Source organism: Mobula hypostoma, chromosome 11 (assembly GCF_963921235.1).
Source record: "Mobula hypostoma chromosome 11, sMobHyp1.1, whole genome shotgun sequence".
Classification (NCBI taxonomy): Eukaryota; Metazoa; Chordata; class Chondrichthyes; order Myliobatiformes; family Myliobatidae; genus Mobula; species Mobula hypostoma.
The window spans coordinates 75661749-75805927 of NC_086107.1; the positions used below are offsets into that span (position 1 = coordinate 75661749).

General features: G+C 43.4%; 1 protein-coding gene and 1 long non-coding RNA gene across 2 annotated transcripts in view; both read left to right on the plus strand.

The window, feature by feature from the left end:
* The first annotated feature begins 59307 nt into the window (after positions 1 to 59307).
* fnbp4 (formin binding protein 4) lies at positions 59308 to 120058 on the plus strand. The gene is made up of 17 exons (XM_063062300.1): positions 59308 to 59727; positions 76082 to 76177; positions 77887 to 78017; positions 80437 to 80656; positions 89294 to 89438; positions 91392 to 91500; positions 91690 to 92010; positions 94321 to 94549; positions 99625 to 99746; positions 100910 to 101014; positions 102631 to 102764; positions 103697 to 103869; positions 107755 to 108068; positions 111684 to 111843; positions 114683 to 114906; positions 117934 to 118094; positions 119682 to 120058. The coding sequence occupies exons 1-17, from the start codon at positions 59619 to 59621 to the stop codon at positions 119770 to 119772; spliced, it is 2844 nt and encodes a 947-aa protein (XP_062918370.1). The 5' UTR covers positions 59308 to 59618; the 3' UTR covers positions 119773 to 120058.
* A 12524-nt stretch (positions 120059 to 132582) lies between these two features.
* Positions 132583 to 144179, plus strand: part of LOC134354327 (uncharacterized) — a 27661-nt gene continuing 16064 nt past the window's right edge. Inside the window, exons 1-2 of the long non-coding RNA XR_010019771.1 lie at positions 132583 to 132776; positions 138394 to 138437. This is a non-coding gene — a long non-coding RNA (uncharacterized LOC134354327). The remainder of the gene's footprint in view (positions 132777 to 138393; positions 138438 to 144179) is intronic.

Here is a 144179-nt window from a genome sequence, read left to right on the forward strand (position 1 = left end):
TCAGGGGTAAGTTTTTTACACAGAGAGTGGTGAGTGCGTGGAATGGGCTGCCGGCGGCGGTGGTGGAGCCGGAAACAATAGGGTCTTTTAAGAGACTCCTGGATAGGTACATGGAGCTTAGAAAAATAGACGGCTATGGGTAACCCTAGGTAATTTCTCAGGTAAGGACATGTTCCGCACAGCTTTGTGGGCTGAAGGGCCTGTATTGTGCTGTAGGTTTTCTATGTTTCTATGTTCTAAAACATCATAGACTCCAACATCTTCCTAATCACTGAAGTCAGACTAACTGGCCTATAATTTCCTTTCCTCTGCCTCCCTCCTTTTTTAAAGAGTGGACATTTGCTATTTTCCAGTCTTTCGGAACAATTCCAGAACCTAGTGATTCTTGAAAGATACCTCCACAATCTCTTCAGCTAACTTCAGACCTTTCAGCTTCTCAAGTTCCTTCCTAGAAATAACAACTGCACTTAACTATACTATTCCAATAACCACTGCCTTCCACTCCCCTGACTTAAATGGCTCCTTACCACTATGCTGTGGACACTTTGTACATCGATTCCCAGTCCCTGATCTTGCCAACAAACTGAAAGAACTTTATACATGTTGGACAAGTTGAAGACTGAAGCAACTGCAGCACCACTTTCTGGATACCCAGACCTGCATAATGCATGCACCTGTCCCTTCTGGTTGGTCGGTTCTACAATATTTAATCTAATGGGCATGTCTTCCTCCAGGAACAACTTGCCAGGTAATGTCTCCCCTCTCTGATGATCTTAGTGTTCGAACCTCAAACTCCACCTCATCAACTTGAAAGCAGAATCAAAATCAAAATAAGGTTTAATATCACTGGCATTTGTTATGAAATTTGTTGTTTTGCGGCAGCAGTATATTGCAATACCTAATAATAAAAAAACTATACATTAAAATAAGAAATCTATATTTAAAAAATTAAATAGAGGAAAAAAGATGAAAAAATAGTGATACACTATTAAAAATAGTACACTTGTAGAAATCTGTAAGAGTCTTTGGTGAAATACAAGTCTCCTCAAACTCAGAATGGAAGATAGCCGATGGTGTGCCTTCTTTGTAAATGCATCAATATGTTGGACCCAAGTTAGATCTTCAGAAATGTTGACACCCGGGAATTTGAAATTGTTCACCCTCTCCACTGGTGATCCCTCAGTGAGGACAGATGTGTGTTCCCGTGATTTCCCTTCCTGAAGTCCACAATCAGTTCCTTGATCTTACTGATGTTGACAGCAAGGTTGTTGCGACACCACTCAACCTGCTGATCTATCTTACTCCTGTACGCCTCAATGACAAATTTATCGATGGTGTTTCAGCTGTACCTAACCACCCAGTCATTGGTGTAAAGGGAGCGAGCAGTGGGTTAAGTACACATTCTTGAGGTGCGCCAGTGTTGACTGTCAGAGGGGAAGAGATGTTATTTCCGATCCTGATTGTGGTCTCCCAGTCAGGAAGTAAAGGATCAAGCTGCAGAAGGTATAGATGCCACATTTGGGGGCTTGTCGACTAGAACTGAGGGTATGATTGTATTGAACTCTGAGCTGCAATCAATAAACAGCAGCCTGATGTAGGTACTGCTGTTGTCTAGGTGATCCAAGGCCAAGTAGAGAACCAGTGAGAGCGCATCTGCTGTAGCCCTGTTGTGGGGAAAGGCAAACTGCAGCAGGTCCAGGTCCTTGTTTAGGCAGGAGTTGATTATAGCCATGACCAACCTCTCAAAGCATTTCATCACAGTAGATGTGAGTGCTACTGGGCGAAAGTCATTGAGGCTTTTCTGAGGCTTTTACCCTGCTTTTCCCAAGTCTGCTTTCAAGAACCATTTAAAATCCTATAAGTTTTAAAGTTCCCTGAATTAAATACTTGGCACTCTGTTTTTCACCTTTGGTCTTCAGCAGGTGAGCAGATTTCAATCTGTCTGGAATCTTCATTTCCACGATGCTCTGGGTGATACAATGTTACACACTACCCTATCTGCAGCATGCTCCAAGACTTGCTCTCTGCTCTATTTGTCAGGCTGTTGGCGAAAGAGGAATGACTGTAATGTGTGATGCAGAAACAAGGTTGTCATGTGGCTTATAGCAGTGGGAGTGGATTATAGCAGTGGGATTATTGAGTTAGCCTGCAGAGGCTCTCACTTCAGGTCCTCATACTCCATGAAATATGGGATAGCTTAGAGGGGGAGGAAACCTGGGACAGGAGTGCCTGGGAGTGAGTGCCAGAAAGCATGGTGGATAGGACATAGGGTTCAATTCTACCCATGAAATGGAAGGACCAATTTTGTCTGGAGACACAAGAGACTGTAGGTGCTAGAATCTGGACAACAAACAATCTGCAGGAAGAACTTAGTGGATTGAGCAGCATACATGGGAGGAGAAACAGGAGACATAGAGTAGTACACCACATGGAAACATGCCCTTTGACCCACCTTGTCCATGCTGATCAAGGTGCCCATCTTTGATCCCATTTATCATTACTTTGGGTCCAAAACCTACTAAACACATTGCTAATTCCTTTCCTCCCATGAATGCTGCTTGACCCACTGCATTGTTCCCGTAGATTGTTGTGACCAATATCTTCAGTTCTTTTTTTACTTGAGGGACAAGCTTCTACATTTTCTCCAAAAGTAAGTAAATAATGTGCAGAATGGTGCTGTGCTGCAAGTGGTATTATCCAAAGCGGTAAAAATAACCAATGTAAATGTTGGATGGAGTATTTGATAACATTATACAAATTTGGAACAATTTTTCTTCAAGCTGGTCTAAAGGATGGCCAGTCATGTAAATAATATAAAAGATTTTTTTTCTCAAATGCATTAGGTCCTCAGATTGTGGTGAGCTAGGAGGTGCAGGGCCAAGTTTTAGAACATAGACATAGAACATTACAGCACAGCACAGGTCTTTTGGCCAATAGGGTGTGCTGACATCTTAACCTACTCTATGAACAATCTTACCCTTCTCTCCTATATAGCTCTCCATTTTTCTATAATCCATGCAGCTATCTAAAGTGTCTGCCTCTACTACCACCACTGTCAGCACCTTCCATGCATCCACCAATTTCTATGTGAAAAACATACCTCTGACATTCTGACATTCCCCTATACTTTTCTGCAATTACCTTAAAATTATGACCCCCCCCCCCGCCACAGGAAAAAGTCTCAGGCTGTCCACTCAATCCATGCCTCTTATCATCTTATATCCCTCTCTCAAGTCAGCTATCATCTTCCTTCTCTGCAAAGAGAAGATCCCTAACTCACTCAACCTATCTTCATAAGACATGTTCTACAATCCAGGCAGCATCTCCTCTGCACCTTCTCTAAAGCTTCCCTTTAATGAGGCTACCAGAACCAAACATAATATTCCAAGTGTGGCCTAACCAGTTTTATAGAGATGAAACATTATTTCATGGCTATTCAACTTATTCCCCTCACTAATGAAGGCCAATAACCACATGTCTTCTTAACAACTCTTATCAATTTGTGTGGCAACTTTGAGGGATCCAGTATTCAGCCCCACCCCCGACCCCCGGAAGATTTCATGTTTTATTGTTTAACTACATTAAATTACCGTGGAATTAATTTGGCTTTTTTGACACTGATCAACAGAAAAAGACTCTTTCGTGTCAAAGTGAAAACATCTCTACAAAGTCATCTAAATTAATTACAAATATAAAACACAAAATAATTGATTGCATAAATATTCAACCCCTCCCCCTTTAATATGACACACCAAATCATCACCGGTGCAGCCAATTGGTTTTATTAGTCACATAGTTAGTTAAATGGAGATCACCTGTGTGTTTCAATTGATTGTAGTAAAAATACACCTGGATCCGGAAGGTCCAACTGCTGGTGAGTCAGTATCTTGGCAAAAACTACACCATGTAGACAAAAGAAAACTTTAAGCAACTCTGTTTAAACATTATTGAAAAGCACAAGTCAGGAGATGGATACAAGAAAATTTCCAAGTCCCTTAGAATACAGTTAAGTCAATCATCAAGAAGTGGAAAGAGTATGGCACAGCTGTAAATCTGCCTAGAGCAGGCCATCCTCAAAAACTGAGTGACTGTGTGAGAAGTGGACTAGTGAGGGAGGCTACCAGGAGACCTACGACAACTCTGGAGGAGTTACAAGCTTCATTGGCTAAGATGGGAGAGACTGCGCATTCAACAACTGTTGCCTGGGTGCTTCAGTCCTATTGGAAAGTGGCAAAGAGAAAGTGGGTGATATGCCGTGATGTGATGTACCCTAATGCTGAGGTTCTGGGCCATCACAGTTCTGAGATCTGATATGAATTGGGGACTGTGGTCAGAGGAAATATCAAATGGGGTGCCAAACTGAGCAACCCAGGTGCTGATAAATGCCCGAGCTATAGCTGTGGCCGTCATCAATACGAAAGGAATGACCTCTGCCCAACTGGTTCTACGGTCCACCATCGTAAGGAGGTACGTGAAACCACAGGAGGGGGAAGAGGGTCAACAGGTTCACATTGACATGGTCAAACCGTCACTCAGGGACCTCAAAAGGTGCCAATGGCAGCTGTATATGACAGTTAATTTTTGCCTGCTGACGCTCCACATAGGCTGCAGTTCAATCACGCAATAAGGCCATGCCACACAAACTTTGGTGCATCCAGTTTCTGTGAGGGTCAGGTCACAGATCTCTCAGTGGGTGAGCATCTGGGGGACAGTGACTACCACTCCCTGGCCTTTAGCATTATCATGGTAAAGAATAGAATCAGAGAGGACAGCAACATTTTTTAATTGGGGAAGGGCAAATTATGAGGCTATAAGGCTAGAACTTCCAGTGTGAATTGGGATGACGTTTTTGCAGGGAAATGTACAATGGACATGTGGACGATATTTAGGGATTTCTTGAAGGATGTCAGGGATAAATTTGTCCCGGTGAGGAAGATTAAGAATGGTAGGGTGAAGGAACCATGGGTGACAAGTGAGGTGGAAAATCTAGTCAATTGGAAGAAGTCAGCATACTTGAGGTTTAGGAAGCAAGGATCATATGGGTCTATTGACGAATATAGGGTAACAAGAAAGGAGCTTAAGAAAGGGCTGAGGAGAGCAAGAAGGGGGCATGAGAAGGCCTTGGCGAGTAGGGTAAAGGAAAACACCAAGGCATTCTTGCCTTGAAGGTAGGACCAATTAGAAATAAAGGTGGCGATACTAAAGCAAAATGGAGGAAAATGTAATCCATTATATATTCTGTATTGTGTCATTCCTTCAATAAAAATAAAATTTTTTAAAAAAAGAAAGAAATGTGGGAAGATGTGCCTGGAGGCTGTGGAAGTGAGCGAGGTCTTCAATGAATACTTTCCTTCGGTATTCACCAATGAGAGGGAACTTGATGCCGGTGAGGACAATATGAGTAAGGTTGATATTCTGGAGCATGTTGATATTAAGGGAGAGGAGGTGTTGGAGTTGTTAAAATACATTAGGACGGATAAGTCCCCGGGTCTTGACGGAATATTCCCCAGGCTGCTCCACGAGGTGAGAGAAGAGATTGCTGAGCCCCTGGCTAGGATCTTTATGTCCTCTTTGTCTACAGGAATGGTACCAGAGGACTGGAGGGAGGCGAATGTTGTCCCCTTGTTCAAAAAAGGTAGTAGGGATAGTCTGGGTAATTATAGACCAATGAGCCTTACGTCTGTGGTGAGAAAGCTGTTGGAAAAGACTCTTAGAGATAGGATCTATGGGCATTTAGAGGATCATGATCTAATGAGGGACAGTCAGCATGGCTTTGTGAAGGGCAGATCATGTCTAACAAGCCTGATAGAGATCTTTGAGGAGGTGACCAGGCATATAGATGAGGGTAGTGCAGTGGATGTGATCTACATGGATTTTTGTAAGGCATTTGACAAGGTTCCACATGGTAGGCTTATTCAGAAAGTCAGAAAGCATGGGATCCAGGGAAGTTTGGCCAGGTGGATTCAGAATTGGTTTGCCTGCAGAAGGCAAAGGGTCGTGGTGGAGGGAGTACCTTCGGATTGGAGGATTGTGACTAGTGGTGTCCCACAAGGATCTGTTCTGGGACCTCAACTTTTCATGATTTTTATTAACGACCTGGATGTGGGGGTAGAAGGGTGGATTGGCAAGTTTGCAGGCGACACAAAGGTTAGCGGTGTTGTAGATAGTGTAGAGGATTGTTGAAGATTGCAGACAGACATTGATAGGATGCAGAAGTGGGCTGAGAAGTGGCAGATGGAGTTCAACCTGGAGAAGTGTGAGGTGGTACACTTTGGAAGGACAAACTCCAAGGCAGAGTACAAAGTAAATGGCAGGATACTTGGTAGTGTGGAGGAGCAGAGGGATCTGGGGGTACATGTCCACAGATCCCTGAAAGTTGCCTCACAGGTAGATAGGGTAGTTAAGAAAGCTTATGGGGTGTTAGCTTTCATAAGTCGAGGGATAGAGTTTAAGAGTCGCGAGGTAATGATGCAGCTCTATAAAACTCAGGTTAGGCCACACTTGGAGTACTGTGTCCAGTTCTGGTTGCCTCACTATAGGAAGGATGTGGAAGAATTGGAAAGGGTACAGAGGAGATTTACCAGGATGCTGCCTGGTTAGAGAGTATGGATTATGATCAGAGATTAAGGGAGCTAGGGCTTTACTCTTTGGAGAGAAGGAGGATGAGAGGAGACATGAGAGAGGTATACAAGATATTAAGAGGAATAGAGTAGATAGCCAGCGCCTCTTCCCCAGGGCACCACTGCTCAATACAAGAGGAAATGGCTTTAAGGTAAGGGGTAGGAAGTTCAAGGGGGATATTAGAGGAAGGGTTTTTTTACTCAGAGAGTGGTTGGTGCTTGGAATGCATTGCCTGAGTCAGCGATGGAGGCAGATACACTAGTGAAATTTAAGAGACTACTAGACAGGTATATGGAGGAATTTAAGGTGGGGGTGTTATATGGGAGGCAGGGTTTAAGGGTCGGCACAACATTGTGGACTGAAGGGCCTGTATGGGCTGTACTATTCTATAAATCTATAAATCTTCCTGTCCAGATATGAGAGGCTATGTATGGAGTCAAAAACAGTCTGCCGGGACTTGCCTGCTGGTCACTGATGGAGTAACAGATCTTCCCTGGTGCTGCTAGTTTACTTTCTTTTTTGCTTCCAACCTTTTGAAATATTACTGTTAAACGTGTTATTTTACTATGGCTACCAAAGCAGCTTTGGAATTTATCACGGGCTTGCTTCAAAAGCTTTCTACAGACTTGCAAAAGCTTACCGAGGAGTTTCATAAGTTCAGAAAAGAAGCGTTGGCCAATTCACAACAAATCAGCTTTGAAGTTAAACAAATAGGTACAAAACTGGATGTTATTCAAGAAACTTCAATCGAGCATGATGAGGATAAAAGAGCATGAAGAGATTATAATGATACTGGATAAGAAAACTATGATCTGCAAAAGCTGTATGAAAAACAATCCAAGTACAACGGAAAACTGCAGAAGATTATTGATTTGGAAAATAGAAGTCGGACAAACAACTTACGGATCTTGGGACTTAAAGAGTTAATGGAAGGAGAGAATCCTAAGGAATTCTTTGCAAACCTTCTGATGGAATTATTCCCTGATATTATACAATCTTTATCTTTGGTTGATCATGCTCACAGATCACCTATAGATCGGCTTCCAAATCAAGACCAAGATCAGTCATTATATGCTTTCATGAATTTCAAACAAAGGACCTTTTGATTCGTGAATCTCGTCGGAAAGATATGATTGACTACCGAGGTCAGAAGATCCACATTGTTGAAGATTTCTCATTGGAAGTTATGGAAGAACGTGCTAAGTTTAAAAAAGTTACGGCGGAACTTTATAGCAAAAACTTCAAGCCTTCGCTTCGCTATCCGGCTCGGCTGAGAATTACAATGCCAAATGGCTCAAAGAAATTATTTCATACGAACCAAGAGGCTCAGAAATATAACTGTTTAATATTTTTCAGTACGAATAATTGCTTCTTTTGTTTGGTAAAACTGTATAAGCTTATTTTTTACTGCATTTTGTTTTGTCTTGGTTGGAACAGTGATCAACCTTGAATTCTTTGGAGCGGTTCCAGCAGGCTTTTCTGGGGGGATGGTATTAGTGGGGATAGGCGTTGGCTGACTTTTGGCCGATTTTCTCTCTTTGGGAGGAGGGGGAGGGATGGGGAGTTCTTTTTTCTTGAAGCTGATTTGGAAATTTAGTCAACTCTGTTGCCTAGTTACCTTATCTCAAGGTTTATTGTTTGGGTTTAATATAAATTCTTCTGATTGTTACTTTAACCTTTCTTATAAATAGTTTTAAAATGGATCAAAGTATTAATTTACTTAGTTTTAATGTGAAAGGGCTAAATCACCCTGTGAAAAGAAAGAAGATTTTTGCCTATATTAAAAAATCTAAGGTACCAGTTGTTTTTCTTCAAGAAACTCATGTACATAAATGTGACAATTCACACCTTTTTAATCGATGCTGAAGGTCTCATTTCCATTCTTCATTTCAAGCAAAGCTACAGCAGTTTCAATCCTTATAGATACTAAAGTTTCCTTTGTTCAACCAATGGGTGTTTTGTTATAGTACCAGGGAAGCTAGATAACAAATTAATGGTATTTGCTAATGTGTATGCTCTGAATATAGATGACCCAGGGTTCTTTGAGTGTTTTGTTTTCATTTTTGCCAGATCTGAGTCGGTACTCATTGGTGATAGGAGGAGATTTTAATTGTTTTCTAGATCCACCTTTAGATCGTTCATCTTCTAAACTAGTGATACCAAATAAATCAGCTGTGTTTATTAAATCTTTTTTAATGAAATGTGGTATTGTTGATGTGTGAAGGCATCCTGAATTACCCCTATAAACTGTGCTTGATTACCCCTATGAACTGTGCTTTTAAAAAGAGAGAGAGAGAGAGAGAGAGAGAGAGAGAGACAGAGACAGACAGAGAGATAGACGAAGACTACTCACAGGTTGTTTATACTTTCTCCAAGGACATCGCCTGCTTGTACTCTTACACAGACAGAGAAGGGAGGAGTTATTTGAGAGACAGTTGGTACTCAGTACAGTGAGATAAATAGAAGGTCAGATGATAGACCCGAGACACATGATTTTGGACACTGAATGAGCTTTGTTGTGCCCACAGAAGAAGTGGGTTTTGGAGGATCGATCAGTGGCTCTTGCAGTGTGGAGAAAGTTGACTGGTGGGGAGTTAATTGTGTGTCCAACCCTCACCTGGGTGGATACATCCACCACAGAAGAATGGTCCCCTTTGTTGTGGTCACGGTCCATGACTTCTAAAGGATTTCGGAAGACAACGGGAAGATCGACGGTGTCAGCTCACCTGAAGACTCAAAAAAAAGCTTAAAGCTTACAACGGTAAAGAAGGGTATGACTAAGGTAGAAATTCAAAGAAAATAGTTGAATATTTTGACAAATAAATTTACTGAGGATGTGTTGAAAATGTTCGCACAAGGTAAACCTACCTGAGTTTCAGCTTGTTGGAACTGAAATGGCTTGAGGCCGCACAGGCAGAAAAACGGAGAGAAGAGGAAGAAAGATAGAGACAGTTTGAGTTGGAGTTGGTGCGGTAAGGAGTTCCAGTGTTAAGCCATAGTAGGGAGCCAGTTGTACCGTTTAATGTTAACCAAGAAATTAAGTTGGTATCTCCATTTGAGGAAACAGAAGTCGATAGATATTTCCTACATTTTGAAAAAGTGGCCATAAGTTGGAACTAGCCGAGAAATCAGTGGGCTGTTCTGTTACAAAGAGTGATTAAGAGGAAGGCTCAACGAGTGTATTCGGCATTGTCTGTTGCAGACGCAAATAATTATAATGTAGTGAAAAGTGCTATACTTAAAGTTTACGAGTTGGTCCCGGAGGCATACAGGCAAAGGTTCCGAAATTTGAGGAAGCCTTGGGAGCGCACGTATTTAGAGTTTACCCGTGAGTACTTTGATCACCGGTGTACCTCGAAAGGGACAAGTGAAGATATTGACAACCTCGAAGAGTTGATATTGATTAAACAGTTTAAAGGTTGCGTCCCTGATGGTATAAGGACGTACTTGGATGAGAGAGAGGCAGCGACACTGTCAGAGTCTGCTAGCTTAGCAGACGAGTATGCCTGAACTCATAAGGTCAGGTTTGTTCCGAATAGGAGTTCTCAAAAGGGTAATAGGGATAATCCACTGGCTAAACCAGAAAGTAAGCCGGGGACTAGTAACAAAAGTAAGGAGGAAGGAAAGCAGTCGGGGGAAAATTTCTCAGTTTCAAGTGTTACTTTTGTGGGAAACCTGGTTATGTGGTGTCCAACTGTTTTGCTATGAAAATGGAAAAAAGAGAAAGAGAAAACCCCAAATGCCTATGTTCAGACGGTTAAAACACCACTGAAGAAGGAGGGGTCTGACCAAGTTCAAGAGGGACACGAGAGATTTATTTCAAAAGGGTTTGTGTCTGTGAAGGAGGGGTCAACCCCAGTTCCAGTGAGAATCTGGAGAGATATTGGAGCTTTTCGGTCACTGATATTAAAGAGTGTTTTGGAATTTGGTGCTGAGACTAAGACTGGTGAAGTAAATATTATCAAGGGCATTGGACAGGGAACCGAGGCCATGCCTTTGCATAAAATAATTTTGAAATATGACTTGGTATCCAGACCAGTCACAATAGGAGTACAATCTGAACTACCGGTAGGCAATGTTGATGTCTTACTAGGTAATGACCTTGCAGGTGGGGATGTTTACCCGGCAGTTCAGCTCACAAGGAAGCCTGCTGCTTCTGAGGACCCGCCCATAGATGCTGATGTGTATCCCACATGCGCAGTGACCCAAATCATGTCCAGAAAAGCTGCTGATGCTAATGTTCATTTATCTGAGACTTTCCTACCGTCCCTATATCAACAGGACTTAGAGAGTAGTAAGGCAGAGGAGAGTCAGGAGGAAGGGAAAGACTTGTCCTTCTCGAGGAAGAAATTCATAAAGGAACAGAATAAAGATCCTGAAATTATGGCTTTAAAAGAGACAGCTCTCTCTGAGGATGAAATTCAGAAAGAGACAGTGGGATATTACCTCAAAGATGGGGTGTTGATGAGGAAGTGGAGACCAGCCACTGTGCCTGCAAGTGAGGATTGGGCTATTGTGCATCAGGTGGTGGTTCCAAAGGTTTACAGGGCTGAAGTTTTAAACCTAGCCCACAAGATGCCTTTAGGGGGACACTTTGGAGTAAAGAAGACCATGCACAGGATTATGAGGGAATTTTATTGGCCCAATGTGAGGAAAGATATTGTCAATTACTGCAGAGGGTGTCATACATGCCAGGAGGTGGGAAAACCTAACCAAGCCATCCCAAAGGCACCACTTCGGCCGAAACCTGCTTTTGGTGAACCTTTTTCTAGGGTCATAGTGGATTGTGTAGGCCTAATGCCAAAGACTGCAGCTGGTCATCAGTACTTGTTAACAATTATGTGTGCTGCATTTAGGTTCCCTGAAGCCGTGCCTCTCAGAAACATCCAGGCCAAGACGTGGTAAAGGCACTCAGCAAGTTTTTCACACTGGTAGGTTTACCTAAAGAAATTCAATCTGAATTTAGTTCAAGAACATTCCAGCAAATAGTTTCTAAGCTGGGGCTAAACAAATTGTGTCATCTGCCTACCACCCGGAGTCTCAAGGGGCTTTGGAGCGGTTTCATTCCACTTTAAAGACCATGATTAAAACCTACTGCTATGAGAATGACAGGGACTGGGATGAAAGAATACACTTATTACTTTTTGCCATGAGAGACACCCTTCAAGAGTCCCTGGGGTTCAACCCATTTGAGCTCATTTTCAGCCATAGGCCCAATGGACCTCTGAGCTTGCTCAGGGAGCAATGGTCTAACCCCAAAGTGTATGTCAGCGTGTTAGATTATGCTTTAAAATTTTGTGAAAGACTTATCAAAGCTTGTGACTTTGCCAAGAAGAAACTGCAAAACTCCCAAATTAAAATGAAACATTGGTTTGATAAGAGAGCGAGGGAGCAGGTGTTTGAGGTTGGAAATGAAGTGCCGGTGCTGTTCCCTCTTGTGACCAACCCCCTCCAAGCATAATTCCATGAACCATACCACATAATTAAGAAAATTGATTCTTTGAATTGTGTTATCGAAACTCCCGACAGAAAGAAGGCGACCTAATTAGTACACGTAAATATGCTGAAGCCTTATCATGATTCTGAGACAGTACCAATAAGTACGGTTATGAAAACAAGTGGGGCTGAGGAATTTGGTAATGATGGGCAAAATCATTTTACCAACCGAATACTATATCAACAAGTCTTGAGAATTCTACTATTTTGAAAGACCTTACTGATAGGGTTTGTCACCTAGATCCTGCACAGAGAGAGCAATTGCATGAACTAATTAGCAAGTATAAAGATTTATTTCCTGACATTCCAAGATGGTGCACAGGTGCAGTGCATGATGTTATTATAAATTCAACCCAGCCCATAAAACAACATCCTTATAGAATGAACTTTGAGAAAAGCAAAGGGGTTGGAAAAGAAATTAGCTACATGCTAACAACCAGTATCATTAGGCAATCTACCTCAGGCTGGGCATTGCCCTGCATCTTTGTCCCAAAGCCAGACGGTAGCATGGGATTCTGTACTGACTACAGGAAAATTAATGCAGTTACTAAGACAGATGCTTATCCTATCCCAAGAGTGGATGACTGTATTGATAAAGTGGGAAAGCATAAGTACCTCACAAAAATTGACATGTTGAAAGGATATTGGTGTGTTCCTTTGACCGACAGGGCCAGAGAAATCTCAGCGTTTGTCACACCTTTGGGGTTGTATGAATATAATGTTTTGCCCTTCAGGATGAAAAATGCTCCAGGGACATTTCAAAGAATTCTGTGATTAGAGGTTTAGAAAACACCGGGAGTTATATCGATGATTTAGTGGTCTGGAATGACACGTGGGAAGAGCATATTGAAGCAGGAGCAAAACTGTTTGACAGACTTTCCAAGGCCAGTCTTACTGTGAACCTCGCTAGAAGTGAGTTTGGCCATGCCACCGTTACATATCTGGGCTATGGGGTAGGCCACAGCCAACTGGCTCCTGTAGAGGCCAAGGTTCAAGTTATTGCTGAGGTTCCTGTTCCCACTAGCAAGAAAGCTTTGAGAAGGTTTTTAGGAATGGTTGGGTATTATCGTAAGTTTTGTAAGAACTTTCCTGACATCGCTCTCCCCCTAACAAAACTCCTAGGGAAGAGTGAAAGATTTGTATGGAATGACCTTTGCCAGGAGGCATTTGAACATCTGAAAACCATCCTGTGTTATCATCCTGTGCTCAAAGCACCTGATCTTTCAAAACCATTCTCGATAGCAACAGATGCTAGTGACGAAGCTGCTGGGGCAGTACTGTTACAGAAGGGTGTGGATGACATTGAGCACCCAGTAGCTTATTTCTCAAAGAAATTTAATGTGTACCAGAAAAATTATTCAACTGTTGAAAAGGAATTACTAGCACTTATTCTGGCTTTACAACATTTTGAAGTTTATATTTGTTCTGCCCAGAGACCACTTGTGGTTTACACGGATCATAATCCGTTGGTGTTTCTAACTAAGATTAAGGATAAGAATAGAAGGTTGTTAAATTGGAGTCTGATATTGCAAGAATATGTCTTAAAAATCAAACATGTGAAATGTACTAACAATATTACAGCTGATTGTTTATCCAGATGTTAAGCTGGAAATGGTACACATTTTGCTCTGTCATCTGATGATTATATATGTATTGTTTCAAACTCTGAAATTTCCAGTTAAACCAAAAATTTCGCCTTTGTCAAAATTTTTTTTTGAAGGAGAGTGGTGTGTCGGAGTCCTGAATTACCCCTATAAACTGTGCTCGATTACCCCTATAAACTGTGCTTTTAAAAGGAGAGAGAGAGAGTTATTTAACACTGACATGCTGTTTTGAAAGAGAGAGAGAGAGAGAGACAAAGACTGCTCACAGGTTGTTTATACTTTCTCCAAGGACATCGCCTGCTTGTACTCTTACACAGACAGAGAAGGGAGGAGTTATTTGAGAGACAGTTGGTACTCAGTACGGTGAGATAAATAGCAGGTCAGATGATAGACCCGAGACACATGATTTTGGACACTGAATGAGCTTTGTTGTGCCCACAGAAGAAGTGGGTTTTGGAGGATCGATCAGTGGCTATCGCAGTGTGGAGAAAGTTGACTGGTGGGGAGTTAATTGTGTGTCCAACCCTCACCTGGGTTGATAGCTCCACCACAGAAGAACGGTTCCCTTTGTTGTGGTCATGGTCGGCGACTTCTAAAGGATTTCGGAGGACTACGGGAAGATTGACAGTGTCAGCTCACCTGAAGACTCAAATCTCTCCCTCTCTCTCTCTCCATCATTACTCAACTCAATACCACGAACTGAACTGAACTTTACTCATCATCGTAAGATTATCTATTTTCCCCTAGACTTGAAGAAGCTTGGTTTTCATATATATTCCACACTTACTTATATATAATCATTGCTAACCTGTTTGATTTAGCTGCATTTATATTACTGTATTGCGTAGTTACTAATAAATATTATTAGTTAATAGCAATACCGGACTCCGAAGTGTTTTCCATCTCTGCTGGTTCTTTAACCCGTCACGAGGTACATGACAGATGTCTGGTGTTTTTTTTCATCCAGTAGACAGGGAATATTCATTTTTCTCTCATGTCCATCATGCATATTCCAGGATTGACTAGTTTTTATTGATAGCCAAATGATTCCATTAGTTCGATCCTGTGAATATAAAGGGATTGTTGTCTCAGATCATGCTCCTGTGCTCTTATCTTTAAGTCTCCCTAGCTTTCTTCAAACAGATTTTGGCATTTTAATCTAACTTTGTTATCTGATAAAGATTTTTTTAAGTTTATGGAGAGACAAATTACTCTTTTTTTTGAAGAGAATACGTCAGAGGAGACTTCTAGTCTTATCAGATGGGATGCCTTTAAGGTGTATACTAGAGGACAAATTATTTCTTATACTGCAAGTATTAAGAAAAAAGCTAATAAAAAGAGAAGTGATTTAGCTAACCAGTTGAAACAATTAGACCAACAGTATGCCTTGGTTCCAGATCCTGCTTTATATAAAAGGTGTGTTGAAATTAAAACTAAATATGATCTCCTTTTAACTTATCCAATTGAAACTCAACTCTTAAAAGATACAAGTCAATTTTATATTCATGGAGACAAAACAGTTAAATTATTGGCTAATCAAATTAAAACACTTAGAGCTAAACAGCAGATTAAAGTGTTACGTACCCCGTAACTGGGTTGCCAAACCAGCAGAAATGGATCACTCAGTTGGAGTCTGGATTACTAGAACTAAGAAAGTTTTATTAAAGAAACAAGCAACACAGTAATCGAAAGGATAATAAATGCAACAGTTCAGCGATGATAAACACACATGTGCACAGAATTAAGATAACAGCATCAATCAAGCTCTATCGTTGTCCAGGGGTAAATGACCAAATTTCAAAGTGACTCAAAGTTCAGTCCAGTTTAGTAGTTCAGTTTGCAGTAATCGTTGCCATGGCGATGGACAACATGGGGGGAGAGAGAGAGAGAGAGAGAACAGGAACAACTGATCATTCAGACACGGCTTCACTCACAGACCGGCAATATGGCTCACAAGCAGCTTTTGGGCAGGTCCTTGGTGATGTCACCTGAGGTCACCGACTGTGACCCCTCCTCCAGATGCGGTCGATCCTCTGCAGTGAACCCGGCACCCAGGCAAGGGCGGACACACACCGGGTTCCCGCTGATCGTACCTTTCCACCCTGGCCGTTGTCTGATACTTTCTACCGACTCGTGAGAGGCGTACCGCTTCCAGGGTCTCGTTACCTCGGGTGGCGTGTGTGTCCTGCCTTAGCGAACCGGTCCCTTTTTATCCCCCTGCTGGGGTATCGCCTGTCCATCACTTCAAACAGTTCAAGGTTCAAAGGGGGGAGCCGCTCCAGACAGCTCTCTCTCCCCCGTCCCTTCATTACACATCTCCAGACGCTGCTCCATTGTTCCTTATCTCTCCTTCCCCTGGGGACAGGTGGCAGACCACTTGCTGATGTCACTGATGCTAACCCAGGCCAGCAAACATCTTAATTTTATGTGTATTCTCGTCACAAAAGAAAAACGTAAAGCTAACGGTGATAGGACAATTGATCATTTAGAAATAAATGATACTTCTAGAGAATTTTATTCTAGACTCTGTAGCTCTGATTCTCCTAAGGATAATACTGTAACAAACAATTTTTAGACCAATTAAACATTCCCACAATCTCTGTTGACAACAGAAAGTAGCTGGAACAACCTATTTCTTTTGAGGAAATTGCCGAGGCTGTGCGCTTATTGCACTCAAAGAAAGCTCCAGGTCCAGATGGATTTTCTGGAGAGTTTTATAAGACCTTTTCCTCACTGCTTATACCTCATTTATGTTCAGTTTTTTCGGATTCATTTAAGTTGGGCAGGTTGCCTCAATCTTTCTATGAGGCTTCCATATCGCTTATCCTCAAAAAGAATAAGGATCCAATTGAATGTTCTTCCTATAGACCAATTTATTTACTTAATGTTGATACTAAGATCCTATCTAAAGTTTTGGCCCGTAGGATTGAAAATATTTTACCACCTGTCATTTCTGATGATCAGACTGGATTTATCAAAAATCGATATTCTCATTTTAATGTTCGTCATTTATTAAATGTTATCTATTCTCCTTCTAAGGGGATATCGGAATGTGTGGTATCCCTAGACGCTGAGAAGGCTTTTGACAGAGTTGAATGGAATTATTTATTTAAAATTTTAGAAAAATTCAATTTTGGACCTGATTTCATTCAATGGATTTAATTACTTTACTTAGTTCCCTCCGCTAGGGTTATCACTGATTCTCATAATTCCAAACCATTTAAGCTGCAATGTGGCACCAGACAAGGCTGTCCATTGAGTCCTTTGCTTTTTGATCTGGCCTTGGAGCCTTTAGCCATAGCCTTCCGAGAATCTAATGATATCACTGGTATTTTAAGGAGAGGCACTATCCACAAAGTTTCACTTTATGCTGATGATCTATTGCTCTTTATTTCTAATGTCAAGACTTCGTTATCCCATGAGCTTTCTTTACTCTCCTGTTTTAGCCAGTTCTCAGGTTATAAACTGAATTTACATAAGAGTGAACTTTTCCCTTTGAATAATTGGATATCAACTAATTCTAACCTTCCTTTTAAAATTGTAAGAAACCAATTTATTTACTTAAGTATAATAATTACTAAAAATTATAAGTGCTTATTTAAAGAAATTTTTTTACCCTATTGAATTATGTAAAAAGGACACTATCAAATTCATTGCCTTTTTTGTTATCATTGATTGGTCGAATTAACTCTATTAAAATGAATAATTTACCTAAATTTATATATCTTTTTCAGGCATTACCTGTTTTTATTCCTAAATCGTTTTTTGACTCTCTTGATTCTATTATATCATCCAAAAATGGAAAAATAAGCGTTCTAAACAAAATTCATCTTCAGAAAGCTAAAAAGAATGGAGGGCTTGCTTTACCAAACTTTAGGTAAAGTTAATATATGGAATCTTACATCTTGGTTATATTACATTTATCGTGAGGATTGTCCAATGTGGGTTTCTTTAGAAGCTAACTCTGAAAATAAATTTTCTATTATTTCTCTTCTTGGATCCTCACTTCCTTTATCCCCGAGTAAGTTAACTGACAATTTGGTAGTTAAACATACTGTGAGACTTTGGGTACAATTCTGAAAATACTTTGGCTTATTGAGATTTTCTCTTTCAAGTCCCATTTTTTCCAACTTTTTTTAAATCTTCTATGATAGATGTGGCTTTTAAAGAATGGGATAGATTGGGTATTAAATGCTTCCAGGATTTGTTTGTGGAGGGAAGTCTCCTTTCTTTTGAGCAATTGTCAGCTAAATACTGTATAGCTGACCCAAAACTCACCTTTTTCGATACCTACAAATAAGAGACTTTTTACGATCTCAAATATGTACACTCTCTAAAAGTCCTGATAAGAATCTACTAGATGTAATTTTTAATTTGAAACCTTTTTATTATGGATCTCTATCAAATATTTATAATATGTTGCTGGTAATGAGAAGTGTTCCTTTCGATAAAATTAAAAATCTTTGGGAACAAGAATTATAGACTTCAATTTCTGAGGAAACTTGGAATGAAATTTTTAAATTGGTTAACACTTCATTGTTATGTGCTCACCACTCTCTCCTACAATCTAAAGTGGTCCATAGGGCCCACATGACCAAGGATAAGTTGTCTCACTTTTATTTGGATATATCTCCTGATTGTGATAAATGTAATAATGGAGAAGCTTCACTCATTCATATGTTTTGGACATGTCCAAGTCTTGGAAAATATTGGAAAGAAGTATTTCAAACCTTCTCGATACTTTTTAAAGTAGATTTTAAGCCTAATCCTTTGACCGCTTTATTTGGTATTGTTGGAGGAAAGGATATTATTTTGGAGAAATCTGATTTGCATATTTTGGCTTCTATTTCTCTTATGGCTAGGAGGGCGCGCTTGCTTAAATGGAAAGATGTGGTCCCACCCACTCACGTTCAATGGCTGCAGGATGTGATGTCATGTTTAAATTTAGAGAAAATTCCATGTTCAATTTCTGAATCTAATCAAGACTTTCAAACATTGTGAGGGCCTTTTCTGAACTATTTTCAAAACCTTTGATTTGCCATTAAAGCACAGATGGTGGCTAATAATATACTTTTTTCCCCTTTTTCTTCTTTACTAATCAGCTTCAGTCTTGGTAGTGGGTTAGATTTTTTTTCCATATGATAAATTTACTATATTTCAATATTATGAATTAATCAATTTGAATATAGAGTAAGGAGTTTGTATGTGCGATTCAGTATAATGTATTTGAGATATTTCTTTTTTCTTGAACTCTGTATTCTCCTATGTAGAAAATTAATAAAAATATTGAAAAAGAAAAACAGTTTGCTGGCACGATGGGGTGAGGGCAACTGTTTGAGACATCGCACAGGAGAGAAATCCCAGCTTCCCTGAATTTGATGTCAGCCTCCGCAGGCTCATAACTGCTGTTCGGTAAGCCTGGACCTCTGGGTCAGTAACTTGGTCAGCCATCATGCCAGAACAGTCGACCCCTATGTGTATGGCGTCAATGACTGGCCCTGAGAGGCAAAGAGCCATGGCATTATTTGTCCCCTTGATATGTTGTATATCAGTTGTGAACTCCATGAAGGCTACTTGGTGTTGCTGCCATGCAAACAGAGGGTCTGATATTTTGCGCATTGCATGCACAAGAGATTTGTGGTCAATGAATGCTGTGAAATGGCAACCTTCCAGAAGAAAACGAAAATGGCGGACAGCCAGATAGACACCGAGAAGCTCAAAGTCAAATGTGTTGTACATCCTTTCGGGAGGACTGAGCTAACAGGTGAAGAAGGCGAGCGGCTGCCACATGCCTCCCTCCAACCAACCAAATGGCTAAGGAAGTCATTGGTTGACAATCCAAACTGGCATTTAGCAGGATTAATCATCAACTTGTGTTGGCTTAAATGCTCGAAAGTCTGCGAAGATGAGATACATGTTCAGATTTGGATGCACTGGTAATGAGTATGTTATCCAGGTGAACAAAAAGAAAATCTGAGTCTTTTAATACAGAGTCTATCAGCTTTTGGAAAGTCTGTGCTGCAGTTTTTAGCCCAAACAGCAGAAACTCAGAGGCCAAATGGGGTTATCAGAGCCACTTTGGGAAAGTCCTCCAAGCACACAGGCACCTAATGGTAGCCCCTAACTATATAAACATCGGAAAAAAATAACTTTCCAGCTCAACTTGCCGATAAGTCTAGGATGTGTGGGACCGGGTAATGATCGGGGGGGGGGGGGTGACCTCGTTCAAGTGTCAGTAATCATCACATGGGCAGCAACCATCACTGAACTTGGAGACTAGATGGAAGGGTGAAGCCCAAGGGCTATTTGACTGGCATAGAATGTCAAGTCTTTCCATGTTGCACTGAAAGGTGTCTGGAATAAACTGTAGACGACCCTGGCAGCTGGAATCCATGGTGTTTACAGACCTCTAATATCCCGATGTGCTGGCACTGTCAAAGCTGCAAGGAGGTCATACCAAAGCAAGTGTGGTAAAAATACAGACCTGGAATCATCTGTTTTGTAGCCCTGGATGTCCTTGTGTTGGGGACCTTGCTGACCCAACTTCTTAAGATAGAGAAAACAGGTGGAACGCTGCACTGCTGCCTGGCTGAGTATAGATCATCAGCCATCTTAGCAAGCTTCCTATGGTCCTTCACAGGTGCATTAGTGAAGGCTATGCAAACTTGATCAGGCATTTGCTGCGGGAAGAGTTCTTTAAAGATAAAATAAGGATGGAGTTTTCCCAGGAGACTCAGCTTGTTGTCCATTAGCTCTGATGGTATAGCATTGCTGAGGCTGGAGAAAGAGAGCAACTGTTTGGCGTGCTTAAACCCAATAGTCCAAAAAACTATAAAAGGTGATTTTTCAGCAATGGGTATTAACCATGTTCAGGTGGATGCTCCAGTCGATGTGGTTTCCAGACGATGATATCATAAGCTAGGGCTTTATTCTCTGGAGAGAAGGAGGATGAGAGGAGACATGATAGAGGTATAGAAGTTCCCCTCTACCACCACTCTGCTCCGTCTAGCGGAATTAGTCCTTACTCTTAATAATTTCTCCTTTGGCTCCTCCCACTTCCTCCAAACTAAAGGTGTAGCTATAGGCACCCGTATGGGTCCGAGCTATGCCTGCCTTTTTGTTGGCTTTGTGGAACAATCTATGTTCTGTACCTATTCTGGTATCTGTCCCCCACTTTTCCTTCGCTACATCGACGACTGCATTGGCGCTGCTTCCTGCACGCATGCAGAGCTCGTTGGCTTTATTAACTTTGCCTCCAACTTTCACCCTGCCCTCAAGTTTACCTGGTCCATTTCTGACACCTCCCTCCCCTTTCTAGATCCTTCTGTCTCTATCTCTGGAGACAGCTTATCCACTGATGTCTACTATAAGCCTACTGACTCTCACAGCTATCTGGACTATTCCTCTTCTCACCCTGTCTCTTGCAAAACTACCATCCCCTTCTCGCAATTCCTCCGACTCCGCCGCATCTGCTCTCAGGATGAGGCTTTTCATTCTAGGACGAGGGAGATGTCTTCCTTTTTTAAAGAAAGGGGCTTCCCTTCCTCCACTATCAACTCTGCTCTTAAATGCATCTCCCCCATTTCACGTACATCTGCTCTCACTCCATCCTCCCGCCACCCCACTAGGAATAGGGTTTCCCTGGTCCTCACCTACTACCCCACCAGCCTCCGGGCCCAACATATTATTCTCCGTAACTTCCGCCACATCCAACGGGATTCCACCACTAAGCACATCTTTCCCTCCCCCGCTCTCTCTGCTTTCCGCAGGGATCCCTCCCTACGTGACTCCCTTGTCCATTCGTCCCCCCCATCCCTCCCCACTGATCTCCCTCCCGGCACTTATCCGTGTAAGCGGAACAAGTGCTACACATGCCCTTACACTTCCTCCCTTACCACCATTCAGGGCCCCAGACAGTCCTTCCAGGTGAGGCGACACTTCACCTGTGAGTCGGCTGGGGTGATATACTGCGTCCGGTGCTCCCGATGTGGCCTTCTATACATTGGTGCGACCCGACGCAGACTGGGAGACCGCTTTGCTGAACACCTACGCTCTGTCCGCCAGAGAAAGCAGGATCTCCCAGTGGCCACACATTTTAATTCCACATCCCATTCCCATTCTGACATGTCTATCCACGGCCTCCTCTACTGTAAAGATGAAGCCATGCTCAGGTTGGAGGAACAACATCTTATTATTCCATCTGGGTAGCCTCCAACCTGATGGCATGAACATTGACTTCTCTAACTTCCACTAATGCCCCACCTCCCCCTCGAACCCCATCCGTTATTTATTTTTATACATACATTCTTTCTCTCACTCTCCTTTTTCTCCCTCTGTCCCTCTGACTATACCCCTTGCCCATCCTCTGGGTTACCCCCCCCACCTTGTCTTTCTCCCTGGGCCTCCTATCCCATGATCCTCTCATATCCCCTTTGCCAATCACCTGTCCAACTCTTGGCTCCATCCCTCCCCCTCCTGTCTTCTCCTATCACTTTGGATCTCCCCCTCCCCCTCCCCCTCCCACTTTCAAATCTCATACTAACTCTTCCTTCAGTTAGTCCTGACGAAGGGTCTCGGCCTGAAACGTTGACTGTACCTCTTCCTAGAGATGCTGCCTGTCCTGCTGCGTTCACCAGCAACTTCGATGTGTGTCCCCCGACTTATGAAAGCTAACATCCCATAAGCTTTCTTAACTACCTTATCTATCTGTGAGGCAACTTTCAGGGATCTGTGGACATGTACCCCCAGCTCCCTCTGCTCCTCCACATTACCAAGCATCCTGCCATTTACTTTGTACTCTGCCTTGGAGTTTGTCCTTCCAAAGTGTACCACCTCACACTTCTCTGGGTTGAACTCCATCTGCCACTTCTCAGCCCACTTATGTGCTGGGCCCAGGACAGATCCTTCAAAAAAATAACACCAAGGAATATAAAGTTGCTCGCCCTCTCCTCCTCTGATCTTGCAATGACAACTGGCTCATGGACCTCTGGTTTCCTTTTCCTGAAGTCTATAATCAGCTCCTTGGTCTTGCTGACATTGAGTAAGAGGTTGTTGTTATGACACAGGTCAGCCAGATTTCAATTTCCCTCCTTTCTGCTGATTCGTCACCACCTTTGATTCAGCCTTCGACAGTGGTGTCATCAGCAAACTTGAATATGGCAATGGAGCCACACAGTCATGTGTAAAGCAAATAGAGCAAGGGACTAAGTACACTGCCTTGTGGTGAGCCTGTACTGGAGATCGTGGAAGAGATATTGCCAAATGTCATTGGAAAGGAAGAGGGCATAGTCAGAATAAAAAGATAGGAGACGTGGAGGAGGATCACAAGCTGGCAGGTAATGGGTGAGGGGGGTGAGGCCGGGTGAGAGGGGGTAGGTAGGTGAGTGGGTTTTCTGCTGATTTCTTTTTGAGTTTTCATCTGGTCACTCAGAATTCAGAAATAGAACATAGAATAGTACAGCACAGTACAGGCTCTTCGGCTCACAATGTTATGCCGACCCTCATACCCTGCCTCCCATATAAGCCCCCACCTTAAATTCCTCCATATACCTGTCTAGTAGTCTCTTAAACTTCACGAGTATATCTGCCTCCACCACTGACTCAGGCAGTGCATTCCACACACCAACCACTCTCTGAGTAAAAAACCTTCCTCTAACATACCCCTAGAACTTCCCACCACTTACCTTAAAGCCATGTCCTCTTGTATTGAGCAGTGGTGCCCTGGGGAAGAGGCACTGGCTATCCACTTTATCTATTCCTCTTATTATCTTGTACACCTCTATCATGTCTCCTCTCATCCTCCTTCTCTCCAAAGACTAAAGCCCTAGCTCCCTTAATCTCTGATCATAATGCATACTCTCTAAACAAGGCAGCATCCTGGTAAATCTCCTCTGTACCCTTTCCAATGCTTCCACATCCTTCCTATAGTGAGGTGATGAGAACTGGACACAGTACTCCAAGTGTGGCCTAACCAGAGTTTTATAGAGCTGCATCATTGCATCGCGACTCTTAAACTCTACCCCTCGACTTATGAAAGCTAACACCCCATAAGCTTTCTTAACCACCCTATCCACCTATGAGGCAACTTTCAGGGATCTGTGGACATGTACCCCCAGATCCCTCTGCTCCTCCACACTACCAAGTATCCTGCCATTTACTTTGTACTCTGCCTTGGAGTTTGTCCTTCCAAAGTGTACCACCTCACACTTCTCCAGGTTGAACTCCATCTGCCACTTCTCAGCCCACTTCTGCATCCTATCAATGCCTCTCTGCAATCTTTGACAATCCTCTACACTATCTACAACACCACCAACCTTTGTGTCGTCTGCAAACTTGCCAACCCACCCTTCTACCCCCACATCCAGGTCGTTAATAAAAATCGCGAAAAGTAGAGGTCCCAGAACAGATCCTTGTGGGACACCACTAGTCACAATCCTCCAATCTGAATGTACCCCCTCCACCACAACCCTCTGCCTTCTGCAGGCAAGCCAATTCTGAATCCACCTGGCCAAACTGCCCTGGATCCCATGCCATCTGACTTTCTGAACAAGCCTACCATGTGGAACCTTGTCAAATGCCTTACTAAAATCCATATAGATCACATCCACTGCACTACCCTCATCTATATGCAAGGTCACCTCCTCAAAGAACTCTATCAGGCTTGTTAGACACGATCTGCCCTTCCCAAAGCCATGCTGACTGTCCCTGAACAGACCATGATTCTCTAAATGCCCAGAGATCCTATCTCTAAGAATCTTTTCCAACAGCTTTCCCACCACAGACGTAAGGCTCACTGGTCTATAATTACCTGGACTATCCCTACTACCTTTTTGAACAAGGAGAAAACATTCGCCTCCCTCCAATCCTCTGGTACCATTCCCGTGGACAAGGACATAAAGATCCTAGCTAGAGGCTCAGCAATCTCTACCCTCACCTTGTGGAGCAGCCTGGGGAATATTCCGTCAGGCCCCAGGGACTTATTCGTCCTAACGTACTTTAACAACTCCAACACCTCCTCTCCCTTAATATCAACATGCTCCAGAACATCAACCTCACTCGTATTGTCCTCACCATCATCAAGTTCCCTCTCATTGGTGAATATCGAAGAGAAGTATTCATTGAGGACTTCGCTCACTTCCACAGCCTCCAGGCACATCTTCCCACCTTTATCTCTAATCGGTCCTACCTTCACTCCTGTCATCTTTTTTTTCTTCACATAATTGAAGAATGCCTTGGAGTTTTCCTTTACCCTACTCACCAAGGCCTTCTCATACCCCCTTCTTGCTCTTCTCAGCCCCTTCTTAAGCTCCTTTCTTGCTTCCCTATATTCCTCAATAGACCCATCTGATCCTTGCTTCCTAAACCTCATGTATGCTGCCTTCTTGACTAGATTTTCCACCTCAATTATCACCCATGGTTCCTTCACCCTACCATTCTTTATCTTCCTCACCGGGACAAATTTATCCCGAACATCCTGCAAGAGATCTCTAAACATCGACCACGTGTCCATAGTACATTTCCCTGCAAAAGCATCATCCCAATTCACACCCGCAAGAGTTCTAGCCTTATAGCCTCATAATTTGCCCTTCCCCAATTAAAAAATTTTCCTGTCCTCTCTGATTCTCTCTGATCCTCTCTGATTCTATCCTGTTCCATGATAATGCTAAAGGCCAGGGAGCAGTGGTTACTGCCCCCAGATGCCCACCCACTGAGAGATCTGTGACCTGATCCGGTTCATTACCTAGTACTAGATCTAGTATGGCATTCCCTCTGGTCGGCCTGTCCACATACTGTGACAGGAATCCATCCTGGACACACTTAACAAATTCTACCCCATCTAAACCCTTGGAACTAATCAGGTGCCAATCAATATTAGGGAAGTTAAAGTCACCCATGATAACAACCCTGTTATTTTTGCCCCTTTCCAAAATCTGCCTCCCAATCTGCTCCTCTGTATCTCTGCTGCTACCAGGGGGCCTATAGAATACCCCCAGTAGGGTAACTGCTCCCTTCCTGTTCCTGACTTCCACCCATATTGACTCAAAAGAGGATCCTGCTACATTACCCACCCTTTCTGTAGCTGTAATAGTATCCCTGACCAGTAATGCCACGACTCCTCCCCTTTTTCGCCCTCTCTATCCCTTTTAAAGCACTGAAATCCAGGAATGTTGAGAATCCATTCTCAAATGTGCAAGAGCAGACAGTGTTGTGGACAGCACAGGAGACAGCTGGTGAATGATGGGCTCTTCCCCTATATTCATTAATGAGTAACAGGAGGAGTTTTGCAATGTACTCACAGTCATTCCTTGAACGAAGTATAACTGCAGAGGGATTAGAGGAGTCCACTCAGTATCAGTAGCTTTTGCAATGATGCCTCCTTCCATGGTTGCTAGCTAAATAGAATTACAAATGCAACAAAGGTGTGGATACAGATATTGAACAAGGGCTTGCAAAATCTATGTGCCACATTAGGCTTGGGTCTGCATCCCAATAGCCCAGTGGAGATTCTGTATCAGCTTCTCACTCACTGCCTGCCATTCCTAGCCTCACACAAGTAGAAACCAGTCAGTGGAGGAAAGGGCAAACAGCTTCAAGTTCCTGGGCATCAATATTTCAGAGGATCTATCCTGGGCACAACACACTGGTGAAGTCAGGAAGGACGCATGCTAGCGACTCCATTTCATTAAGAGTTTGAGGGGATTTGGTACTCTAGTAAATTTCTATAGGTGACTATGGAGAGCATTCTAACTGGCTACATCACAGGACCTCCAATGCACAGGATCACAAGAGGCTACAGAGGGTTCATCTGCACCCTAGAGAACATCTTCAAGATGCAATGGCTTGAGAAGGCAGCATCCATTATTAATGACCCTCACCATCCGGGACATGCCCTCTTGACCTTATTACCACCAAGAGTAGGTACAGAAGCCTGAAAACCACACTTAATATTTTAAGAAAAGCTTCTTCCCCTCCACCATCAGATTTCTGAGTAGTCCAGCAACACAACCTCATTATTCATCTTTAGTACTATTTATTTATTTTGGCAAATTATGGTAATTTTAAGCCTTGCACTGTACTGCTGTCACAAAACAACAAATCTCACAACATTACGTCAGTGATAATAAACCTAATTCTGATGTTTGAACATTCTCCACACTGAAGGAGGTAGATCAGGCTGTAAAGTAGAGGGGATTACTGGCCCCTTAATCCCTCAGGGACACTGACCAAAGCCATTTCATCCACTGCAGCCTGTCTCAACCTCAGCTGAAGCTACAAAAATTAAACATATAATAAGGAAAACAAATACATGTTCCTGGCAGTCAGATCCAAACAGTCATAGAGACTTGCACTTTGGGAGGTCAAATGTAAGGGAAAAGTATACATTTAATGGCAGGGTCTTTTTCAGTATTAATACTGTATAAGACATTAATTCTCAATGCAAGTAGATGGAATGGTGAAGGTGGCGTATGGAATGTGTGGCTTCATCATTGGGGCACAGACTATAAGAATCAGGAAGTTAAGTTGTAGTTACATAAAATCTTGGACGTGCGGACATTGGAAAAGGTTCTGAAGAAGATTACTGGACTGCTGCCTGGATAAGAGGGTATTAGTTGTTAGGAGAGGTTGGACAAACTTGAATCATTTTCTCTGAAGAGCCAAAGGCTGAGGAGTAATTTATAATAAAGTTTTTTAAATGAGGTATAGATAGGACATAGATTTAAGGTGAGGATTAAAGGGAATATGCGGGGCAAGATTTTTCTTACATAGAAAGGGGTTGGTGCCTGGAACATGGTGCAGTGGTGGCAGTGCAGGCAGATACTATAGAGGCATTCAAGAGACTTTTAGATAGGTACTGTACATGCAGGGAATGGATTTATATGGATCTGTGCAGGCAGAGAAATTAGTTTAATTTGACATCATACTGACACAAACAAAGAGTATGTTGCTATGCTGTACTGTTCTATCGCCTCTGAAATACAGCACAAATACTTCAACCTACTGTCCATGCCAACCACCAACTACCCATTTATACTATTTTCACATTAATCCCCTATTTTTGATTCTCTCAACACTTTCATCAGTTCTTCCCAGATTCTAGATTGAATTTGGTAAAGATTATTGACAAGAAACTGGTATTAATTTTATGAATCTTAAATGGTGTATTTGGATTTCATTTTGAACTACAACATCAATCGCAGAGAGAGAGTCATAGAACAATAAATTCTCTTCGGTGAATCCATGCCTACCATGGTGTCCACCAAGCTAATCCCAATTCCCTGCATTCAGCACACATCAGGCCACCTAACAGCAGTAGTGAAGTTGGGGATGGTATTAAACAGGAAATTAGAAATGCGTGAAATAAAGGAACAGCAGTTATAATGGGTGACTTCAAACTACATATAGATTGGGTGAACCAAATTGGTAAGGGTGCTGAGGAAGAGGATTTCTTGGAATGTATGCGGGATGGTTTTTTGAACCAGCATGTGGTGGAACCAACTAGAGAGCAGGCTATTCTAGACTGGGTATTGAGCAATGAGGAAGGGTTAATTAGCAATCTTGTCGTGAGAGGCCCCTTGTCGTTAATTAGCAATCTTGTCGTGAGTGACCAGAGTATGGTGGAATTCTTCATTAAGATGGAGAGTGACATAGTTAATTCAGAAACAAAGGTTCTGAACTTAAAGAAGGGTAACTTTGAAGATATGAGACATGCATTAGCTGAGATAGACTGGCAAATGACACTTAAAGGGTTGACGGTGGATATGCAATGGCAAGCATTTAAAGATCGCATGGATGAACTACAACAATTGTCCATCCCAGTTTGGCAAAAGAATATATCGGGGAAGGTAGTGCACCCATGGCTGACAAGGGAAATTAGGGATGGTATCAATTCCAAAGAAGAAGCATACAAATTAGCCAGAAAAAGTGGCTCACCTGAGGACTGGGAGAAATTCAGAGTCCAGCAGAGGAGGACAAAGGGCTTAATTAAGAAAGGGGAGAAAAACTGACTCTGAAAGCTTTTATAGATATGTGAAAAGAAAAAGATTGGTTAAGATAAATGTAGGTCCCCTACGGACAAAAACAGGTGAATTGATTATGGGGAGCAAGGACATGGCAGACCAATTGAATAACTACTTTGGTTCTGTCTTCACTAAGGAGGACATATATAATCTTCCAGAAATAGTAGGGGACAGAGGGTCCAGTGAGATGGAGGAACTGAGGGAAATACATGTTAGTAGGGAAGTGGTGTTAGGTAAATTGAAGGGATTAAAGGCAGATAAATCCCCAGGGCCAGATGGTCTGCATCCCAGAGTGCTTAAGGAAGTAGCCCAAGAAATAGTGGATTCATTAGTGATAATTTTTCAAAACTCTTTAGATTCTGGACTAGTTCCTGAGGATTGGAGGGTGGCTAATGTAACCCCACTTTTTAAAAAAGAAGGGAGAGAGAAACCGGGGAATTACAGACCGGTTAGCCTAACATCGGTGGTGGGGCAAATGCTAGAGTCAGTTATCAAAGATGTGATAACAGCACATTTGGAAAGCGGTGAAATCATCGGACAAAGTCAGCATGGATTTGTGAAAGGAAAATCATGTCTGACGAATCTCATAGAATTTTTTGAGGATGTAACTAGTAGAGTGGATAGGGGAGAACCAGTGGATGTAGTATATTTGGATTTTCAAAAGGCTTTTGACAAGGTCCCACACAGGAGATTAGTGTGCAAACTTAAAGCACACGGTATTGGGGGTAAGGTATTGATGTGGATAGAGAATTGGTTGGCAGACAGGAAGCAAAGAGTGGGAATAAATGGGACCTTTTCAGAATGGTAGGCAGTGACTAGTGGGGTACCGCAAGGCTCAGTGCTGGAACCCCAGATGTTTACAATATATATTAATGACTTGGATGAGGGAATTAAATGCAGCATCTCCAAGTTTGCGGATGACACGAAACTGGGTGGCAGTGTTAGCTATGAGGAGGATGCTAAGAGGATGCAGAGTGACTTGGATAGGTTGGGTGAGTGGGCAAATTCATGGCAGATGCAATTTAATGTGGATAAATGTGAAGTTATCCACTTTGGTGGCAAAAATAGGAAAACAGATTATTATCTGAATGGTGGCCGATTAGGCAAAGGGGAGGTGCAACGAGACCTGGGTGTCATTATACACCAATCATTGAAAGTGGGCATGCAGGTACAGCAGGCGGTGAAAAAGGCAAATGGTATGCTGGCATTCATAGCAAGAGGATTCGAGTACAGGAGCAGTGGGGTACTACTGCAGTTGTACAAGGCCTTGGTGAGACCACACCTGGAGTATTGTGTGCAATTTTGGTCCCCTAATCTGAGGAAAGACATCCTTGCCATAGAGGGAGTACAAAGAAGGTTCACCAGATTGATTCCTGGGATGGCAGGACTTTCATATGATAAAAGACTGGATCGACTAGGCTTATACTCGTTGGAATTTAGAAGATTGAGGGGGGATCTTATTGAAATGTATAAAATCCTAAACAGATTGGACAGGCTAGATGCAGGAAGATTGTTCCCGATGTTGGGGAAGTCCAGAACGACGGGTCACAGTTTGAGGATAAAGGGGAAGCCTTTTAGGACCGAGATTAGGAAAAACTTCTTCACACAGAGAGTGGTGAATCTGTGGAATTCTCTGCCAAGGAAACAGTGGAGGCCAGTTCATTGGCTATATTTAAGAGGGAGTTAGATATGGCCCTTGTGGCTAAAGGGATCGGGGGTATGGAGGGAAGGCTGGTACAGGGTTCTGAGTTGGATGAAACATAGAAACATAGAAAATAGGTGCAGGAGTAGGCCATTCGGCCCTTCGAGCCTGCACCGCCATTTATTATGATCATGGCTCATCATCCAACTCAGAACCCCGCCCCAGCCTTCCCTCCATACCCCCTGATCCCCGTAGCCACAAGGGCCATATCTAACTCCCTCTTAAATATAGCCAATGAACTGGCCTCCACTGTTTCCTGTGGCAGAGAATTCCACAGATTCACCACTCTCTGTGTGAAGAAGTTTTTCCTAATCTCGGTCCTAAAAGGCTTCCCCTTTATCCTCAAACTATGACCCCTCGTTCTGGACTTCCCCAACATCGGGAACAATCTTCCTGCATCTAGCCTGTCCAATCCCTTTAGGATTTTATACGTTTCAATCAGATCCCCCCTCAATCTTCTAAATTCCAACGAGTACAAGCCCAGTTCATCCAGTCTTTCTTCATATGAAAGTCCTGCCATCCCAGGAATCAATCTGGTGAACCTTCTTTGTACTCCCTCTATGGCAAGGATGTCTTTCCTCAGATTAGGGGACCAAAACTGCACACAATACTCCAGGTGTGGTCTCACACAAGACCAAGGCCTTGTACAACTGCAGTAGTACCTCCCTGCTCCTGTACTCGAATCCTCTCGCTATAAATGCCAGCATACCATTCGCCTTTTTCACCGCCTGCTGTACCTGCATGCCCACTTTCAATGACTGGTGTATAATGACACCCAGGTCTCGTTGCACCTCCCCTTTTCCTAATCGGCCACCATTCAGATAATAATCTGTTTTCCTATTTTTGCCACCAAAGTGGATAACTTCACATTTATCCACATTAAATTTCATCTGCCATGAATTTGCCCACTCACCCAACCTATCCAAGTCACCCTGCATCCTCTTAGCATCCTCCTCACAGCTAACACTGCCACCCAGCTTCGTGTCATCCGCAAACTTGGAGATGCTGCATTTAATTCCCTCATCCAAGTCATTAATATATATTGTAAACAACTGGGGTCCCAGCACTGAGCCTTGCGGTACCCCACTAGTCACCGCCTGCCATTCTGAAAAGGTCCCGTTTATTCCCACTCTTTGCTTCCTGTCTGCTAACCAATTCTCCACCCACACCAATACCTTACCCCCAATACCGTGTGCTTTAAGTTTGCACACTAATCTCCTGTGTGGGACCTTGTCAAAAGCCTTTTGAAAATCCAAATATACCACATCCACTGGTTCTCCCCTATCCACTCTACTAGCCATGATCATACTGAATGGCGGTGCAGGCTCAAAGGGCCGAATGGCCTACTCCTGCTCCTATTTTCTATGTTTCTATTCTAACCCCTGCCCTCAAAGTACCAATTTTGACGAATTGTATTAAAGATGTCTGTCTTTTGGACCTATTTTTGTGCACAGCTCTTTGAAAGTTTGTATGTTTTGTGGAGTCAATATTGGAACAGGACACTGCACAATCCAAAATGACTGCAAGATCAAACACTGAACAGACACTGCCTTGTCAACATTCTCTGTCTTTGGGTCTGTGTTTTTATCTGCACCTTTCTGGCAGTTCATTTTAAGTATATACAATTAGGGTCCACGTCATAACCATGAAGTTATGTCACACCATGTGACTTCACAATGAAAACCATAACAACCCAGAGACAAGTGGAGTGGACAAAGCACAGCAAAGAGCTGCAAAATGCTTGTTTTTTCTTGAGTGAGTCAAGTTGTAAAGACTTGTACACAAGAGTGTTCATCAAACCATTCAAATCTAGAAGATAACTGGAAGGAGAACTGGAAATCCAGTGTGAAGGAACAATGTTAATGAATGGAGGGAAAAAACAATCAGAGGAGAAAGAAACTGTCACCTGTCAGGAGGTTTCATTCTGATTGTGATAAAGTGAACAAGGACAACTTTAACTGATGATCAGGAACTGAACGCATTTAGTCAATAAATGCTTTCAGATTGATCAGCAGTACGTTTGAACCGAGGATGAAAATGATTGAAATATGTAAAACAGCTTGGGGTTAGAGTACTGAAAGGTAATGTCAGTTAGCAAGAAGATACTAATGATTTATGCAATATTAAACTGAGCAACTTTAGTCTTTCAGTCTCAGGCTGTGAACAGACTTCTAAAATGTACAGTAGTGCAAAATCATTCTCAGTTGCCTTGCTGAAAATGACTGAAGATGAAGATGAAAGTTGTCAGCAAAAAATATCAAACACTCTCCACACATTGGGGTGTCATCATACAGAAACAGTACTCATCGCCTGTCATGACTATCTATCTTATGGGAGCTTCCAGACAGCTCCACAGGGAGTTTTAATCTTGGAAACTATGACAAGGATTATCAAAGACACCCTTACCCAAATTAGCCAGACGGTAGCAGAGCAACTTATCTCTTCAGCTGTACAGTGGATGACAATGGCAGAAGCCAAAGCTGAGATCCAGGAAGTTGCTAGCAATCTCTTGGCTGCCATGAGCTTCAGGTTTATAAATGAAATTGTCCAACTGATGATGGAGAATTTCAAACAGGGCCATCTTCCTCATGTATACAAGGTGAAGACACTGACTAAAATATCGACAGAAAATATGTATGGGATAGTGCCCTTTCTCAAAGCTATCTTAACTAACATGATTCCAATTCTTATTAAAATTAGAGAGGATGATCTGAAGTCTGTGTTTGCCTCAGCGATGGGTAGTTTCAGCAAGAGCATCCTAATCTACCTCGGAAATGGTGAAAAAGGTACAGACCCTACGATCACAAAGAGGTCTTTCTCTACGGAAATCAGCATCATCTACAGTTTGTTGTTCAACGTGTGGCTTGAGAAGGAACCCTCCAGGTTCAACATCCCCACAGTCGAAGCTCTTGGCTATGTCAGCAATCTACTCCCCAAGGACAAAATACAGGAAGAGCTACCCAAGTTAATTCTAGGCATCTTGTCCCTCTATGAGAAACAGGTGGGGCATTTTTCCATCACAGAATGCCTTTGTCAGCTATTGGAAATAGCGACAAAAATGAGGCATGCCAGGCTGAAACCACTGATGGACAATCTACTCAACAGTCTTCACCACCAGATCTGTCTATCAGTGTATCTTAACAACCAACTTGTCACAAAGAGCCACACTGCAGCCCTTGGCTGTTTCACAGTTCTAGCATCAATTTATACTTATTCAGTGGTTAACTTTCTCTTGGGGAAGTTAGAAAACGTTGATCAGCAAGTAAGAGCAGGAACACTTAACGTGTTGAGACACCTCATTTGCTCCCTTTCCTCAGAGCTGGAGGGACAGAAGACAAGGATCGTGGATGCAATTAAACCAATCCTTCTGGAGAGGAGCACCAATATAGAGAAGAAGCAGGTTGTTCAAGTAATATCTGCCATGGCCCAACAAGGATACCTTGAGCCTGAGGGAGGTGAGATAATGGTGGAATTCCTTGTCAGGCAGTGCACTGCACCCATTGATTCAAGGACCCCAATAGCCAGCCATCATACAGATCAGGTTACGGATGAAGATTTAGTTTCAATATGTGAAACAGTGGTGTATATTATCACAGATATTGCGAAAATGGAACCTGTTCTCTGGCCATTCTTATTGGAATATGTCACCAAAACTCAGTATAGCAACTCTTTAACAACAATCTGCAATTGCATAACACAAATTGCAAAAAGGAAACTACAAACAAGCAGTGAGAGGTTTGTACTAACTTATGAAGACAATGGCAATCTCTCGAAAGCACAGGCACTTTTGGCCCGACTCCTCCTTGTGTCTTGTTGCCCGTACCAGGGGGGAGGCCAAGGAGCTGCTGCACTACGGCTGCTACAAGTCCTGAGCTCCAGTATCTACCCAGCAATAATGCCAGAGTGGGAGGAGCAGCTTCCATCATTAACTGACTATTTACTGGAGAATTCAGAGGGATCTCTACCACAACAGGAATGGGAAGAGAAACTGCTGTTATTTTTGTCCAGAACCCTGAATACCATTGACGATGAGGGATGGACGAGCAAGCTGAGTGATGAAATGTGCAAACAGATTGACACTGAGCCCTGTTGCCCACAAGAGAAGGCTTTCCTCTATAAATCTCTTGGGACAGTACTCCATCAGGTGCCCAGTAAGAACATAAAGGAGGAGCTTCGTCTAATGCTACAGAGTGTGCAGCACAGTGAGTGTATCGAAAGAGAAGGTGTGGCTATCGCCATTGGACTTTGTGCTATGACCCACTTTGACGATACCCTTGCTAGCCTGGAGGAGTTTGCACAATCCAGTAGATTGAAGAATGTGAATACTTTCTTCAATATTCTTCGAGATAAGCCTGATGTGAATGGGGATAAAGTCACGAGCACACTGGCTCTCTGCTATGGGAACATGGCACTCTATGCACCTCAGGAACTAGCTCTCTCCAGAATCGAGACCCACATTCTGCCAGCTGTGATAAGCCACTTCAATTCTTGTAGGCAAGGGGTAAAGTTTGAATCCAGAGATCTCACATTGAAGCTGAGCCTGATAAAGGCTGTGACTCTGATAGCTAGATCCCTACTTTCACATCACCAAATAACTCCCTTCAAATTCAGCAGGAAAGGGGAGCTTCTGAGATACATGCAGCAGCTCATTGAGGCTGAGCCACCAGACCTGCTACACACCCCTATTACACAATTAGCAATGAAGGCCTGCGCATACCTTGTACAACTACACACTGAATCAAACCAAGCTGACACCTCGCAGCTAATTCAAACCTGCTTGATGAGCACATTCAACTTGGTGCCTCCTGAATTAAAGGGTGGTGATATGGATGATAGCACCAAGGAGCTTTCAATACTTTTTAACCAAACCATGACTGCTCTGCAAGAACTTCTTAAGCAAATTTTACTTCAGGACCTGACCTCTGAGGGTCTTCAGATGATATTCATACATCTGGAAGAATGGATCATATCAAGGGAGAACTATAAAAGAGAGAGAGCAATGAACACTGCATTAGAGCTGCTGAAATATTACTTGCAAGCCTTCTATGTTAACAAGAGCACACCACTAAAAATCTTGGGGTCTCTGATTGGAGAACTGATGCCACGCTGTGCGGATCCATCGCTAGCCGTTGGGCAGATGGCCACAGACAGCTTGCACATCATCCTGACCATTCAGCTATTATATGAAAGCAGCAACCTAGATGAGCATCACGAGGATCTTGAGCTTCTGAAAGCAGTCAAAGAACAATTAGTAATTCGCAACAATTCCACTTTGTTCCAAGCCTGTTGTCAGATCACAGAGGTCATCTCCAAGTGTTTGCCCCATGACCAGCTGGGAAACTTGCTCTTTACACTCTTTAAAAGATTGGCCGACCAACACCTTAGTTGTTCCAGTGCAGCAGTCATCCTTATGAAAACCATCATGCAAAGACGTGGCAGTGAACTTTGGGACCAGGTCTCAGAAATCATTGACTTCCTGAGGGCTTCACTACAGTGTGCTCTTTATGAGTCAGTGAAATTTTCAGTTCTACACAGCATTGCCATTCTTGCCTCACATAACCCAGCAAAAGTCGTGTCCTGTCTGCTCACCTACCTCACTCATGTTACTTCAGACAAGTACATCAGAGATATTTGGAGATCACTTGCCAAGGAGAGACAATGTGCCATGCTGACGATGACAGAACTATTGGAGACACTAAACAAACAGCTGTGCTCTGGAGAAAAGAAGGCCTGTTCTGCAAGAGAGAGCCCGACTCAACCATCTGTCCTTGAGTCCCTAGCACCTGTGTGTGCATTGTATGAGATGATAACCACACCAGAGTCTAAGGAAACTGTAATCAAGTTATTCCCCCAATTATTCAGCACCCTGCTTATCTACCACTGCTCCTTTGTCAATGTGCGCTTACCCAAGATTTTTGTTCCCCATCACAATTCAAAGCACAGAGAATTCACTGCTGAGCCTCAGACACCCAGCAGCCAAGATGTGTGTGTGAATTGCGTGAAGATGCTTATAAAGCTGCTGGATCAGTCGAACCACAAACAAGTGATCCATTTCATGGTGGAAGTTGGAGGTTGGGACCAGATGATGGACCTACGCAAGTCCCACAGGGGAGTTATGTTGCTGGCCAAAGCAATGATCCAATATGCTATCCCTAGCCTGTCTGTGATTGTAGCACAGCTCTCAGTGTTCATCCTCACTGTTCAAGACTGTCAGAAAGTCACCGTGGCTGCCTTCTTTGGAGAATTTTTAAAGTCTCCACTAGCTTTACAACTGCATTTCACAGACATCCTGATGAACAGATTACTTCGATGTTTGCTTCACACTTCTTCAGTTGTGCAGTTTCTCTGTGTCCGAGGATTGGGCAACATTACATCTGGAGGTCCCAATGACATTGAGAAATATGCTCGACCAGTGCTGTGTGCAATGACCACACTGATGATAAGTGGGGAAAATGATAATGAGGTCCTAATGTTTGAGGTGCTGTTGTGCCTGTCAAAGTACTTAGAGCAGTTGAGAGCAAATACCATCAGACCCTTCATACTGAAAATTTTCACTGGGATCCAACCATTCTTTGAAGCTAAATGCGATAAAGTGCGAGCTGAAGCATTTTATGTGTTGGGGAAATTAGCCAAGTGTGCAAGTAGAGATCCTAAATCCTACTTGTGTCAACAATTCAATTCAAACTTAGTTTGTTTGTTGTTACATCTGAATGGAAATAGCAAGGAGGTACACAGAGCTTGTAACTCAACCCTTCGTCTGGTCATGCCTTTAATTGGTTCAGACGAGGCACTCTCAAAGATTGAGAAACATTTAGGCAAGCCTATCCTGGACTATACAGATTTCTTAAGGGACATTTCTAAGCAATTCATTAAGGATTTCCCAGATAGGATCCATTCATATGTGACAGACTGTACATCCTTCTTCAATAATCCAAAAGCACAGATCCGTGCAAATGCTGTGACTCTTTCAGCCTTCTTTTTCCAATCTTTGGAACCATGTTCCCGACCTGTCCAGAAAGCCAGTTGGTGGAAAAAGCACACATACAACAGCAGGGGTGGACCCTCTAACTGAGTCAACATATATCTCCACTTCCTTTTGTTGCTTCTCTTGCTTCTGTCATTTGCTTTTCACCTGATTACATCCTCAGCTCTCAGCTTTTTGTCAGAGATTAACTGCTGCTTGCTTCAGAATGATGTTTTGGAAATTCCTTTATTATAAATAAACTAAAATGTACTGTTCCAATTACTGTTCGACCTTCAAAATGTGCCTGTTAAGAGGTATTCTAGAATTATGGAATATAACAAATATTAACTTCAATAGCAACCAATCTTTAGATCTGACTGTGCATTGTAGATTGAATTTAAAATACAGCTCAGAACAATGATCTTCCTGGGGCTGTAGACTGCAAACCAGGAAACACCCAATTGACCTGAGATGTCTGCATCTGTATGAATGCAGTTCTGATACACTGATGATTAACACTTATTTTGGACGTATTGGCCAAGGTGTTTCAAAATTATATGTAACTCAAAAGAAGCATTACGAATGCATTGTAGTTATATAGAAATTGTCCTGCTGTTACCTCTGATCTTTAGCAGATAAACATGTGATGTAACATCAGGTCAGCTAGTCTCCGGAGTGACTCAAAATACCATCAGCTTTTGTCTGCCAAATAAAGACTTTTATACTACCAGCTGCATGTCTCTCCAGTGGCTTTCATTGACAGCCACAACATTTCACAACATTTAAGGGGCTCGTCCAGGATACGCTACTGATCCATCATGTGGCCAGTGATCTCAGCAGTCTAGTGGGTGAGTTTTTTTAAGATGAGGACTCATGCTTAGATCTGTTCAGGTCAGTGATCATAGGATCAAGAGGTATCACGAACATGGCAGAGAACTGAACTGGTAGATGTGTGAGAGAGAGAGAGAACTGTATAGTAGCAGACTCATTTGCGAGTTATTTGTGTGTTTTAAGAATACATCTGTAACCTTGGTTTAACAGTTTTAAATGCAAAGGAATACAACAGGCATTATGAGTTCAGATGCACAGAAGTGGAAGATTGCAGAGTACCGACTCTGTAATTTAAGTGTGTACTGTTTAATTATTCATCATTTATATTTTGCATAGTGTGGGAATTAGTGAGGGAGAGGTTATACCCAGATACATCTGTTGAGATGGCGCCTATTGAGGTCAGGCATCGTCAGGTCAAAAACCCTGACGACCTGAGCCAGCCCTTGACCCTGATTATGACCATCCATAAGCCCCTCATCCCCAGGATGAAGGAGATTTAATTTGGCTTTTTTTGACACTGATCAACAGAAAAAGACTCTTTCATGTCGAAGTGAAATCAGATCTCTACAAAGTGCTCTAAGTTAATTACAAATATGAAACAAAAAATAATTGATTACATAAGTATTCACCACCCTCCCCCAATATGACATACCAAATCATCACTGTTGCCGCTAATTTGTTTTAGAAGTCACATAATTATTAAATGGAGATCTGTTTTGGAGACCTGTGTGCAGTCAAGGTGTTTCAGTTGATTATAGTAAAAATACACTTGTATCAGGAAGGTCCAACTACTGATGAGTCAATGTCCTGGCAAAAACTACACTATGAAGACAAAAGAACACACTGTGCAATTCTGCGTAAGGTTATTGAAAAGCACGTCAGGAGGTGGGTACAAGAATATCCCTTGGAGTACGGTTGTCAATCGTCAAGAAATGGAAAGAATTTACAGCTGTATATCTGCCTAGAGCAGGCAATCCTCAAAAAGTGAGTTAAGGTGCAAGAAGGGGACTAGTGAGGGAGGACACCAAGAGACCTATGCCTACCCTGAAGGAGTTAAAAGCTTCAGTGGCTGAGATGGAAGAGACTGCACACACAACAACTGGGTGCTTCACCAGTCACAGCTTTATGGGGGAGTGGCAAGGAGAGAGCACTATTGAAAGAATCTCACAGGAAATCTCAGCTAGAGTTTGTTAGAAGGCATGTTAGAAGACCCTGAAGTCAGCTGGAAGAAGATCCTGTGGCCTAATGAAAGCAAATTTGAGCTTTTTGGCCATCAGACTAAATGCTATAATGCATAAACCAAACTCTACACCACATCAAAAACACACCACCCCTACCATGAAGCATGGTGGTGGCTATATCATGCTGTGGGAAGGCCCTGGAAAGCTTATGAAGGTAGAAGGTAAAATGAACACAGCAAAATACAGGGAACCCCTGGGGGGAGCCCCTGATGCAGACTGAAAGAGAACTGTGACTTGGGAGAGTTGCTTTCCAGGTGGGCAGTGACCCCAAGCATAAAGCCAAAGCTACACAGGAATGGCTTAAAAACAACAAAGTTAATGCCCTGGAGTGGCCAAGTCAGAGTCCAGACCTCAATCTTATTGAGAATTTGTGGCTGGACTTGAAAAATGCTGTTCACTCACCTTCCCCGTGCAATCCAACAGAGCTTGAGCAGTTTTGTAATGAAGAATGGGGAAAAGTTGTAGTGTCCAGATGTCCAGAGCTGATGGAGACCTATCCACACAGACTGAAGGCTGTAATTCCTGTCAAAGGTGCATCTACAAGATACTGACTTGAAGGAGGTGAATACTTATGCAATTCTGTGTTTTGTATTTGTAATTAATTTAGATCACTTTGTAGAGATCTGTTTTCACTTTAACATGAAAGAGTCTGTTTCTGTTGATCAGCATCAAGAAAAACCAAATCTGGGCGCTTTGGTTCCTCCCACAGTTCAAAGATGTACTGTTGGTTAATTGGTCATTGTACATTGTTCTGTGATTAGCCTAGTGTTAAGTCAAGTGTTGCTAGGCGGCATGACTCGAAGGGCCAGAAGGGCCAACTCCGCACTGTATCTCTAAATAAAATAAAATAAATAAATCCACTGTGATTAAATATTGTAACATGAAAACTTCCAAGGGGGTGAATACTTTTTATAGGGACTGTATGCATGTATGCAGCTGAAAGACAGTGGTGATTAACACTCATTTTGGTGTGTTGGTGTGAAGATCTAGATGTTTGAAAATTATATACGGTATAACTTAAAGGATGCATTATGAATGCACTGTAACCATAGAAATTGTACTACTGTTATCTTTGATCTTTAGCATATAAAAATATGATGTAATGTTGGTCAGAGAGCCTCTCTCCAGAGTTACAAATGCTGTCCGCTTGTGTGTGCCAAATAAACACTACCGCTAGCTGCATGTCTCTCCGGTGGCTTTCGTTGACAGTCACAACAGTGCCTATTCCTTTGGCACAAGTGGAAATTAAATTTCCTGATTCTCAAACATGATCCTAAATTAGAGATAAACTCTGCCACACAATCTTCCAAATGTTCCTCTGTATTGGTGGTCAAGTTGAGTTTATTGTCATGTGCACAAGCACGGTGAGGTACAAAGAAAAATTTGCTTGCAGCACAATCAGAAGCACCCAAGTACAGATAATATAATATAAACTATATATAAAATTCTACCATACAGTGATTGCTGCACTAATTCCTGATGATTTGACATCTTAGTAGTCTAGTAAACTGTGAATTGCAATCTAAGTATACAACTAGAGTGAAATCTAAGTGACTTATTCTATGGCCAGAGACATGGTGTGGTATGTTTCAGGCTGTTCTGAGAAGGTGAAAGTTAATAGCAGAAAAACTGAGTTTTGTTTTCTACACTTTAAACTCACTGGGTTCACTGAAAAATTGTACTGCTGTGTAACTTGTAAAATAAAATGAAATAAAAGTGTGCAGGAGTATTAACAGGTTAAAAAAACATTGAATAAATCTGCACATTAGCATTAGCGAAGTCCTGAGGATGCCAGATTATCGCTGTAAAAAACTGCTCCCACGCTTGAATGCACAAAGATCTGCGTATGCAAGGAAGAAGAAAACCTACCTTGAACAACACTTCTCTCGGTGTTTGGCTGCTTTTCCTGTATACACTCTATCAATTTGACTGGGTTAAACTGTGGCCATTGGGGATCCTGGAATATTAAACTGACAATGCAGTTCTGTTCAAACACAAGGCCTTACTTCAGAAGGCAAGCCTGCAGCTTCAGACCTTCTCACATGCCTCACGGTCTCAGTGCTCCTGGTTCCCTCTGCCTCTGGACAGGATCTGGCTTTGTTAAATCCCTGCAGTAGGTAGATAATGTGTAATATCAAATCCATGTGGGGAACATGCATTCCAGCAATGTCCACTCTATAGCAAAAAGTTCAGAATATGGCATGTCAATACCCTCATAGGCAATCTTAACAATGAGAGACCTGAACTTTCCTCTGCCAGTGTAGTTCAAGAACTTAGATGCAACCTATTCCCTCAAACGGTCCATGAACCTTTTGATTTTCTTCCATTATCTCCGCAAGAGATTAATTACATTGACTAATGAACCCACCAGCACGTCTTTGGGATGTGGGAGAAAACCACGTGGTCACAGAGAGAATGTGCAGTCTCTACACAGCATCCAAGATTAAGATTGAACCCAGGACACTAGAACTGTGAGGTGAGAGCACTGATTGAGTGTTACATCTGAATGGACAGAAGTGGCACGGCCTCCCCTCTATAGACTCTATCTATTGTATGTTTCTTACTGCCTCAGTAAAGCAGAATCAGAATCGGAATTGAGTTTATTATCACTGACATATATTGTGAAATTTGTTGTTTTATGGCAGCTGTACAGTTCAATTAATAATAAAATTACTGTAAGCTACAAGAAATATGAAAATGTAGTGCAAAAAGAGCAAAAAAGAGGTAGTGTTCATGTTTTCATCGTTCATTCAAAAATCTGATGGTAGAAGGGAAGAAGCTGTTCCTAAAATGTTAAGTGTGTCCTTCCAAGCTCCTGTACCTCCACCCTGATGGTACTAATAAGAGGGCATGCTTTGGATTGTGAGGGTCCTTAATGATGGATGCTGCCTTCTTGAGGCAACTTTTGAAGATGTCCTTGATGGTAGAGAGGCTAGTACCTATGATGGAGCTGGCTGAGTTTGCAACCTTCTGCAGATTTTTCCAATTCTGTGTATCTGTGCCTCCATACCAGATGGTGTTGCAACCAGTCGAAGTATTCTCCATGGTGCATCTGTAGAAATTTGCTCACAACACGCTGGAGGAACTCAGCAGGTCCAACAGCATCCATGGAAACGATGAGTCGATGTTTCGGGCCAGAACCCTTCGTCAGGACTGTAGAGGGAAGGGGCAGAGTCCCTATAAAGAAGGTGGGGGGAGGGTGGGAAGGAGAAGGCTGGTAGGTTCCGGGTGAAAAACCAGTAAGGGGAAAGATAGAGGGGTGGTGGAGGGGAAGCAGGGAGATGATAGGCAGGAAAGGTGAAGAAGGAATAGGGGAAAACACAATGGGTAGTAGAAGGAGGCGGAACCATGGGGAAGGTGATAGGTCCCCTTGTCCTCACCTACCACCCCACCAACCTCCAGATCCAGCACATTATCCTCCACAACTTCCGCCACCTTCAACAGGACCCCACCACGAAGCACATCTTTCCCTCTCCACCCCTCTTCGCTTTCCGCAGGGATCGATCCCTCCGCGACTCCCTGATCCACACGTCCCTCCCCACGGATCTCCCACCCGGCACTTATCTCTGTAAGCGTAAGTGCTACATTTGTACCTACCCCTCCTCTCTTGCCACCATTCAGGGCCCCAAACAGTCCTTCCAAGTGAGGCATCACTTCACTTGTGAGTCTGTTGGGGTCATCTATTGCATCCGGTGCTCCCGGCGCAGCCTCTTCTACATCGGTGAAACCCGACGCAGATTGGGGGACCGCTTCGTCGAGCACCTCTGCTCCATCCGCCACAACAGACAGGATCTCCCAGTAGCCACCCACTTCAATTCTGCTTCCCACTCCCATTCAGATATGTCCATACATGGCCTCCTCTACTGCCAATATGAGGCTAAACTCAGGTTGGAGGAGCAACACCTCATATACCATCTGGGTAGTCTCCAGCCCCTTGGTATGAATATAGAATTCTCCATCTTCCGGTAATTCCCTTCCCCTCCCTTCCTCTATCCCTATGTCACTCTGCCCCCTCCCCCAGCTGCCTACTACCTCCCTTATGATTCCGCCTCCTTCTACTACCCATTGTGCTTTCCCCTATTCCTTCTTCACCTTTCCTGCCCTTCCCCTCCCTGCTTCCCCTCCCCCACCCCTTTATCTTTCCCCTTACTAGTTTTTCACCTGGAACCTACTACCCTTCTCCTTTCCACCCTTCCCCCACCTTCTTTCTAGGGCCTCTGCCCCTTCCCTCTTTAGTCCTGATGAAGGGTTCTGGCCCGAAACGTTGACTGATCGTTTCCATGGATGCTGCCCGACCTGCTGAGTTCCTTCAGCTTGTTGTGAGTGTTGCTTTGACCCCAGCATCTGCAGAATATTTTGTGTTTTGGATTAAAGCATGCCTATTCAGGTTGGCTGCCGGTGATAAGTGGAATTCCACAGTGGTGCTCCATATTGGGACCGCTTCTTTTCACGTTATATGTCAATGATTTGGATGACTGAATTGATGGCTTTGTGGCCAATTTTCCAGACATACAGATACGTGGAGGGGCAGGTAGTGTTGAAGAAGCAGGAAGTCTGTAAAGGACATATACAGTCTGGAAGAATGGGCAAAGAATTGGCAGATGGAATATAGTGTAGCGAAGTGTATGGTCATGCACTTTACTAAAAGGAATAAAGGTTTAGACTATTTTCTAAATGTGGAGAAAATTCAAACATCAGAGGTACAAAATCCTTGTGCAGGATTCCCTAAAGATTAACTTGCAGGTTGAGTCTGTGGTAAGGAAAGTAAATGTGTTTCGAGAATATGGGCAAAGATATGATGTTAGGACTTGCCCTCTTGTTATTGTTACTGTCAGGTAGGAGGTACTGAAACCTGAAGGCACACTCTCAGCGATTCAAGAACAGCTTCTTCCCCTCTGCCATCTGATTCCTAAATGGACATTGAACACGTAAACACTACCTAATTTTTTAACATATTATTTGTTTTGCACTTTATTGTAATTGATTTACTTATTTTTTTCTATATTATCATGTATTGCATTATACTGCTGCTGCAAAGTTAATAAATTATGTAACACATGCCAGTGAATTAATGAATTGAAAATACACTTGGACTAAGATGTTAACTGTCCTGTACGATCACCAGTGGGATCATCAGTTGATCTGCCACCTGTCTTCAGGAGTTTTGGCCCGCTTATGATCAAGACTCCTTCGAGGTGGTGGGCCAGCAGTGCTAAAGTACCACCTCCCACTGGTGAGCTTAAAAACTTGGCATCTGCCTCTATCAGAGTTGTTGGTCGCTTCCATCCAACAGATAGTCTACTCTTCAGGTGTTTATGCAACTACTGAAGGGTTTGCAAAAGATGGATACACTGTCCGACTATCTGCCCCTCTGGACGTACTTGGTCCACAGCCATGATGATCCTGTCTCTGCTGCCTCAGCTACAGCCCTGCTGGTTGATTTGATCTCTCTTCTAATGAAGCCAAGGTCACACAGCCACTTCTGGAAAGTGACCGCAATAAAGCCACAGCAACCTACTTTGAATGGATAGCATGAGACCTTCCACCCTCTATGTCTTTGAACTCTGATCTTAATTCTGCATACTTGGTTACTTGCGCTCATGGGCTCCATCGATGTTGTCTTCCCAGGGGACTGTGATTTCACCAATAACCACTTCTCTACTGGTGTCAGACCATACGATTATATCTGGACACAATGTGGTGAAAGCTATTTGCTCCGGGGAACTGCCTTTCCCATCCAGGTCGGCCTCGACACACCAATCATTGGCTGAAGAAAGTATGCTTGATCATGAGCCTGCGCTGTACACCCTTGACTTGGAGCCTTCTTTCACAAATGATATGCGATGTTCCATGCAGCATGGGACATGAGATAAGTTGTGCTCCAGTGCTCTCTGCTCAACCGCTTCTGTTACAACTTTGAGAACATTATTATGTCTCCAAGTGTACATGCCGCTGGAAAGATTGACTCTGCATACACTCAAAATATGTTGAAGTGTTCCCTTCTCGCCACAAGCAGCACACCTGTCTGTCTTATCTTCATACCAGGTGCTGAGGTTGGCAGGTACTGGGAGCAGGTCATACGCTGCTCTGCATAGAAAAGAAATGCGGAGTGGTTCCATCTGCCACAGAATATTCCAAGATAGATGTCGTTGTTCAACACTTTCCCATCAGGTCCAAGCCCCTTGTTTGGCCATGCCGCTGATTTAACTAACCTCTTCTCCTCTTCTACCTCTCGCATTTCTTGTGCTACAAGCTCATGGCGCTCCTTACCTGTAGAAGATGATCACCACTTGTGGATTGTCCATCCAAGTCCCTGGCGGCCTAGCTGGATAGCCCCAACAGTTTCCTTGTGCTTTAATTTAGACTCTGCCTCATCAACTGCTACATGAGCTGACCACTTCCTGCCTGATCTCACATCCGGCTGGGTGTTCTTGATGACAGGGTCTTTTGAGTCTCCAAGCATCAAGAATGATCTTACCTTGGCTACCTTGACCTCTTCAACAAGGGATTGCACTGGGATGGTAAGCTTTGTCTGGCTAATGTGAAATGCAACATTGGTGAGGCTGCTCGGTACTCCAAGCCACTTCTTCACATACTTGCTGATCTTCCGTTCCTTTGCCTCAACATGGAACATTGCCACTTCATAGACAGTTAGTGGCCACATTATCCATGGCATCAGTCCGTACTGCAAGTACCACAACTTCAACCTGCCAGGCAAGCCACACTTGTCAACAGACATCAGACCTCTGCTGATCTGTTCTCCTGTCTCTTGAACCCACTTGGTGTCTCTCAGCTCCTCTGTGTACCATTGCCCGAGGCTCTTAACTGGTTGGTCCTGAATGGATGGAATCTCCTCTCCACAAAGAGTGAAATGAAAGTCAACCAGCTTTCCTCTCCTGAGAACAAGGCTCCTTGACTTCTTGGTCTTGAACTTCATTCTTCCCCAATCCATTAGCTCCTCGAGTCTAGATAGTACATTTTCCACTGCCTCCGTACTGGGACCCAAAAGGGTGAGATCGTCCATGAACGCTCCTATTGGTGATAACTCCCCTCTGCCATCAAGTGCAACACCTGGTCCCACTGATTCTGCAGCTCTCACAATGACCTCCTTGGCTAACACAAAAAGAATAGGTGAAATCGCACATCCAATTGGGATTCGAACATCCAAGCTCTGCCACCTAGTTGTGAACTACTGTGTGAAAAACCTCATCTGGAAATCGTTGTAGTACTACATAACAAAGTTCCTCACCTTAGCAGGAATCCATAGGAATTCCATCGCAAACTCAATCAGGGCATGGGGAACAGAACCATATGCATTTGCAAGATCAAGCCAAACTACAGCCAGATTTCTTCTCAAACTTTTCGATTCCTGGATGGTATGCCATATCATACTAGTATGTTCAAGGCATCCCGGGAAGCCTGGTATTCCTGCCTTCTGCACAGATGTATTTACCAATCCATTCTCTATCACAAATGAAGATATTCTTTCTGCCAGAATGCCAAACATAATCTTCCCCTCTACATTCAGGAGTGAAATTGGTCGGAACTGATTCAATGTAGTAGAATTCTCTTCCTTCGGGATGTATACTCCTTCAGCCTCACTCCATGACGAAGGAACAACACCTTGTCTCCACACCACCTTTAACAATCTCCACAAGTATTTCCTCAGCTCCTCACACTTCTTGAACACCTTATACGGCACTCCATTAGGTCCTGGAATTGAACCTGACCTTGCCTTTCTGATGAACCGTTCGACTTCTGCCAGTTTGGGTTCTGACAGATCGAACTTCACTCCTGGCTCGGTAGGCTTCACAAGCCCTGAAATATCAAGCAAAGGAGCCTCCTGTTGTTCGTTAGAGTAAGTGCTTGCCAGGTGATCCTCAAGTTCTTATTGAGAGATGTTAGGCTGCCCGCTCTTACTTTGTTCAAACAATTTCTTTGTGAACTCATGAGGATTCTCAAAGAATGACCTTCTTGCCTTCTCTCTTTTCTTTCTCTATAATAAACCTGATTCTGATTCTGACGCTGAGACTACACTTATAGTATTGTGAGTAGTTTTGGGCCCCTTTCTAAGAAAAGTTATGCTGCCATTGGAGAAGGTCCAGGGAGGTTCACGAGAATGATTCCATGAATGGAGGTGTTAATGTATCAGGACCATTTGATGACTTTGGGGCAGTACTCGCTGAGGTTCAGAGGAATAGGAGGGGTTCACTGAACCCTACTGAATATCGAAAGGTCTGGATAAAGTGGATGTGGAGAGGATGTTTCCTATATTGGGGGAGTCTAGGACCAGAGGGCACAGCCTCAAAATAGGGAAATGTTTATTTAGAACAGAGGTCAGACGGAATTTCTTTAGCCAGAAGGTGGTGAATCTATGGAAATTATTGTCACAGATGGCAATGGAGGCCAAGTCATTGAGTATATTTAAAGCAGAGGTTGATAGGTTCTTGGTAAGTCAGGATGTCAAAGATTATAGGGAGATGGCAGGAGAATGGGCTTGAGAGGAATAAAGGATCAGCTGTGATGGAACAGCAGAGCAAACTCAATAGGCCGAGTGGCGTAATTCTGCTTCTATGTCTTATGGTCTAATGGTCATTAAACCACCTGTCTGTCTGTCAACTTTTCATAACTTGCAGTACATTTGGTTCTATACGTCTGTAGTTTCTTTGTTTGGGAAGCTGAAGTGTGATACAGTTGGTACCTGCTAAACGGGTTTCTTCTCTAAACTGGTCCAAACTGGCTTGCGGTATAAAAGCAAACCATGTGCTCATGTTCTTCAGTTAGTTACAGCCAGGTACAGACAGTTACAGTTTCTTTTAAAGTATGAGCAGTTCCAAATTCCTGGGCATCAAAATCTCCTGGGATCTATCCTGGGCATACCTCAAAATTCTGTCTCTCTCCATCTAGGACAAAGAGGAGACACAGATATCCCCAGAGAGGCACTGATTGCCGACCCTGAGGCATACTGTCGCCAGGACATATAGGGGAGACATCAACACTCTACCCTGGGGCAGAGGGCAGATACAAATACTCTACTGTGCAGCAGACGCTGCTTTTCTAGCAAAATAAACTTCTTTCATAATAAAAAATATATACCAGAATAAACCACAGAAGAGAATGAGGAGCGATAGATAGGAGCTATAGGGAGGTAGCCACACATAAGTTGCAGGAGACAGGTATCTGGGTGACTATCAGGAAAGAGAAGGGGATAGACAGACAGTGCAGAGTACTCCTGTGCATTTTTGCTCAATAACTGTTGGGGGGAATGACCATAGGGGAAAACCACAGTAACTAGGTCTCTGGCACTGAACCTGGCTCTGTGATTTAGAAGGGAAAGGGAGAGAAGAGGAGAGTGGTGGTGATAGGGGATTCAATAGTTAAGGAAGTAAACAGGAGATTCTGTGGATATGAAAGAAACTCTAGGATGGTATGTTGCCTTCCAGGTGTCAGTGTCATGAACATCTAAGACTGGGTCAACAGCATTCTTAAAGGGGAGGGTGAGCAGCCTGCGGTTGTGGTACATATTGGTACCAACGACATTGGTGGAAAAGGGATGAGGCCTTGAAGAGAGAATATAGAACAGAAAGCTGAAAAGCTGGACCTGAAGGATAGTAATCTCTGATTTGCTGCTTATGCCAGGAGCCAGTGAAGATGGGAATAGGAATAGGTTGATTTGGCAGTCAGTTCAGATTGGCAACAAAATCTCCTCCACAATCTCCATCAGCACAGGTGCACGACAAGGCTGTGTGCTTAGCCCCCAGCTCTACTCACTTTACACTGATGACTGTGAGCCTAAGTACAGCTCCAATATTTTGCTTAAGTTTGCTGACGACACCAATGTTAACTGATTCAGTGGTGTTGATGAATCAGCATATGGAGAGAGATTGAAAATCTAACTGAATTATGCCACAACAACCTCTCACTCAGCATCAGCAAAACCAAAGAGCTGTTTATTGATTACAGGAGGAGGAAACCAGAGGTCTGTAAGCCAGTCCTCATCACTTCAAAGTATCTGTTCTTAGTGTAAGTGGCAATAGAGGCAGGGCAGCACCTCTATTTTCTTTGAAGTTTGCAAAGATTCAGCATGTCATCTAAAACTTCGATAAACTTCAATAGATGTGTGGTGGAGAGTATACTGACTGGTTGCATCATAGCTTGGTTTGGAAACACCAATACCCTTGAAAAGCCTACAAGAGATAGTGGATACAGCCCTGTCCATCACAGGTGAAGCCCTCCCCACCAGTGAGGGCATCTACAAGGAGCTCTGTTGCAGGAAAGCTGCATCCACCATCCAGGTCACGCTCTCTTCTTGCTGCTACCATCAGGAAAGAAGTACAGGAGCCTGAACCAGAGTAGATAACTTCATTCACATCAACACTGAACTGGTTCTACAATCTATGGACTCACTTTTAAGGACTCTACAACTCAAGTCCTCAATATTATTTATCTATTATTATTATTATTTTGTTTTTGTTATTTGCACAATTTGTTGTCATTTGTGCATTGGTTGTTTGTCTGTCTTTCTTTGTGAGTAGTTCTTTATTGAAGCTATTGTGTTTCTTTGTATTTACTGCAAATACCCACAGAAAAATTAATCTCAGAGTAATATATAATGACATATATGTGCTTTGATAATAAATTATTTTGAACTTTGAATGTGTGGCTAAGGAGTTGTTGTAGGGAACAGAGTTTCAGATTTATGGATCATTGGGATCTCTTCTGAGGAAAATATAACCTGTACAAAGAGGAAGGGTTACACCTGAACTTGAGAGGGACCAATATCCTTGTGGATAGGTTTGCTAGAGCTGTTGGAGCGGGTTTAATCCAGTTTGGTGCCCAAGTGATAGGTTAGAGGATGGGGCAATTGGTGTACAGGTAAATGTTGGTGTACAAGAAGGGGAAGTTGAGGGAGCACACACCAGTCCCCATCGAGGAATCAGCAGTGAGCAGTTTCAAGTTCCTGGGTGTCAATATCTCTAAAGATCTATCCTGGGCCGACATATTGATGCAATTTCAAGGAAGGCACGACAGTGGCTATATCTCATTAAGAGTTTGAAAGGACTATGTATCTCACCGAGGACTCTCTACCTAAGTTTTCTACAGATGTACCATGGAGAACATTCTAACTGGTTGCATCACTGTCTGGTATAGAGCAACCACTGGACAGGATCAGAAAAAGCTGCAGAAAGTTGCAAACTCAGCCAGCTCCATCACAGGTACTAGCCTCCCCAGCATTACCAGATTTCTTAATGGACAATGAACCCATGTACTCTACCTGACATTTTTTTTCTCTTTTTTTTGCTTTCTTCTTGCACTACTTATTTAATTTTTTTTATATACAGTAGATTACGGTTAATTGGGTCAATTAATCAGAACAGCCACTTACCTGACACAAGTCTTAAAGAACAAAAATTCATTGAGAAAATAGCCAGAATACCTTTCATTTATTTGTGACAGTATGCCTCTTAATTGGCCCAAGAGAGTATTGCCGAACAGTTTCTAACTAGCATCCATCATGTACACTTGCATGCTGTTAAACACAACATTGTGCTTTGAACGATCAGATTTTAAATAGTGTCATTTGTATGTATTTGTGTTCAAAAAGCACCAATCTGTGTCACTGACAGTTGGCAAGAAACAAGCAGTAAGACAATCCAGAAATGTTTTACTCACTGTAGTTTCAAGCATTCCAGCTTGGAGATGCCAGAAACGACCAGGAGTAAAAATGAAGTGATTTCACTACAGTACTTCATCAATTTAGAAACTACAAAGAGTTTGAAGGTATTGACTATCATCTCCAATGACACAATGAAAATGAAAATTAGGAGGAAGCAATCATCAGCAGTATTGTATGAAGACAGTTTATTATCTGCACTGATTTTATTCATTTACAGTCAAAAGAAATGAAACTCAGATTAATTCCTCCATTGTTAAGTATTAGGACCTAATATACAGTTTTATAATACTGAAGTTGTACTGGTAGTGTTCTAATTTATTCTGTATTTCATTTAAACACATAATTTGTTACTCAGTTTTGTCTCTTTTCTACCTTTTTAACTATTTCCATGAAACTTTGGCTAATTGGTGCAGCCACTTAATTGGGTCAAAATGTATCGGTCCAGTTGTATACCGATTAACCAGAATCCACTGTATATATATTTTCTTATTGTAACTTATATTTTTTATTATTGTATTGCACTGCAATGCAGTTGCAAAACAATCAATATCATGACATATGCCAGTGATATTGAACCTGATTCTGATTCTAAGTTTGTAGAGAGACAGTGAGGAAGGAAGGGCAGATGATAGGTATAATTACCGTCAGTTTGATGGATTGATGTGTGTCAATTATAATGCAAAATGTATCAGGAACAAGGATGATGAACTTGGAGCATGGATCAGTAGATGGAACTATGATGTTGTGACCATTACAAAGACTTGGCTATCACAAAGGTAGGAATAGCTGCTGGATATTCCACACTTTAGATATTTCAAAAGGGATAGGAAGGCAGGTAAAAGAGGTGGGAGATTGGCATTGCCAATCAGGGATAGTATCATAGCTGTGGAGTTTTCTATAGGACCCCACCCCAAAAGAAACAGAGACACTTTGAAACAGATCAGGAAGTAGATTTTGGAAAGATGCAAAAGTAACAGGATTGTTATCATGGGTGGTTTCAACTTCGCTCATATTGATTGGCACCCACTTAGTGTAAAATATTTAGATGGGTCAGATTTTGTTAGGTCTATCCAGGAACAATTGCTGGCACAAAATGTAGACAAGCCAACTGGAGGAGAGGCCATAATGGATCTGGTACTAGGCAATAAAACTGGTCCAGTATAGATCTCCTTCTTCTTCTGATGTTTTATGGTGGTTGGCATACAGCTTTAAGTTGCATTACCACCACCTTCTGAACTGGAGGTTCAGGGTATCTAAATCCTATATATTTATATATGTATCAAATTCCATTAAAAAGGCCTTTATTTTAAAGGAACTATGCTATATAATTTAAAACAAGAATCCAGTAATCTTTCCTACAAAATATTGCTACTGTTAACTTGTATTTATTCCATAACTTCAAAATCAACCATCCCCTCTCTTGATTATATCTTGAACACCTCACCAGTACATGCTCAACTATTTCTTGCTGATTACACACCTCCCATTATTGTGTGTCTTCATTAAAAACCATGTTCACTGCATGCCCAAACCTTACCTCCTCCTGCCTGCTCTTTCCAGCATTCCTCAACCACCTCACTTCTTTCTGGATATTATGTTACGTACCCCGTAACTGGGTTGCCAAACCAGCAGAAATGGATCACTCAGTTGGAGTCTGGATTACTAGAACTAAGAAAGTTTTATTAAAGAAACAAGCAACACAGTAATCGAAAGGATAATAAATGCAACAGTTCAGCGATGATAAACACACATGTGCACAGAATTAAGATAACAGCATCAATCAAGCTCTATCGTTGTCTAGGGGTAAATGACCAAATTTCAAAGTGACACAAAAGTTCAGTCCAATTTAGTTCAGTTCGCAGTAATCGTCGCCATGGATGGACAATGTGGGGGGAGAGAGAGAGAGAGAACGGCTTCCACTCACAGACCGGCGATAATTGCTCACAAACAGCTTTTGGGCAGGTCCTTGGTGATGTCACCTGAGGTCACCGACTGTGACCCCTCCTCCAGATGCGGTCGATCCTCTGCAGTGAACCCGGCACCCAAGCAAAGGCGGACACACCGACCGGGTTCCCGCTGATCGTACCTTTCCACCCTGTGCGTTGTCTGGTACTTCCCACCGACTCGTGAGAGGCGCACCGCTTCCAGGGTCTCGTTACCTTGGGTGTCGTGTGTGTCCTGCCTTAGCGAACTGGTCCCTTTTTATCCCCCTGCTGGGGTATCGCCTGTCCATCACTTCAAACAGTTCAGGGTTCAAAGGGGGAGCCGCTCCAGACAGCTCTCTCTCTCCCGTCCCTTCATTACACATCTCCAGATGTTGTTTCATTGTGTTCCTTATCTCTCTCTTGAAGACAGGTGGCAGACCAACTGCTGATCACACAGGACAGCTAACATCTTATCTATGTGTATTCTCGTCACAATTATAAAGATGTCTTTCTGTTCTCTCTTCATCCCATTGTTTTCTCCTCATTTTTAAATTTCACTTTAATAATGGTTTTCATTTCTCCTTTACAGGAATTTATTTCAATGCCCACTTCTGCTCATCTAGTTGCCTCCTTTGTCACTGGAATTTAGAAGAATGAGGAATGACCTCATTGAATCCTATCAAATGTTGAAAGGCCTTGACAAGAGTGGATCTGGAGAGGATGTTTCCTATTATGGAAGAATCTGAGACCAGAGGTCACGGCTTCAAAATAGAGGGCGGTCCTTTTAGAACAGAGATGAGGAGGAATTTCTTTAGCCAGAATGTGGTGAATCTGTGCAACTGTGCAGCTGAGGAGGCCAAGTCTTTATGTATAATTAAGGCAGAGGTTGATAGATTCTTGATTGGTCAGGGCATGTAGGGGTTACCGGAGGAAGGCAGGAGACTGGGGTTGAGAGGTAAAATGGATCAGCTGTGACGAAATGGCAGAGCAAACTAATTCTGCTCCAGATCCTATGGTCTTTTATACAAAGTGTATATATGTATACAGATTTTAAGGATTTCCTATCATCTCCCCATTCCTTTCCTATTAAACACCTCAGGTGTCAGAGCTCTTGGTTGGTGAGCAATTCAGAGGCAGTAACCACAACTCCCTGACCTTTATCATAGTCTTGGAGAGACAACGTGGAAAGGTGTTTAATTTGGAGAGGTGAAGTTATGATGCGACTAGGCAGGAACTTGGCAGCGTAAATTGGGAACATCTGCTCTCAGGGAAATTCACAGTGGAAGTTGTTTAAGGAGTACAGAGAACTAACGCTCTGTTAGCCTAACATCAGTAGTGGGGAAGATGCTAGAGTCCATTATTAAAGATGAAATAGCGGCATATCTTGATAGCAGTGATAGGATTGGGCCGAGCCAGCATGGATTTACCAAGGGCAAATCATGCTTGACTAATTTATTGGAGTTTTTCGAGGATGTAACCAGGAAGATAGACGCGGGAGATCCAGTGAATGTGGTGTACCTTGACTTTCAGAAGGCATTCGATAAGGTACCACATAGGAGATTGGTGGGTAAAATCAGAGCTCATGGCATTGGGGGGAGGATATTGACATGGATAGAAAACTGGTTAGCAGATAGAAAGCAAAGGGTAGCAGTGAATGGGTGTTTCTCGGAATGGCAGGTGGTGACTAGTAGGGTGCCACAGGGCTCGGTATTGGGACCACAGCTGTTTACGATACGTCAATGATTTAGAGGAAGGCATTGTGAATAACATCAGCAAGTTTGCTGATGATACTAAGCTGGGTGGCAGTGTGACATGTGATGAGGATGTTATGAGAATTCAAGGTGACTTGGATAGGCTGGGTGAGTGGGCAGAAACTTGGCAGATGGCGTTTAATGTGAATAAGTGTGAGGTTATTCACTTTGGGAGCAAGAACAGGAAGGCAGATTATTATCTGAACGATGTGGAGTTAGGTAAGGGAGAAATACAAAGAGATCTATGAGCACTTGTTCATCAGTCTCTGAAGGTGAATGAGCAAGTGCAGCAGGCAGTGAAGAAGGCTAATAGAATGTTGGGCTTTATTACAAAGGGAATTGAGTACAAGAGCAAGGAAATCCTTTTGCATTTGTACAGGGCCCTGGTGAGACCACACCTGGAGTATTGTGTGCAGTTTTGGTCTCCAGGGTTAAGGAAGGACATCCTGGCTGTGGAGGAGGTGCAGCGTAGGTTCACTAGGTTAATTCCTGGGATGTCCGGACTGTCTTACGCAGAGAGGTTAGAGAGACTGGGCTTGTACACGCTGGAATTAAGGAGATTGAGGGAGGATCTGATTGAGACATATAAGATTATTAAGGGATTGGACAAGATAGAGGCAGAAAATATGATCCCGATACTGGGAGAGTCCAGTACCAGAGGGCATGGTTTAAGAATAAGGGGTAGATCATTTAGGACAGAGTTGAGGAGGAACTTCTTCTCCCAGAGAGTTGTGGAGGTGTGGAACGCACTGCCTCAGAAGGCAGTGGAGGCCAATTCTCTGGATGCTTTCAAGAAGGAGCTAGATAGGTACCTTATGGACAGGGGAATCGAGGGTTATGGGGACAAGGCAGGAACCGGGTATTGATAGTAGATGATCAGCCATGATCTCAGAATGGCGGTGCAGGCTCGAAGGGCCGAATGGTCTACTTCTGCACCTATTGTCTATTACTTGCACAGGGTTTTGGATAAGTTTGACCCATTGAGGCAAGGGGAGGATGGCAAGGAGAAGGAACCATGGTTGACAAAGGGATGTTGAATATCTTGTCAACGGGAATAAAGAAGGTTACTTAAGTTTTCGGAAGCAAGGATCAGACAGGGGTCTGGAGAGTCAGGAGGTAGCTAGGAAGGAACTTAAGAATGGACTCTGGAGAGTCAGAAAAGGGTATGAGAAGACCTTGGTGAGTAGGATTAAGGAAAATGTATATAAAGGACACGAGGATGATTAGGACCAATCAGGGATAGAAGAGGAAACATATGTCTGGAGTCTGAGGAGACAGGGGAGGTTCTTAATGAATTCTTTGCTTTAGTGTTCACCAGTGAGAGGATCCCTGATATTTCAAAGGCTCAAAGGTTATTTTATTATCAAAGTGTGCAACTCTGAAATTCTTCTTCAAATAAACACGAAATCAAGAAAAAAAAGAACAAAAGCATGATCATTACCCCCAAATCCCTGCCTCCACAAACAAAAAAACAAAAATGGAACAGGCATATTGACCCCCAAATCCCTCACCCCTACACACAAAATAGACAGAAAGATCTGGTGAAAAACAGAGACTGAATAAAAAGTCTATAGTCTAAGTCCACATCCAAAATGCAGAAAACCTGGGTAACATTCTCCAGGTAATATTCTCCCACCTCAGGTCACAGACCGATCTGCAGCAATCAAAAGGCAGGTAGCCAGCGCTCAGCTTCCACATTCACCTCGATGTTTCAATCTCCCTCATCACTTTGATCGGTGAACAATGGAAGCTTTAATTGGCGAATCGGTGCCCCATCCCACAGCCTTCTTGCCATGCAGTTCATACACGCTGAACTTCAGAATCCTCTCGGAGACTGCAGAGAGCTGGAAAAACCCAAATGACCTCCAAACTGCAAATCACAGGCTCCAATAATTCCAGAATCACATTCAAGATGAAAAACAAACGTAAAAGACGTAAAAGAAGTTAAATAACATACATCAAAGTTGCTGGTGAACGCAGCAGGCCAAGCAAATATATATATATATATGGTTTCATGATCTATCCATAAGATGTTGACCAAAACGAGAGGAATAACAGGCTAACATGCTAGAACATGTTGATGTCAAAAAAGAGGATTTACTGGAACTTTTAAAAAATATTAGGATAGGTAAGTCCCAGGCGCTGGTGGGATATATCCCAGGCTATTAGAGAAAGTGAGAGAAGAAATTGCTGCACCTTTGACAATGACCATTGCATCCTCACTGGCCACAGGAGCAGTACTATATAATGGGTCGACGGCAAGTATTATTCCTTTGTTCAAGAATGGGAGTAGGGTTAACCCTATGAATTATAGACCAGTGAGTCACAAAATTATAAGAGAAGATTCTTAGAGACTGGGTTTACAAACATCTGGAGAAGCATGGTCTGATTAGAGACAGTCAGCATAGCTTTATGAGGGGTAGGTCATGCCTCACAAGTCTGTCTGAGTTCCTTTAGGATGTGACAAAGCACATTGATGAAGGTAGAGCATTGAATGTGGTACACATGGATTTCAGTAGGTATTTGATAAGGTTCCCCAATGTAGGTTCATTGAGAAAGTCAGGAGGCACGGCATCTAATGAAACATGACTGTGTAGATTAGAATTGGCTTAATCATAGAAGGCAGAGGGTGGTTGTAAATGGAGTGCATTCTGCCTGGAGGTCATGAGCAGTGCTGTTCCGCAGGGATCTGTTCTGGAACCCCTGCCCTTTGTGATTTTTATAAATGACTTGGATGAGGAAGTGGAAGAGTGGGTTAGTAAATTTGCATATGACATAAAGGTTGGTGGAGCTGTGGATAGTGTAGAAGGTTGTCAAGGGTTATAATAGGAAAGTGTAGAGGAACAGAAAGATCCTGAGGTCCACGTCTATGCATCCCTCAAAGTCACCATGCAAGCTGGTAGGGTTGTTAAGAAGACATATGGTGTGTTGGCCTTCATTAGTCAGGGGTTTGATTTCAAGAGGTGTGAGGCAATGTATAAAGTATAAAATCCTGTTTAGATCACACTTGGAATATTATGTTCAGAAACAAAAGAAAATCTGCAGATGCTGGAAATCCAAGCAACTCAGCAGGCCAGGCAGCATCTGTGGAAAAAAGTACAGTCGACATTTCAGGCCGAGGCCCTTCCACAGGACTAGAGAAAAAAAAGCTGAGGAGTAGATTTAAAACGTAGGGGGAGGGGAGAGAGAAAAACACAAGGTGGTAGGTGAAACCTGAAGGGGGAGGGATGAAGTAAAGAGACGGGAAGTTGATTGGTGAAAGAGATACAGGGTTGGAGAAGGGGGAGTCTAATACGACAGAGGCCATGGAATAAAGAAAAGGGGAAGTCGCACCATAGGGTGGCAATGGACGGGTATGGAGATAAGTTGACAGAGGGAAAAGGGATGGGGAAAGGTGAAGGGTGGGGCTTACCGGAAGTTTGAGAAATTGATGTTCATGCTATCAGGTTGGAGGCTACCCAAACGGAATATAAGGTGTTGTTCTTCCAACCTGAGAGTGGCCTCATCACGACAGTGGAGGAGGCCATGGATGGACATATCTGAATGGGAAGTGGAATTAAAATAGGTGGCCACTGGGAGATCCCACTTTTTCTGGTGGACAGTCCCCTTTCTCCAGCCCTGTATCTTTTTCACCAATCAACTTCCTAGTTCTTTACTTCATCCCTCCCCATTCAGGTTTCACCTATCACCTTATGTTCCTACCTCCCCTTCCCCCAGCTTTTAACTCAGCTTTTTCATTCCTCCAGTCCTGCCAAAGGATCTCAGCCTGAAACGTCGACTGTAATCTTTCCCATTGATGCTGGCCGGCCTGCTGAGTACCTCCAGCATTTTGTATATTATGTTGCCTTATTACAGGATGGATATGGAAGCTTTAGATAGGGTACAAAGGAGATTTACTAGGATGCTGCCTGGATTGGGGAGGATAGGTTGAGTGAACAAGGGCTTTTCTCTTTGCAGCGGAGGATGAGAAGTGAGTTGATAGAGGTATACAAGATGATGAAGCATAGGTAGAGTGGTCAGCTGGAGACTTTATCCCAGGGTGCAAATGTCTCATACAAGGGGGCATAATTTTAGGGTGACTGGAGGAAATTACAATGGGGAAGGTAGGTTTTTACACGGAGAGTGGGGTGGTGATACTTTTTACTTTATTGTCGCCAAACAATTGGTACTAGAACGTACAATCATCACAGCAATATTTGATTCTGCGCTTCACACTCCCTGGATTACAAATATTAAATATTAAAAATAGTTAAATTAATAGAGGCAGATACATTAGGAGCATTTAGATAAACACTTGAATGAAAGGGAAATGGAGGACTATTGTGCTGAGACAAACAAAGTGTGAATTTAATTTTTAAACCGACGGAACCAGTGCCACAAGAGTCCGATACCAACACGCCAACCTCAGCAGGCAGCCGTCAACGGGGCTCGCGCGAACCTAACGTCATGACATCATCGCTTAACGTGGTGAAGTCACCGTATGCGCGCCGGTACGAGCCGGAACGCGGAGAGGGTAGAAGGAATAGGCCCGAACAGGGGTGCGGAGGTCGGCAAGAGTAGCAGGCCAGAACCGAAGGCGGAGGGCGGCTGGAGGAGGTGGCCCGATCTGTAACCCTTAGAGCGACGGGTGAATCGAGCCTTAACTGACGCCCAGAGGGCGACGGTAGGAGCAGGCCCTAACCGGAACCCCGAAGGCGCGGGAGAAGTAGGCCGGAGCAGGGGTCTGAGAGCGCTTGAGGATTAGGCCCATCCCGGGCGACGGCTGAGGCCGTGCCCAGAGATCGTTTTGATGGGGAAGAAGACGCGAATCAGCTTGCAGCAGAGCCGGCGGCGGCCGATCCTTCAGCTGGAATCCGGTCACAAGAAGGAGGATCGCGGCTCAGGCTCGGGCTCGGATGGTGAGCTGGGAAAGCCGGAATCTAGCAGGAGGGAGGGCATTGGGCATGTGAACCATCAATGGGCTCTTAGAGGCGGCAAGCTGATTGGGGTTATTCTGGCTCATCACGCGTGTCTGCAGGGGACATGTGGGTCTTCATAATGTTCCTTATGATCAGTGCGAACTCAAAGTTGCATTGAAACCACTTGGGAATTGAGATTTTAAGTTACTCCAGAAAATGAGCAATGGGGAGCATTTATATGAATAATTCATAATTATTTGTAACCTGTGTTCCACTTAGGCTTTATTGGGAACTAACTGGCCATATTGGGCTAAAAGGTTATTTGCAATGTGTTGTCAATTTAATTGAGGAAAGGAGTACAAGTGCTAACAACCCCACCTGAAAGTCTGTGTTCCAGTATTCTGAATGGAATGGATAGAAAGACAGTTGGCATCTTATTAGTTACTGTTCAATGCTCCTCAGATTCTGGAAAGATCCAGGAGGATTGGGGGGAAGCAGCTGTAACTTTTTCAAGAAAACAGGGAGCTAGAAAGCGATTACTTTAGTCATGGAGAAAAAGCTGTCATCCATATGTAAAGTGGCAATAATAGAATTCGTAGAAAAGTTCTTTAGTTTTTGCAATGCTGAACAAGTTTAGATTAAGACTGGGCTGGAATACTCAATCCGTAAGTCTCTTGGTTTTGGCCAGAGTGTTTTACAATTCCCTGTGCAGTTTGCCATGCTCCCTGAGATTAACTCTCAAGTACTGCTGATGCAAGCAGTAAAGGCACACCACATCCCCAACTGCTTGTTCAAATTAGCCGAAGTGTCTCTACGGTTGTCGTAAATTATAATATGTGGTAAAACAAGCATTATTCAGCGGTTTGAATTAATTGTTTGCAGGAAAATGAATGTTTCAAAATGAATCCATTAAATAGTGGAATTTGAATACAGTTCAGTAATTGACTTGCTTTTTTCCTCATGCTAATTTCACATTTGCTCCAATTTTTTTTAAAAAGTTGTAATTTTGAGTTTATTACTATCAGGGTGTTTTCCATGCATGTTTAACACAAACTCAAAACCCAACACTGGAGCTCTGGCTTTGGGAATATATTCATTTGTTTTAAATTAAAGACTATAAAGCCCTTTATTGTAGTACATACTGCCTTTAATTTATAGTCACTTGCATACTAGTTTATGATTACTTAGTGACATTTTTAACAGAGAAAATTTTTCAGTCACAGACAAGAGAAAATCTGCAAATGCTAGAAATCCAAGCAACAGACACAAAATGCTGGAGGAACTCAGCAGGCCCCGCAGCAGCTATGGAAAAAAAATACAGTCCACATTTTGGGGAGCGGCCCATTGGTGGGTCTGGAGAGTAAAAAAGATGAGGCGTAAATTTAAAAGGTTGGAGGGAGGGGATAGAGAAACACAAGGTGTTAGGTGGAACTGGGAGGCGGAGGGAAGCTGCTGGAAAGTTGACTGGTGAAAGAGATACAGGGCTGGAGAAGGGGAATCTATTTGGAGAAGACAGAAAGCAAGAGGGAGGCAATCGACAGGCAAGGAGATAAGGTGAGAGAGGAAAAAGGGAATGGTGAAGGAGGAGTTGCATTACTAGAAGTTTGAGAAATCAATGCTCATGCTGTCAGGTTGGAGGCTAACCAGACAGAATATAAAGTGTTGTTCCTCCAACCCGAGTGTGGCCTCATCGATGCCATGGGTTGACATATGGGAATGGGAAGCAGTCTCCTAATCTGCTTCGGGTTTGACCAATATATAGGAGGCCACACCAGGAGCACCAGACACAGTGTATGATCACTCACCAACCACCCCACCAGCCTCCAGTACATAATTCTCTGGAACTTTCACCATCTCCAACGGGATCCTATCACCAAGCACATCTTCCCCCACTTTGTGCTTTCCACAGGGATTGCTCCCTAAGCGACTCCCTTGTCCATTTGTCCATCTCCCTCTTGGCACTTATCCTTGCATGTGGAACAGGTGCTACCCCTGGCCCTACATCTCCCTCACTACCATTCGGGGCCCCAACCAGTCCTTCCAGGTGAGGTGACACTTCACCTGTGAGTCTGCTGGGGTCATATAATGTGTTTGGATCGTGTTACTGAGTTCCTCTATTTTGTGTGTGTTGCTTGAAAAATTTTCAGTTCTTGGATTATTTCACAGTGTGAAAGTTGATTTTTTTGTCAAATATAGTGGTATTTTAAGAATTTGTATAACTGTTCAGTTTTGCATGAAAAACAAGCAAGATTTCCATATTATTGATTCCCATTTGTGTAATAACGAAGAAACAGTAATATGCAAAGTAGAGGTTAGACCGACTTTTTGTTGGTCATATGGCAGAGTATGTAGCTTCTGATTCTGCCCAGATCAGATGATGACAATTGACTTTGTACAAAATCTCAGTCAAATGGTCCCATACTGAGTGCAAACGGTCCCACCAAGACCAGTGTTTACAGGTGTGCGTGAGATAGTAAAACAAAACTAAAAAGAACCTGTTCATGTCAAATTGTGCCAGCTAAATATTATTACAATTTTAACCAATTTGTTATTGCATAAAATACACATTGTTTAAAACTTAACATTGTGCATAATTGGTTAGAAAAATGTTCTGCTGTTTTTAGTCTCATACTACAAGTTGAACACCCCTTATCCGAAATTCCGAAGTCCAAGAACCTCTGAAATCCAAATTTTTTTTGAGAGCTGACATGACATCACAAATGGAAAATTCCACAGGGTGCTAGGAAGAGTCCCAGGTGATGTGCAGGTCTTTGCACACCGCACAGTTCTGAGAAGTGATCTCACTTATGTAATGATCAGAAGTTGATGAAAGCTAGAAAAACACTGCATAAAGTGAAAAATGAAGATCTTGTTATGTATTGAAAGAGTGGATCCATCAGTATCAGAGTGAACATATCCTGTTCATGAAACAAGCAAAGATCTAACACAATGAATTGAATATTAAAGGTAATTGTGTATATTTAGCAGGCTGGTTGCAGAAATTTAAGGAAAGGCACAATAAATTTTAAGATTTGCATTAATAAAATATCTGCTGATCACGAAGCGGCTGAGAAATTCATTGATGAATTTGTCAAGATTGGCACTGGTGAAAATCGAATGAGCTGAACGGCTACATCATTGCAGATGCGTGATGAACAAGTGTACGATAAAGACTGATTACCCGGAGCACACAAATTCAGGGTCAGAAATAATGGTGATCAAAAACTATTTCATTATATATTCCAAAACACTTCAAGCCCCAAGTATTTTGGGTAAGTGGTACTCAACTTGTATGTACATTAAGAATTGTATTGCTCCATAGCCATCAGACAGTTGATATGCTGTTAATTCATTATGATAGGAAATGTGTTAAATATAAGATTCTATTTTTTATATGGTAGTTACTGTAAATTGAGACTGCTTTATTTGAACAACGCACATCGAAGTTGCTGGTGAACGCAGCAGGCCAAGCAGCATCTCTGGGAAGAGGTGCAGTCGACGTTTCAGGTCAAGACCCTTCGTCAGGTCTAACTGAAGGAAGAGTGAGTAAGGGATTTGAAAGTTGGAGGGGGAGGGGGAGATCCAAAATGATAGGAGAAGACAGGAGGGGGAGGGATGGAGCCAAGAGCTGGACAGGTGATAGGCAAAAGGGATACGAGAGGATCATGGGACAGGAGGTCCAGGAAGAAAGACAAGGAGCGGGGGGGGGACCCAGAGGATGGGCAAGGGGTATATTCAGAGGGACAGAGGGAGAAAAAGGAGAGTAAGAGAACGAATGTGTGTATAAAAATAAGTAACAGATGGGGTACGAGGGGGAGGTGGGGCATTAGCGGAAGTTAGAGAAGTCGATGTTCATGCCATCAGGTTGGAGGCTACCCAGACGGAATATAAGATGTTGTTCCTCAAACCTGAGTGTGGCTTCATCTTTACAGTAGAGGAGGCCGTGGATAGACATATCAGAATGGGATGTGGAATTAAAATGTGTGGCCACTGGGAGATCCTGCTTTCTCTGGCGGACAGAGCGTAGGTGTTCAGCAAAGTGGTCTCCCAGTCTGCGTCGGGTCTCACCAATATATAAAAGGCCACATCGGGAGCACCGGACGCAGTCTATCACCCCAGCCGACTCACAGGTGAAGTGTCGCCTCACCTGGAAGGACTGTCTGGGGCCCTGAATGGTGGTAAGGGAGGAAGTGTAAGGGCATGTGTAGCACTTATTCCGCTTACAAGGATAAGTGCCAGGAGGGAGATCAGTGGGGAGGGATGGGGGGGACAAATGGACAAGGGAGTCGCGTAGGGAGCGATCCCTGCGGAAAGCAGAGAGAGCGGGGGAGGGAAAGATGTGCTTAGTGGTGGGATCCCGTTGGAGGTGACGGAAGTTACGGAGAATAATACATTGGACCCGGAGGCTGGTGGGGTGGTAGGTGAGGAGGGCAGGGGAACCCTATTCCTAGTGGGGTGGCGGGAGGATGGAGTGAGAGCAGATGTACATGAAATGGGGGAGATGCGTTTAAGAGCAGAGTTGATAGTGGAGGAAGGGAAGCCCTTTTCTTTAAAAAAGGAGGACATCTCCCTCGTCCTAGAATGAAAAGCCTCATCCTGACAGCGGAGACGGAGGAATTGCGAGAAGGGGATGGCGTTTTTGCACGAGACAGGGTGAGAAGAGGAATAGTCCAGATAGCTGTGAGAGTCAGTAGGCTTATAGTAGACATCAGTGGATAAGCTGTCTCCAGAGACAGAGACAGAAAGATCTAGAAAGGGGAGGGAGGTGTCGGAAATGGACCAGGTAAACTTGAGGGCAGGGTGAAAGTTGGAGGCAAAGTTAATAAAGTCAACGAGCTCTGCATGCGTGCAGGAAGCAGCGCCAATGCAGTCGTCGATGTAGCGATGGAAAAGACGGGGACAGATACCAGAATAGGCACAGAACATAGATTGTTCCACAAAGCCAACAAAAAGGCAGACATAGCTAGGACCCATACGGGTGCCCATAACTACACCTTTAGTTTGGAGGAAGTGGGAGGAGCCAAAACGCCATCCCCTTCTCGCAATTCCTCCGTCCCATGATCCTCTCATATCCCTTTTGCCAATCACCTGTCCAGCTCTTGGCTTCATCCCTCCCCCTCCTGTCCTCTCCTATCATTTTGGATCTCCCCTTTCCCCTCCAACTTTCCAATCTCTTACTCACTCTTCCTTCAGTTAGTCCTGACGAAGGGTCTCGGCCCGAAATGTCGACTGTACCTCTTCCTAGTGATGCTGCCTGGCCTGCTGCGTTCACCAGCAACTTTGATGTGTGTTGCTTGAATTTCCAGCATCTGCTGAATTCCTGTTGTCTGCTTTATTTGATCTGGCCAAGTGCAATCGAAGTATACGATGTAATGGTCAGAATTAGAAAAGAACCCCATTAGTGCATTTTAAGTGTAAATGGTGCTGCTGTGGTGAAGCAGAGTAGCAGCTTGTTACATTAGGCTTTTAATGACTGCAACAAACACTGAGCTATCACCAGTTGAAAAGTTTTTTACTTCACTCTCGAAGAAGATATTCCATTTTTCCATTAATCTTGAAGTTTTTCCCTCTCAGCTGGATGAATACTAACATTATACTTATCATACTTTAAGATCTTCAAAGCCTGGACTAAAATTTGAATTGATAACAAATTTCCCTTGCACTTACGTCCAAGACCAAGTCCAAATGGGTTCTTTTCCTGTATAGAAGTCTCTTACCATTGTAACACTTAGCTATATTGGCTGGTATTTATCTAGGGGAAACCCCGTCCGCCACCCACCTTGTCTCTGGGTTACGTCGGTTGCTGTACAAATGCCACCTGATTCGGCTTCAAACATCAATCATCAGCCAGCACACAATGTACGTTTTACCAATTACACTTTATAGATATTACTAATTCTATGAGATTAATAGTTCAATACAAAAAAGGAATGGAGAAGGCACCAGACTTATCAAAGTTCAATTTCTTCGTACACACGTTGGAGCTCGGGACCACACAGACCCCTTCGACTGGCGGCTCGGGACCACCCGAAGCAATTGACCTGGGCTTTCCCAGTACGTCTGTCGTCCTCACGGTCTCTCCGCCAAAACCCCCTGGTTCCCCTCCCAGCCATATGAGACAGCATATCAATCCAAGAAAGAATAACATTGACACCCATTGGTTCATTTACTGTGTTATCTATATTATAACCCAAGCAGAGTGCTAGCTAGAGACTTTATCAGCATCTAACATAACAAAGAAGCCATTTTAATTAACATACGCAGTAACATAAAAGAAGAAAGCCCTTACACCATTCAGTGGTCTAAGTGGTTCAGAGTGTCAACAGAATCTCTGGATGGCTCATTCACTGCTGAAGTAGATGTGAGATTCTTCATTCCGAACAGTGTTGGGAGGGATTATCAAATTGGTTGTAGAAGGTTTTTTTTGTGTGGTTGCTGTTGATATTCCCTGATGCTGTCCTATCAAATGATCCCAGCATAGATTAACCATGGTGTATGTGGTAAAGTCAGATCCTTATCTCCACGTCCAGAATTCCAGATGATTAAGGCTATTTATCTCTATTTATTCAGTAATGAGTAAACGTGCAACCATGTTCATCCTGTAAGTCCATCATCTTCAGTCAGTTCTTTCTCCTTGATATCATTCCCATAAAGATGGCACTAACAAGACAAGGTGACGCTTTACAATTAATGGTTCCATTTAATATCAGAGAATGTATACAACCTGAAATTCTTACTCTTAGCAGACATCTGCAAAACAGAAGAAACCCACAAAGGATGACAAAAGGTTAGAACCCCAAAGCCCCCCATGCAGCAGCAAAGTGCCCCAAAGAGACTGACTCCATAACCCAGCACTTCTACTTGCCACAGGTCTCTCTAACAAGGGAGAGAGGCGTTACCCCTTCCACAATGAGAGAGGAGACAAAAACCCACTGATTTATGTGGCAGACTGCTGTGTTGCTCATTCCAGCTCAACAGACTTCCACTTTTTCTCTCCCTCTCCCCCTCCCTCTCCCCCTCCCTCTCCCCCTCCCTCTCCCCCTCCCTCTCCCCCTCCCTCTCCCCCTCCCTCTCCCCCTCCCTCTCCCCCTCCCTCTCCCCCTCCCTCTCCCCCTCCCTCTCCCCCTCCCCCACAGTGCTTCAGTTGACAAACAAAGCTGCTAGCTATTCTATTATACTTTTTCTGGACTTCCATCACTGTAATCCACAGCCTAGATAGAGCCTGGTAAATTCCTCTTTGTGGGGTTGTGCTTTTGAACCATCTGCACGACCTGGCATTTTTGTGCTACACATTGCTGGAGCAGACCTATGGTTAGCAGCAGGACCGGGCCCAAGAGTGAAAAATTGACTGATGTTTTGCTGATTTAAGTGCCAAGCAAGATTAAAAAGATCAAAGCGTCAAGACCAAGGGTGAAGGACTCTGTGAGGTTTTCTCGACTCAGCTCTGAACTGACTGCAGCTGTGACCTGTAACCATTGGCACTCGCCTCAGCACGAAACTGGCTCTGTGACTGTGGACTCTGCAGTTTATGTTCTGTGTTATTTGTTTACTTTTTTATTGTTTACACGATTTGATCTGTTTTTTGCACATTGGGTGTTTGATCTTTGTTATGTAGGTTGTTTAATGGGTTCTGTAAACACAAGGAATTCTGCAGATGCTGGAAATTCAAGCAACACACATCAAAGTTGCTGGTGAACGCAGCAGGCCAGGCAGCATCTCTAGGAAGAGGTACAGTTGACGTTTCAGGCTGAGACCCTTCGTCAGGACTAACTGAAGGAAGAGCTAGTAAGAGATTTGAGAGGGGGAGGGGGAGATCCAAAATGATAGGAGAGGACAGGAGGGGGAGGAATGAAGCCAAGAGCTGGACAGGTGATTGGCAAAAGGGATATGAGAGGATCATGGGACAAGAGGCCCAGGGAGAAGGAAAAGGGGGAGGGGGGGGAAACCCAGAGGATGGGCGAGGGGTATAGTCAGAGGGGTATAGAGAGAGAAAAAGGAGAGAGAGAGAAAGAATGTGTGTATATAAATAAATAACGGATGGGGTACGAGGGGAGGTGGGGCATTAGTGGAAGTTAGAGAAGTCAATGCTCATGCCATCAGGAATATGAGGTGTTGTTCCTCCAACCTGAGTGTGGCTTCATCTTTACAGTAGAGGAGGCCGTGGATAGACATATCAGAATGGGAATGGGATGTGGAATTAACATGAGTGGCCACTGGGAGATCCTGCTTTCTCTGGCGGACAGAGCGTAGGTGTTCGGCAAAACGATTTCCCAGTCTGCGTCGGGTCTCGCCAATATATAGAAGGCCACATCGGGAGCACCGGACGCAGTATATCACCCCAGCCGACTCATAGGTGCAGTGTCGCCTCACCTGGAAGGACTGTCTGGGGACCTGAATGGTAGTAAGGGAGGAAGTGTAAGGGCATGTGTAGCACTTGTTCCACTTAGAAGGATAAATGCCAGGAGGGAGATCAGTGGGGAGGAATGGAGGGGACTATTCCTCTTCTCACCCTGTCTCTTGCAAAAATGCCATCCCCTTCTCTCAATTCCTCCGTCTCTGCCGCATCTGCTCTCAGGATGAGGCTTTTCATTCCAAGACAAGGGAGATGTCCTCCTTTTTTAAAGAAAGGGGCTTCCCTTCTTCCACCATCAACTCTGCTCTCAAATGCATCTCCCCCATTTCACGCACATATCCTCTCACTCCATCCTCCTGCCACCCCACTAGGAATAGGGTTCCCCTGGTCCTCACCGACCACCCCACCAGCCTCCGGGTCCAACATATTATTCTCTGTAACTTCCGCCACCTCCAATGGGATCCCACCACTAAGCACATCTTTCCCTCCGCCCCCCTGCTTTCTGCAGGGATCGCTCCCTACGTGACTCCCTTGTCCATTCGTCCCACCCATCCCTCCCCACTGATCTCCCTCCTGGCACTTATCCTTCTAAGCGGAACAAGTGCTACACATGCCCTTACACTTCCTCCCTTACCACCATTCAGGGCCCCAGACAGTCCTTCCAGGTGAGGCGACACTTCACCTGTGAGTCGGCTGGAGTGATATACTGCGTCCGGTGCTCCCGATGTGGCCTTCTATATATTGGCGAGACCCGACGCAGACTGGGAGATGGTTTTGCTGAACACCTACACTCTGTCCAGCAGAGAAAGCAGGATCTCCCAGTGGCCACACATTTTAATTCCACATCCCATTCCCATTCTGATATGTCTATCCACGGCCTCCTCTACTGTAAAGATGAAGCCACACTCAGGTTGGAGGAACAACAACGTCTGGGTAGCCTCCAACCTGATGGCATGAACATTGACTTCTCTAACTTCCACTAATGCCCTACCTCCCCCTCGTTCCCCATCCATTATTTATTTTTATACACACATTCTTTCTCTCTCTCTCCATTTTCTCCCTCTGTCCCTCTGACTATACCCCTTGCCCATCCTCTGGGTTTTTTCCCTCCTCCCCCTTTTCCTTCTCCCTGGGCCTCCTGTCCCATGATCCTCTCACATCCCTTTTGCTAATCACCTGTCCAGCTCTTGGCTCCATCCCTCCCCCTCCCACTTTCAAATCTCTTACTAACTCTTCCTTCAGTTAGTCCTGACGAAGGGTCTCGGCCTGAAACGTCGACTGTACCTCTTCCTAGAGATGCTGCCTGGCCTGCTGCGTTCACCAGCAACTTTGATGTGTGTAGCTTTAATGGAGTTCTGTTGTGCTTTTTGTTTTGTGGCTGCCTGCAAGAAGATGAATCTTAAAGTTGTATACTGTATAGTATTTACTCCTCTTGAAGTTCATATTCAATTGCATTTGAAAGGTTCCAAGTGGCCCATTCCAGACCCTTCTAAAAATATTCTATTTTACTCTTTGCTTTGCATGCTTTTCTTATATCCTTGACCTGTGCTAATTTGCCATTGAAAATGGGTTCTCCTCCAAAAAAGCTGCATTATCTGCACTGGCTCTTCCTGTAATCTGCTCTGGTAAAAGTGAATGAAAGAGTAGAAAGAGGGCATGTGAAGGGGATGTTTCTAGTAGTGGGAGAGTCTAGGACCAGAGGGCACAGCCTCATGATCGAAGGATCTCCTTGTGGAACAGATGAGGAATTTCTTCAGCCAGAGGATGGTGAATCTGTGGAATTATTGACGCAGATGGCTGTAGAGGTCAACCCATTGGGTATAATTAAAGCAGAGGTTAATAGGTTCTTGATTAGTAAGGGCTGATGGTTACAGGGAGAAGGCAGAAGAATGGGGTTGAAAGGAAAAATAAATCTCAGGATCATTTTGTAGAGCAGTCTCAAAGGGTTGAATTGCCCAATTCTGCTTGTATGTCTTGTGGTCTAAATATCTCCACCAGAAAGATTGGCTGACTTGTGGTTAATTATGTGAAAGGTTGGAGTCCAGATAAATTTATAGAAGATTTGGAAATATTTTGACTTTCAGCCTCAGGATATTTTGGTTCAGTGCTTTAAAGTCTGTTTTCTAGTATATCGTAAGTGTACATACTCCTGGTGTCTTGCTGTGCATCAGTTAAGTAAATAAAGAGTTTTTGCCGCATGAACTTTATTGAGACTGTGACAAGTTCCCACGGCAGACTGGTGCAAAAGGTTAAAGCCTGTGGTCAATTTGGTAAATTGGTTTAGTAATAGAAGGCAAAGAGTGATCATGGAGGATTGTTCCTATGATTAGATGCTGTGACCATCAGTGCTGGCTCCTTTATTGTCAGATGCATTAATGATTAGAATGTGAGTGTTTGAGGTATGATTGCTGGGTTCACAGATGACATTAAAAATTGAGGAGAATCATCTTGGGTTGCCTAGGTAAAATGGGTAGAGCAGTGGCATATGGAGTTTAATTCTGTTTAGGTGGGGCTAATAAGAGAGGAATATACACTGTGAATGTCAGTGCCGACAGAATATTGAGGAACAGAAGTCCAAGCATGCCCAAAATTACCAAAGCCAAGAGTTAAACTGGTTAAGTCATATGGTATACACTCAGTGGCCACTTTATTAGGTAGCCATTGGAAATATTTAATCAACCAATCATATGGCAGCAACTCAATGTGTAGAAACGTGTAGATGTGGTCAAGAAGTTCAGTTGTTGTTCAGACCAAACATCAGAATGTGGAAGAAATGTGATCTAAGTAATCTTGACTGTAGAATGGTTGGTGCCAGGAAGGCGTGAATATCTCAGAAACTGTGATCTCCTGGGATTTTCATGCACAGCAGTCTCTAGAATTTTCAAAGATTGATGGGGAAAAAAACAAAAACATCCAGTGAAAGGCAATTTTGTGAGAAAAATACCTTGTTAATGAGAGAGGTCAGAGGAGAATGGCCACACTGGTTCAAGCTAGTAGGAAGGGGACAGTAATACAAATAACCATGTGGTACCACAGTAGTGTGCAGAAGAAGAACATTTCCTGTTGACCCTTGAAGTAGATGGGTTATAGCAGCAGAAGACCACACTGGGTTCCACTCTTGTCCTGATAAAATTGTCATTGGGTGTACTTGCCTTTGTTATCTGGGATGCATAATATAGGAAAAGGGAAGTTATGGTACGTGAACTTTGGGTCAGCCGCAGCTTAGAAATGTTGTGTGCAATTCTGGTCCTCACAACAGAAGGGATGTAATTGCACTAGAGAGAGCATTGAAGTGGTTTACCAGGATAGTACTTGTGATGAAGCAGTTTAGTTATGGTGAGAGACTGTATGGTTTAGATTTATTTCCTTGGAGGAGTGGTGGCTACAGAGGATCCAATTGTGATGTACAAAATTTTGAGGGGCAATTTTACAGCTCATTTAGTGGGTCACTTGGTTAAATGCTACCTTATCATTTTATGCCACCTTGGAATTGTACTGTTTAATGATATTTGAACAAGGATGCAAAGAGGTTTGAAGGCAAAATACAAATTGAGTAATGGCAAATTTATTTTTTAGTAAGACAAGTCAGTGATTAAGGCAGCGGCAGTTAGCTGGTTTGGGCAAGCATCTGGGCAATTTTCGATCTTATCAAGTAGATGCAGGTATAAATACTCAATCTTTTACAGACTTCTCAATGCTTCACATGGAAAGCACGTTTAAGTCCCTTGAGGGTGATAAGGAAGAGGTTTAAAAGTATTGCACTAGAGTAGCTGGACAATAAGAATGGACTCGTTATGGAATGATGCTTTCAGAATATTCAAGGAAAATGTCTGATGATGCAACCTTATTGAAGGTGGCAGAAGTTACGTTGAATATAAAAATTAGAGTAGAAGCTAAGGTCAGTCCTTCCGGATGAAGCAGCATTCATTTGCACTTCCTATTATGTTTTGTAACTTCCAAAACATTAAACTAATTCAAAGGAAAACAAGAGATGTGAGTCTTAGTTTGTTCTTTAAGTGAGATGTGAACATATTACATGGTAGTGCCATGACATATGTAATTCACTTAGTTTTACATAGGACCTATAATAATGTAAACCAGGGCTTTCCAACCTGGGGTACACGTACCTCTTGCTTGATTTAAATGAACAAGAATGCTTAATCGAACACTGTATTTACAATACTACTCAACTACTGAATTATTAAGTACACTTCACGCCCACTTGCTTAGCTATAAACTCCAACTCAACAGAGAATGCATTTCAACTATATACATAGTATTTTATATTATAGAACTACTGTATACAGACATCCACAGCACAGTAAAATTAAAATGGACCCATTCGTGCCTAAAGACTTGATCATTATGGAGCATTTCTTATTCTTGTGGGATTATGTCCTTCCTGACAAGGGGGATCACTCTGCTTGGCAAGTGAAACTTGTGGCTGTGAAAGCAGTCTCTGGTTCTGGGGCCTCCTTCATGGTGGTTGTAGGAGTCGACTCTGAGACTGCAGGAAGTGGTACTGACAGCTCTGGACACCTCTCTTCTTCCTGTTCCTTCTAATTTGTGCCTTTTGATGTTGGGAAGATCCATTTAGTTCACTGGAGTATTTTCTTAATAATCCTTCTATTGCTCCCTTTACGATCTGATCTGATCTCATCTTGGTTTTGTCATCTACTACATCACTGACAAATCCTCTGTTTCTGTTTTTGTTTTCCCATTGACTTTTTTTTAAATTTTTGCCTTCCATTCATCCAGCTGGGCTTTGGTCTTTGCATCTACGTTTACAAGAAGTTTTTTGTCTCCCACTTGGAGTTCATGCAATAACCTTAAAGCGCACAGAGTAGATTTTGCTTCTTTATACTCACAAAAACCAAATACTTGTAACTTCCCTGAAGCTCCTTGAGCTCTCTTCCAGTTTAAAATCAAGCCACATTTTGCAAGAAATGTTGTGGTTGTTCCACTGCTTTTGTCACTTTCACACTTCCTCTAAGCAGCATGATTCTTCTTGGTCTAGTATGCTTTCCAAATCAGAGGTTGGCACCAACACCTGTCTGTCCTCTGGGCAATGTTTCATAGTGTACAGCATGGAGACCGTTGTTATATCATCAATACCTTTATTAAATCACTTTCAGTTGACTATTGCATGCCAACGGTGGATGGATCTCCAATCAAGTTGTAGTTGTCTCAGCCAATCGTGTGCCCACAATGCTGGTTCTCCTGTTTTTACCACATAAAGTTCCATCTGGCTTGCTTGTTATTGTATTTCACTGTTACAAATGTCACCATCACTCAGGAATTATCTTTGCTCCAGTGAAGTTGTATGTTGGATATCAGCAGGCTTCAGCTCAGCATCTCTGAAATGCTGTTCAAACCCATCTTTGGAATGACTGAAACAGCTGAACCAGAATCCAATTCTATTTAAATTAATTTACTGTTCACTTCAGGTGTGAGCCAGATTGCTGTTCTATTGCTAGTTTTCACATTGTAAATCTCGAGGGTACTCAGTCCTGTGTCACTCTCATCATTATCAGATTATTCATCAATAGCATGCAGATTAGTGCTCTATTTGAAACTGCAACTTGACTTTTTAGCTTTATCTCTTCCCTGTGCAGTCCATTTATTTTTGTCTGCCTGACATGCTCTCTGTATGTGTCCTTTGTTGCATTTGTTTTGTTGCATTTTCTGCAAGTTTTGCCTTTAAATCTGCATTGGTTTCATGTATGTGAGCCCCCTGCCACAATAGTAATACAATTTGTTCAGCCAGGCCGGTTTCTGTTCAATGCTGCAATTTTGTTTGCTCTCATTTTCATCAATTGCCTCTCTGCTGTTTCCATTGATACTACAATTTCAACTGCTCTTTTAAGTGTAAGTTCTGCTTCAGTTAGGAGCCATTTTTGAATGCTTTCTTGTAAAGTTCCATAAACTAAATGATCTCCCAGTGCATCATTAAGCCTGTTACCTAACTGGCAATGCTCAGTCAATCTCTTCAATTCAGCCACATAGAGTGAAATAGATTCCCCTTCCTTTAGATTTAGCTTATGAAACCTAAAACATTCTGCAATCAACAATGGTTTTGTTTCTAAATGTTCCTACATTGCATTCATGATAATCAGCAAAGCTCATTTCAGCTAGTTTGGATGCAGCAGTTAAATTTCAAAGCAAACTGTATGCCTTTAAACCCAATACACTCAGCAAAATTGGTACTCGTTTCTCATTAGCTATTTTATTTGCTTCAAGATACTACTCAATTAGCTCAATATGCATGAGCCTTTTGCCCATTGAGCAATTGTATGTGTCTATCTTTCTGATGTAGCCAGCCATTTTATATACTTTTTTTAAAATGATCAACACCTGGTACTCACTGTGTATGAACCTGTGAATTCTTCTGTTTTATGCCTTTTTTAAAAACTCTACTGTCTCTACACATGTTACGCTTTTTTTTACTCGTCAGTCTTCACTGCAGTTTTTTAAAACTTAATGTCTCAACAAGTCAGGAACTATCTTGGCAAACACGAGGAATTCTGCAGATGCTGGAAATTCAAGCAACACACATCGCTGGGGTGATATACTGCGTCCAGTGCTCCCGATGTGCGGCTAGGGTGACATACTGCGTCTGGTGCTCCCGCTTTGCGGCTGGGGTGATATACTGCATCCGGTGCTCCCGATGTGCGGCTGAGGTGATATACTGTGTCCGGTGCTCCCGATGTGGCCTTCTATATATTGGCGAGACACGACGCAGACTGGGAGATCGTTTTGCTGAACACCTACACTCTGTCCGCCAGAGAAAGCAGGATCTCCCAGTGGCCACACATTTTAATTCCACACCCCATTCCCATTCTGACATGTCTATCCACGGCCTCCTCTACTGTAAAGATGAAGCCACACTCAGGTTGGAGGAAGAACGCCTTATATTCCATCTGGGTAGCCTCCAACCTGATGGCACGAACATTGACTTCTCTAACTTCAACTAATGCCCCACCTCCCCCTCGTACCCCATCCGTTATTTATTTTTATACACACATTCTTTCTCTCACTCTCCTTTTTCTCCCTCTGTCCCTCTGACTATACCCCTTGCCCATCCTCTGGGTTTTTCCCCCCTCCCTGGGCCTCCTGTCCCATGATCCTCTCATATCCCTTTTGCCAATCACCTGTCCAGCTCTTGGCTCCATCCCTCCCCTCCTGTCTTCTCCTATCATTTTGGATCTCCCCCTCCCCCTCCCACTTTTAAATCTCTTACTAACTCTTCCTTCAGTTAGTCCTGACGAAGGGTCTCGGTCTGAAACGTCGACTGTACCTCTTCCTAGAGATGCTGCCTGGCCTGCTGCGTTCACCAGTAACTAACTTTGGTTCGTTTTTAAAATACCTTGTCACCACTGTAAGGTTTTGTAACTCCAAAACATTAAACTAACTTAAAAGAAAACAAGAGCAGAGAAATGTGAGTCGTAGTTTGAACGTATCACCTGGTAGCGTCATGACAAATGCAATTCACTTAGTTTTACATATAACCCGTAATGAGTTATTTAAATGAACAAGAATTTACAATATTACTCAAATTCTACTGAATTATTAAATGCACAACACTTCCAATTTAATATATTGAATGTGGTGCTGATAATGGGGTCTCCTCTACATTGCAGAAACCAAATGCTGATTAGATGACTGCTTTGCAGAACACCTCCATTACACACACAAGGGTGTCTTTGAACTTTCAGTTGCTTGGCACTTTCAATCTCCATCCCACTCCCATTTGGCCATGTCCATCTTTAGCTTCTCTCTGTTCCATAGGAGTCCACCTTGATTTCAGGATTTCATTTTTGTATACCACATTAACTTGGAATTCAAGAGTTTCGGATAGCCAGCCTTTCCAGTGCCCTTACTGGTGGAAGCACGATGGGGCAGTGTAATTTGTGTTGATGGAACAGCTTTGTTATTTGTCGTACAACGGTGCCCATATCGGTACAATGCTACATTATTCAGACTGTTCTCCCTTCTTTGCAGATGAGCAGGAAGATGGGTCAGATCAGTTATTTGTTAATTCGACTTCAAACAATGCAAATAATGGGCCAGCAAAAGATGCTGCGGTCCGGACTACAGGTAACTACATCCTGTTTTAATTCCCAGAAGGTTCTGTTCAAAATTTTAAGATGTGCCTCCTGGGCTGTGAACATTTTGTTGGAAGATCCTGCAAAAAGTAGTGGACACTGCCCAGTGCATCACAGGTAAAATCTTCCGCACCATTGAGCACATCTATACCAAGTGTTGTTGCAAGAAAGCTGCATCCATCATCAGGGACCCCCACCGCCCAGGTCACGCTCTCTTTTTGTTGCTGCCATCAGAAAGAAGCCTCATGACTCACACCACCAGGTTCAGGGACAGTTAATACACCTCAGCCATCAGGCTCTTGAACAAAGGGGGTAACTTCAGTCAACTTCACTCACCCATAACTGAACTGTTCCCACAACCTATGGACTCACTTTCAAGGACACTTCATCTCATATTCTCTATTTATTTATTTATTTATTATTGCTATTTTTTTCTGTTTGGCTTTGCACAGTTGTCATTTGCACATGTGCAAGTTGTTGTGGCCTTGCATGAATTCTATTATGGACTAATGATATGCCTGCAAGAAAATGAATCTCAGGGCTGTATGTGGTGCCATATATGCAGTTGGATAATAAATTTACTTTGAACTTTTGAGATCACCCACCATTCACTCTCCCATACTTTGTAATTTGTATTTATAAGCCCATTTTATTGTAACACCCAAAATTCTAAACAACAGCATTATCGATCCAAAACTTTGATTATTGGCTTCAGAAAATGCCATCAGAAAATAGGAGATCAAGGAAGATTTAGGGAGAGAATTTGAAGAATGTAGTGCAGTTAAATGGTGTGAATAGAATTTGCAGAGTGCCACTGACTGGAATCAGACACAAACCAAGCCAATGCACCTCTTGTAATTTAACATTTTAAGTCCAGTTCTGTTGCATCTGCATTGTGAGTATGAGGCAAAATGTATCCTTAGGATGTTGTCTATAGAATTGAATGGAACATTCTTTGAGATGTGGTTCAATTGAAGCCTATTATTTCCCTTTATATTCCGGTCTCTGAGTTACTGCCAACTTTTATTAGCTCAGCATGGTAGCATAGCACTTAGCATAACACTTTACAGCTCAGGATTCAGTTCCCACTGCTCTCTCTAAGGAGTTTATACTTTTTCTCCATGACCATGTGCCTTCCCTCCAGGTTCTCTTGTTTCCTCCCACATTCCAAAAATGTAAATGTTAGTGAGTTATGGGCATGCTATGTTGGAGGTGGAAGCTTGGTGAATCTTGCACTGGGGTTAGTCATTACATGAACAATGCAATTCAGTATACATTTTGATGTACTGTACACGTGACAAATGTTAATTTTTCATCTCTGTCTCTTTTTTCATTCTGTATCTGCCCAGTAGGTTAATTTATATGGTTCTTGTGTATGAATTTGCAGATCTTTCACTATTCTAAGACTTGTTTTTCCATTTAGAAAAACATTCCTTTTTGTCTCTTGGATTAGATGGTGGGTCACCTGGTTCTTGCTTACATTGTATTACTTCTGTAGTTTTGGACAAGTTCATAATCTGTCAGTTTGCAACATTCTGATGCTATTTACATATTGCCAACAGCCCACTCGAGGTTAACTATTAATGTGGCATTGTAGTTTTTCATGCAGCACCTTGTGTTGCTGTTTTTGGTTGTGAATTCGGATGGGATGAACTGGCATGTAACTGCTTCAAAATTTTCTTTAACTTGCTCTTTTATCAGGTGGTTTGGGCTTGCTTGGAGCTTACACAGATAGTGACGATGAGGACAGTCCCGAGACTGAGCCACAGGAGGTGGAGCCACGGTCCAGTAAACCTGCAGACATTGACAGCACATTGGCAAATTTCATGGCGGTGAGGATTATACTAGCATTAACCTTTTCAATGTTGCCTCTCCTTCCTGTTGTTCTTCCTCCTCTTCCCCACTTCTCCCCAGCACTGTCCAATTGTATCTTTTCTCTTCATACTCAGTGCTCGATCACTCTTTAAGTATCAATAGTATCAATTCCAAAGAAGAAGCATACAAATTAGCCAGAGAAAGTGGCTCACCTGAGGACTGGGAGAAATTCAGAGTTCAGCAGAGGAGGACAAAGGGCTTAATTAGGAAGGGGAAAAAAGATTATGAGAGAAAACTTGCAGGGAACATAAAAACGGACTGTAAAAGCTTTTATAGATATGTAAAAAGGAAAAGACTGGTAAAGACAAATGTAGGTCCCCTGCAGACAGAAACAGGTGAATTGATTATGGGGAGCAAGGACATGGCAGACCAATTGAATAATTACTTTGGTTCTGTCTTCACTAAGGAGGACATAAATAATCTTCCAGAAATAGTAGGGGACAGAGGGTCCAGTGAGATGGAGGAACTGAGCGAAATACATGTTAGTAGGGAAGTGGTGTTAGGTAAATTGAGGGGATTGAAGGCAGATAAATCCACAGGGCCAGATGGTCTGCATCCTAGAGTGCTTAAGGAAGTAGCCCAAGAAATAGTGGATGCATTAGTGATAATTTTTCAAAACTCTTTAGATTCTGGACTAGTTCCTGAGGATTGGAGGGTGGCTAATGTAACTCCACTTTTTAAAAAATGAGGGAGAGAGAAACCGGGGAATTATAGACCGGTTAGCCTAACGTCGGTGGTGGGGAAACTGCTGGAGTCAGTTACCAAGGATGTGAAAACAGCACATTTGGAAAGCGGTGAAATGATCGGACAAAGTCAGCATGGATTTGTGAAAGGAAAATCATGTCTGACGAATCTCATAGAATTTTTTGAGGATGTAACTAGTAGAGTGGATAGGGGAGAACCAGTGGATGTGGTATATTTGGATTTTCAAAAGGCTTTTGACAGGGTCCCACACAGGAGATTAGTGTGCAAACTTAAAGCACACGGTATTGGGGGTAAGGTATTGGTGTGGGTGGAGAATTGGTTAGCAGACAGGAAGCAAAGAGTGGGAATAAACGGGACCTTTTCAGAATGGCAGGCGGTGACTAGTGGGGTACCGCAAGGCTCAGTGCTGGGACCCCAGTTGTTTACAATATATATTAATGACTTGGATGAGGGAATTAAATGCAGCATCTCCAAGTTTGCGGATGACACGAAGCTGGGTGGCAGTGTTAGCTGTGAGGAGGATGCTAAGAGGATGCAGGGTGACTTGGATAGGTTGGGTGAGTGGGCAAATCCATGGCAGATGCAATTTAATGTGGATAAGTGTGAAGTTATCCACTTTGGTGGCAAAAATAGGAAAACAGATTATTATCTGAATGGTGGCCGATTAGGAAAAGGGGAGGTGCAACGAGACCTGGGTGTCACTATACACCAGTCATCGAAAGTGGGCATGCAGGTACAGCAGGCGGTGAAAAAGGCGAATGGTATGCTGGCATTTATAGCGAGAGGATTCGAGTACAGGAGCAGGGAGGTACTACTGCAGTTGTACAAGGCCTTGGTCTTGTGTGAGACCACACCTGGAGTATTGTGTGCAGTTTTGGTCCCCTAATCTGAGGAAAGACATCCTTGCCATAGAGGAAGTACAAAGAAGGTTCACCAGATTGATTCCTGGGATGGCAGGACTTTCATATGAAGAAAGACTGGATGAACTGGGCTTGTACTCGTTGGAATTTAGAAGATTGAGGGGGGATCTGATTGAAACGTATAAGATCCTAAAGGGATTGGACAGGCTAGATGCAGGAAGATTGTTCCCGATGTTGGGGAAGTCCAGAACGAGGGGCCACAGTTTGAGGATAGAGGGGAAGCCTTTTAGGACCGAGATGAGGAAAAACTTCTTCACACAGAGAGTGGTGAATCTGTGGAATTCTCTGCCACAGGAAACAGTTGAGGCCAGTTCATTGGCTATATTTAAGAGGGAGTTAGATATGGCCCTTGTGGCTACGGGGGTCAGGGGGTATGGAGGGAAGGCTGGGGCGGGGTTCTGAGTTGGAGGATCAGCCATGATCATAATAAATGGCGGTGCGGGCTTGAAGGGCTGAATGGCCTACTCCTGCACCTGTTTTCTATGTTTCTATGTTTAAGTAGGTTGCTGAGAGGGTACCAGTGAATCGTCACCTTGGCCTTTTCACTCCATCCTCACTTTGACCATGTTCTGACTTCCCCAGGGTGCTCCCCGCTTCACCATTTTCCAATCTCAACTTTTCCTTTCCTTTCAATGCTAATCGTGACTTTCCCTTCCTGTAAGTGGGACTGAAGTATTTCTGAGGTTGCACCATGAAGGAGGCACTGGGTCGCGGATGTACTTTGAGTCTAATGTTTGTCTTCTGCCCACAGGAAATTGATGCAATTACAGCACCTCTGCCCGTTTCTGAATCAGCTCCTTCCACTGAGGCAAAAGCTCCGACACCAACACCTCCACGTCCAGAACCCAAACCTTTATTAAATGCTCAGAAAGCTACAAACAACCATGTTGATAATGAAGTGAATGCAGTGGTGGTGAGCAGTAACATGGCAGCTGATTGGCACTATGATACACAGTATTCACTGGCTGGAGGTATGTGCTACATTAATTTTATGCTTTGTCAAAACCTGCTCTTTATGGTTCTTTAATACAGTCAGAGAGCAATATAGGGCTGAACCTATATCCCTCTAAACCCTACATCTTCGTGTACCTCTTCAAGTACTTTTTAAGTTATACTATTATACCTGCCTCTGCCCTTTCCATATACAGGATTCATTGGATAACCAAGAATAACACTGCTTTGGATATAGGCTGTAGCTACAGAACCTAGGACTCTGTACCTCCCTCTGCAACTGGATCCTCAACTTCCTAACTGGAAGACCTCAATGTGTGCCTCTACTCTACACCCTTGTGGCTAGGCACAGCTCAAACGTCAACTATAAATGTGCTGATGATACAACCATTATTGGTAGAATTTCAGATGGTGACGAAAGGGCATACAGGAGTGAGATATATAAATCAAATCAAGTTTAATTATCATTCAACTTGTACATTAATACAGCTGAACGAGACAGCATTCCTCTGGGGCCAAGGTGCGAAACACTCAAAATAGCATGCAGATTTAAAAATAGTGAGCAAAGAAGCATATTCACTCGGAGGAGGCAGGCGGGGGGTGGGGGTTGAGGAACATATAGGTCAAGACCCTGAGCAACAATGTTCAGCAATCAATGGTACAGTTTCCTGGCAGAGCGCAGACTCACGTAATCCAGCCTGTCATTCCACTGCTCTAACATGGGAGGACAGCTTCACTGGGAGAGGCCAGGACCGAGCCGAGCATGGATATCACACTGCAGTGTTTCTGCAACTCTCACCTGGTCTGCAGCAGCAGGAAAGCCTGAGGTTGTAGTAAGGACGAGGCCTCAAGCCAAGGCTACACAGCTTCCACGTCAACTGCCCCTCCACCATACAAGGGTGACGGGCCTGCAGCAACTTACATTGTCGCTGTCCAACAGAGTCTTGCAATTGCAAGTGAAATGTCCATGACAATCTCCCACCATTATAGTGCACCAACTTCGCTTACGAGTAGCAGGCAGCAACACGGTCTGCAACCAGGTCAGCTTCTCCAACATCCCGGTGGGCTCAGCTAACACCTGTCTAGTCACTCAATCACTGATAGAGTAGCCCTGTAGTACCCTAAGTTCTTGGAATAGAATTATCTTGCAATCATAAAAAACAAACTTTACAAAGAGAAAAGCACTTTTGGTAGGCCCCTGACGTGCCGCTGTTTTTGCACGCATCGAAACAGTTGCAAGAAAATGTTTGTGAACCTTTGCAATTACCTGGTTTTCTGTATCAGTTACTCTGAAAATTTGGTTTTGTCAACTGAAACACTCAAAACTTTTACAAATGTACCATGGAGAGCATTCTGACTGGCTGCATCACCATCTGACATTTGGGGGGTGAAGGGCTACTGCAGAAGATGGAAATAAGTTGCAGAAAGCTGTAAAATTAGTTAGCTCCCTCATGGGTACTAGCCTGTGTAGGAACAGTGCCTTAGGAAGGCGGTGTCCATCATTAAGGATCATCTCCTCCCAGGACATACCCTCTTCACACTGTTAACATTGGGAAGGAAGTACAGAAGCCTGAAGGTGCATTCTTGGCGATTCAGGAACAGCTTGTTCCCCTCTGCCATCCGATTTCTAAATGGACATTAAACCCATGAACACTACCTCAATACTTTTATTTGTTACTTTGCACTACTTATTTAAACATGACTATTTAATAGACATATGTATTTAACATATCTCAATTTTTCTCTATATTTATCATGTATTTCATTCTACTTCTGCCATAAAGTTAACAAATTTCATGACTGTTATTTCATAACAGCTAACAAACCAGTTATATCCAATATTCTCCACCTCCCTTCCTTCCATGGTCCCTATTTTCCCCGGCTGTCTAAAATGCTTTCCATTTGTCCAATGTACTGAAAAGCACCAACATTTTCAACATGCAGCTTTCTATCTTTTTTATCCTATCCAGTGTCACTGTTCTCTTCATCTTAATGATTTTAACGTATTCGGTGATACAACATGTTCCTTCAGCACTCCATGCATTCTCTCTGAATGCACGTGTATTTTTGTTAACTTTTCTTTACAATTGACTTTTTTTATTTTAAATGACTTGCAAATCATTTTTCAAACATTCTTTGCACTTGTATTCTTTTTCAATTCCCTCAATATACTTTGTGTATTCTATCTGGTCTTCAACATATGCCTGTGCCAAATATCTTCTATACTACTGGGCAGTTCATGCCTTTTCCTTTTATCTTGTAATGGTTGGTTCCTATTCCTGTCTATTTTAAAGCGGAATCTATCATAACCACAACATCATAACTGCTTATGGCTGCTTTGCCAAATTTCATGTTTTGTTTTTGCTGAATTCTAAACTCTGCCCAATCCTCAGGCTTGTTAGTTTTTAATCATATCTTTAACGCTCTTCAATTTTTAAAAAATAATTGTTAACTTTTGTTAGTCATAGTTGAGTCAATTTTCTTTTTGGATTTGGCACCGAATAGCTTTGGCAAAAACACCTATTATTTAAAATGAATGAATAGTTGTCATCTTCTGAATTTTTCCTGTAACTATTCACAAAATGTAGCCAGCTGGTGGTTGCCACCGTACTTTGTGTCAAGTAGTCCCTTTTAATCCATTCTGGGTTGAGTGTCAAGCTAGCAACTGGGCCTTGTAAACAAAAAGCAGACATGGTAAAGAAGCGGCAAAGTTGCCACCTGATGAGCCACAAAGTGTGGAAGAGGATCAACAGCTCGCAAAATGTGGGGGAACGTCACGTGATGACGTGGGATTGAGACGTATGAATCCAGCTCTCCTGTAAAAAATCAGCAAAAATCAGCAACCATTTAAACAAAGCAAAGTTAATAAATACTTTCTGAAAACTACTTATAAACTTCTCAAGACTATTTTATGATATGCCTCGTAAATCGCAACAGAAGTCTGCCGTTGTGAAGTCGCCGCGAGACGAGAAGAAAAAAAGGCCTACTGCAGCGATAGATCCTCGTTCTCAGGTTGGGTCTCCTTTGGAGGAGACACGTTTTATCTCTGGCGTAGAAGAACAGGGGGCAATGGCGGCGGTAGCAGTCCCTGGGAAGATGATGCCGGAACTGCGCATGCGCAAAGAAGTTGGCATGCGCAAATCGATACAACTTAAACTACAAGAACTGACGGCCACTGAAAGCGAAAGTGACTCAGATTCAGAATCGGGTTCCGCAGAGAACACAGATGAAGAAGAGGAGGAAGAACTGGAAGAAAATAAAAGTAAAGGATATGATGGAGACATAAAAGAGGCTTTATTGCAAGTAATGACTGAATTAAAAGGAGTAAAAATAGAGATTAGAAACATGAAGCTGAGCTATGATAAGGCTATGAGAAGACAGGAGAAAATGGGTAAGAAACTTCAAAAGTTGGAAAGAACAATGGAGCATATTAACGATAGACTGGAAAAAACAGAAAATGATATGCTTGTCTGGAAAACGGAAAGTAATCGACTGTTGGAAAAAGTGGGCGTGCTGGAAAATTTTAGTAGACAAAATAATATTAAGATTGTTGGTCTTAAAGAAGGTATAGAGGGAGATAATCCAATAGAATTTTTTCAAAGATGGATCCCAGAAACTTGGCAAATGAAAGAGGAAGACCGATCAATTGAAATTGAACGGGCACATAGAGCTCTAAGACCAAAACCACAAGATGGCCAATATCCATGATCAATTTTAATAAAATGTTTGAGATTTCAAGACAAAGAAAGGATTTTATGGGCGGCTGCCCAAGCTGCCAAGAATAGAAAAGGGCCATTGATGATAGAAGGGAACAAAATATTTTTCTACCCTGACATAAGTTATGAACTTTTGAAGAGAAGGAAGAAATCTAATCCAGTGAAAAAATTCCTTTGGGATCACGGTTATCAATTTATACTGCGCTATCCTGCAACCTTGAAGATTTTTTTGGCTGCCGGAGAAAAAAGATTTTTTGACGACTACCAGAAAGTGGAGAAGTTTGTGCGAGATTCTTTGAAGATACAAGAACAAACCCAGGGGAGCGAAATGGATTAAAGATGAAGATTTTGTCAAGGAATAGACTTGGTGAATTTTTAAAGGCGAAAGAATATATAAATATATTATTAATTATATGATAGAGGGGAAGAAAGGTTAAAGTTTAGAATATTAGTTGGGAATAGTGGCATTAATTTTCTTTGTTACGGGGGAGCTGGAAGAAATACTGACCAATCGCTACAGAATTCATGTGTGCAAGCTTGGCTATAGCCACGACCCACAAAATGGAGGGGGGTAGTGTTGTGCTTTTTTTCATTCACAACATTCGTAGGGGGGTATTTTGTTGTTTTTCTTTTTGTATCTTATCTATCTTTTATTTCTTTCTTTTTGCCTGGATGATTGGGAGGGAAACACATAGCAACACGGTGAAGTTTAAAGAGATTCCCCAAGGAGCTATGAGAGTTAAGATGTTAAGTAACGTTTTAGATTGGAGTAAATTCGTTAAGAATAATGACTAACTTATTGAATTTTTTGAGTTTTAATGTTAATGGGCTTAATGGACCGGTGGAAAGAAAAAGAACTTTAACACATATTAAGAAAATGAAGGTAGATTTAGCCTTCTTGCAGGAAACTCATCTAACAGAAACAGAACATCAGAAATTAAAGAGAGATTGGATGGGTAGTGTTGTTGCAGCTACATTTAATTCAAAAGCGAGGGGAGTAGCAATTTTGATTAATAAAACCTTACCAATTAGAATACAAAATGTAATAATCGATTCTGCGGGGAGATATGTGATTAAAAACTGTCAACTTTTTTCCGAATTACGGACTCTCATGAATATTTATGCACCAAATGAAAATGATGCAAAATTTATACAAGAAGCTTTTTTGAATTTGGCTGATGCACATGAAAAAATATTACTAGGAGGAGATTTTAATTTTTGCTTAGACCCAGTCTTAGATAGATCAACTAAGGCTGTTACAAAATCGAAGGTAGTAAAACTAACTTTATCATTGATGAAAGATTTAAATTTGATTGATATATGGAGAAGAATCAATCCCAAAGAAAGAGATCATTCGTTCTATTCTAATAGACACAAAAATTACTCAAGGATAGATCTTTTCCTATTACCAATCAATATTCAACACAGAGTGAAAAATATGGAATATAAGGCAAGAATATTGTCAGATCACTCTCCTTTATTAATGACAACAATAATGACTGATAAGGAAGAAGTGACTTATAGGTGGAGATTTAATTCAACATTATTAAAACATCAAGATTTTTGTGATTTTATGAAAAAACAGATTAAATTTTTTTTGGATACAAGCTCATTCAGTGGATGATAAATTTATACTATGGGATTCGATGAAAGCATATTTGAGGGGTCAGATAATAAGTTATACGTCTAAAATTAAGAAAGAATATATGGCAGAACTAGATCAATTGGAAAAAGAAATTACAAAATTAGAAAAAGAATCTCAAAGACATACGACAGAAGACAACTTGTCACTAAGTTACAATATAATACGCTTCGGGCATATAGAATGGAAAAAGCAATCATGAGAACTAAACAAAGGTATGAGTTGGGTGAGAGAGCACACAAAATTCTTGCTTGGCAGTTGAAAACAGAACAGGCTTCCAAAACGATAAATGCAATTAGAACAAGTGCAAATAAAATTACTTATAAACTTTTAAAAATTAATGAAACCTTCAAAGGTTTCTATTCTGAATTATATCAATCAGAATCACAAAATGATGTTAATGAGATAGAAAGGTTTTTATCACAAGTAACTCTTCCAAAATTGAATTCGGAAGAACAGAAGGGAATAGATGTGCCTTTTACATTAAAAGAGGTTGAAGAAGCTTTAGGATCACTTCAAAGTAATAAATTTCTAGGAGAGGATGGTTTTCCACCTGAATTTTATAAAAAGTTTAAAGATTTATTATTTCCTCCTTTTATGGAGTTAATACGTCAAGCGGAAAAAACACATAAACTCCCAGAATCTCTCTCAACAGCGCTTGTAATAGTATTGCCAAAAAAAGATAGAGATCCTTTAAAACCGGCATCATATAGGCCTATTTCTTTGTTGAACACGGATTATAAAATAATAGCAAAAATTTTATCGAATAGATTGTCTAAATATTTACCAAAATTAATACATATGGATCAAACAGGATTTATTAAAAATAGACAATGGGCAGATAATGTAACTCGGCTACTCAGTATAATTCATTTGGCACAAAAAAGGGAGGAGATGAGTATGTAGTAGCCTTGGATGCAGAAAAAGCATTTGATAGATTGGAATGGGATTTTTTATTTAAAGTATTAGAAAAATATGGGTTAGGAACACCTTTTATAAACTGGATTAAAACTTTAAATACTAACCCTAATGCTAAAGTAGTGAGAAATAGTCAAATTTCAACACCATTCCAGTTAAGAAGGTCAACTAGACAAGGTTGTCCTTTATCACCTGCTTTATTTGTATTGGCGATAGAACCATTAGCAGAACTAATTAGAACTGATTCAGATATTAAGGGTTTTAGAGTTAATATAAAATTAATCTATTTGCTGATGATGTTTTGATTTATTTAACAAACCCGCAGCATTCGTTACGTGAGTTATCTTGTAGATTGGATGAATATGGGAAAGTATCAGGGTATAAAATAAATTGGGATAAAAGTGAAATTTTACCTCTTACTAAAGGAGACTATAGCCAATGTCAATGACTCTAACCCAATTTAGAGGGCCGGTAAATGGTATTAAGTATTTAGGTATAAGACTTGATAATGATGTAAAGAATTTATATAAATGTAATTGTTTACCACTATTGAAAAAAATTCAAGAAGATCTTGACAAATGGATGATACTGCCAATAACATTAGTGGGTAGAGTCAATGTTGTAAAAATGAATATATTTCCTAGATTACAGTATTTGTTTCAAACATTACCACTACAAGTGCCACAGAAATTTTTTCAAGAGTTAAATAAATGTGTGAGAAAATTTCTTTGGAAAGGTAAAATGTCAAGAATATCATTGGAAAAATTGACATGGAAATTAGAGTTAGAGTTACAACTTCCAAACTTTAAGAATTATTATAAAGCAAATCAACTTAGATTTATTGCATCTTTCTTTGACGAACAAAAACCGGCATGGATTAAAATAGAACTAGACAAGATAGAGAAAATACACCCGAAGATTTTATATATAAATGGGAATCTAAATGGATACAGGAAAAGAAAGAATCTCCTATATTAAAACATTTGATTGATCTATGGAATAAGATAAATGTTGATAATGAAATAAAGAAATCTTTATTAGCAAGGAGACCTTTGATTCAAAACAGACTTATTCCTTTTACAATGAATAATCAACTTTTATATAATTGGTACCAAAAAGGGATTAGATCTATAGGAGACTGTTATGAACGAGGTATATTGATGACATTTGAACAATTAATGAATAAATATAAAATATCAAATAACAAATTGCCTTCAATTAAGGGCTTATTTAAAAGACAAACTGGGTCAAACAATGTTTTTGCCAAAACCCAATGAAATTGAAATTTTAATTCAAAAAGGAAAAATTTAAAAATTTGTTTCTTTTATGTATAATTTGATTCAAAAACAGACAATTAAACAAGGAATTCACAAGTCAAAACAAAAATGGGAAACAGATCTGAATATTAATATTGATGAAACAAAATGGTCAAGACTGTGTCTTGACAGTATAACAAATACAATAAACGTACGACTTAGATTAGTACAATACAATTTTTTACACCAATTATATATTACACCGCAAAAAATAAATAGATTAAATTCAAACTTATCTGATCAATGCTTTCGATGTAATCAAGAAATTGGTACTTTCTTACATTCTATTTGGTCTTGTTCCAAAATTCAACCTTTTTGGATAAATTTAAGAGTTTTATTGGAACAAATTACTGGAACTCAACTTCCACATAACCCTATTTATTTCTATTAGGTGATATTGAAGGGATAAAACCAAAACTTAAACTGAATAAGTATCAGAAAGAATTTATAAAAATTGCATTGGCAGTAGCCAAGAAGGCTATAGCAGTTACTTGGAAATCGGATTGGTATTTAAGTATGGATCGTTGGAATAATGAAATTTCTAGTTGTATTCCACTCGAAAAAATTACTTATAATTTAAGAGATAAATATGATACATTTTTGAATATTTGGCGCCCATATTTACAAAAGATGGCATGTTTAGTTGCTCCGATGATAAAGATGTTGGTCCCCTGGGGAAAGTAATAAATAAATATACTGAATTTATTTTGAATCCCATGGAGCATGTGGAAACTCTGCAATATCCAGGCAGTTCTTCTTTCTTTCTTTTTCTTATTTTTTTCAGATAGGGGTATATGTCGGGGGGAAGGGTTAAGGGGAGGGGGGGACGGTAGATATTATCTTTCTATGTAATCTTTTCGAAAACTCAATAAAAATTTTATTTTAAAAAAAACAGTTCCCAAAATGTGAGGAGGGCTTGATTTGGTATGGCTTATGATCACATAAAAGTGATGGTCATTGTTGGGTGTTATCCTAATCATTGGAGAATTGTGCTGAACAAGGGTAAGCTTTGGATGATGTAAATTCCCTGGTAACAGAAAGTGTTCTGTTCTCTTATTGCTACAGTTAATGTGGAGATGGGTGACTGGCAAGAGGTGTGGGATGAGAACACAGGCTGTTACTACTACTGGAACATTCAAACCAATGAAGTGACATGGGAATTACCCCAGTACCTGGCCACTCAGCTTCAAGGACTCCATTACCAGGCCAGGTGGGTACTTTGCCACAACATATACTTTCTCACAGTAGACTTCCAATGCACAGTCCACTGAAAAAAATGATATGCTATAAATTGCCCTAAACTCACACATCCTGATCCATCAAGGGAGACTGAGCCATATTGCAGACCAGAATTTAAATCATTTGAATCATCTCTGGTTCTGGCTTGCCCCCAGTGGGCAAGGCAGATTAGAAAAATTGAGTGCAAGTTCTGAAATTCTGTTTTCTGCTCAGTTCTCTTCCCCAGACCTTGTAATCCTAAAATTGAGCCTACCCAATAATTGAATGCTTGCCTTGATTTTAACATGTGTGCCCTCTGTCAAACTATGGAGTGTTTTGGCTTTGTGGAATACTTGGAAATGCACACTTGACGGTTGTTCACATTCGTTTCTATCTTCCATGAGAGAAAGTTAAACAGTGTTAATGAAGAAGGCGCAGCAGTGGCAAACCCCGAGTCTCATTTTGAGGGCGTTGAAACTAATGGACGGAGAGACCTGAAGTGTGCAAGAGGATCGAGGGATCGGGGCCAGACAGGGCCCACATCTCCTTGGGTCAGCAATTGATGCCAGCAATCAGTGGAAAAAATGTTAATTTTACAGTGTTTCTAACCAAAGAATGGTCTGCAATTCTCCACTCCTAGCATAGTGTGAAAAGTGAAGGGCTGTCTCGCCAGGGGGTCCGACACCTCGATATACACGAGCAGGGGTGATACGACCAGTGGCTCGACGCTGGCTAGTGCAAGTGGTGATCTTAGACCTACCTGTGTCTGTTCCTGTATTCGTTTACTGTTGAGGGCGTGCAAAAGGTAATGGATTGGCATTCTGATATGCCACACAAAGGTTTTAGGCTAAGTATGATGGCACAATGTAATTTTGGGTCAGCTTGTAATATTGCAACAACACAATTGCCAAGGCGGAGTTGGATTAATTCTCTTCAGCTCATAAGTGGGACATCTAAAAAATAGTTGCAAGGATGTCTGCCTGTAATTTAACAGGGCAGAGGTGAGACCGCACCTGGAGTACTGTATACAGCTTTGAAATCGGCCAAGGATATCATCTTTGGGAGGTATTTGAGTAGGATGGGGCCTAAATTTTCAGTGTCTTGGGCAAAGTAAATTGCCATGAAACACAAATCTCCCCTGGTTGCAGAATGTAGAAATTGTCTTCAGGTATAAGGGGGTCATCATTTAGGCATGCTGAATGTTCTTCACGAGGGAGGCGGGGGCGGGGTATGAACATGTTTGAGTATATTCAAGCCTGGGTGCTGAGGGTTACTGGTATATGGTGGGTATATATCATGGAACTGTAGGTATCAGCAAGACAAGTTAAGCTGAGCTGTAAATTCTCCTCAGCACATGATGATTCATTTTATTGTCTTGTGGCTCTCACTTATACCTTATTATTCATTAATGACTCTTTAATGAAAGTGTCCCTCAGTTTTAATTCAAAGTGTCAGCCTCAGTAACCCCTGGTTAGAGTACTTGCAGGAACAGAGCTGCGGTTTGAGCTAGCTTTATGTGAGTGATTTCTTCGTCACCTTGATGGATGTTTTGGAGCTCCTCAGTGGTCTATCTGCCCTAAGGAAAGTTTTGCCCCATTTGTTTGCAGCTTAGTGTAAGTCATGCTCTGGTATCATTCTTCTCAATCTGTGCTGTCTCCGGTTACTACTTTCGTGAAGTATGGCACTCCAGTTGCGGTCTAAGGAGGGCTTTATGTAACTTCTAGGATAAAGCTCTGAGCCCTGTCTGATGTTTTGAAATCAGTGTTGCCATTCAAAATGTCGCTTAGCAATCCATGGGGTGGGAAGGGGGATGGTGGTTGCAGGATTGGATATAATTGCCTATAACAATTGATGGAAAATCCATTGATTTGTTTTAAGTGCATGTTTCCAAGGAAGCATTAAGCAGCACAGGGAGAGACGCATGTTTTTGTGTATTGTCTTTCAGCTCCGTGGTTCTGTCTGCTGGTGAAGTGGAGAGCAGTTACCAACATGTGGGTGTCTATCACCATGACCAAACTCTGGCAAAGCCTGATGGCAGAAACCTTAAGAAGAAGGTAGGGGTGAATTAAGGTGATATCTTTTGCTTTCCCACAGGGCACAGGGGCAAGAGAAATAAAATTCTTGTGTGGAAGCCTACATTTGTTTCAGTGGGGCCATTGATGTGCAGGTAACTTTTGATTTATGCCCATGCTGGCGCCCTTAGGTGTTATGTTTCTCAAATGTGTTTTTTCCTGCTTCCAAAGGAAGTTAACGAAAGTGTGTTTGCACTGACTGGTGAGAAAGAGGAACAGTTGGGCGTTGCTGCATCTTTGCTGGCTCCACTTATCCCAGAGGAGGTGAAAAAATCCGAGGAAAAGTGGCGGAAGAAATTGATTTGCCAGGAAGAACCTCAGGAAGAGGAGGAAGAGGAGAGTGCGAGTGGGGACACTGGACACATGGAAGAAGCCCCTCAGGAGGAGCGGCAGAGCTTGAATCAGGAGAGTGTGGAGGATGAAGAGGAGGGGGTGGAGAAAGAGGAAGAGGAGTATACACGGCAGTTGGAGCTGGTGCTGGAGAGGAAAAAGGTAAGATTACAGCACAAGAGGATTGTCCCTTTAAAGGCCTGACTCCATAATGAATGCAAAGCTCTCTGGTGTGTTTGAATTTCTAAACTGTATTTTTTTATTGAACAATTGTATTCTGTAGAGATAAAGCTAAATTAATACGGAGCTTTTTGAGGATGTTACCAGGATAGTTGATGAAGGAAAGACAGGTGTATTCTCCGTGGGCTTTAGCAAGTCCTTTGACAAGGTCCCACATCTGCCAGTGGAAGTGGTGGATGTGGTCTTTATTTCACCATTTAAGACAAGTTTGGGTAAGTACATGGATAGGAGGGGTATGGAGGGCTATGATCCATTTGCAGATTGTTGAGACTGGGGGAGTGATAGTTTGGCATGGACTAGATGGGCCAAAGGACCTGTTCCTGGGTTGTGCTTTAGCTCTATTTTATGACAATAAGTTACTTTGTGTAATTCTATAAAACAATGCTAATGTTGACAATAACTTTAAAAGTTTCAGAAAAATGTGTGGTTTGAATAAAGCCGCAAATGCAGTAAGCTGTTTATATTCAACTACGTTAGTTTTTGTCATGTGCACGAGGATGCAATGAAATCTGTGCATAAGCTCGCAAAGTAAACAGTATACCGTCCTGTGCAAATGTCTCGGGCACGTGAAACAAGATCTGTAAAGTGAAGATGCTGTCAAAAATGAAATGTAAAACTAAATATCAAAATTACTATAAAGAGCAGTAAACACTTTTTTTATAAAAAGCTAAATCAAATCAATATTTGGTGTGACTTTGCTTTTAAACTGCATCAATTCTCTTACATACTGTTATGCAGCTTCATAAGAAAATCGGCTTGTAGGTTGTTCCAGGCATCTTGAAGAACTTGCCACAGGTCTTCTGCAGATTTTGCCTGTCTCACTTCTGTTTCTCTAGGGAATCACAGGCAGCCCCGGTGTTAAGATTGGGGCTCTATGGAGGCCATGTTGAACTCTTGTTCTTTTCACTGAAGATAGTTCTTTATGACCGTGGCCGTGTGTTTGGGGTCAGTGTCCTGCTGTAGAATGAAGTTGGGACCGATGAGACGCCTCCCTGATGGTATTGCGTGATGGATGGGAATCTGCTTGGACTTCTCAGCATTGAGGATTCCATTAATTCTGACCAGAACACAAACTCAATTCGCAGGGAACCACTGGCATGCTTCACTGTTGGCTGCACACTGCCTCTGTTAAGCCAACAATTTCAAATTTTAACTCTTCAGTACAGAGCACTTGCTGCCATGGTTCAGCACCCCCATCCTTGTGTTTTTGGGCATAGATGAGTCTCTTGGCTTTGTTTTCACTTTGGAGGAATGGCTTTTTGGCAGTAACTCTTTCATGAAGACCACTTCTAACAAGACTTCGCCGGACTGTAGAGGGGTGTACTTGGATTCCAGTGGTGTCTGTGAGTTCAGAGCTGATAGCCATGCTGAACTTCTGATTTAGTAGGAATGTCAGTTTGATGCATCTCATGTCTGCTGCAGTCAGTTTGGTTGTCCTTCACCCAGTTTGATTCGTTCTACACCTGTTTCTGTTTCAGTTAATCAGCTTAGTTCATTTAACTCAGTGTCATTGATCATTAGCACCGTTAGTTATCTTTGTTTAATCATGCACTGGTCTATATACTTTACCTACAAAGTAATCAAAGTTTTATTTGAAAAGTGGTCTATTACTGAATGTTATTTTCTACAACAAAGCAAAAGAATTTCTGTAACTTAAGTTTTTGGAAATGAATACTTGGAAATCTAAAATTTTCTCTTTTCAACTGGACAGAAATGCAGAAAACAAAAATAAACATCTAAAGCAAAATTTATATAAAGAATCTAGAGTGCCTAAGATGTTTGCACAATAGTGTATAATTGTAATAAATTCAGTGGTGCAAAGATTGCACAATCTGAAGTAGTGTGAAAATAAATGCTAAAGTGACAATTATGGAACAACCAAGAGAGAGATTGTCGAGAATATGAGATCACGCTAGGGAGCAGTTACTGAGATAAGTGTAACAAACATCTGATTAAGCCTGTTGGAAGTAGTGTTGCTTTGGTTATTGAGCACATTGATAAGCCACCTACTGGGAAATTCACATCTTCCATGCTGAAGAGCTACACAGACCTTGTGCTCCCTCTGAAATGATCACCTTCCCCCAGTGTGTCTAGAGTGGAAAATAACGAAAAAGATCCATGAATACGATATCAATACCCTCAAAGAGCAGAAAAGTAGCTGTGTAGCACTTCTTAATATGCCGTTTATATCAGTATTACTGTGCTAGTGCTAACTCTGCCATGTCTTCACAGGCAGAGCTGCGTGCACTAGAGGAGGGTGACGCCTGTGGGTCGAGTCCACGATCTGATTGCAGCCAGGTTATGCAACAGGATGTTCAGGTGTCTGAGAGCAGTAAACATATCCACAGGAAAGGGAAGTGGCAGGCACTTGCTCGCACATTCAGTCCTGACTCTGCTGGCCGTGCTTTAAATAACCAAGAACAGGACACTGCCCCAGAAGGAGTGCAGCCTACAGAACCTGGTGAGTTATAGAAACATAGAAAACCTACTTCACAATACAGGCCCTTCAGCGCACAATGCTGTGCCGAACATGTACTTAACGTTAGAAATTACCTAGGCTTTACCCATAGCCCTCTATTTTTCTAAGCTCCATGTAGCCACCCAGGAGTCTCTTAAAAGACCCTATCATTTCCGCCTCCTCCAACGCAGCCGGCAGCCCATTCCACGCACTCACCACTCTCTACATTTAAAAAAAAACTTGTCCCTGACATCTCCTCTGTGCCTTCTTAACCACACAGTCTTTCTACACAGCAGGTTTGAGTGTCAGATGGACTCGGACCCCAAGATCCCTCTGATTTTCCATACTGCCAAGAGTCTTACCATTAATGCTATATTCTGCCATCATATTTGACCTACCAGAATGAACCACCTCACACTTATCTGGGTTGAACTCCATCTGCCACTTCTCAGCCCAGTCTTGCATCATATCAATGTCCCGTTGTAACCTCTAACAGCCCTCCATACTATCTACAACACCCCCAACCTTTGTGTCATCAGCAAATTTACTAACCTATCCCTTCTCTTCCACACCAAGGTCATTTATAAAAATCACGAAGAGAAGGAGTCCCAGAACAGATCCCTGAGGCACACCACTAGTCACTGACCTCCATGCAGAATGTGACCCATCTACAACCACTCTTTACCTTCTATGAGCAAGCCAATTCTGGATCCACAAAGCAAGGTCCCCTTGGATCCCATGCCTCCTTACTTTCTCAATAAGCCGTGCAAGGGGTACCTTATCAAATGCCTTGCTGAAATCCATATACATTACACCTACTGCTCTACTTCCATCAATGCGTTTAGTCACATCCTCAAAAAATTCAATCAGGCTGGTAAGACACGACGTGCCTTTGACTAAGCCATGCTGACTATTCCTAATCATATTGTTACTCTCCAAGTGTTCATAAATCCTGCCTCTCAGGATCTTTTCCATCAACTTACCAACCACTGAAGGAAGTCTCACAGGTCTATAATTTCTTGGGCTAACTCTACTCCCTTTCTTAAATAAGGGAACAACATCTGAAACCCTCCAATCTTCCAGAACCTCTCCCCTCCCCACTGAACCATTGATGATGCAAAGATCATTGCCAGAGGCTCAGCAATCTCCTCCCTCGCCTCACAGTAGCCGGAGGTATATCTCGTCCAGTCCCGGTGATTTAACCAACTTGATGCTTTCCAAAAGTTCTAGCACATTCATTTAATATTTATATGCTCAAGCTTTTCAGTCTGCTGTAAATCATCCCTACAATTGCCAAGGTCCTTTTCTGCAGTGAATACTGAAGCAAAGTATTCATTAAGTACCTCCGCTGTCTCCTCCAGTTCCATACACACTTTTCCACTGTCACACTTGATTAGTCCCATTCTCTCACGTCTTACCCTCTTGCTTTTCACATACTTGTAGAATGCCTTGGGGTTTTCCTTAATCCTGCTCGCCAAGGCCTTCTCACGGCCCCTTCTGGCTCTCATAATTTCATTCTTAAGCTCCTTCCTGCTAGCCTTATAATTTCCTAGATCTCTTATCATTACCTAGTTTTTTTGAAACTTTCGTAAGCTTTTCTTCTTGACTAGATTTCCAACAGCCTTTGTACACCGTGGTTCCTGTACCCTACCATCCTTTCCCTTGTCTCATTGTAACGTACCTATGCAGAACATCATGCAAATATCACCTGAACATTTGCCATATTTCTGCCATACATTTCCCTGAGAACATCTGTTCCCAATTTATACTTCCAAGTGCCTGCCTAATTGCTTCATATTTCTCCTTATTCCAATTAAATGCTTTCCTAACTTGTCTGTTCCTATCCCTCTCCAATGCTTTGGTAAAGGAGATAGAATTGTGATCACTATCTCCAAAATGCTCTCCCACTGAGAGACCTGACACCTGACCAGGTTTATTCCCAATACCAGCTCAAGTACAGCCTCTCCTCTTGTAGGCTTATCTACATATTGTGTCAAGAAACCTTACTGAACACACCTAACAAACTCCACCCCATCTAAACCTCTCGCTCTAGGAGATGCCAATCAATATTTGGGAAATTAAAATTTCCCACCACAACAACCCTGTTGTTATTACACCTTTCCAGAATCTGACTCCATATCTGCTCCTTGATGTCCCTGTACCATTAGATGCTCTTAAAAAAAAAACACCCAATAGAATTATTGACCCCTTCCTGTTCCTAACTTCCACCCACAGAGACTCAATGGACAATCCCTCCATGACTTCCTTCTTTTCTGCAGCTGTGACACTATCTCTGATCAGCAGTGCCACGCTCCCACTTTTTTTGCCTCCTTCCCTGTCCTTTCTGAAACATCTAAAGTCTGGCACTCTAAGTAACCATTCCTGCCCCTGAACCATGCAAGTCTCTGTAATGGCCATAATATCATAGCTTCAAGTACTGATCTACGCTTTAAGCTTATCCGCTTTGTTCATGATGCTGCATGCATTAAAATAGGCACATTTCAAACCATCAGTTTGAGAGCGCATCCCTTCTCTATCACCTGCCTATTCTCCCTCTCACGCTGCCTACAAGCTTTCTCTGTTTCTGAGCCAACCTCCCCTTCCACCGTCTCTTCAGTTCGGTTCCCACCCCAGCAATTCTAGTTTAAACTCTCCCCAGTAGCCTTAGCAAACCTCTCTGCCGGGATACTGGTCCCCCTGGGATTCAAGTGCAACCCATCCTTTTTGTACAGGTCACACCTGCCCTAAAAGAGGTCCCAATGATCCAGAAATCTGAATCCCTGCCCCCTGCTCCAATCTGTCAGCCACACATTTAACCAGAACCTCACCCTATTCCTGTACTCACTGTCATGTGGCACAGGCAGTAATCCCAAGATTACTACCTTTGAGGTCCTGCTTCTCAGCTTCTTTCCTAACTCCCTGTAGTCTATTCAGGAACTACTACTCTCTTTTCCCATCTACGTCGTTGGTACCAGTATGTACCACGACCTCTGGCTGTTCAACTTCCCCATTTGAGGATATCGTGGACACAATAAGGAACATCCCAGACCGTGGCACCTGGGAGGCAAACAACCATCCATGTTTCCTTCCTGCAGCCACAGAATCACCTGTCTGACCCACTAATTATAGAGTCACCTGTCACTGCTGCTATCCTCTTCCTTTCCCTACCCTTCTGAGCCACAGGGCCAGACTCTGCCAGAGGCTCTGCCACTTCCTTCCCCAAAGTAGGTCGAGCTCCCCAACCGTACTCAAACAGGAGTACTTACTGTTAAGGGGGACAGCCACAGGGGTACTCTCTAATATCTGCCTCTTGCCCTTCCCTCTCCTGCCTGTTACCCACTTATCTGTCTCCCGAGGCCCCAGTGTGACTACTTGCCTATAGCTTCCCTCTATCACCTCCTCACTTTCCCTGACCTAGCAAAGGTCATTGAGCTGTATCTCCAGGTCCTTAAGGAGCTGCAGCTTGACACACCTGGTACAAATGTGGCTGTCCGGGAGGTTGGGAGGCTCCCAGACTTCCCACATCTGACACACAGTACAGAACACCAGCCTCACAGACATACTTCCTATTCCGCACAAGTAGCTTACCTTGCCTTGACCCGTTATCGCCGAAGCCCTGTTGAGCCAAAGCCCTCCTACTCTGTCTCCCTCTGCTCTATAAACCTGTCTTCTTTTAAATCCTTCCCACCGGTCTAACTCGCTGATGTCCACACGCTTGTGCAGTCGTGCCTCGTAGAAATCCTATCTCTAGCCTCTGACCCTGACCTTTGACGATGCCGAGCCTTTATTCACCAAAGTGTCAGCTCTCTGAAGAATGAAAACTACACTATCCAACTGTAGCCACTATGGTCAGCCTTTAAGGTTAATTTCCAATCTAGCCCTGGTACTAGAGAGCACCCTAAAATGCATCAGAATCAATGCTTGGTTGTCTGTATCGGTGTGGTATAGAAACTGCACTGGGGTGGGCAGGAAGGCTCTACAATGAGAAGCTCCCAACGTCTCACTGGCACCAGCCTACTCACCATCAAGGACATATATACAGAAAGGTGCTGTAAAAGGGCCAGTAACATGAAGGACCTTACCCACCCTACTCATGGACCATTTGTCCTGCTCCCATCAGGGGGAGGCTATGTAACATACACGCCAGGACAAGACACTCAAACAGATATTTTCCCCAAGCAATATGGCTAATCACATCCACCCATTATGCCACCACTACTTTATCATTTCCTGTCAGCCACCTAGTATACTGACACTCCTATGCCTAACATCACTTTATGGACATACAATCATTCTATTTATATAAGCTATTTAACCTATTTATATTTATTGTGTTTCTTTTAATTGTGTTCTTTATCTTACTGTTTTTCTGTTGTGCTGCGTCAGATCCAGAGTAACAATTATTTCATTCTTCCTCACACTTTTGTACTGGAAATGACATTAAGAAATCTTGAATCTTGAATTCCAGTGTCTCTTCATAATAACCAAACCTAATTCTATTATGTCTTCAATGGTTGTGAAACAGATTTCATTTGTAACATCGCAAACACGAAGAATTTGGCAGATGCTGGAAATTCAAGCAACACACATCAAAGTTGCTGGTGAACACAGCAGGCCAGGCAGCATCTCTAGGAAGAGGTACAGTCGACGTTTCAGGCTGAGACCCTTCGTCAGTTAGTCCTGACGAAGGATCTCAGCCCGAAACGTCGGTTGTACCTCTTCCTAGAGATGCTGCCTGGCCTGCTGCGTTCACCAGCAACTTTGATGTGTGTTGCTTCATTTGTAACATGTAGAGTTGACTTTGAACACTGATGGGCAGGATCAATATGAGCACATCTCCCAATCCATTGTTTTGTTTTGCACCAGTTTTAATATTTACTGAGTGAGGCCACTGTAATAAGTAAATATAATTTCCACTCTCCCACTTTCCCAGTGGAATCCGTGTTTCATGTTGTCCTGTGAATTACATAGAATCTGCAAATGTGGTAAATTCACTCATAGCTTGCAGCAATCCCATCTGTATTGGTTGGACATTTCAGGGTTATAATTTATTTTCTCCACAATTATTTTCTCTTTAGCTCCTGAAAAACCAAGCATTGATCCTGAAGGTGGTGATGTGGACCTTGAAGAGCCTACAGAAAAGGCAGTGGCAGCACCAAAACCACCACTTGAAGAAAAAGATGATGAATTTGAACTCAAGGTGGGGAGGAGGATGGGCTACTGTGCAGACTATGCTGACATTGCCCTAATTTTCCAATGTTTAAGGTGGTGCAGCAATATTCCTATATGATGATATTTTTGTGGAAAATTGAGGTGTAAATTAGTATCTGGGGCAAGACCAGTCATGGATTATGATGGGGTTTGGGAAGAGGACTGGTGTGGTTGGGGTGGGAGTTGTGCTGGAAGCAATGTTGCATATGTGAAACCGCTTTTTACCGGGCGTCTCTAGCCCCTCGTTAGCCTCTTTTCTCTGTTCGTCTAGAGTCAGATCCCACCAAAACCAGGAATTTGGGATGTCTCGCCCACTTGAACCCTGAATTGTGTAAATACTGCCCCCACGCAATTAGCCGTTGGCAAGAAATAACAGATCATACACTGCACACATTTATAAAGAAAGTATATTTACAAATGTCAGCTTTATCGAACAGTTAGTTCGGAAAAGAGAAAGAAAAACATTTAAAGGGGCCAGTTATAGTTAACGGAGTCTAAATGTGCACGCAAGTTGAAGCTCATCTTGAAGTTGTCTTTAACTCGTACACTGGAGCCATGGCCTGTGTGAAAGTGCACACCACCGTCCGAATATCACTTGAAATCCAGCTCAAATAGATGGGGCTTGCCCACTGGAGTATTGGTCCTTTTTCCTTGAAGCCATTCATCTGCACAAAGCACCTTGTGCCTCAGCCATCTTGCCTCCTGTCTTCTCCCAGCTCCCACCAAAAAAGACCTCAACCCGCACCAGTGTCCGTCACAAAAACATCTCCGCCCAGTTCCCTCCAGAATCTTCTCCCAATTCTACCATCCTGATTAGCTGACACAACATCCCTAAGTTGAACAACAGAACCCTATACCTCAGTTCAAACCCAGACATGCTAAAAGCAGGACAGACTGCTCTTACAGAACTGCTAAAATGAAATACCTACAGCATAGCAGTAAAAATCTGAACCAGGGCGTTACAGATGTCTTAAGTGGTATTCTCTGGAGGAAATGGTGGGGGCTTTGGCAGTGGCATAGTTGGTAGCTTATGGGCAATTATTCCTGAAGCTGGTGGTCTGATTAGGTTGGGCAAATTATTTCAAGATGTCAAAACATCCTGAGGTGTGGTTGTGGTCACGTGGATGTTAACTGCAGATTTTTTTATATCAGTTTCAGATTGCTGAACTGGCAAACACACTCTCCAGTAAACTGGAATTCCTGGGAATTAGCAGACAGTCTATCTCCAACTTCCATTTCCTGCTGCTCCAGATTGAGGTTTGTGACTGGCTCCTATATTCCATCAGCACACATCAAAGTTGCTGGTGAACGCAGCAGGCCAGGCAGCATCTCTATGAAGAGGTACAGTCGACATTTCAGGCTGAGACCCTTCGTCAGTCCTGACGAAGGGTCTCGGCCTGAAATGTCAACTGTACCTCTTCCTAGAGATGCTGCTTGGCCTGCTGCGTTCACCAGCAACTTTGATGTGTGTTGCTTGAATTTCCAGCATCTGCAGAATTCCTGTTGTTTGCGTCCTATATTCCATGTAGTGTTCCTTGTGCTTGAGGATTAGTTGCTTTCAAAGAGGGGTTTAATTTTGAAAATGCTGTTTATAATTCAGTTTTCAGATAGCTTCCACTTCGCCCCACAGTAGCACCCCAACCACTGTCACACTGCACAGCTCTAACAGCCTGGTTTTATTCCTGGCTCTGGGTGCTTCTATCTGTGCAATTTGCCTATGGACCATATGAACTTCGCTAGATGCTCCAGTTTCCTCCCACACATCAACAACACGTGGGGTTGGTACGTTTATTGGCCACTGTAAATTGTCCCCAGCATGTAAGTGAGGGAGAAATTGTTGATGGATAAGTGAGGGAATACTTTGTGGGGGATGAGTCTGATGGAAATGCTCTGAGAGACAGCACTGACTCTGGGCGGAATGGCAGGAAGTAAAAATGTGCAAGAACAAAAGTGAAACAGTATACCCGCAGCCTCTGCACTCGGTGGCCACTTTATTAGGTACACCTGTACGCTCGCTCATTAATGGAAATAACTAATCAGCCAATCATGTGGCAGCAACTCAATGCATAAAAACATGCAGAAATAGTCCAGAGGTTCAGTTGTTCAGATCAAACCAAACATCAGAATGAGGAAGAAATATGATCTAATTGACTTTGACCGTGGAATGATTGTTGGGGCCAAGCGAGATGGTGTGAGTATCTCAGAAACTGCTAATCTGTGATTTTCACACCCAACAGTCTGCACTTGATAGAGAATGATGCAAGAAAACAAAAAAAAACATGCAGTGAGCAGCAGTTCTGTGGGGAAATAAAATACTTTGTTAACAAGAGAGGCCAGTGAAGAATGGCAAAACTGATTCAAGCTGACAGTAAAGTAATAGTAACTCAAATAACCATGCGTTACAATAGTGTGCAGAAGAGTATCTCTGAATCCTCAATACCTAGAACCTTCAAGTGGATAGGCTACAGCAGCAGAAGTCCACGAACATACACTCAGTGACCATTAAGTGTACATCCTTGTGTCTGCCAGCTCCCATTTTGTCCTCCATCTGTGACAGTTGACATCTTGTCCTTGTCTCAACATTACCACGCAAAATAATGGGCCTGTCTGCCCTGTAATGTGGGTCCATGTCCCCGCTGCAGGTTAAAGAATGGAGCTCCTTGCCTCATCACTGCTTGTGGACAGGATAGATGGTGAATCCAGTGTGTGCTGGGGGATCTAACGGACTGTTCCCCAGTAGCTACCGCTGATTGCTGATAGAGCACCTGTCCTGGGCTGTACTGAAACGCGGGAGATCTTTCTTCCATGCTTAAGCCTCTACCTTAATGGCTCAGTGTTCTTTTCTAATTACCCTTCATTATCCTGTGTTTCAGACTCGTATATCAGACTGGCGAGAAGGAGCACTGAATGGCCAATATCTCAAACGTAAACTGCAGGAAGCTGATTTACAGATTAAACACTATGAATCAAATGCATCCCCAAAAGGCTGGTCCTGCCATTGGGACAGGTACGCACTCTTCTACTTTTTCACCTTTCACCTTTGACACGTGACAACTGAACTGTGACCCCACCCTCCCCATCTCCACTTGACGACGTGACAACAATAGTTGCAGACTGCCAGCTTTTCTAAACTACTAATTTGGCAGCACTCCCGCATGCGTGCAAAAAAAAATCCCAAAAGCAAAACAATCATTGGACCAGCCTAAAATGTAACCCACAAATTTTGGCAATATCTCTTGCTGAGGGTTGAGTATTGGAGTTGAACAGATAGACTGCTCGTATAATTTTGAGGAAGGGATAAAGGGGAAAGGGGCGGGAGAGAGTGCGCATGCAAGGAATGTCTGCGCTTTGCTGGAAATTTCTGGGATGGAATTCCTGAGCCGACCACGCGACAGAAAGAGGGAAGGTGCCTCCTGCAGCAGCTGCAAGAGAAGACCAAGATTATTGCCGGAACACAGGTCAGAATTATTTTCTTTTATCTTTTTTACTGTTTACTGCATCTGTAAAACATGTAAATGTGTTTTTATAAATACACATAAAAATTGCTGTTTCATTTTTCAGCTTGAAGAATATTTTTGCACTAATTCCTTCCTTATTTGCTTCCAGAGCAAAAGGGTTGTCTAAGTTACCTAGACACCCTCAATGCCGTCATTATCAGGCAGCCATTTTCTCTCTTCAAAAGATAAAATAATTGGACTGAATTAGTAACTTTCTTTTTAAATGGCTGATATTTATTTATTTATTTTTTAATAAATCAAATCCAAAACACAATTGAATCATGAGGTTTCCCCTCTGATCTCTGCCATCCTAGGTCTCTAGGAACAGGAGGTGCCAAACTTCCTGTTGGCAAAACAAAACTCATAATTTTCTTTTTCGCCTTTGGCAGGGACTTCCTGCTGCTACCCCTGTACTAAGTGTGCCCTTTCTGTCACGCCGTAGGGAGCACCGGCGCTATTTCTATCTCAATGAACAGACGGGCCAATCTCAGTGGGAGTTTCCAGATGTGGACGAGGAGGAGGAGACAGCCGAGAGCACTTCAAGGCTAACTGCTGGTAAAAGCATGCTCAGCGCTCCAGTGAGAGAAGCTGCAGGTGTGACAGGTGACCCTGCAGGTGAGGAGCTTAGCATCTCCGTGGGTTCCAGTCTTTGACACATGTCCCCAGTCACATCTTGGAGTAGTATAAGCACGGAAAGAGTCCCTTTAGTGCAACCAAAATGCCTGTATTTGGCCAATTATCTTTCTAAACCTTTCTATCCATGTTTCTGTCCAAATGTTTCTTAAATGTTGTTTCACCTGCCTAAACTGCCTCCTTTAGTAGCTCGTTCCCTGCACTCACCACTTTCTGTGTGAAGAAGTTGCCATTTGAGTCCTTTTTAAATCAAATCCCCCCCCCCCCCCCATATTCAAGTTATGCCACCCTTAGTTTTTCATTATATTTTCCTGTGGGAAGGACTGTATGTGTTCACTCTAACTATGCCTCATGGTTTTATACACCTCTTTCAGGTCACCCGTAAGTCCCCTACACGCTAAGGAATAAAGTCCTAGCCTGTCCAACTCTTCCTATAACTCAGATCCTCGAATCCTGGCAGCATTCTCAGAAACCTCTGCATTTTTTTTTAACCAGCTTACTGGCATCTTTCCAATAAGTGTGACCAAAACTACACACTATTCTAGCTTACCAACATCTAATACAACGGCAACATACTGCCCCAACTCTTGTACTCAGTGCCCTGAGTGATGAAGGCCACCTTGCCAAAAGCTGCCTTCGGCACCCTGTCTACCTGCAGCTTGGCTGAGTTGCTGAAGGTTTCCTCCTTCTGGGTCAGGGATGCTGGAGCAAAGACTGTGGTTGTTATTTTTGTGCGTTAGCCAGAGCAAATCACTTGAAAGAGCAACACCCACAAAATGCTGGAAGGAACTCTGCAAGTCAGGCAGCATCTATGGATATGAATAGGTGCTACATTTTGGTAGGACTAATCAAAATAGGACATACATGGTAAATGGTAGGGCATTGAAGAATGCTGTAGAACAGAGGGATCTAGGAATAATGGTGCATAGTTCCCTGAAGGTGGAATCTCATGTGGATAGGGTGGTGAAGAAAGCTTTTGGTATGTTGGCCTTTATTAATCAGAGCATTGACTATAAGAGTTGGAATGTAATGTTGAAATTGTATAAGGCATTGGTAAGGCCAAATTTGGAGTATTGTGTACAGTTCTGGTCACCGAATTATAGGAAAGATGTCAATAAAATTGAGAGAGTACAGAGAAGGTTTACTAAAATGTTGCCTGGGTTTTGTCTCCTAAGTTACAGAGAAAGGTTGAACAAGTTGGGTCTTTATTCTTTGGAGCGTAGAATGTTGATAGAGGTGTTTAAAATTATGAGGAGGATTGATAGAGTTGACGTGGATAGGTTTTTTCCATTGAGAATGGGGGAGATTCAAACAAGAGGACGTGAGTTGAGAGTTAAAGGGCAAAAGTTTAGGGGTAACATGAGGGGGAACTTCTTTACTCAGAGAGTGGTAGCTGTGTGGAATGAGCTTCCAGCAGAAGTGGTTGAGGCGGGTTCGATGTTGTCGTTTAAAGTTAAATTGGATAGATATATGGACAGGAAAGGAATGGAGGGTTATGGGCTGAGTGCAGGTCAGTGGGACTAGGTGAGAGTGGGAGTTCGGCATGGACTAGAAGGGCCGAGATGGCCTGTTTCCATGCTGTAATTGTTATATGGTTATTGTTGTTCGTCTATCGTTGACGTCGATGAGGACCTCGACACCATTATGATGGTGTCGAGACTAGCACGTGATTTGGATTTAAGTGAGGGAGAGTTGCGCAGCGTCAGCCTCACTCTCTTCCCAATTCCCATCTGGGTCCAGTGGCAAGGCGGAGTCTAGAGGGCTGGAGATGGGACTAGGCGCAGTGGATGACCAGGATGTCTTCTGTGTCTTGTCCTGCTCTACACGTTCCACGACACTTGCAGAGACCGCCTTCTTGACCGTTGGACCTTCCATTGGTTTCATCCGCTCAATCCGCCGGAGTCTGTCTTCACATGTTGGGATAGACAACTCCCTATCTCACCGAGGGTTTGAGACCCGTCGGCTACCCTCACCTGGTTTAGCCGGCTTGTTGAAGCCGTTGCCCAGGGTGTGGCCGCTGTCGCATACGGGGAGCCACAGGTGAGAGCTGAGTGCCAGGTGGGGACCAAAGGTGGACTAACTGCCCTGAAAAGGACGCGACATGTTCCCCCACCAGAGGTGCTACCCCTCCCTGACACCCCATATACCCCATATGGTTATATGGAATAATTAGTTGACGCTTCAGTCCAAGGCTTTTCTTCAGGATTGAGAGGGGTGAGGGAGATGCAGAATAAAAAGGTGGGGGGAGGAGAAGGAGGCTAGTTGAAAAGTGATAGGCGAAGTCAGGTGGGTGGGAAAGGTAGAGTTGGAGAAGAAGGAATCTGACAGAGGAGAGTTGATTATTGGAAGGGAAGGAGGAGGGGACCTCTGGGGAAGTAATAGGCAGGTGAGAAGAGATAAAAGGTTAGAGTGGGGAATAGAGGAAGGTGGAGGAAGAAATTTACCAGAAGGAGAAATTGATATTCATGCCATCAGGTTGGAGGCTACCCAGATGGAGCATAAGGTGTTGCTACTTCACCCTGAAGGGGACCTCATCTTGGCCTCGTGCCATGGACCAACCCATTGGAATTAAATTGAATGAAAAGATGTGGTGTTATCTGCAAGACTGCTGTGGTTTCCTGGGTGACTGCTGCGCAGAAGCAGTGCTTTAGTAGAGGAATTCCTCTAGGAGGAAAACAGAGTTCTGAATGCAACACAGTGGGTGTTGAAAGAATGAAAATCACTGGAATAAAAAGTTGTCTTAAATGACTTGGACAGAGTGGCCTTTTCTGTTGCTTAGTAGGGGTTTCTCCAAATGCTTAAGCGGAAGAGACTGCTGAAAAAACTTGCTGTCAGCACCATCATCCTTTTAAACTACTTGTGCAGTAGATTGGATCCCATCTGATGATGTCATTTTCCCTGTTCTGTTTAAAAGCCCTCAACACGGGAGCCCCTCAGGGCTGCGTCCTAAGCCCCCTCCTTGACTCTCTGTATGCCCATGACTCTGTCACCACTCACAGCTCCAATCTGCTAATTAAATTTGTTGACGTTACTGTATTGATTGGCTTAATCTCAAATAATAACAAAACAGCCTACAGGGAAGAAATCATCACTCTGACACAGTGGTTTCAAGAAAACAACCTCGCCCTCAATGTCGCAAAAACAAAGGAGCTGGTTGTGGACTATAGGAGGAATGGAGACAGACTCATCCCTATTGACATCAATGGATCTGGGGTTGAGAGGGTGAACAGCCTTAAGTTCCTTGGCATTCACATCACCGAGGATCTCATGTGGTCTGTACATACTGGCTGTGTGGTGAAAAAAGCACAACAGCACTTCTTTCACCTCAGACAGTTGAAGAAGGTTGACCTGAGTCCCCAAATTCTAAGAACTTTCTACAGGGGCACAATTAAGAGCATCCTGACTGGCTGCATCACTGCCTGGTATGGGAATTGTATATCCCTCAATCGCAGGACTCTGCAGATAGTGGTGTGGACAGCCCAGCGCATCTGTAGATGTGAACTTCCCACTATTCAGGACATTTACAGCGCCAGGTATGTAAAAAGGACCCGAAAGATCATTGAGGAGGGGACCCGAGTCATCCCCAACCACAAACTGTTCCAGCTGCTACCATCTAGGAAACGGTACCGCAGCATAAAAGCCAGGACCAACCGGTTCCAGGACAGCTTCTTCCACCAGGCTATCATACTGATTAATTCACAGTGATACAATTGTATTTCTGTGCTACACTGACTGTCCTGTTGTACATACTATTTGTTGCAAATTACTATATATTGCACATTCAGACGGAGACATAATGTAAAGATACTTATTCACGTATGTGAAGGATGTGAGGAAAAAGTCAATTCAATTTAATTTAAATTTTAGATTTGGTGCAAGTGGAGCTGTCTGCTGGCCAAGCTTCTGCAGAAGTCACCCCCCAGCCTCCTCCCCCACCTCTTCCCCCTCAACCCCCCCTCCCCTTGGATCTCCCTCCCTTGCCCCCACCCCCTCCCTCCTCCCCTCCACCCCCACCCCCTCCTCCACCCCCTCCGAGTGACGATGGTGGCGACATACAAGAAGTGGAGATGGAAGTGGACAGCAAGGAACCACCAGCGCCGGGAACAGAAGAAGATTGTTTGGAAAGGTCCCTTCTCCCCATCGTTCCAGTTACAACAGTCCAGCTTCCAATAGTAAAAGTGGTGAGAATGTTTTCATGGTTTTAAGCCACTCTCCACCCCATCTCACCCAAGCTCAGCAGGTTGTTTGTGTCAAGAGTTTCCTGTTTTCTGGTCCCTCTGGGATAAGAACATAAGAAATAGGAGCAGGAATAGGCCATCTGACCCGTCGAGCCTGCTCCGCCATTCAATAAGATCATGGCTGATCTGGCCATGGTCTCACCTCCTTTTCCCCGTAACCCTTAATTCACATACTATGCAAAAATCTATCCAACCTTGTCTTCGGTATATTTAGTGAAGTAGCCTCCACTGCTTCATTGCAGAGAATTCCACAGATTCATCACCCCTTGGAAAAAGCAGTTCTTCCTCATCTCCATCCTAAATTTACTCCCCTGAATCTTAAGTGCAAACCTACCAGTGCAAACAACTTTTCTGCCCCTATCTTATCTATCCCTTTCCTACTTTTGTATGTTTCTAAGATCTTCGCTTATCCTTATGTATTCCAGCGATTACAGTCCCAGGTGACTCAATCTCTCTTCATAGTCTAACCCCCTCATTTCTGGAATCAACCTGGTGAACCTCCTCTGCACCTGCTCCAAAGCCAGTTTATCCTTCAAGTAAGGAGACCAGAACTGCACGCAGCACTCCAGGTGTGGCCTCACTAGCACCCTGTACAGTTGCAGTATAACCTCCCTGCTCTTAAATTCAATCCCTCTAGCAATGAAGGCCAACATTCCATTTGCCACCTTCTCAGCCTGCTGCATCTGCAAACCAACCTTTTGTGATTCATGCACAAGCACTCCCAAGTCCCTCTGCACAGCAGCATGCTGTAATTTTTTTTTTAAACATTTAAGTAATGATGTGATCTTTCATTTTTCCTTCCAAAGTGGATGACCTTCCATTTACCAACATCGTACTCCAACTGCCAGACTTAACCCACTCACTTAACCTATCTATATCTCTCTGCTTTTCCACTCAGTTTAGTAACATCAGCAAACTTGGATACACTCGGTCCCCTCTCCAGATTGTTAATGTATGTCGTTAACAGTTGTGGGCCCAGCACCGACCCCTGCAGTACACCACTCACCAGTGATTGCCAGCTAGAGAAATACCCATGTATCACAACTCTCCACTTTCTATTGGTTAACCAATTCTCTATTCATGCTAATACATCACCCCTTATGATAAGTCTTTTATGTGGCACCATATCAAACGCCTTCTGGAAATGCAAGTAAGTATCAGCTATCTGTTCCCCTCTATCCCTTCACTTGTTATACCCTCAAAGAACTCCAGTAAGTTTGTCAAGCAGGGCCTGCCTTTGCTGAATCCATGCTTCGCCTGTCTGATGGATCCATTTCTTTCCAGATGCCTCGCTACTACTTTAATGATAGCTTCAAGCATTTTCTCCACGACAGATGTTAAACTAACAGACCTATAGTTACCTGCCTTTTGCCTGCATAATTTTTTTGAACAGTGGTGTAATATTTGCCATCTTCCAATCTGCTGGGACCTGCGCTGAGTCCAGAGAATTTTGGTAAATTTTCAGCAAGGCTTCAACTATAACCCCTGCCATTTCTCTCAGTACCCTGGAATGCATTCTATCAGGAGTAGGGGCTTGTCTATCTTCAGGTCCACAAATTTGCTCAGCAACCTCTTCGGTGATAGTTATTGTATCAAGGTCTTCACTTCCCATTGCATTTATATTTTGTGCTAGCTAATTTTCATAATCTATTTAGTGGTTTTTTGTTGCTTTTTAAAGTTTTCCCAATCTTCCAGTTTCCCACTACTCTCAGCGACTTTGTTTGTATGAGCTTTTAGTTTGATGCCTTCCTTTATTTCCTTGGTTATCCATGACTGGATCTCCCCACCCTTGCTTTTAACTGGAATATACTTTTATTGAGCACTGTGGAAAAAACTCTTTGAAAGTCTGTTCCTCAACTGTCCCACCGTATATCCAGTGCTCCCAGACTACTGTAGCCAACTCCTTCCTCATCCCACTGTAGTCTCCCTTGTTTAAGCTTAATGCACTGGTTTCAGATCAAACTATTACACCCTCCATTTGCACCCTCAATCTGCTGTAACCACTCTTTCCAAGAGGATCCCTAACTACAAGATTGCTAATTTTACCTGTCTCATTGTACAGGACCAGATCCAAGATAGCATGTTCCCTTGTAGGTTCAGTAACATGTTGTTCAAGAAAGCTATGACATATACGTTCAATGAAGTCCCCAAGCCTGCCTCGACCAACTGGATTCACCCAATCTATGTACAAGTTAGTCCCCCACGATAACTACTGTTCCATTCTTACATGCTTCAGATATTTCTTTTTTTTTTAACCCCATTTACTATTCCTGATCTCTACCAGATGGATTCAGCATTCTGCTCCTTAGATCTTACATTGTCTCTCACTACTGCCCTGATCCCATCCTTAATTACGAGCACTACCACACTTCCCTTACCTTCCTATCCTTCCATATTACGTGATATTGTTGGATATTTAATTCCCAGTCCTCTCCACCCTGCAACCATGTTTCTGTAATGGCCACTAAATAACAACCCTGATTTATAACAATACTGATTTATGCCACAAGTTCCCTGACCTTGTTACGAATACTACAGGCATTCAGATAAAGTGCCCTTACACTCATTGTGCCTTTAAAATCTAGTCATCTTTGTCTCTTATACACTTTGGTCTTTTCTGCACTCCACCCTTTTATCTTTTTTAACTTTTGTTTTTACTTTTTCTTTATCCACGCTTTTCTCTTTTACTTTATCCATACTGCTCCAATCGATATACTTTAAAGCCCTATCCACAACCCGAGTTATACAATTTGCTAAGCTCCAGGTCCTATCACAGTTCAGGTGGAACCCGTCCTGATGGAACAGCTTCCTCCTTCCCCAATGCTGGTGCCAGTTTCCTATGAATTCAAACTCATTTCTCCCACAGCAGTCCTTGAGCCATTCTCTAATCTTCTTAACTCTGTGCCAATTTGCATATGGCTCAGATAGTAATCCAGAGATTACCACCTTTTTCATTCTGCTTTTTAATTTAGTCCCTAGCTGCTCAAATTCCTTCAACAGAACCTCTTTCCCCATTCTACCTATGTTGTTGATACCCACATGGACCACAACAATTGGATCTTTTCCCTCCCACTGTAAATTCCTCTGCAGGTCAGATGAGATGCCCCGAACCTGGGCACCTGGCAGGCACCAGGGAGATAAATTGGCTAAATTTGGAAATATGGTGAGCTGGGTTATGTTGTATGGACACCACTGACTCTATGCTATTCTTCTGCTAGCGGTACCTTCTGCAAAATTGAGCAAAGCCAACACTGCTTATCCTTCATGTAGGCTGCAAGAGAGAATGAGTGTACGTGCTGTTTTGTATGTGACCAAAGAATGTGGTATGGGTCACACACATCCTCCCCTTACTTGGGTGAAAGGTTTGTCTTAATACAGAATATTAGAGCTCAGATTACAGTTTATGTTTGACTCTGACCTTCTCCACATAATCCTCTTGGTTCCTTGAGCACCATGAGTGCAGGTAGGTTCCGTGGATCGGCTCCCACTCACGACTGATTGCATAAACTAGATGGCTGTCTGGGATGTTTACGAACATAAGAGTTGGTTATCTTTCAGAGTAACTCTGCTTCAAGCATGCCCTCAAATCCTCCAGCTCTGGGTCCGGCAGCCAAGCCCATCAAGAGGAAAGCAGCAGTGCTCACTTCCACAGCGATGCCGCGTACTATCACCATTGGAAGCAATCCTGTCCTCTACAGTCAGTCGGCCATGGTCCCAGGTAAAAGTGGTCCACGTTGACACTTGTTGCTCTTGGGTTGTATAGTAATCGTGAGGCTGAAGATGGAGGAGCTTTTGGGTGGGATACATTCCAATGGTATTCGATAGCTGATTTTAGTAATTGTACTTGTAACATACACCAGCATTAGGAAACTGAAAGAAAGCAAAAGCGGATGTTGATCTGATTTCCCTAGTTAAGCCGTATGTATAGTTGTGAGTAGGTTAGCTGAGAAATGACTCTAGGTGTGTGGTTCAAATCCATCTCTATCACTAGCAGTGAATATTGAGACTGGTAATCACAAAATTCTCTGCAGATGCTGGGGTCAAAGCAACACACTGGAGGAACTCAGCAGGTCAGGCAGCATCCATGGAAACGAACAGTCAGTGTTTCAGGCCAAGACCCTTCGTCAGGACTGAAGAGGGAGGGGGCAGGGGCCCTATAAAGAAGGTGGGGGGGGGAGGGTGGGAAGGAAAAAGCTGGTAGGTGCCAGGTGAAAAACCAGTAACGGGAAAGATCAAGGGGTGGGGGAGGGGAAGCATGGAGGTGATAGGCAGGAAAGGTGGTGAAGGAATAGGGGAAAGCACATGGGTAGTGGAAGGAGGCGGAACCATGAGGGAGGTGATAGGCAGCTGGCGGAGGGGATCTCCCACCCAGCACTTATCCCTGCAAGGGTAAGTGCTACACCTGTCCCTGCACATCCCCTCTCACCACCATTCAGGGCCCCAAACAGTCCTTCCAGGTGAGGCAACACTTCACTTGCGAGTCTATTGGGGTCATCTGTTGCAGGGGTCCCCAACCTTCTTTGCACTGCAAACCAGTTTAATATTGACAATATTCTTGCGGACCGGCAGTCAAATACGTTGTGTTTACCCAGAAAAAGACTACAATGACCAAGAAGCCTTGTGCGGGCACCAGTGCGCATGCGCGTCGCGACCTGCTATTTTTCTCCTGCAAATCATTTTTGACGATTCTGTTCGGGGGGTGGGGGGGTGTTAATCACAACTGGAATATAGGTGATAAGTGGCTAATGCACTCAATTTCGTTCCTAAAACGGTTTATCTGACGAATTTAATATTAAACACAGCGCATATTTTCCTTGCATGAATATAGTGATAAGTTAATTATCAGGGGAGCTTGAAGTAAGTGTTGAACGAGCTTCCAGTAGAAGTGGTAGAGGCAGGTTCGATATTATAATTTAAAGAAAAATTGGATAGGTATATGGACGGGAAAGGAATGGAGGGTTATGGGCTGAGTGCAGGTCGGTGGGACTAGGTGAGAGTAGCGTTCGGCACGGACTAGAAGGGCCGAGATGGCTGTTTCCATGCTGTAATTGTTATATGGTTATATAAGTAAGTCAATAGCATCATAACATTTTAAGTAACGTTTGGATATTAAACACACAGCACATATTTTCCCCATATGAACATATAAAATCATTGCAACAATATCGCTGAATCAGTGGGAGCCCTGGGCATTGTTTCCCTGCAACAAGACGGTCCTATCGAGGGGTGACGGGAGACTGTGATACACGAACGGGGTTCCTTATGTCTGGTCTATTCCGCAGTTTAGTTTTTGTTGCATTCATTGCAGAGATATGTTGGAAATGGAAGCAAGGTTTTCAGTGCTTTTGTGGCTATCTCAGGATATTTAGCCTTGACTTTGATCCGGAATGCCGGCAGAGATATTATGTTAAACATACTTTTCAGCCCGTCGTCATTTGCAAGCTGAGGAGTTGATCTCCTTCCCGCGCTGACATGAATGACGCGCGGGTAATGACCTCGCGCGTGTTCAAGCTCAACAGTGCGTGACAGGGAATGAAGAAAGGTGCAGCTGACTCATATCGCCAAATCATATCGTTTCCTTGCGGCCCGGTAGCGCATGCTTTGCGGCCCGGTGGTTGGGGACCGCTGATCTATTGCATCAGGTGCTCCCGGTGCAGCGTCCTCTACATGGGGGTGAAACCCGACGCAGATTGGGGGACCGCTTCGTTGAGCGCCTCCGCTCCATCCGCCGCAACAGACAGGATCTCCCGATTGCCACCCACTTCAACTCTGCTTCATGTTCCCATTTGGTTATGTCCATACATGGCCTCCTGTACTGCCATGATGAGGCCAAACTCAGGTTGGAGGAGCAACACCTCATATACCGTCTGGGTAGTCTCCAGCCCCTTGGCATGAACATTAAATTCTCCAACTTCCAGTAATTCCCTTCCCCCATCCCAGTTTCACTCTGCCCCCTCCTCCAGCTGCCTATCACCACCCTCATGGTTCCACCTCCTTCAGCTACCCATTGTGCTTTCCTATTCCTCCTTCACCTTTCCTGCCTATCCCCTCCCTGCTTCCCCTCTCCCACCCCTTGATCTTTCCTGTTACTGGTTTTTCACCTGGCACCTACCAGCCTTCTCCTTCCCACCCTCCCCCCACCTTCTTTATAGGGCCCCTGGCCTCTCCCTCTTCAGTCCTGACGAAGGGTCTTGGCCCGAAACGTTGACTCATCGTTTCCACGGATGCTGCCTGACCTGCTCAGTTCCTCCAGTGTGTTGTGCATAATATTGAGACTGGGCTGTCTCTGTCTTGTGAAGCTGTCCATCAGCTGGTGACCCTGGAGGTACCTGAACTCTATGGTTCATATCGTGAGGTGGTGTCTCCATTTAACAGTAGCATATGTTGAAACTATGACTTGCATACATAGTGTTTCACTCAGGTTGTAATTGATTGCGGTGTATTCCTTGATTGGAGTTGCCGATTAAATGGGCCTTTATCTCCTTTGAAGGTGACTTGAATAGAGTACTGAAACAGTTTTTATACGCTCATTATGTTTTCTTTTGGTTGAGCTGCAGGCCCACAGATGCTGGCCACGATGATGTCTGTTCCTCCCATGCCTGCCCCGAGACCCCTTTTATTACCCAGACCAACCCACTTGGTACAGATACCACACCCTATACCACAACACCAAATACCAGTGGCACAAGCTATTCCACAGCCCCCACACATGCCAGAGGCTCCTCCGGCTGCTGCAACCCCTCAAGTAACAGAAAAAAGCAGGAAGGTGAAGAAAGACAAGGTAGGGTGCAGCTTATTTTTCTCAGTGTCTGATGGTGCAATGCCTTGCGTTTGAGAAATACTAAACAGCAAATATTCTCAAAGTATTCCCCCCCCACCCCGAGGCAAGCAGCATAGAGAGAGGCTCTTCAGCTCACCACGTCCATGTCAATTGATCTTACTAACCCCATTTGCCAGCACTTGGTGCATGTCTTGGCTATTACATTGATTGTCCAGTTGCCTTTCAAGTATTATGAGTCTGTGCTTCTGATATAATTCTGTTTGCTAAAGCCAGAGCCCAGGTTGGTAATACTCAGCAATCAGATATGAGCTACCACCAAATCTCACTAACAGTCTTTCCATGAACTGGGAGTTCCACTTGCTAGGTGTGTTCTGGCTACAATGAGATACCAGTTAATGTTGCTTGATAATTACAGGGGATTACTTCCCTAGGGTTGGTTACTGATGCTTGGGGTTGTTTGTGTTTCAAATATTGCAAAACTTGGTCCTGTACTGAGAGCACAGCTCCAACATCTTTTTCTCTATATCCATAATTAATGCTAAAAGTCAGAAGCCTGGAGTATAAGCAGATTTAAAGCCATCTGGTGTTCTTCCAGCCTTTTATCTGCTGCTATCAGCTTTTGTTCCAAGTTAAGGTGGGAGTCAATAGATTTGGGTAATGCAAGAAAATCGCACTGGGGTGGAAGGTCAGCCGTGCTCAGGAATAACAGAGCAGGCTTGATTAGCTGTTCAATTTATTGAACAACACAAAATTCTGGAGGAACTTAGCAGGTCATATGGCATCTATGAAGGGAAATAGTTAATGTTTGAGGCCAAGATCCTTCTTCAGGACCTGACTTACTGAGTTCCTCCAGCATTTGTATATGTTGCTCACATCAACAGAATTACTTGAGTATGCAGGAACTTCTGACTTGTACACAAACCTTGTTGACTTTTTTCATGATTGTGCATGTCTATGAAGGTTCTCAGTCATCCAGGTCATTGTATATCAAGCAGCAGTAAATCAAGGCAACTGGACTTGCTGTGTTGTCTAGAAGACATTTTGACACTCACCCAAGAGGCTTCTTCAGTTCTGATCCATGGCAGGTAGCTTTCCAGATTATAAACTGAGTTGTTTACAAGTGTAGTAATCACATGAGGGTCATAGAGGTAATGAGGGGGTAATTTATTTTGCATGAATGGAGGTGTGAGCTGTTGTGGAGACGCTGGGGTAGAGATATTAGGACTTTGATAACAATGTGCACATTTTGGGCAGAGAGGGCAGGTGGTTTGAAAGAAGAGTTAAAGAAGCCATCTTTGTCAAACTGGAAAACCCGTCTCTGAACAGAGGCAGTAGGGTACACCACCTACCAGCTACTTACAATGCAGTCCTAACATCTCCACCCCAGTGTCTCCACAACAGTTCACACCTCATAAGAAATAGGAGCAGGAGTAGGCCACCCGGCCCACCATACAATAAAATCATGGCTGATCTGTCCGTAACTCAGCTCCATCTGCCTGCCTTTTCCCCATAACCCTTAATTCCCCTACTATGTAAAAATCTATCTAACTGTATCTTAAATATGTTCAGTGAAGAAGCCTCAACTGCTTCCCTGGGCAGAGAATTCCACAGATTCACCACTCTTTGGGAAAAACTGTTTCTCCTCATCTCTGTCCTAAATCTTCTCCCCTGAATCTTGAGGCAATGTCCCCTAGTTCTAGTCTCACCTACCAATGGAAACAACTTTCCTACTTCTTTCTTATCTATCCCTTTCAAAATTTTGTATGTTTCTATAAGATCTCCTCATTCTTCTGAATTCCAGAAAGTATAGTCCCAGGCAACTCAATCTCTCCTCATAGGTTAACCCCTTCATCTCTGGAATCAATCTGGTGAACCTCCTCTGCACTGCCTCCAAAGCCAGTATATCCTTCCTCAAGTATGGAGACCAGAACTGCACACATTACTCCAGGTGTGGTCTCACCAGTACCCTGTATAGTTGCAGCATTGACTCCCTTCTCTTGAATTCAATCCCTCTAGCACAGAAAGCCAACATTCCGTTTGCCTTCTTAATAACCTGTTGCACCTGCAAGCCAACTTTTTGTGATTCATGCACAAGCACTCCCAGGTCCCTCTGCACAACAGCATGCTGCAATCTTTCACCATTTAAATAATGATCTGCTCTTCTATTATTCCTTCCAAAGTGGATGATCTCGCATTTACCAACGTTGTATTCCATCTGCCAGACCTTGGCCCACTCATTTAACCTATCCATATCCCTCTGCAGACTCCCCACATCCTCTGTACAATTTGCTTTTCCACTCATGCGAAGATAAAATAAATGACCCTGTCATTACCTCTCGATTCCTAACATGCCTCATGTGATTGCTGTACCTTTAAACAACTCAGAGTTTATAAGCCATAAAACTACCCGCTATGGATCAGAACTGAAGAAGCCTCTTGAATGAGTGGCAGAACGACTTCTAGACAACACAGCAAGTTCAGTTGCCCTTGATTTACTACTGCTTGATATACATGCTTCTGATTAATTAAATCCCTGTTCATTGTTATTTAATGGCATTATTTCCCAACTCCTCTTTAAATAGTTGGTGCACACTTTGCTTTTCTGCAACACCATGAAATTGGAACGTCTTGAATTGTTTTCCAAGTTCTGCAGGATGTCCCCAAACCCTTGTCTCTCCAACTGTGATTAAAAGGTTAGGAAGAACGGTTACTGCTGTGGCTCTTCCTGTCTATAGAGTAACATTTATGAGATATCTGTTTGGGTAGAGATGTGGCACTAATTGTCTTTCTGCTCCACCAATCCTCTGTTGGCTGTTTTTCAGCTCTGTGGATTGATGGGAGCAAGATTACATTACACTCTTCCCATCATGCGCATTTGCAAACTAGTCCCATTTAAAAGGTAAACCTACAATAGTGAATGACATTTTCAATATGTTATTGGCGGTCTAGGATGCTGGTGGTGTGAACTTATGTAGTCTTCTGTCGTGACCATTTTTAGGGATGTGATAAATTTTTAAACTCTTTCAGAATAAGAAGAGTAAAATGAAGATGCCATCATTGGTGAAAAAGTGGCAGAGCATTCAACGGGAGCTAGACGAGGATGAACACTCAAGCTCCAGTGAAGATGAGCAGAGAGCGATTCTGGCGCAAAAGCGGATAGAAGAGTGGAAGCAGCAGCAGCTGATCAGGTGAGCTCACTGGCCCTGGCCACAGTCTGAAGGAAGGTTTGTGCACAGTGGTCATGAGTCGTGCAAGGGATGCTGTGGTGAATAGAGCAGTTGTAGAGTAGTGATTGCAGGCCAATTCAAGCCAACATCCTCTTGAAAAATCTGGTGGTTTCATAATGGAGTAGCTCAGTAACAGTAATCAATTAATCTGATACAGGCCCCAGGCGCAGATATGATGAATCACAATGACAGAACCATTTTTTTTTATCAACACCATTCACATGATTTGCAAACTGAGTAAAGTAATTCTCATTTGTACATCTTACCTTTTTCCCCCGGATGAGATATCTTTGCCTTTCACATCCCTTCCAAAAATGTTTTTCAGTATGGGAGTATTAAATGGGAATAGTGTCCAATATTCCAGAAAATTTACTACCAAAATACAGTAATAGTTTACCGTATTGTATCCTCTAATATCATCACAATGATTTATTATGGTCACCCTATCTGTTCCCCTACTTTCACTTTTACTATTATGTTCTGTTTTATGCCCTTGGGCTGGCTGGCCTCCAGGATGTCACCCATTTAGACAGAATTTGTTGCTGATAGAGGTGGACGATGAGGTTGTGAGGAGAGTGCGGAGTCCGCCAAGCGATCTTTAAATGTTAGGCAAATTACCATAAGATCTGGAAGTAGGAGTATAGCAAAAGGAAATGACATCCAGTTCAAGAACCGTACTTAACAGCAGAACATTGAGGTTTCTAGCGTTCTTGTGTGTGAAGCACAAAGTATGCAGGTAAAGGAAGTAGGATGGCAAATGGAAATGCTGGCTTTAATTGAAAATAGGGTGGAGGGTAAATGGCACATGTAACACCACACAGTACAATGTACAGTTTTGGCTTGCTTATTTATTTAAGAATGTATTTGCATTGGAAATAGTTTCAAGAAAGTTGATCAGAATGATTCATAAGATGGTGTGAGAAAGGGTTAGGCTTGAGACAAAGCCTCAAATTTGGGGGAATAGATTTGGGATGGAGATGAGAAACTGCTTTTCCTAGAGAGTAGTGAAGCTGGAATTCTCTGCCTAGGGAAGTAGATAATCGTTAAATATATTTAAGGCACAGTTAGATAGATTTCTGTATGGCAGGGGAATCGAGGGTTATGGGGGGAAAGGTTGAGCTGATTCCATGGCCAGATCAGCAATGATGTTATTATATGGCAAAGCAGACTCAACAGGTTAGTAACCCTACTACTACTTGTTTCTTATGTTAAGCAAGAATATCCACCTTCAGCTGTGTCAGGTTGGTAAGCGCAAAGTGATGCATACAGTACAACTCTGAAATAAAACTAAAACGGTATAAGCACCCAACTTTTCTTGGAAGCCAAACAGTTAACACTTCAACTTCTTGACCTTTCATCCAAACCTTAATATTCAGTGTCTTGCCACACAGGTGAAGCTACAATCCCTTTCTCAAGTAAATATTCAGATGTTTGATGGGATGTAAGGATATTGGGAAAGCGTATGAAAAATAGAAGGTGGTGTTAGGATTTTCATCCATTTCTCTGTACTTGTCCTGGTCACCTGCCTGTGTCTGTTTAAATGTGCAGTGGTCAAGCTGAGAAAAATGCCAACTTTGAAGCGCTACCAGAAGACTGGCGGGAGAGACTGAAGCGGAGGAAAATGGCTTCAAGCTCCTAACATTCTGAGTTTTATACTATGTGTAAATTATTTTTCTACCTTTATACAGAACGGTTTATATTTGTGTAAATCACTGAGTAGATAGTGGGTCTGTGAGCAGTTTGGTGCATGAGCATATGTGGTGGATAATAGAGTATACTGCTTTCAATTTTCTAGTATTGAGCTATGAAAATTTTCCATGTAATAAAATGACGTGCATCCAGGTTGTGAACTAATGGTGCCCATTTGCAATTTCATATATGCTGTACATTTGTATATAACAATAAATCTTTTTTACAATAGCTTGGGATCTCTTGTCTGAATCTATAATGTATTTTGTCGCTTGCCTACCACATATTCCATCCTCTTCCTGATATGTGCCCTACTAGCCCAATGTGCTCACAGCACCCAGTTATACCCACAGAATGGCCTGTATAACTCTGGCTCTCAGTCCAGGGAACTATGTATCATTTAGCTTAATGACATTCAGGAAAATAATGGTATTCCACTGAGCTAAGGTATTGATCTGTTTCTGTGCTGTCTAATCTAACCCTATAACTTAATAAGTCTCTTATGCTACCATTTGGTAATTGTCTCCCTGTATTCGTTGCAAGTAAAAATGGTAATGCAACTACTACTCCTCCAAAATACAGACTCCTCGGGTGACTATAGATGCCAATTTGGGATCCACATATCGGGATGCTGGTGCATTCCCTTGATGAAGAACGGCAGCCACCACACAGATTGAGGTCAGGGTCCAGTGGCATGGCTGCTGCAGCCTTGCTTTATATTTACTGCCATTGTGATATGTCATCATCTGCCAGCTCCACCATTGAGGCTTGTTGAATCATTCTTTGTCTGGGACCTCCTCCTTAACCTTATTGCTATACGTGACCCTACTAACCCATGGATGGCTAAGCACCAGATAGCATTGCTCTCAGCAACTCAATCCTTCCCATCACAAAAAAGTGACGATCCTCAAAGAAGCAAGTAAGGAAAATAACTTGTTCACATTCCATTAGAATAAGATGAGGAAGAGGCTCCAAGAGTATCCTTGGTGATGGCAGGGCCCAGAATATGAGTGTGAGCTGAAACATTTACATCCATTTTCAGCAGGTGGATGATTTATAGAACATAGAATAGTACAGCACATTACAGGCCCCTTGGCCCACAATGTTGTGCCAACCCTCAAACCCTGCCTCGCATATAACCCCCCACTTTAAATTCCTCCATATACCTGTCTAGTAGTCTTTTAAACTTCACAAGTGTATCCCCCTCCACCACTGACTCGGGCAGTGCATTCCACGCACCAACCACTGTTCGAGTAAAAAAAACCTTCCTCTAATATCCCCCTTGAACTTCCCACCCCTTACGTTAAAGCCATGTCCTCTTGTATTGAGCAGTGGTGCCCTGGGGAAGAGGCACTGGCTATCCACTCTATCTATTCCTCTTATTATCTTGTACACCTCTATCATGTCTCCTCTCATCCTCCTTCTCTCCAAAGAGTAAAGCCCTAGCTCCCTTAATCTCTGATCATAATGCATACTCTCTAAACCATGCAGCATTCTGGTAAATCTCCTCTGTACCCTTTCCTTGTTTCTGAGGTTTCACCATCTAGCCAATTCAATTCCAGATGAGGGCACTAGATCCAAAAAGTTCATAGGATCAGACAACGTCCCAGCTGTGGATGTGCTCCAGAACTAGCTGCTTCCATAAAAATGTTCCTGTATGGGCACCTACAGGAGAGGACTAAGGACAGCCCCTCAATCCCTCTCTGCCATTCAGTGTTCTGGCTGTAATCTCAGCTCTGCATTTCTTCCTCCCTTCAGTAACCTCACTGAACCCCCTTCCCCACCACACTGAATAGTGTCTACATCTGCCTTAAAATATCAAGACCCCTTAAGGAAAAGTCCAAAACTCACAACACTGACAATTTCTTTTGCCTCCTCTCTTGTGTGTATGACCTATTACTTTAAGACAAACTAGAACATTGCGGAATGTCAATTTGGCAGGAAAGTATAAAATTTTTGAGAGATTGCAGAGCTCGTGAGATGCAGAGGGATCTGGATGTCCTAGAGAATGAATTACAAACAGCAAGTAATTAGGTAGTCATTCTTTTCTTTTAAATCCTGGTGGAGGTCTTTCACCTTCAGTGTTTCACTTTCCAGAAATGTTGCCTGACCTGATAAGTGCTTCAGGCATCCATAGTATTTTAGTTTTCAGAATGTTCTTCATCGTTAGGAAAATTGATCAGAAAAGTAGAGTGTGCTTTAGTGGTACAAGTGAGTTTATATTTGAAATAAGATGGACAGTATTAGTCAACACACATAAAAGTTGCTGGTGAACGCAGCAGGCCAGGCGGCATCTATAGGAAGAGGCGCAGTCGACGTTTCAGGCCGAGACCCTTCGTCAGGACTAACTGAAGGAAGAGTGAGTAAGGGATTTGAAAGCTGGAGGGGGAGGGGGAGATGCAAAATGATAGGAGAAGACAGGAGGGGGAGGGATAGAGCCGAGAGCTGGACAGGTGATAGGCAAAAGGGGATACGAGAGGATCATGGGACAGGAGGTCCGGGAAGAAAGACGGGGGGGGGGGTGACCCAGAGGATGGGCAAGAGGTATATTCAGAGGGACAGAGGGAGAAAAAGGAGAGTGAGAGAAAGAATGTGTGCATAAAAATGAGTAACAGATGGGGTACGAGGGGGAGGTGGGGCCTAGCGGAAGTTAGAGAAGTCAATGTTCATGCCATCAGGTTGGAGGCTACCCAGACAGAATATAAGGTGTTGTTCCTCCAACCTGAGTGTGGCTTCATCTTTACAGTAGAGGAGGCCGTGGATAGACATGTCAGAATGGGAATGGGATGTGGAATTAAAATGTGTGGCCACTGGGAGATCCTGCTTTCTCTGGCGACAGAGCATAGATGTTCAGCAAAGCGGTCTCCCAGTCTGCGTCGGGTCTCACCAATATATAAAAGGCCACATCGGGAGCACCGGACGCAGTATACCAACCCAGTCGACTCACAGGTGAAGTGATGCCTCACCTGGAAGGACAGTTTGGGGCCCTGAATGGTGGTAAGGGAGGAAGTGTAAGGGCATGTGTAGCACTTGTTCCGCTTACACGGATAAGTGCCAGGAGGGAGATCAGTGGGGAGGGATGGGGGGGACGAATGGACAAGGGAGTTGTGTAGGGAGCGATCCCTGCAGAATGCAGAGAGAGGGGGGGAGGGAAAGATGTGCTTAGTGGTGGGATCCCGTTGGAGGTGGCTGAAGTTACGGAGAATAATATGTTGGACCCGGAGGCTGGTGGGGTGGTAGGTGAGGACCAGGGGAACCCTATTCCTAGTGGGGTGGTGGGAGGATGGAGTGAGAGCAGATGTACGTGAAATGGGGGAGATGCGTTTAAGAGCAGAGTTGATAATGGAGGAAGGGAAGCCCCTTTCTTTAAAAAATGAAGACATCTCCCTCGTCCTAGAATGAAAAGCCTCATCCTGAGAGCAGATGCAGCGGAGACGGAGGAATTGCGAGAAGGGGATGGCGTTTTTGCAAGAGACAGGGTGAGAAGAGGAATAGTCCAGATAGCTGTGAGAGTCAGTAGGCTTATAGTAGACATCAGTGGATAAGCTGTCTCCAGAGACAGAGACAGAAAGATCTAGAAAGGGGAGGGAGGTGTCGGAAATGGACCAGGTAAACTTGAGGGCAGGGTGAAAGTTGGAGGCAAAGTTAATAAAGTCAACGAGTTCTGCATGCGTGCAGGAAGCAGCGCCAATGTAGTCGTCGATGTAGCGAAGGAAAAGTGGGGTCAGATACCAGAATAGGCACGGAACATAGATTGTTCCACAAAGCCAACAAAAAGGCAGGCATAGCTAGGACCCATACGGGTGCCCATAGCTACACCTTTAGTTTGGAGGAAATGGGAGGAGCAAAAGGAGAAATTATTAAGAGTAAGGACTAATTCTACTAGACGGAGCAGAGTGGTGGTAGAGGGGAACTGATTAGGTCTGGAATCCAAAAAGAAGCGTAGAGCTTTGAGACCTTCCTGATGGGGGATGGAAGTATATAAGGACTGGACATCCATGGTGAAAATAAAGCGGTGGGGGCCAGGGAACTTAAAATCATCGAAAAGTATTAGTCTCCTGGTCAATGGAAGGATGTCACTGTTGGATGAAGTTCAGGTTAACTAGACATAGAATGAGCAGGTTATCTTATAAGGTTAATTGGGCTGAGCTTGTGTCTGCTGAAGTTCAGAAGAGTGAAAGATAAAAGAAAGTAACATTCTGAGGGATCTTGATAAGCTGGATGTTGAGAGGATGTTTTCACAAGTGGGAAACTAAAGGGTCACCATTTAAACAGGGGCTCCTACTTAAGGCAGATAAGGTCATGAGTCTTTGGAACTCTTTCTGAAAAGGTAGCAGAAGCAGTCTTCCAATATTTTTGACTGATAAATTCTTGGTAAACTTGTGGGTTACTGAGGTTGGTGAGAGCCTGTCAGGGAACAGTCAGACTAGTCTGATCTTATTGAGTGTCAGAGCAGTCATAGATACTGCTCCTGCACCTGATTTTGTATGTATACTCGTACATAAATATTTCTAGTTCCCACGAGCAGGTTAGGGGCTGGTTGGTGAGGGAATTACCCCCGATACCCCTAACCACAGCGCATTAGCAGTGTGTTGGAATTTTCCACAGATGCCTGAATGGACAACTCCATCTATTCAAAAAGGTTGATATCATTCAGGACAAAGTAGTCTGCTTGACTGGCACCCTGTGACCACCCTTAAGACTCTTAATCTCTCCAATTTCCCATTCCCTCCACAACTCATTTTGAACCCTCATCAGGTTAGCCTCTAGTTTGTGGAGAAACTACAGAATTTCCCAATGATTATTTCTAACTACTCAGCAGGATTAGGGTCACAAGACTGCAGATGCTGGAATCTGGAGCAACAAGCAACATTCTTTGGTATTTAAACTTGTGAAGACTTGTACATCAACAAGATGTGCTACACTTCTCGTCAAAACTAGTTTTCCCAATTATTTACAAATCAGCAAGCTTACTATTGTCTTTCTGCACTTCTTGTACATCTCCTTATTTTAAATGTGGTTCTGGACTTGTGGCAATAATCTGTACTCTTAATCTTGGTCCATGTATGTTGTTAGTGGAATGTTGATTGGGCTTGCCTGGTGGGCTGGATGTACGAAATATAATATACTTTCTTGGCAAGTAGGATGAAAAGAACTAGGTCAACACAACTAAAAACAGCAAATTTAAAATGTTGGAAAAAATGAGGTGGTCAGGGAGCAAGAGAAAGTGATAATGAGGACTCATTAAAACTGAGAAAGAGAAAAGTTAGTGTAAGTAGCCCAGTAGTTATGATTTTTGTTTATTGTTAAAGGGTTGTTGACTCAAAATGTTGGTTTCTCTTTCCATAAATGCTTTCTGGTGTAGTATGGTGTACAATGAAGAAGGTTATCTAAACTACAATAGGATTTAAATCAACTGGGAACATTGGAAGGCTAGTGGCAGATGGAATTTTGCTTTAACTTCAAGATAATGCATTTCTACAAGTTAAGACAGAACAGGGCTTAAACAGTAAACAGCAGTACCCTGGGGAGAATTGTAGACCAGAGAGACCAAGGGGTACACATACATAGTTCACAGAAAGTGGTGACATGGGTAGGTGGTTGTGAAGAAGGCACGTGACATGTTGCCTTCAGATAAATCACTGACTACAAGAACTTATGAGGAGCTGAAGACACATCCGGAGCATTGTGAACATCCACAGCAGATGCCATCTTATTGGCTCTTCACACAACACTGGAACATCTAGACAGCAAAGATGCATAAATCAGAATGTTCTTTATCAACTACAGCTCGGCAGTCAATACTATTATCCCTTCAGAACTAATTATTAAGCTTCAAGACTTTGGCCTCAAGGCCACCACAATTGTATCCTCAATTTCCTCACTTGCAGACTCTAGTCAGTTCATGATCTCCATCAGCACAGGTGTACCAAAGGCTGTGTGCTTACCCCCCTGCTCTACTCACTTTACAGTTGTGACTGTGTGGCTAAGTACAGTTCCAATGTCATATTCAAGTTTGCTGATAACACTGCTATCATGGGCCAAGTTAAAGGTGATGATGAATCAGCATATAGGATGGAGACTGAAAATCTGGCCGAGTGGTCCCACTACAACAACTTCTTGATCAAAGTCAGCGAGACCAAGGAATTGATTATTGACTTCAGGAGGAGGAAACCAGAGGTCCATGAGCCAATCCTCATTAGGGAATCAGAGGTGGAGATGAACAGCAACTTTAAGTTCCTTGGTGTTATAATTTCAGAGGACCTGACCTGGACCCAGCACGCAAGTGTAATTATGAAGAAAGCACAGCAGCGCCTCTACTTCCTCAGGACTTTGCGGAGATTTGGCATAGCATCTAAAACTTTGACAAGCTTCTGTAGATGTGTGGTGGAGAGTATATTGACTGACTGCATCACAGCCTGATATGGAAACACCAATGCCCTTGAATGAAAACTCCTACAAAAAGTAGTGGATATAGCCCAATCCATCACAGGTAAAGCCCTTCTAATCATTGAGCACATCTACGTGAATTGCTGTCGCAGGAAAGCAGCACCCAGGACATGTTTTCTTCTTGCTGCTGCCATCAGGAAGAAGGCACAAGAGTCTTAGGGTGCACACCACCAGGTTTAGGAAAAGTTACTAACCCTCAACCATCGGGCTCTTAAACAAAGGGGATATCTTCACTCAACTTATCTTAGAAATGTTCCCACAACCTATGGACTCACTTTCAAGGACTCTTCATCTCATGTTCTCAATATTTATTGTTTATTTATTTATATTAATGTCTCTTCCTTTTGTGCTTGCACAGTTTGTTGACTCTGCACTCTGGTTGAAAGCTGTAGTTTGGAGGTTGTTCGTTGATTCTGTTATAGTTATTATTTTATAGATCTGTTGAGTACACCCACAAGAAAATGAATCTCTGGGTTGTATATGGTGACATATATGTACTCTGATAATAAAATTTACTTTAAACTTTTTGTATGTGCACACTTTGTTGTCTTTTGCACACGGGTTTCACAGCCACAGAAAGCTGGTGCAGTCTTTCGTTGATTCTATTATGGTTATTGGATTTGAGTATGCCCACAAGAAAATGAATCTCAGGGTTGTATATGGATAATAAATTTACTTTGAACTCCGTGAGTAATACTGGTTGCCATATTATAGGAAGGATGAGATTAAGCAAAAGAGGGTGCAGAAAAGATTTACGAAGATTTTGCACTAACTGGAGGGCTTCAGAAGTGAGAAGAGACCAGAGAGGCAGGGACTTGTTTTCCCCAAAGTATCGAAGGCTGAGAGGTGAACTCGTAGAGGTTTATAAAATATCATATTGACTCCATCAGTCTTTTTTCCCAGAGTTGGGGAGTCTAAAACCAGAGGGCATAGACTCAAATGGGACCCGAGGGACAGTTTTTTCACACAAGGTGGTAGGTATATGGAAAGGGTTGCTAGTGGAAGTGGTTGAATCAGGTATGATTACAATGTTTAAAAGAGCACATGGTTTACAGAGGGATATGGACCAAAGCCATGTAAATGAGACTAGATCAGGAAGGCACATTGGTTGGCATGGATGGGTTAGGCTGTAGGGCTTGATTCAATGCTGTATAACGAAGAGCATTTTCAATATTTGTTTCAGATTTTGAACATCTGCAGCTTTTTATTTGCCTCCATTCTGCTTCTGTCCTGCGACTCTGTCTGCCTGGCTTCAGAAATGGATGCACTCCATTCAAAATCTTTTATGTTCTACAGTACTCTTATAAGACCATAAGACAAAGGAGCAGAAGTCAGCCATTCAGCCCATTGAGTCTGCTCCGCCATTTTATCATGAGCTGATTCATTCTCCCATTTAGTCCCACTCCCCCGCCTTCTCACCATAATCTTTGATGCCCTGGCTGCTCAGATACATATTAATCTCTGCCTTAAATACACCCAATGACCTGGCCTCCACTGCCACCCATGGCAACAAATTCCATAGATTCACCACCTTCTGGCTAAAAAAATTTCTTCGCATTTCTGTTCTGAGTGGGAGCCCTTCAATCCTTAAATCATGCCCTCTTGTACTAGACTCCCCCATCATGGGAAACAACCACTCTGTCCATGCCTTTCAACATTCGAAATGTTTCTATGAGGTCTCCCCTCATTCTTCTAAACTCCAAGGAATACAGTCCTAGAGCGGACAAACGTTCCTCATATGTTAACCCTCTCATTCCCAGAATCATTCTAGTGAATCTTCTCTGTACTCTCTCCAATGTCAGCACATCCTTTCCTAAATAAGGAGACCAAAACTCTCCAGCGCCTTATAGAGCCTCAACATCACATCCCTGCTCCTATATTCTATTCCTCTAGAAATGAATGCCAACATTGCGTTTGCCACCTTCACCACCAACTCAACCTGGAGGTTAACCTTAACGGTATCCTGTACGGCGACTCCCAAGTCCTGTTGCACCTCAGAACTTTGAATTCTCTCCCCATTTAAATAATAGTCTGCCCATTTATTTCTTCTGCCAAAATGCATAACCATACACTTTCCAACATTGTATTTCATTTGCCACTTCTTTGCCCATTCTTCGAACCTATCCAAATCTCTCTGCAGACTCTCCGTTTCCTCAGCACTACCGGCCCCTCCACCTATCTTCGTATCATCAGCAAACTTAGCCACAAAGCCATCTATTCCATAATCCAAATCGTTGATGTACAATGTAAAAAGAAGCAGCCACAACACGGACCTCTGTGGAACACCACTGGTAACCGGCAGCCAACCAGAATAGGATCCCTTTATTCCCACTCTCTGTTTCCTGCCAATCAGCCAACGCTCTATCCACGTATGTAACTGTCCCGTAATTCCATGGGCTCTTATCTTGTTAAGTAGCCTCATGTGTGGCACCTTGTCAAAGGCCTTCTGAAAATCCAAATATACAACATCCACTACATCTCCCTTGTCTAGCCTACTTGTAATTTCCTCAAAAAATTGTAATAGGTTTGTCAGGCAGGATTTTCCTTTAAGGAATCCATGCTGAGTTCTGCCTATCTTGTCATATGCCTCCAGGTACTCTGTAACCTCATCCTTGTCAATCGATTCCAACAACTTCCCAACCACCGATGTCAAGCTAATGGGTATATAATTTCCTTTTTGCTTCCTTGCCCCCTTCTTAAATAGCAGAGTGACATTTGCAATCTTCCAGTCCTCCAGAATCATGCCAGAATCTGGACTTCTGAAAGATCATCGCTAATGCCTCTGCAATCTCCACAGCTACTTCCTTCAGAGCACGAGGGTGCATTCCATCTGGTCCGGGAGATTTATCTACCTTTAGACTATTCAGCTTCCTGAGTACTTTCTCTGTCGTAATTGTGACTGCGCACACTTCTCTTCCCTGCCACCCTTGAGTGTCTGGTATACTGCTGATGTCTTCCTCAGTGAAGAGTGATGCAAGAGACTCATTCAGTTCCTCTGCCTTCTCCTTATCTCCCATTACAATTTTTCCAGCATTATTTTCTATCGGTCCTATATCTACTCTCACCTGTCTTTTACTCTTTATATACTTGAAAAAGCTTTTAGTATCCTCTTTGATATTATTTGCTAGCTTCCTTTCATAATTAATCTTTTCCCTCTTAATGACCTTCTTAGTTCTCTTTTGTAAGCTTTTAAAAACTTCCCAATCCTCCCCACTAATTCCCACTATTTTTTGCTTCCTTGTATGCCCTCTCCTTTGCTTTAACTTTGGCTTTGACTTGTTTTGTCAGCCACGGTTGCATCCTTTTTCCATTTGAAAATTTCTTCTTTTTTGGAATATACCTGTCTTGCACCTTCCTCACTTCTCACATAAACTCTAGCCACTGCTGCTCTGCCGTCCTTCCCGCCAGTGTCCCTTTCCAGTCAACTTTGACCAGTTCTTCTCTCATGCCACTATAATTTCCTTTACTCCACTGAAATACCGACACATCAGATTTCAGCTTCTCTTTTTCAAATTTCACAGTGAACTCAATCATGTTATGATTACTGCCTCCTAAGGGTTCCTTCACCTCAATCTCTCTAATCACCTCCGGTTCATTACACAATACCCAATCCAGTACAGCCGATCCCCTAGTGGGCTCAACAACAAGCTGTTCTAAAAAGCCATTTCGCAGACATTCTACAAATTCTCTCTCTTGAGATCCAGTGCCGATCTGCTTTTCCCAACCCACTGGCATGTTAAAATCCCCCACTATTATCATAACACTGGCCTTCTGACAAGCCTTTTCTATTTCCTGTTGTAATTTGTAGTCCACATCACTGCAGCTGTTTAGAGGCCTATAAATAACTGCCATCAGGGTCCTTTTACCCCTGCAATTTCTTAGCTCAACCCATAAAGATACTGCACCTTCCGATCCTATATCACCTCTTTCTAATGATTTAATATCATTTCTTACCAATAAAGCCACTCCTCCCCCTCTGCCTACCTTCCTATCCTTCCGATACACCGTGTATCCTTGGACGTTCAGCTCCCAGAGACATGCATCCTTTAGCCAGGTCTCAGTGATGGCCACAATATCATACCTGCCAATCTGTAGCTGTACGACAAGATCATCCACTTTATTCCTTATGCTGCATGCATTTAAGTATAACACCTTAAGACCATATTTCTGATACTAGTACAGAAAATTCAGTAAAGATTACAATGTATTATCTTTGCATTTGAAGGCCGTTATAGCTTGTTTTTCATTATTTCTTTGAGTCAAGTGGCAACTTTCTTGACGTGAAACCGACATTATGCAAAATAGCCAGTGATTCTGTGGATTTCCATGTCCTGCTTTAAACACAGTAGCTATTGGCACTGGCACTGCTCATTTACATAATATATTGGTATATGTACTTAATAGTGTTTCTGATGTCACTATGTCGTCGTCGTCGTGGCTATCCCTCGGGGTCGAGGATGATGGTCTTCATTCTGAAGAAGTGGCCCACAGAGTGAAGACTCCTGTGCGTGTATTTGTTTAACGTGTACTTGATGTTGCACTCCAACAAGCACGCGATACTTCACAAATCAACCAAATGATTCCAATGGCATGGAAACCACGACATTTGAGCTGATGGATTTATTGCAGCCTCCATCCGCCTTCACAGCCGTTGAGTTCGAAGTAATTTCATTCGCCTGTTCCACCGTTGAGATCTTGGTTGGATTGTTCTTTGTCAGGGATCTCACCCTCGACCTTACCGCCATGGGTGACCCTACCAGGAGCATAGCTCCAGACGGCATTGCTCTCGGGATCACAAGATCACACAAGCCTCTCCACCACGACAAGGTGACAATCCACGGAGAAGTCACTCTATCAGCACTACTTGAATGCAATCCACGCCAACCATGGGCTTTTCCTCTGTCTGTCTAGGAAGGTTATCAACTTCTTCCCCAGTCTCATCAAACTAATCATATTAGTTGCCCTTGAAAACGAAAGTAAGTATTCGAATATTTGTTTTCTTTTGCAGCTAAATGCCCCGTGGGCTTTTAAATTTGCCATATGTATAATCTTCATTAAATTGGCTCTCCGATCACACTGTCCCACTCTGTATTCAGTCTGGACCTGACCGTACCTGCTCTGGATTTCACGGTCCCTGCTCTGGCTTCACTCCGTTCCTCACTGTACCTGCTCCGGATGCTCGACACCGGACCGTCTCCTCTGTAATCCGGCACTGGGTCCAGCCGCTTCCTGAATTCCCGAGAGCCCTCGCCGAGTGTTGTTGGTGTTGCCAGGCGACGGCCAGGGAAAGTGCGGGTTCGAGGGAGCCCAGGGGAGAACGCCTGTGAATGTTTGGAAGCTCGGATGGGGAAGAAGGGTGAATGGAAGAGGGAGCGAACAAGCAAAGGGTGAGAGAAGAGAAGGGGTGGGACGGAAAAGGGAGTGAGAGGAGGGAGGAGTAGGAGAGGAAGAGAAGGGAGAGTGTGTGTGGGGAGTGGGAGAGGCAGCAACGTCTGAGATTCCAGTCGGTGAGCGGGGTAGGACGAGGGGAAAGGTAGTGGGAAGAACCGGGGTCGACCAGTGTTGGGGGTGAGTCAAGCCACGGGAGCCGAGAGATCCAGCCACCGAGGTTCGAGGCAGCGACTCCCTGCGGAGGGAGAATCACTGGAGTCAGAGCCCTGGACAGGTATCAGACCCACTCGTTCGCTGGATGACTAAATGCGGAATGTGCTTGGTGTGAGAGTGAGGTCGACCGGCAGTATGTGTGCGTACACGCTCAGGGATTGGCTGCTCAAGGAAGATGCAGAGAGTCCTCAGACCACACTCGTGTGAGATGGAGTGTGTAGGAAGCTCACAGTAGGAACTCAGAACTGGGCATTTGCAGAGAAAACATCAGAGGTAAAAGGGAAAGGACTGGAAGAAGGGAGGCGGAAAGGAATCAAAGTAGAGAGAAATAAGGCCAATGGGACACCAGCGTCTGAAAGGACAGCTTTGCCTGGGCTGTCCTGCTTGTGGATATTGAGGAGAAGGTAGATGAGGGTAATGGGTCTCTAATCTGTGTGTCTCTCCACAAATGCTGCCTGACTTGCAGAGTATTTTTAGCATTTTCTTGTTTTATTTCAGACTTCTGGCATGTGGGTTTTCTCTCTCTGTTTTCATCTTTGAATGGAAACAGGCTGGGCACTTTGGCTTGTATGTGCCAGGGAGCAAACATCAAGCCAACTAGCAACTTTGAGTTTTAACAGGAAATGCCTGAAACACACAACATTCTTTTTTGTTGTAAAACAGGAGTGGATGACCTTACATCTGAAGAGGGAAGGGAAGACACAGGGGAGTCTGTGGAGTGGCGGTGGGGAAGAACAAAGGAGCCATAGCAGATGCTGATGCTGGAATCTGCAGCAACACACAAGGTGCTCGTGGAACTCACCAAGTCAGGCAGCATCCGTGGAGGGAAGTGAACAGTTAACGTTTCAGATCAAGACACGTTATCGAGAGTGAAAGAGCAGAGGTAGCCAATATAAAGAGGTGAGAGGAAGAATTGGTAGGTAATAGGTAGATCCAAGTTAGGAGTGGTAATTGAACTGAATTGACTTTATTACTTACATCCTTCATGTACATGAGAAATAAAAAATCTTTACATTACGTTTCTGTTCAAATGTGCAATATGAAATTACAGTAATTTATAATAAATATAGAAATACAATTGTATCAGCATGAGTTTATCAGTCTGATGGCCCGGTGGAAGAAGCTGTCCCGGAACCTGTTGGTTCTGGTTTTTATGCTGCAGTACCGTTTCCCGGATGGTGGCAGCTGGAACAGTTTGTGGTTGGGGTGACTCGGGTCTCCAATGATCATCGAGCCCTTTTTACACACTTGTCATTGTAAATGACCTGTATAGTGGGGAGTTCACATCTGCAATTACGCCGGGCTGTCCACACCACTCTCTGCAGAGTCCTGCAGTTGAGGGAAGTACAGTTCCCATACCAGGCAGTGATGCAGCCAGTCAGGATGCTCTCAGTTATGCCCCTGTAGAAAGTTCCTAGAATTTGGGGGGGCATACCAAATTTCTTCCACTGCCTGAGGTGAAAGAGGCGCTGTTCTGCTTTTTTCACCGCACAGCCGGTATGTACAGACCTTGTGAGATTCTCAATGATGTTTGTGCAGAGGAACTTAAAGCTGTTCACCCTCTCAACCCCAGATCTATTGATGCCTGTCTCCGTTCCTCCTGTAGTCCACAACCAGCTCCTTTGTTTTTGCGACATTGAGGGAGAGGTGGATTTCTTGACACCACTGTGTCAGGGTGATGACTTCCTCTCTGTAGGCCACCTCGTTATTGTTTGAGATTAGACCAATCAATGTAGTATCATCAGCAAATTTAATTAGCAGATTGGAGCTGTGGGTGGCAACACAGTCATGGGTATACAGAGAGTAAAGGAGGGAGTTTAGTAAACAGCCCTGAGGGACACCTGTGTTGAGGGTCAGAGGGGGAGAGGTGAGGGAGCCCACTTTTACCACCTGCCAGTGATCTGACAAGAAGTCCAGGATCCAGCTGCACAAGGCAAGGTGAAGGCCGAGGTCTCTGAGCTTCTTATCGAGCCTGGAGGGAATTATGGTGTTGAATACTGAACTGTAGACCAAGAACAGCATTCTCACATAAGCATCCTTCTTCTCCAGATGTGTAAGGACGGTGTGTAGAGCCGTGGCTATTGTGTCACCTGTCGATCGGTTGTGTCGGTAGGTGAACTGTAGGGGTCCAGTGTGAGTGGTAGCAAGCTGCAGATGTAATCCCTGACCAGCCTCTCAAAGCACTTGCTCATTATTGAGGTGAGTACGACAGGTCGCCAGTCATTCAGGCATGTTACCTTGGACTTTTATGGTACAGGGACAATGATGGATGTTTTGAAGCAAGAGAAGACTATACTGGGAGAGGGAGAGATTAAAAATGTCTGCAAACACACCTGCCAGTTGTGCTGTGCACATCTGAGTACCTGCCCCGGGATGCTGTCTGGTCCTGCAGCCTTGTGACTGTCCACCCGTTGGAAACACCTGCGTACTTTGCCCTCAGAGATGACCAAGCTGCAGGCCGCATCAGCAGCTCTCTTCAGGGGCTCAGTATTGGCGACATCGAATCGAGTGTAAAGAAGATTTGGCTCAACTGGGAGAGAGGCAGCGATGTTGGAAACTCCACTGTTTTTAGCTTTGAAGTCTGCGATGGTGAGCAGACCTTGCCATAAACTGCATGTGTTATTGGTGGAAAGTTGTGTCTGAATTTTGTCCCTGTACTGTTGTTTCGCTGCCTTGATGACTTTGCGCAGATTGTAGCTGCATTTCTTGAGCTCCTGCTGGTTACTGGTGGTGAAAGCTCTGTCTCGTGTGGTCAGTGCTGCTCGCACAGAACTGTTGATCCAGGGTCTCGGGTTTGGAAAGATCCTGACAGAGTTCTGTGGGACACCATTCTCGATGCACTTCTGGATGAAACTCATGACCCCTTCGGTGAACTTGGAGACATCCTCATCATGGAAGACATTCCAAGCAATGTCATCAAAGAGGTCCTGCATCATGGAGGCCAATTGGTCGGACCAACAGTGGATGGTTTTAGCAATGCCGCCTCTTGCTTCAGCTTCTGCCTGTACTTTGGCACCAGAAAAATGGAGGAGTGATCTGATTTTCCAAATGGAGGGCAAAGGAGCGCTTTGTAAGCATTGCGGAAGGGAGAGTAGTAGAGGTCAAATATGCTATCTCCCGGAGTGCTCTCCTGGATGTGTTGGCAAAACTTCGGAGAGACTTTCCTTCAGAGCCAGGTCAGTATCAGCCTGCGGTGGAATATATGTAGCTGTGATAATGACAAGGTAGGGGAGGAGAGAATGGGAATAGTGACAGAGGCAGGGAGGTGACAAGTGGAGGTGACAAATATTCCATGCTCACACCCATCCTAGCCCGCCATCACCCTGTCTTTTTCCTCATCTGCCCATCGCTCACACATTAGTCCACCTCTCATGCTCCATCTCCCTCTCCTATCAGCTTCCATCATCTTTGTACCTTTGTTGCATCCACCTGTCACCTCCCAGCCTCTGCCACTATTTCCACCCTTCCCAGCTATCTTCCCCCTTCTTTCAGTCCGGATGAAAGGTCTCAACCCAAAGTATCAGTTGTCCATTTCCCTCCACAGATGTTGCCTGAGCTACTGAGTTCTTGCAGTGTTGTGTGTGTGTTGCTACAGGCTGAATGATGGCTGGGACACACATAGGGAAGAGGCAGGCTGGAGGAAGTGTTCTTTAGTGCTCCGAGTAGATGAGATTGAATCTGAGGGGACATAGAACATCAAACTGTACAGCCCAAGAACCAGCCCTTCAGCCCACAACATTGAGCCAAACCAGTTAAGTTAATGATCAAATAGCCAACTAAACTAAACTCTTCTGCCTACACAATGTCCATATCCTGCCATTTCCCTCACATTCATGTGCCTATCTAAACATCTCTTAAAAGTCTCCAATCAGACTCCACCATCACCCCAGCAAGTGCATTCCAGGCACCCACCACTCTCTGTGTAAAAATCTTGCCCCTCATATCTCCTTTGAAATTATCCCCTCACCTTAATTGCACGCTCTCTGGTATTAGACATTTGAACCCCACGAGAAGGATACTGTATGTCCACTCTTCCTCTGCCTCTCATAATCATATAAACCTCGGTCCAATCTCCCCTCAGCCTTCACCACTCAAGATAAAACGACATGAGTTTGTCCAACCTCATGTCCGTTAATCCAGGCAGCATCCTAGTAAACCCTCTCCAAAGCCTTGACATCCTTCTTATAACTGTATGCAATACTTCAGATGCGGCCTAACTAGACTTCTATAAAGCTGCACAGTAATTTACTGACTTTTGCATCATCTAATGAGGCAAGCATGCCATTTGGCTTCTTAACCCCCCTATCAACCTGTGTAGCCACTTCAGGGAGCTATGAACTTGGACCCCAAGATCCCTCTGCCCATCAATACTTAAGTGTCTTGCCCTTAACAGTGCGCTGGCTCTTTACGTTTGACCTACCAAGCTGCAGCACTTCCCATTTGGGCAGGTTAAACTCCAGCCACCATTTCTCTGGCCATATCTGCAGCTGGTCTATATTCCACTGTATTCTTTAACAGTCTTCTATGCTAACCACAACACCACCAATCTTCGTATCATCTGCAAACTTATTAACCCATGTATCTACATTTTCATCCAGGTCATTTGTGTACATCACAAACAGCAGAAGTCCCACTACAGATCTCTGCAGGACACCGCTATTCACAAACCTTCAGCTAGAATAAATCCTTTTGGCCTCTATCTTCTGTCTACCATGGGCAAGCCAGTTCTGAACCCAAATGGCTAATCCACCATGGATCCCATGCATCTTGTCCTTGTAGACAATACCCACAGCTCGATCATCATCAATCATCCTCATCCTCATCAAAAACCTCAGTAAGACACTTCTTGCCCCTGACAAAGCCAAGCTGGCTCTTCCTAATTAGGCCATGGTTTTCCAAAAGCTCATAAATGCTCTAGAAATGATTATATTTGGTGTTTAAGTTTGGAAGGTTGCAGTGGGACTGTGAGATGCTGTTCCTCAAGATTACAACAGAATAGCGGCTGAAGACCAAGGTCAGAGAAGAAGTGAGAGAGAAGATGAAGCAATGGATACCTAAGAAATCAGGTCTGAGGGGATGGTGCACAGTGCACAGCAGACTAAATCTGGAGGCAGGAGCAAAATGAAAGGCTGGAATGCATTGTTTCAGAGTGGCTGAGGGTGTGGGAGAGGGTTGTCAATGGTAGGAACTGTACAGGCTATCTCCAGGTAATAAACGGGTTCTGTTTAACAGATGTCTATGAGTCAATTTTATCTGTATTGGAAATCCATAAAACCACTGGATACACTAACCTTACCTCCACAGTGTTGTAATAAATGGCATTGGAAACACATGGAAGTGTGTGTTTTGTGCTAGAACTATTACTAAAAGTGGAGAGAGAGGAAACTAGTTCTGCTCATAGGAATGAATGTATGTACGTAGACCAGGCTTCTGAATTTAATATTAATTTATGAACTTTTATCTATGTACATCAATGTATTGTTTGTAACCCAGGCATAGCCTGTATCAGGATATTGTGACATTAAGATGGACTGGAATACATTATTCCAGTGAGGAAATCGTGTTAATGGTTAATGGCTATCAGCTATTGCGGGAGGGGAGGGGAGGGGCCTTGTGTCAGAGAAAAGGAGTGGGTGAAGCCTTGTATCAGACAAAGAGAACACGTTGTAACAAGAGAAGGGATACCTTGTATGACAGTTGTTGGATCAGAACCTATTATATTGGAGAGGTACTGGATACATTTTCCATCAACATTTGGGATCTGGACATCACTGGCAACACCAGTATTTACTGCCCACCTCCAGCTGGTTAGAGGTGGCGGTGAGCTGCTTTCTTGAACTGCTACGGGCCTTCTGCTGAAGGTCCTCTTGTGGTGCTGCCTGAGAGGGATTTTGACCTTCAATGGTGATGGACAGGTGAGAAATTTCAGAGTCAGGATACTGTGAGACTGGAGGAAAACCTACAGATGGTGGTGCTGCCCTTGACTTCCTTGGTAAAGATCACAGGTTTAGTGATGCTGGAGTAGCCTGCATGTGTAACTGCAGTGCATTGTGCAGATGGCACTTTCTGCAGTCTCTGGGTACTGGTGGTGAAGGGACTGATGGATGGCATCCCAATCAAGTAGCTGCTTTGTCCTGGATGGTGTTGAGCTTCCTGGAAGATGTTGTCACTACTCTCATACAGACTAGTGGAGAGTTGCGTCACACTATGACTTGCTTTGTAGAGTAGAAAGGCTTTGGTGTGAGGAGGTGATGTCCAGTTCTGTCCTGCTTTGGTAGCCACAACACCTCAGTGGCTTGTTTGCAGCCTCATTCCATTCCTTCCTCCCCCGGAGTTCAGATGAGCTGCAGAATGCAGAAAGGAGTAGTGACTGAGAGATGTGACTTCAGCAAGTTGGATTGATCACAAGGCAACACTCTGATGTTCATCTTTAATTGGTGCACTCTTATAACCCCTCTATCTATATCAGTGGAAACCAACCAATATACAATATTCTCAACTCCTCTCTCTTTTTTAGGGTTTGAAATGTGTTCTGCAGCTGCCAGGGTCTTCGATTTCAAGGTAAGCCTGTTCCGAACATTTGATGTAGTTTCAGAATTTGAGTGTATCTGAGGGAGGTTGAACAAATGTAGATTATTTCCTTTGGGTTGTGAGAGGCTGCAGGGTTGATAAATGATCAGAGGTGTAGATATGCTGAGACAGTGATGGTTGGAGATGACAAATACCAGAAGGTGTAGTTTTAAGGTGAGAAGTGGAAAGATCAAAGGTGATTACTCCAGCAAGATAGTTATGCAGAATGGTGTGGAATGTGCTGGCTGAATATGCAGAATGATGTGGAATGAACCGGGTGAATGTACAGAGAGGTGTAGAATGTGCTGGGTGAATATACAGAGTGGTGTGGAAAGTGCCAGGTGAATATACACAATGGGGTGGAATGTACCAGGTGAATATACAGTGTGGGGTGTAATGTGCCGGGTGAATATGCAGAGTGGTGTAGAATGTGCCGGGTGAAAATACAGAGTGGTGTGGAATCTGCCGGGTGAAAATACACAGTGGTGTGGAATGTGCCGTGTGAATATACAGAGTGGGGTGTAATGTGCCGTGTGAATATATAGAGTGGTGTGGAATGAACCGGGTGAATATACAGAGTGGTGTGGAATGTGCCGGGTGAAAATACACCGTGGTGTGGAATATGCCGGGTGAATATACAGAGTGGTATAGAAGGTGCCGGGTGAATGTGCAGAGTGGGGTGGAATGTGCCGGGTGAATATACAGAGTGGAGTGGAATGTGCGGGGTGAATATACAGAGCGGGGTGGAATGTGCCGGGTCAATAAACAGAGTGGGGTGGAATGTATCGGGTGAATATACACAGTAGTGTGGAATATCCCGGGTGAATATACAGAGTGGTGTGGAATATGCCGGGTGAATATACAGAGTGTGGTGGAAAGTGCCGGGTGAATATACACAGTGGGATGGAATGTATCGGGTGAATATACACGGTGGTGTGGAATGTCCCGGGTGAATATACAGAGTGGTGTGGAATATGCCGGGTGAATATACAGAGTGGGGTGGAAAGTGCCGGGTGAATATACACGGTGTAGAAAGTGATGGAAAATATACAGAGTGGGGTGGAAAGTGCCGGGTGAATATACAGAGTGGTTTTGAATGTATCGGGTGAATATACAGAGTGGGGTGGAATGTGCCGGGTGAATATACACAGTGGGATGGAATGTATCGGGTGAATATACACAGTGGTGTGGAATGTCCCGGGTGAATATACAGAGTGGTGTGGAATATGCCGGGTGACTAGACAGAGTGGGGTGGAAAGTGCAGGGTGAATATACAGAGTGGTGTGGAATGTATGGAAAATATACAGAGTGGGGTGGAAAGTGCCGGGTGAATGTACAGAGTGGGGTGGAATGTGCAGGGTGAATATACAGAGTGGGGTGGAATGTGCCGTGTGAATATACAGAGTGGTGTGGAACGAACCGGGTGAATATACAGATGGTGTGGAATGTGCCGGGTGAATATATACAGTGGTGTGGAATATGCCAGGTGAATATACAGAGTGGTATAGAATGTGCCGGGTGAATGTACAGAGTGGGGTGGAATGTGTAGGGTGAATATACAGAGTGGGGTGGAATGTGCTGGGTGAATGTACAGAGTTGTGTGGAGTGTGCCGGGTAAATATACAGAGTGGTGTGGAATGTGCCGGGTGAATATACAGGGTGGGGTGGAATGTGCCGGGTGAATATACAGAGTGGGGTGGAATGTATAGGGTGAATATACAGAGTGGTGTGGAATATCCCGGGTGAATATACAGAGTGGTGTGGAATATGCCTGGTGAATATACAGAGTGGAGTGGAAAGTGCCAGGTGAATATACACAGTGGGGTGGAATGTATCGAGTGAATATACACGGTGGTGTGGAATGTCCCGGGTGAATATACAGAGTGGTGTGGAATATGCCGGGTGAATATACACGGTGTGGAAAGTGATGGTGAATATACAGAGTGGGGTGGAATGTGCCGGGTGAATATACAGAGTGTGGTGGAAAGTGCCGAGTGAATATACACAGTGGGATGGAATGTATTGGGTGAATATACACGGTGGTGTGGAATGTCCCGGGTGAATATACAGAGTGGTGTGGAATATGCAGGGTGAATATACAGAGTGGGGTGGAAAGTGCCGGGTGAATATACAGAGTGGGGTGGAATGTGCAGGGTGAATATACAGAGTGGTGTGGAATGTATAGGGTGAATATACAGAGTGGGGTGGAATATGCCGGCTGAATCTACACGGTGTAGAAAGTGATGGAAAATATACAGAGTGGGGTGGAATGTGCAGGGTGAATATACAGAGTGGGGTGGAATGTGCCGGGTGAATATACAGAGTGGGGTGGAATGTGCAGGGTGAATATACAGAGTGGGGTGGAATGTGCCGGGTGAATATACAGAGTGGGGTGGAGTGTATAGGGTGAATATACAGAGTAGGGTGGAATGTGCCGGGTGAATATACAGAGTTGTGTGGAGTGTGCCGGGTGAATAGACAGAGTTGTGTGGAATGTGCCGGGTGAATATACAGAGTGGGGTGGAATGTGCCGGGTGAATATACAGAGTGGGGTGGAATGTATAGGGTGAATGTACAGAGTGGTGTGGAATATCCCGGGTGAATATACAGAGTGGTGTGGAATATGCCTGGTGAATATACAGAGTGGAGTGGAAAGTGCCGGGTGAATATACACAGTGGGGTGGAATGTATCGAGTGAATATACACGGTGGTGTGGAATGTCCCGGGTGAATATACAGAGTGGTGTGGAATATGCCGGGTGAATATACAGAGTGGGGTGGAATGTGCAGGATGAATATACAGAGTGGTGTGGAAAGTATCGGGTGAATATACAGAGTGGGGTGGAATGTGCCGGGTGAATATACACGGTGTGGAAAGTGATGGTGAATATACAGAGTGTGGTGGAAAGTGCCGAGTGAATATACACAGTGGGATGGAATGTATCGGGTGAATATACACGGTGGTGTGGAATGTGCCGGGTCAATATACAGAGTGGGGTGAAGTGTATAGGGTGAATATACAGAGTGGGGTGGAATGTGCCGGGTGAATATACAGAGTGGTGTGGAATGTGCCGGGTGAATATACAGAGTGGGGTGGAATGTGCCGGGTGAATATACAGAGTGGTGTGGAATGTGCCGGGTGAATATACAGAGTGGTGTGGAATGTGCCGGGTGAATATACAGAGTGGCGTGGAATGTGTAGGGTGAATATACAGAGTGGGGTGGAATGTGCCTGGTGAATATACAGAGTGGTGTGCAATGTGCCGGGTGAATATACAGAGTGGTGTGGAATGTGCCGGGTGAATATACGGAGTGGGGTGGAATGTGCCCGGTGAATATGCACAGTTGTGTGGAGTGTGCCGGGTGAATATACAGAGTGGGTTGGAATGTGCCGGGTGAATATACAGAGCGGGGTGGAATGTGCCGGGTCAATATACAGAGTGGGGTGGAATGTATCGGGTGAATAGACAGAGTGGTGTGGAATATCCCGGGTGAATATACAGAGTGGGGTGGAATATGCCGGGTGAATATACAGAGTGGTGTGCAATGTGCCGGGTGAATGTACAGAGTGGGGTGGAATGTGCCGGGTGAATATACAGAGTTGGGTGGAATGTGCCCGGTGAATATGCACAGTTGTGTGGAGTGTGCCGGGTGAATATACAGAGTGGGGTGGAATGTGCCGGGTGAATATACAGAGTGGTGTGGAATGTGCCAGGTGAATATACAGAGTGGGTTGGAATGTGCCGGGTGAATGTACAGAGTGAGGTGGAATGTGCCGGGTAAATATACAGAGCGGGGTGGAATGTGCCGGGTCAATATACAGAGTGGGGTGGAGTGTATAGGGTGAATATACAGAGTGGGGTGGAATGTGCCGAGTGAATATACAGAGTGGGGTGGAATGTGCCGGGTGAATATACAGAGTGGTGTGGAATGTGCCGGGTGAATATACAGAGTGGCGTGGAATGTGTAGGGTGAATATACAGAGTGGGGTGGAATGTGCCGGGTGAATATACAGAGTGGTGTGCAATGTGCCGGGTGAATATACAGAGTGGTGTGGAATGTGCCGGGTGAATATACGGAGTGGGGTGGAATGTGCCCGGTGAATATGCACAGTTGTGTGGAGTGTGCCGGGTGAATATACAGAGTGGGGTGGAATGTGCCGGGTGAATATACAGAGTGGTGTGGAATGTGCCGGGTGAATATACAGAGTGGGTTGGAATGTGCCGGGTGAATGTACAGAGTGAGGTGGAATGTGCCGGGTGAATATACAGAGCGGGGTGGAATGTGCCGGGTCAATATACAGAGTGGGCTGGAATGTATCGGGTGAATATACAGAGTGGTGTGGAATATGCCGGGTGAATATACAGAGTGGGGTGGAAAGTGCCGGGTGAAATACAGAGTGGAGTGGAATGTGCTGGGTGAATATACAGAGTGGGGTGGAATGTGCCGGGTGAATATACAGAGTGGGGTGGAATGTGCTGGGTGAATATGCAGAGTGGTGTGGAATGTGCCGGGTGGATATGGAGAGTGGTGTGGGATGTGCCGGGTGAATATACAGAGTGGGGTGGAATGTGCCGGGTGAATATACAGAGTGGTGTTGAATGTGCGGGGTGAATATACAGAGTGGCGTGGAATGTGTAGGGTGAATATACAGAGTGGGGTGGAATGTGCCGGGTGAATATACAGAGTGGTGTGGAATATGCCGGGTGAATATACAGAGTGGGGTGGAAAGTGCCGGGTGAATATACAGAGTGGGGTGGAATGTGCCGGGTGAATTTACAGAGTGGTGTGCAATGTGCCGGGTGAATATACAGAGTGGTGTGGAATGTGCCGGGTGAATATATGGAGTGGGGTGGAAAGTGCCCGGTGAATATGCACAGTTGTGTGGAATATCCCGGGTGAATATACACAGTGGTGTGGAATATGCCGGGTGAATATACAGAGTGTGGTGGAATGTGCCGGGTGAATATACACAGTGGGATGGAATGTATCGGGTGAATATACACGGTGGTGTGGAATGTCCCGGGTGAATATACAGAGTGGTGTGGAATATGCCGGGTGAATATACAGAGTGGGGTGGAAAGTGCCGGGTGAATATACAGAGTGGGGTGGAATGTGCAGGGTGAATATACAGAGTGGTGTGGAATGTATAGGGTGAATATACAGAGTGGGGTGGAATGTGCCGGGTGAATATACAGAGTGGTGTGGAAAGTGATGGGTGAATATACAGAGTGGGGTGGAATGTGCCGGGTGAATATACAGAGTGGTGTGGAATGTGCCGGGTGAATATACAGAGTGGTGTGGAATGTGCCGGGTGAATATACAGAGTGGGGTGGAATGTGTAGGGTAAAGATACAGAGTGGGGTGGAATGTGCCGGGTGAATATACAGAGTGGGGTGGAATGTGCCGGGTGAATATACAGAGTGGTGTTGAATGTATCGGGTGAATATACAGAGTGGTGTGGAATGTGCCGGGTGAATATACAGAGTGGGGTGGAAAGTACCGGGTGAATATACAGAGTGGGGTGGAATGTGCAGGGTGAATATACAGAGTGGTTTTGAATGTATCGGGTGAATATACAGAGTGGGGTGGAATGTGCCGGGTGAATATACACGGTGTGGAAAGTGATGGTGAATTTACACAGTGGGGTGGAATGTGCCGGGTGAATATACAGCGTGGGGTGTTATGTGCAGGGTGAATATACAGAATGGTGTTGAATGTATCGGGTGAATAT

What these genes read in the sequence shown, in the direction of transcription:
- fnbp4 (XM_063062300.1), top strand. Translation starts at nt 59,619, where the DNA reads ATGGGGAAGAAGACGCGAATCAGCTTGCAGCAGAGCCGGCGGCGGCCG. An exon ending in GGACTCCATTACCAGGCCAG is followed by an intron (nt 89,439 to 91,391) that starts GTGGGTACTTTG and finishes ATTGTCTTTCAG; the next exon opens with CTCCGTGGTTCTGTCTGCTG. An exon ending in TGGTCCTGCCATTGGGACAG is followed by an intron (nt 102,765 to 103,696) that starts GTACGCACTCTT and finishes GTCACGCCGTAG; the next exon opens with GGAGCACCGGCGCTATTTCT.